At 47.1% G+C, this 135,662-nt stretch overlaps 2 protein-coding genes across 13 annotated transcripts; both read right to left on the bottom strand.

The window, feature by feature from the left end:
• Nucleotides 1-44,675: 44,675 nt before the first annotated feature.
• Nucleotides 44,676-50,964, bottom strand: SMIM12 (small integral membrane protein 12). 7 transcript variants are annotated; one of them, XM_054496880.2, is made up of 3 exons: nucleotides 49,962-50,942; nucleotides 48,335-48,445; nucleotides 44,676-47,121 (listed from the first exon to the last, which is right to left on the bottom strand). In XM_054496880.2, the coding sequence occupies exons 1-3, from the start codon at nucleotides 50,203-50,205 to the stop codon at nucleotides 46,838-46,840; spliced, it is 639 nt and encodes a 212-aa protein (XP_054352855.1). In that variant the 5' UTR covers nucleotides 50,206-50,942; the 3' UTR covers nucleotides 44,676-46,837. The 7 variants fall into 7 exon arrangements, with proteins under 7 accessions (XP_054352855.1, XP_063522228.1, XP_054352872.1 ...); XM_063666158.1 differs by having other exon boundaries at nucleotides 48,335-50,964; XM_054496897.2 differs by lacking the exon at nucleotides 48,335-48,445 and having other exon boundaries at nucleotides 50,829-50,960.
• A 5,639-nt stretch (nucleotides 50,965-56,603) lies between these two features.
• Nucleotides 56,604-121,169, bottom strand: DLGAP3 (DLG associated protein 3). 6 transcript variants are annotated; one of them, XM_054496840.2, is made up of 13 exons: nucleotides 116,466-116,814; nucleotides 116,121-116,229; nucleotides 98,133-98,215; nucleotides 95,054-96,211; nucleotides 90,845-91,050; nucleotides 90,446-90,518; nucleotides 77,161-77,374; nucleotides 76,567-76,880; nucleotides 76,068-76,153; nucleotides 59,713-60,197; nucleotides 58,680-58,771; nucleotides 58,192-58,335; nucleotides 56,604-57,469 (listed from the first exon to the last, which is right to left on the bottom strand). In XM_054496840.2, the coding sequence occupies exons 4-13, from the start codon at nucleotides 96,158-96,160 to the stop codon at nucleotides 57,251-57,253; spliced, it is 2,940 nt and encodes a 979-aa protein (XP_054352815.1). In that variant the 5' UTR covers nucleotides 96,161-96,211; nucleotides 98,133-98,215; nucleotides 116,121-116,229; nucleotides 116,466-116,814; the 3' UTR covers nucleotides 56,604-57,250. The 6 variants fall into 6 exon arrangements, with proteins under 6 accessions (XP_054352815.1, XP_054352846.1, XP_054352824.1 ...); XM_054496871.2 differs by lacking the exons at nucleotides 116,121-116,229; nucleotides 116,466-116,814 and adding an exon at nucleotides 121,041-121,169; XM_054496849.2 differs by lacking the exons at nucleotides 116,121-116,229; nucleotides 116,466-116,814 and adding an exon at nucleotides 120,193-120,393.
• Nucleotides 121,170-135,662: the final 14,493 nt, after the last annotated feature.

The raw sequence follows: 135,662 nt of genomic DNA, 5'->3' as shown, positions 1-135,662 counted from the left end.
AGAAAAAGAAGAATGTCTAATTTACCAGAGGATTCAGAAGAAATGGAGCCTAAAGTGTAAGTGGATATTGGGAGTAATCCAGGAAAACAGAAGATCATATACAAAATCACAAAATAGCTAATGAGAGAACCTAAGAAAACTCACTATACGAAGCAGATAGAGATACTGGGTAAACAGCAATCCTATTACTGGATATATACCCAAAGGAATATACATTGCTCTATTATAAAGATACATGCATGTGTATGTTCATTGTAGCACTATTCTTAATAGCAAAGACATGGAATCAACCTAAACGCCACTCAATGACAGACTGAATAAAGAAAATGTGGTACATATACATCATGGAATACTATGCAGCCATAAAAAGGAATGAGATCATGTCCTTTGCAGGGACATGGATGGAGTTGGAAGCCATTATCTTCAGTAAACTAACACAAAAACAGAAAACCAAACACCACATGTTCTCACTTATAAGTGGGAGGTGAATGATGAGAACACACGGACACCCAAGGAGGGACCGACACACACTGCGGCCTGTGAGGGGTGCTGGAGAGGGAGAGCATCAGGAAGAATAGCCAATGAATGCTGGGCTTAATACCTAGGTGATGGGATGATCTGTGCAGCAAATCACCATGGCACATGTTCACCTACGTAACAAACCACATCCTGCGCATGTGCCACTGAACTTAAAATAAAAGTTGAAGACAAAAAAATAAAGAAATGCTGGGTTAATTTTTACAAGCAACTTCTCAAGTGTAGCACTGAGCTAAAAATAAAGACAACAAAACTAAAGAGGAAATTAAAACTAAAATGAATATGTGGGTACCAATGCTTTTTTGTTGTTGTTGTTGTTGTGTTTGTTTTTGTTTGAGACAGAGTCTCACTCTGTCACCCAGGCTGGTGTGCAGTGGTGCAATCTTGGCTCACTGCAACCTCCACCTCCCAAGTTCAAGTAATTCTCGTGCCTCAGCCTCCCGAGTAGCTAGGATTACAGGTGCACACCACCACACTTGGCTAATTTTTTGTATTTTTAGTAGAGACGGGGTTTCACCATGTTGGCCAGGCTGGTCTCAAATTCCTGGCCTCAAGTGATCTACCCGCCTCAGCCTCCCAGAGTGCTGGGATTACAGGCGTGAACCACCGTGCCTGGCCTACCAATGCTTTTTGTTGTCCTGCTTTTGGTAACAAGAGGTTGGCTTTTAATGATGATGTAGGAATAAGGCACAAGGCTTTGGGCCCACCTGAGGAGGTTAAACTGAGACTCCTGCATAAAGCCAGTACACTATCCATCTCTCTCAGCCCCGGTTCTAGTAGGAGGAAATATGCCTCACCTGAGATTTGGTAACCACTGCTCTACATGATATAGAGTTCAATTTTCTTTTTCTTTTTTCTTTTTTTTTTTTTTTTTGAGACAGAGTCTTGCTCTGTCACCCAGGCTGGAGTGCAATGGCGTGACCTGGGCTCATTGCAACCTCTTCCTCCTGGGTTCAAGCTATTCTCCCGCCTCAGTCTCCTAAATAGCTGGGATTGCAGGCACCCACCATCATGCCCAGCTAATTTTTGTATTTTTGTAGAGACGGGATTTCACTATGTTGTCCAGGCTGGTGTGTTAAACTCCTAACCTCAGGTGATCCACCTGCCTCGGCCTCCCAAAGTGCTGGGATTACAGGTGTGAGCCCCCGCTCCCAGCCTAGGGTTCAATTTTCTACTCCTTGCAATGTCCACATACCTCCAACCTGAGAAATTAACATAATAAAGAGTCCTTGGATAATGTGAACCTTAGGGTACCTGGAAGAGACTGACAGAAAATTATTCTTGAGGGATGTTTCCTCAAGCCAGGTCACATGGAAGTTCCATTTCTAAAAGCCCTACCATATCTGAACACCAATCCAAAATGACAAAATACACCAGAAAATAATGCACCACGAATGGAAGTATGCAAACACAATACACAGAAGAATTTCACTTCCAAACACTTCAAATCATTGAACCATTGGTCAGGATTTTAAATTCATGTAATAAGCCAGGCGCGGTGGCTCACACCTGTAATCCCAGCACTTTGGGAGGCTGAGGTGGTCAGATCACTTAAGGTCAGGAGTTTGAGACCAGCTTCGCCAATATGGTGAAACCCCATCTCTACTAAAAATACAAAAATTAGCCAGGCGTGGTGGTGCACACCTGTAATCCCAGCTACTTGGGAGGCTGAAACACGAGAATTGCTTGAACCTGGGAGGCAGAGTTTGCAGTGAGCCAAGATCGTGCCATTGTACTCCAGCCTGGGTGACAGAGAGAGACTCTGTCTCTAAATAAATAAATAAAAACAAAATTTATGTAATAGTTTGAATTACTGGCTTCAATACTTTATCCTTCCCTGCATCCACACCCTTGCCCAGGCCCCACTGTAGGCAGAGTATACTTTTACGCCTTTCAACTTAGAGCTTAGCTAGGTGCCTTGTTTTGGCAAATGACTTGAGGAGGAAGTGGCCATGGATGATTCCCAGACTCCGCCTTAAGAAGCCTGAATGTTTCTGTTTGTTCTTTTGTGCCTCTGCGATCATCACAAGAAGAACTTCCTCGGGGTGGCTGCTGCCTTTCAGCCAGGGCCCTGAATGAACACTAGAAGCAGAGCTGCCTCAACTGACCACAGATCTACAGTGAAAAGTGGAGCCACATCAGCTGCCCCAGTTTTAGGCAGAGGCCCCCAGCAAAGCCCAGCCTAGTTCCAGCCAGTCAACAGATTCATAAAAATATGTGATTTTTGTTTTAGGCCAGTGAGTTTTTGGGTGATGTGTTATATTATCATGAAAATATCCATGTGATATGAATAAGTATGCCTTATATTATTGAGAAAAAAAAAGGTATCAAAAGTGAGAAAAAAAGGTGTTCTTTTAAGTCCATGAAGAAAGAAATCTAAATCAAACATAGAAATATTTTAGAAGTTATTGAATTTAAAAGCTAGTGGAGAATTCTGCTTCTACTCACAAATGACACTTCTATGCAAACTTTCTTCCAACCATAAACAACTAGAAAACCAGGCAAAATGTAAGAAACAACTCCTTTTGGTCACTGAACAATAGGCAGTGAAGAACTCTGAGAAAAGGGAAATAAAGTGAGCCCTACCATTGCCCCAGTTACTTGTGAAAAGAGTTTCCAGGCTGCAGAGCAGAGAGAGAAACCCAAACACAGATCCACAGGCTTGCTGAATTGAAGAGAAAGAGCTCAGAATTCAGGGAGGCAAAAATGTCTAGATTTTCTGGGGCAGAATACCACAGAAGATGGAGCTGCACAAAGAAAGAGAGTTTCAGAGATCTTCAGAAGGGTACCCTTGAGTGTTTACCTAAGTAACAATCACTGCATGTGTAAGGTGAAACTCCTAAGGCAATAATCAATAGAAAACTATAAGCTGAACAAATCCTGGAGCTCCACAAGGCTAAGAATAGTTCATGTTTGCATCTTCCAGAGTGGAAAAAACAGAATACACAGGGCACTGGATAAAGTCTTGACATTAGCATCACACAGGAGCAGGCTAAATTAGCCCCACACTAAATGATCCTCTTGACTCACTCTAACAAAACTTAAAAGCAAGCCTCAAGAAGATCTAATATCCCAAGTGGCTCAACCGCATGGCAGAGCAATTTCAATATTTTATAAAGGAATACAACAAAACCCAGCATCCAAAAATTACAACTTACAATATCCAACACTCAATAAAAATTACCAGTGCCCTCGCCCTCCCCCTCCCCCTCCCCCTCCCCCTCCCCCTCCCCCTCCCCCTCCCTCTCTTCTTCGGTCTCCTTCTCCTTCTTTTTTTGGTCTCCCTCTGTTGCCGAAGCTGGACTGTACTGCCGTGATCTCAGCTCGCTGCAACCTCCCTGCCTCAGGCTCCTGTGACTCTCCTGCCTCGGCCTGCCGAGTGCCTGGGATTGCAGGCGCGCGCCGCCAGGCCTGATTGGTCTTTGTATTTTTGGTGGAGACGGGGTTTCGCCGTTTTGACCAGGCTGGTCTCCAGCTCCTGGCCTCGAGTGATCTGCCCGCCTCGGCCTCCAGCTCCTGGCCTCGAGTGATCTGCCTGCCTCGGCCTCCCGAGGTGCTGGGATTGCAGACGGAGTCTCGCTCACTCAATGCTCAATGGTGCTCAGGCTGGAGTGCAGTGGCGTGATCTCGGCTCGCTACAGCCTCCACCTCCCAGCCTCCTGCCTTGGCCTCCTAAAGTGCTAAGATTACAGCCTCTGCCCCGCCGCCACCCCGTCTAGGAAGTGAGGAGCGTCTCTGCCTGGCCGCCCATCGTCTGGGATGTGAGGAGCCCCTCTGCCCGGCCACCCCACCTGGGATGTGAGGAGCGCCTCTGCCCCACCGCCACCCCGTCTGGGAGGAAGTGAGGAGCGCCTCTGCCCGGCTGCCCCGTCTGGGAGATGAGGAGCGCCTCTGCCCGGCCGCCCCGTCTGGAAAGTGAGGAGCGCCTCTGCCTGGCCACCCCGTCTGGGAGGTGAGGAGCGCCTCTGCCCGGCCGCCACCCCGTCTGGGAGGAAGTGAGGAGCGCCTCTGCCCGGCTGCCCCGTCTGGGAGATGAGGAGTGCCTCTGCCCGGCCGCCCGGTCTGGAAAGTGAGGAGCGCCTCTGCCTGGCCGCCACCCCGTCTGGGAAGTGAGGTGCGCCTCTGCCCGGCCGCCCCATCTGGGAGGTGAGGAGCGCCTCTGCCCGGCTGCCCCATCTAGGAAGTGAGGAGCGCCTCTGCCCGGCCGCCCCATCTGGGAGGTGAGGAGCGCCTCTGCCCGGCTGCCCCATCTGGGAGGAAATGAGGAACGCCTCTGCCCGGCTGCCCCATCTGGGAAGTGAGGAGTGCCTCTGCCCGGCCGCCACCCCGTATGGGAAGTGAGGAGCGCCTCTGCCTGGCCACCCCGTCTGGGAGGAAGTGAGGAGCGCCTCTGCCCGGCCGCTACCCCGTATGGGAAGTGAGGAGCGCCTCTGCCCGGCCGCTACCCCGTATGGGAAGTGAGGAGCGCCTCTGCCCGGCCGCTACCCCGTATGGGAAGTGAGGAGCGCCTCTGCCTGGCCGCTACCCCGTATGGGAAGTGAGGAGCGCCTCTGCCCGGCCGCCCCGTCTGGGAGGTGAGGAGCGCCTCTGCCTGGCCACCCCGTCTGGGAGGAAGTGAGGAGCGCCTCTGCCTGGCCGCTACCCCGTCTGGGAGGAAGTGAGGAGCGTCTCTGCCCGGCCGCCCCATCTGGGAGGTGAGGAGCGCCTCTGCCCGGCCGCCCTGTCTGGGAGGTGAGGAGCGCCTCTGCCCGGCCGCCCCATCTGGGAGGTGAGGAGCGCCTCTGCCCGGCCGCCCTGTCTGGGAGGTGAGGAGCGCCTCTGCCCGGCCGCCCTGTCTGGGAGGTGTACGCAACAGCTCCGAAGAGACAGCGACCATCGGGAGCGGGCCATGAGGACGATGGCGGTTTTGTTGAAAAGAAGGGGGGGAAGTGTGGGGAAAGGAAGGAGAGATCAGATTGTTGCTGTGTCTGTGTAGAAAGAGGTGGGCATAGGAGACTCCATTTTGTTCTGACTAGGAGAGATTCTTCTGCCTTGGGATGCTGTTGATCTACGGCCTTTCCCCCAGCCCCTGCTCTCTGAAGCATGTGTTGTGTCAACTCAGGGTTAAATGTATTAAGGGCGGTGCAAGATGTGCTTTGTTAAACAGATGCTTGAAGGCAGCATGCTCTTTAAGAGTCATCACCACTCCCTAATCTCAAGTACCCAGGGGCACAAACACTGCAGAAGGCCACAGGGACCTCTGCCTAGGAAAACCAGAGACCTTTGTTCACGTGTTTATCTGCTGACCTTCTCTCCACTATTATCCTATGACCCTGCCACATCCCCCTCTCCAAGAAACACCCAAGAATGATCAATAAATACTTCATTTAAAAAAAAAAAAATTACCAGGCATGCAAAGAAGCAGGAAAAAGTGACCCCAAACCAAGAAACAATTTAATAAATAGAAACAGGCCCCTAAATAACAGAAATGATGGAATTAGCAGAAAATGAATTAAAAGAGTTACTTTATAAATATAAAAATATATTCTCAATGATATAAAGGAAAACATGAATATGCTGAAGAAAAAAAGAAAAATACATTCTAAAGACCAAAATGGGATTTGTAGAGAGAATAAAATGCAGTATCAGAAGAAAAAAGATTTACATCAGAATAGACACTACAGTAAAGATGAAGACATACCAACAGAAACTACTCGAAATGAAGTGCAGAAAGAAAGTCATTCAGGCCGGGCTCGGTGGCTCACGCCTGTAATCCCAGCACTTTGGGAGGCCGAGGCAGGCAGATCACAGGGTCAGGAGATGGAGACCATCCTGGCTAACACAGTGAAACCCCGTCTCTACTAAAAATACAAAAAATTAGCCGGGCGTGGTGGCGGTTGCCTGTAGTCCCTGCTACTCGGGAGGCTGAGGAAGGAGAATGGCGTGAACCCAGGAGGCGGAGCTTGCAGAGAGCCGAGATCGCGCCACTGCACTCCAGCCTGGACAACAGAGCGAGACTCGTCTCAAAAAAAAGAAAAAAGAAAGTCATTCAAAAAGATAGAGCAGAGCATCAGTGACCTATGAGACAGTATCAAGTAGTCTAACGAAGAGAAAATCTGAGAAGTAAAAAGAGAAAAGCAGGACTAGGAAATAGGAACAGCATTTAAAGAAAAAAAATGACAAAAAATTCAAATTTGATGAAAATAATAAACTCACAGAATCTCAACTAAGAAGCTCAATGGAGCCCAGACAAGATAAATATAAAGAAAACCACACCAAGGCACATCATAATCAAAACTTGAAAATCAGAAATCTTAAAAGCATCCAGAGAAAAAAATATTACATACAGAGGAACAAAGATTAGAATGAAAGAAAACTTCTCATCGGAAACTAAGCAAGCCAAAATCAAGTGGAACATTTTTAAAGCTAAAAAGAAAAAGAAAAACAAACAACTATCAGGCTAGAACTCTAAACTCAGGGAAAATATATTCCAAAAATAAAGGTGACTGATATATGCTACAACGTGTATGAAAACATTATGCTAAGTGAAGGAAGCCAGTCACAAAAACAACAGATTGTGTAATTTTATGTATATTCAATGTCCAGAATAGACAAATTCTATAGAGACAGAAAGTAGGTTAGTGATTGCCTAGTGCTGGGAGCTTGGGGGGCAATGGGAAGTGACTGCTAATGGGTACAAGGTTTCTTTCTAGTATAAAAAAAAAGTTTTAAAATTGGTCATGGTGACTGGTTACATGGCTCTGTGAATATACTGCGGACCACTGAATTGCATACTTTAAATTAGTGAATTGTATGTTATGTGAATTATATCTCATCAAAGCTGTTATTTTTTTAAATGACAGCTAAACAAGACATTTTCAAACAAGCAAAAACTAAGGGAATTCATGCCAGCAGATATGTACTACAAGACATGTTAAATGAAGTTCTTCAGAAAGAAGTAAAATGATACAGATGGAAATGTGGATCTACATAAATGAATGAAGCAGAAAATATTGTAAATATGTAGGTAAACATAAAAGACACTTTTTAAAATCTCATTAAAAGATAATTGTGGCTGGGCACTGTGGCTCATGCCTGTAATCCCAGCACTTTGGGAGCACAAGGCAAGAGGATTCCTGAGTTTGAGACTAGCCTTGGCAACACAGGAAGACTCCATCACTTTAAAAAAAAAAAAAAAAAAAAAAAAAAAAAATTAGTCGAGCGTGGTGGCATATACCTGTAGCCCGAGCTACTCAGAAGGCTGAGGCAGTAAGATCGCTCAAGCCTAGGAGTTCGTGGCTGCAGAAAGCCATATACGCACCACTGCACTCCAGTCTGGGTGACAGAGTGAGACCCTGTCTCAAAAATAAAAATAAAAATAAAAAAGACAATTAACTGTTTGAAGCAAAAAATAACATTATATTATGATGTTTATAGCATATGTAGGAATAAAACACGACAGTAATAGCTCATAGGCCAGGAGAAGAAAAAAATAGAAACATACTGTTATGTGGTTCTTGTATGTGAAGCAGTATAATATTGCTTGAAGGGAGAATGTGATAATAAGTTAAAGATTAATCTTGCAAACCCTATGGAAACCTCTATAAAAACATTTTTTAAAAGAGGTATAACTCATAAGGTAATAGTGGAGCTAAAACATAATCATGTAGCTTCCACTTCCATAAAGATGAGCTAGGGAGCTTAGGACCAGAGGAATGACATGAGATGACAAAGTTCACTGGATTTTCTTTTGGCCTCAAAAATCCCAAATTTGGAGGAGGTGAAGAAGCTGGCAACCTTTAAATGCCAACAGGCACAGACCAAAAATAAAGCTCCAACAAAAGCCTACTCTCTTTAGCCAAAGGACAAGAAAACAGCAGGATAGAAAGAAAGAAAACCTTTAGACAATAACACTCTACTCCAGGAAAACACCAAGAAAAAACTGTATAACTCACAATGGTGTATATGTGTACATTTGTACACAATGTTGTACAGTGTAGCCACACTCCCACCTACACGAGCAAAGATTGAGTGAGGAGCCTAGACGTTCCCCTTCATTAGGCTATAACAAGGTGCTCCCAACACCCCTGTCAGTGTGATGCAGAGAAAGCCAAGTAGGGAGCCAGGAAATAAAAGATACACATATTTGAAAGGAAGAAATAAAATGTCCCTATTTGCAGATGGCATAATTGTATATGTAGACAACCATCTGTACTTCTATATAATAGCACTGAACTTAACATTAAAGTTAAAAATACAATACCACTTATAATCACCCAAAAAAATTGAGTTGTAAATCTAACAAAACAAGTGCAGGACTTGTTTCCTTAAAACTACACAATGCTGCCAGTGGCTCACATCTGTAATCCCAGCACTTTGGGAGGCCAATACAGGCAGGTGACCTGAGGTCAGGAGTTCGAGACCAGCCTGGCCAAAATGGCAAAACCCCGTCTCTACTAAAAATACAAAAATTAGCCTGGTGTCGTGGCGCATGCCTGTAATCCCAGCTACTTGGGAAGCTGAGACAGGAGAATCGCTTGAACCCAGGAGGCGGAGGTGGCAGTGAGCCAAGATCATGCCAATGCACTCCAACCTGGGTGACAGAGCGAGACTCCATCTCCAAAAAAAACAGAACAAAATAAATACACAATGCTCATGAAAACAACTTTTAAAAGAGCTAAATAAGTGGAGAGACATGCTATACTCATGGATTGGAAGATTCAACATAGTAAAGATGATAATTTCCCCCAACAGAATTAATGCAATTCCTTTCAAAACCCCAGCAAGTCTTTTTATACATAGAGACAAGTTCGTCCTAAAATTATATGGAAAGGCAAAGGAACTAGAATAGCTAGTAAAAACATTGGAGAAAAAAGAATATAGTGGCAGAAATCAGTCAACCCAATTTCGAGACTTACTACATAGTTACATAATCAGAACCACATGGTACCATGCAGTGACAGACACATCAGTGGAATAGAATAGAGACTTCAGAAATAGACACACATAAATATTCCCAACTGATTTTTGAGAAAAGCAAATTAATGAGGAAAGATAAGTCTTTTCAACAAGCAGTGCTGTAGAAATTGAGCATTCATAGGCAAATAATAATAATAATGCACTTCAACCTAAGTCTCACACCTTATACACAGTGGATCATGGACTTAAATGTAAAATCATAAAATTTTATAAATGAAATCCAGGGCTAGGCAAAAAACGTTCTTAGGCTTCACACTAAAAGCAAAAGGAAAAACTGATGAATCAAACTTCATCAAAATTAAAAAATGTGTGCTTTGTGAAAGACCCTGTTAAAAGGATAAAAAGACAAGCTGAGGAGATAACAAAATATTTGCAAACCATATATCCAACAAAGGACTAGTATCTAGAATATATAAAGAACCCTCAAAACTCAATAGTAGGCCAGGTGCAGTGGCTCATGCCTGTAATCACTGCACTTGGGAGACTGAGGTGGGAGGATCACTTGAGCCCAGGACTTTGAGGCTGCAGTGAGCCATGATCACCCCAATGCACTCCAGCCTAGGCAACACAGTGAGATCCTGTCTTGAAAAAGAAAAAAACTCAATAGTAAAAAAAAATCCAAACAATCCAATTAAAACATGGGCAAAAGATGTGAAGAGACATTTTACTGAAGAAGATATACAGATGGCAAATAAGAACTTGAGAATATACCCAACATTATAAGCCATTAGGAAAATGCAATCTAAAATCAGAATGAGGCCAGGCACGGTGGATCATGCCTGTAATCCCAGCACTTTGGGACGCTGAGGCGGATGGATCACCCGAGGTCAGGAGTTCAAGACCAGCCTGGCCAATATGGTGAAACCCCGTCTCTACTAAAAATACAAAAATAAATTAGCCAGGCATGGTGGCGTGTGCCTATAATCCCAGTTACTCGGGTGGCTGAGGCAAGAGAATCACTTGAACCCAGGAGGCAGAGGTTGCAGTGAGCTGAGACTGTGCCAGTGTCCTCCAGCCTGGGTGACCTAGCAAGACTCCATCTCTAAATAAATAAATAAATAAAATCACAATGAAATCTCACTATACACCTATGAGAGTGGCTAAAATAAAAAATAGTGTCAACACCAAATGCCGGTAATGATGCAGAGAAACTGGATCTCTCACACACTGCTGGTTGGAATATAAAATGGTACAATGTTTCTAGAAAATAGTTTGTCAGTTTCTTTAAAAAGTAAACACACAACTATTACATGACCCAGCAATTACACTCCTGACATTTATCCCAGAGAAATGAAAACTTTTGTTTACCAAAACAACATCTGTAGACAAAAGTTTGTAACAGCTTTACTCATAATAGCCAACAACTGGAAACAACTTTAATGAGGGAATGGTTAAACAAACAATAGTATATCCATACTGTGGAACACTACTCAGTAATAGAAAAGGAACAAACCATTGATACATAAAACAACCTGGATAAATCTCCAAAGAATTACACTGAGTGAAGTAAGCCACTCCCAAAAGATTAAATACTATATAATTTCATTCATATAACATCTTCAAAATAAGAAGATTATAGAAATGGAGAAAAAAGTAGTAGTTTCCAGGGGTTACAGAGAAGGTATAAGTAGAAGGTAGGCAGGTATGGCTATAAAAGGGCAACATGAGGGGTCCTTGTGGTGGTAGAAATACTCTATATCTTGACTATATCAAAGTCAATAACTTCGTTGCAATATTATGCCATAGTTTTGCAAGATGTTACCACTGGGAGAAATTAAGATAAGGATTCATGAAATCTCTCTGTATTATTTCTTACAATTGTATGTGAATCCACAATTATCTCAAAATAAAAGTTTAATTTAAAAATGTAACCATACAAAATAATTAATTCAAAAGAAGGCCAAAAAAAAGGAAAAAATAAAAGACATATAGGACAAAGAAAAAAAAAAACAAGATAATAGATTTAAATCCAGCTATATCAGTGCTTACATTAAATGCAAATGATCTAAGCATTCCAGTTAAAAGAAAGAAATTACAAAATTGGATAGGAAAGCAAGAGCCCACTATATGCTGCCTACAAGACAAAAAAGAATGGAGAAAAATAAACCATGTAAAAAGAATGGAGAAAAATACACCATGCAAATACTAATAGATAACTATATTAGTAGCTATATTAATACCAGACCAGCTAGACTTTAGAACAAGGAATATGACTAGGGATAAGAGGGGCTTCTCATAATATAAAGGGATAAATTCAAGAAGATGTAGCAATCCTAAATCAGTATGCATCTAGTTACAGAGTCTCAAAAATACATGAAGCAAAAACTGATAGAACTGAAAGGAGAAACAGATCTACAATTATAGCTGGAGATTTTAGCCCTCCCTTTTCAGTAATGGATACAACAAGTAGACCAAAAAAAAAAAAAATTAGTGAGGATTTAAAAGCCTCTAAGAATACTATAAAGCAACTCAACCCAATTGACATTTCTACAATTCTCCACTCATTAAGGACAGAGTATACATTTTTTTTATTCAAATGGAACATCACCAAGAGAGACCAAATATTAGACCATAAAACCAATCTCAACAAATTATAAAGATTTGGGTAATGCAAATTATGTTCTTTGACCACAATTAAATTGAATTTAAAACTAAGAAAGGTACCTGGGAAAAACAAAATATTTGGAAAATAACACAGAGAAATAAATCAAGGCTCAAAGAAGTTACAAGAAAAATTAGGAAATATTTTAAACTAAATGAAAATGAAAACACACAAAATTTGTGGAATGCAGCTCAAGCAGTGTTTAGAGGAAAATTTATAGCTTTAAATGCTTATAATAGAAAAGAAGAAAATACCAAAATCAATAATCTAAGTTTCTACTTTTAGAAGCAAGAAAAAAAAAACTGATCCTAAAATAAGAGAAAAAAATAATAAAGATAAGAACAGATGGCTTATGCCAGTAACCCCCACACTTTGGGAGATCAAGGCAATTGGATTGCTTGAGTCCAGGAGTTTGAGACCAGCCTAGGCAACATAGTGAGACTCTGTGTCTATGAAAAATTTAAAAATTAGCCGGGCATGATGGTGTGTGCCTGTAGTCCCAGCTAGTCAAGAGGCTGAGGTAGGAGGATCTCTTGAGTCACGGAGGCCGAGGCTACATTAAGCTGTGATCATACTATCGCACTCCAGCCTGGGTGACAAAGAAAGACCCTGCCTCGAAAAAAAAAAAAAAGAACAGAAGTCCATGAACTATATGAACAATACAGAAAATCAAACCAAGCTGACTTTTTAAAAATAAATATAAAGATAAATAAAGTGGCTAATCCACCAGCCAGATTGATCAAGACAAATAGAAAAAGACACAAATTACCAATATCAAGTATAAAAGAGTACAGATCCTACAGGTATTAAAAGAATAATAAGGATATATCATGAATAACTTCATGCCAACAAATTCAACAATATAGATAAAATGGGCACATTCTTTGAAAATACAAACAATCAAAGCTCGCTCGAGAAGACATAGATAACCTGGACAGTCTTAGATCTATTAAATAAAGTTCATAGTTTAAAACCTTCCCAGAAAGAGAACTCCAGGCCTACATGACATCACTGATAAATGCTATCAAATATGTAAAGAAAAAGCATTAACACTTCTACACAAACTCTTCCAGAAAACAGAAAAAGAGGGAACATATCCCAACTTAATTTGCAAACAAGAATCTGCCTGAGTAAAATAACAGATATTCACAAAAAAAGAAAGAAATTACAGACTGTAGCCAGGCATGGTGGCACATACCTGCAATCCCAGTTACTCAGGAGGCTGCGGCAGAGAACTGCTTAAACCCAGGAGGCAGAGCTTCCAGTGAGCTGAGATCGTGCCACTGCACTCCAGCCTGGTTGACAGAGTGAGACTCCGGCCCCCCAAAAAAAGAAATTACAGACTAATACCCTTTGTGAACACAGACACATAAAATCCTTAATAAAAGTTTGGCGATATATAGAAAAGATAATACATTATGACTAAGTTGGCTGATTCTTGGAATGCAGGATTGGTGTAACATTAGAATATCGGAAACACATGATCTTCTCAAAGGATGCAAGAAAAGCATTTGACAAAATTCAACACTTGGTGATTATAAACTCAGTTTTCTAAGAATAGAACTTCCTCAATCTGATAAAGAGTTACTATAAAAAACCTACAACTAACATCATCCTTAACGGTAAATTAGGCAAGGATGTCTGACCACACAGCTTCTGTTTGTTATTTTACTGTCCAGTGCAATGAGACAAGGAAAAGGTAATAAAGGCATATATCTTGTAAAGGAAAAAGTCAAATTATTTTTATTCTCAGATGACACCATTATTTAGAAAATCCTAAGGAATCTACAAGAAGATACTAGAAATAATATCTGAATTTAGCAGGATCTCAATTTACAAGGCCAATTTACACAAATTAACTATATTTTTATATACCACAAAGGATCATTGGAATTCAAACTTTTAAAAATACTACTTGCAATAGCATTGAAATCATTTTTTTTAAATCTAGGCATCAATTTAACAAAATATACAAGACCTCTACTCGGAAAACTATGACACCTGGTGAAGAAAATTAAAGATCTAAATAAGTAAGATAGATACCATGTTCATGGATAACAAGACTTCATGTTTTTAAGATGCTGGTTCCCCTGAAATTGATTTATAAATTAAATACAACCTCAATGAAAATCTTAGCAGGCTTTTGGATAAAAACTGACCTAGAAAAAGAACAAGATTGGAGCATATACTTTACCTATTTTCAAGATTTACTATAAAACTACTATGATCAAAAGGGTGTGTTATCAACATAAGGATAAACATATAGAGTAATAAAACAGAATAGAATCCAGAAATAGACATACACATATATAGTCAGTTGATTTTTGACAAAGATCCCAAAGTAAATCAGTGAGGTCAGGATTTGTTTTTTTCATTAAATGGTGCTGGAACAATTGGATATGGAGAAAAAAATTAATGTCAGCCTGTACTTCGCACCATACATAAAAATTAACTTAAAATAGATTTAAAAACCTAAACATAAGAGCTAATAATATAAAACTTCCAGAGAAATCCTTGATTTAGGTAAAGATTTGTGACATTGAGTTCTTAACAACACAAAAAGTACAAACCATAAAAGAAAAAAATGATAAATGGAACTCCATAAAAAGTATTAACTAAAAGACATGAAATGATGCTCAACAATACTGGTCGTTAAGGAAATACAAGTTAAAACCACAATAAAATGCCACTACAAAACCCTGTAGACAAGCTAAAAAAACTGATCACACCAATAACACAGGTGAATCTCAAGAGCATGCTAAGTGAAAAAAGCCAAACACAAAAGATACCATACTATATGACTACATTTATATGAAATTCTACAAAAGACAAAACTTTAGTGAGAGAAAGCAGATGAATAGTTACCAGTTTCCTGATCTATAAAGTGGAGGAATCATCTCTGTAAGTACTTACCTTCTTCACAAGGTTGTTGCAAGTATTAAATGAGAATTAAATGAAATAACCTCTATAGAGCACAGTATCATACACATAAGACTTCAATAATTGTTAGCTGTATTTTTAAATGATTATTATTGTGGTAGAGGCTGCTTGGATTCACTCATATCATGTTGCCCTCTTCTTCCTGACAATGCTGCTGGGCCTCATTTCTAGACTCCTTGAATCTAGGAGAACTACACAACTAGTTCTCACCAATAGAATGAGGGTAAAAATGATGTGTGTTACCTCTTGACAAGGTAGTTAAGGCTGTGGTGCCTTCTCCATGCTCTCTGTTTGCTGGAGGATAAAGAGGATGCAATGGAGGACTCAGACCCTAGAAGACAATGGAACCACAGCATGACAGGGGCCTGAGTCCCTGAATGACTGCCTGGAGCAGAGCTGTCCCCATTGCACTGGACTCTGGAATAAGCAAAACCAAACCTTTATCGTGTTAAGCCATAGAGAGCTGGGTTTTTATTTTTGTTATTGTTACAGTATTAGTCTAACTAATCCAGTATACCCATATATATGCATAACCATATACAATACTGCTCTATCCTTATCTTTCCTACTTTGAACACAACTCCTCAAAAGTCCTAGTTCATACTGAGCTCAGCCTCTCACTCTTCAGTTTCCATTCCTGGCCCTATACTTGAACCTACATCTTTACTTCCTGTTACAATCCTGAGTCTACAATCATTGATGAGCCAAATCTCCACCAACAGTCCAGGATGTTAAGTAGCACACCTTTATCGCTAGGGAGGGAGGCACAACCAAATGAACATGGCTTGGTGTTTCAAAGACCTATACTGAAATCTCTGCTCTACAAATTACCAGTCACAGGGCCTTGGCCATGTGATACCATCTCTCTGAGCCTCAGTGTCACTATCTATAAGATGGGGATAATAATGTCTTCTTCACAGAGTTGTTGTGAAGATTAAACTAGGTAATGGATGTGTAAGGACCCAGCATAGCATCTGACACACATGAGTCTCTTGGTAGACCCAGAACTACTTTCCCAATTCCCAAAGAATACTAAAGCTGACCAGGCTCCCAGGGGCCAGCATACCATACAGAGGCCTGTGGATGAGTAAAGGGATGCACCTTCAGCCCCAGTAGAAGTGGCATCTGCTCAGCTCTCTTTCCTGTACCCATGGAAACAAAAGTAAGTACAGACCTCTTACTGGAAATACTGTAACAACCTCCTCTAAATCACACACTGACAATACCACCACCAACAGCAACAGTCTAATGATAGCTAAAATCTATTGGGTTTATTGTGTTGTACACTCCCCATAAGAAAGTTGAGATGCTAGAAGCACATTTAATTTTCACAATAATTCTATAAGGTACATATTCTACAGATGAGGAAAATAGGGCCCAGAGAGGTTATGTAACCTGCTGAAAGTCACACAACCACCAGGTAGCACAGCTAGAAATTAAACGTATTCATATGTTCAATCTTTCATTGATTGGGTCAAGAAATTGTTTCTGCCACATGCACTGTGCCAGGTCATACACAGGGCCTGAAGACACAAAGATGCAGAGACACAAAATCCTCAAGGTGCCCCAGGGGAAACAGACCATGACTCATTAGCGACAGTCCCATGCAGAATGCAGCCTGTGCCATGCCAGTCCCACTCTGGCCCCTTCCCCCAGCTCTGCTGCCTCCTAAAGCTGTGGAACCCCAGCAACAGCCCAGAGACGCTTCCTGAGGCCGCTGTTTTCCTTGGCCCTGAGGTGAGAGACGGTGTGCCCAACAAGGTGGAAAACAAGACAGTGGGTGGGGGAAGGAAGAGGAGAGCAAATCTCCCCACCCCATCAACCTGTCTCTGTCACTGGTGGAAGCAGGGATCAGAGGGGGCTGCCTTTCCACCCACCCACCAGCCCGTCCAAGCCATTGTTCCCTTGTTGTGACAGGGGGTTCAACTGGGGCCCACGGACTGGGGGCTTCCTCCCCAGCTCGCCGTGCTTGGACAGCTGGAGGAAACAGGCGGCTGGCGGGCCAGCTCTCCACTCCAACAACAACAGGCTGCCCGCCCACTGGCGGCCTTGCTGGGGGCCCAGCCTGGAGCCAGAGAGGCCACCCCACTCCACCCCATCACTGGCAAAACATGTTTTCTTGTTTTCCGAAGGGGAGGAGGAGGACTGTACCCATGCTGAGCAAACACAGGCACTGATAAGCATGGACAGGCCTGGCTGCCAGGTGGGGCTACAGAGGCAGGACCAGGACCAGGACCAGGCTGGCCCTGGAGGTCATTCTGACCAGCCTGCCAGGTTCAGAGTCAGGTTGGGGGACAGAAAGCACCTGCCACTCCAGGGATAAAGCACCCAGCCACAAGCCTTTCAGAGAAAGAGAAGAGACTGCCAGGCCACAGATAAAATCACTGACCTCAGAAGCACAGCAGGCTAGCCTTCAAGAGCTGGAATGCTCTATCGGGTGCCTGCTCCTCAGCTAGTCTCTATGCCAGTCCCTTTGACAGTTATTAATATCCTTTTCAGTGCTTGTAGAGACCATGAGAAGTAGGGACTGCTGCCCATGGCCTTCTTCAGATAAGGAAACTGAGGTTTAGAGAGGCTGAGTGACTTGTTCAAAGTCACGCAGCAATTGGTACCCAATTGGGATATTAATTTTTATCTGTCTGACCACAAAGTTCATGTGCTTTTCACCATGCCCTGACCAGTCCCAGAGCCCTTTATATTTGTAGGAGTCTTTAGTTTACAAAGCACTTACCAGGTTACTGTATTAGTTTCCTAGAGAGCTGCTGCGGAAACCATCATCAACCTGCCAGAGCTGTATCTCTTATCAGAAAGCTCACAATAGACCAGTTAGGTTAAAGTCTTGGTTTGGGATCCCCCCTCCTCCATCCAAAGCAGGAGGGAAGGATTTGAGTGCAAGATGGTTTATCTGGGGATTGATCCCAGAAAGCCACTGTAAGAGAAAAGAGATAAGGAAAGGAGGAAGCCAAAACAGGGTGAACAGGGATTGCTGTGGACAACTGGGGCTCAGTCCCACTAGGGACATCTTGGAGACAGCACAGAACAAAATTGTCTCCCAGAGACGCCATCCAAACCATTGTTCCCTTGTTGTGACAGGGGGTTCAACTGTGGCCCATGGACTGGGGGCTTCCTCCCCAGCTTGCCATGCAGGAAGCTGGAATATTTATCCACCACTCCTACACATCATTGGTTGAGAGCTGTCCCCGGCATCTAAACTCTCTAGGCTTCCAGACTGCTCCATGATTGAGCTGAGCATCTCCTGTATCCAGAGAATGTCCTCAGGCAGAGAAATGCAAGTTGACAGCTGTGCAAGGATGGTCAGTACCGAGGGGGTATGGGTAGGACACTGACAGCCCCTGCTACGGTTGGTAAAGCAGGGAGCATCACCCCCATTTTGTAGATGTAACTCTTGCTCCCCCAGGCCGCACCATCTCCATACCCCGTACACACCGAGACTCTGGCCCCATTGGTCCCTCTTTAGCTCTAAGGAAAAGAATGACCTCTCTCCAAGGGTCACAGCCCCTGCAGCCAATCTCACAGCTCTGAACACCACCAAGAGATTACATCTTGCCGTCCTTGCCAATTCTGACCCTGCCCAGAGAAAGTCCATGTCCTCTGACTCCACTTCACCTCTGTCTTCCATTCCTATCCATGACCTTCCCCTTCAAAAGGCTGGGGCAGTATTTATTTTCCCTCTATTTGGGGGAAGGTCTTAATAGTACTGTCCAGGAAGCAAATAATCAACTCTCAAATACCTTTCAATCGTTTCTCTAACTAAGCCCAGGGGCTCTTGTACAAACAAGACCTCTGGTGTCCACCAGCTCAGGGCCAGAGTGCTCCATGTATACCAGAGTGCTAGAATGAGGCCACACCAGGTGTTTCACTGCACAGACAAAGAAAAGCTCTAAAAGCCAAGTGATCTGACCAACGCAACACAGCAAGCTATCCTTCGAGTCCAAGTCTTTGGAAAAAAGGCAGGGTGCGTCCTGCCCCTGGAGGCTTATAACAGATGCTAGAAAGGGGTGCTTTGCTTTTGCTCTACCATCTGCACATGTACAGGGATGTGCCAAAGTCGGGGATGGGAGTGGTCAACCCGAGGTGTGGGCAATAAGGGGGTGCACTGTCTGTGGTAAATTTAAAAAGAACAATAAAGCTGCCTAAAACTCAGCCAGCTTTTTATTTTCACCATGCGCTGGCAATTCTAGAGGATATTAGTGATAAAATACCCCCCAAAGGTGGGCTGCTCCCACCAATCCCCCAGTGCACTGTTGTACTGTGCTCCTCCTCTCCCTTCCATGACCGTGGCAGACATTACCAACAAAGTCTTTCTTTCCCACTGAAGTGGGAGGCTGCCTCAAAATCCATCTTCCATGCATTACTTTAAGCAACTGCATTCTGAGCTGGCATTGGAACTGATCTCTGGCACCTAAGATCCCTGGGACCTAAGGGTCTTCACCGAGGCCCTGTTCCACAGGCTGTTCTCTAACTAGACTCCATCCTGTCAAACTTAACCCAACTCCCCATCCCCACCTCTCTGATTTCACAGTCCTCCCTCATCTTCCCTTACTACCCTCAGCTCTATTTTTGCTCTGTCCTTATCCAACTCCACACCTGCTTCCTGCCCCAGGGCACCTAAGGCCCTGGCCTGAGAATTCAACCCAAAAAGGCTTGGCCTCTGGCCGATCTACCTTTGGGCTGCACTCTCCCGCTGGCCAGACAGCACAGCCCCACAGGGAGCACTGGAAGGTGACTCCTCGCCTGTGTATTCTGCCATCAATGCAACCTTGAACCCACCGGGGAATCCCCTTCAGGGAGACCAGGCCTTCAGTTCTTAAGACTATCTGAAGTTATATTATGGATTTACCTATAGGTTTAGTGTCTGTCTCCCTCCATTGGGAAGTAAATTGCAAAAGGGCAGTAACCTGGTGTGTCTTATTCCCCAGTACCTACAACAGTGCCTGGAACATGGTAGGTACTCGATAGCCCTCGGTTGAATGAGGAAGTAAAAGAGCTTTCAACCCAGATCCACCTGTGGTAGCCCCCACACTCAGGATGGCTCTGCCTCAGGATGTAACCCCTGTTAACAGGCACACCTGCCCTTCACCCCATGTAAAACCTCAAGCCCTTCTGCCGCCCCATCCTCTGCCCATCATCCACTACTGTGCTCTCCTGCCTTCTCCCTGTGCTCTCACCTGTGCTCTGGTTCCCTGCAGTCTGGGTCTCTCCCCAGTACCTGTCAAACCAATCGGCAGCCCCAACAATGGAAAGACAGGATGTGGAAGAGCAGAGTATTTGAGGGCTAGGAAGCTCAGATCAGACAGGCCAAACCAGCCATGTGACTCTGGGCTGATTACTTAACCTTTTTAAGATTCAGTGTATCTTCATCAACAAAATGACAAAAGTAATAATACCCATTTCAAGAGTTCTTAAGGGATTAAAGAGGGAGCTAAAATATACCAGATGTGTAGTGAGCACTCAGTAATGTGTACCTTTAATCATACTAAGTTAAAAGGCTTTTACAACAGTCCAGAGGAAAACTTCCAACCCACTCAGCCTCCCCCAAGGCTTATAGGGATCCCTGAGAAAAATGTGCAAAACTTAGGCTTGCATAGAACGCAGGTTGAAAAACATTGGTCTAACTGCCACCTATTTTGCATTGCATTAATGTCCCTAATTCTTCATCCCTCCCTCTACCCACAGGCTTTGTCCTAACGCTTTGCAGTTTATCTCACTGAAGAGGTAGGGTTTATTTCCTCACCTTTGAATGTGGCCTGGCTTGTGGCCTACTCTGACCAACAAAATGCAGTAGGAGTGACTGGATACCAGTCCTGAGTCTGGGCCCCCAGAGGCCTTGCATATTTGTATCTGCTCTCTTGTGCCTCCACCATAGCCAAGAGAACAAGCCTGGGTGAGCCTGAGAGAGAATGAGAGACATGTGGAGCAGAGCAAAGCCACTCTGGTCATCCCAGCTGAGGCAGTGTAGACCAGCCAACACCAACCAACCCCCAGACATGTGAATGACCCCATCCAAGATCAGCAAAGCTGCCTGGCCTGTGAGCCATAAGCCCTTACTGTTGTATAGCACTGAGGTTTTATGGTTCTTACACAGAAAAAGCTGACTGATACACCATCCAGCCAGGTATTGGACCCCATTGTGATCTAGCCTCTCTACCAACAGCTGACCAGCTTCTGCTCATGCAACCTCCACCAACAGGAATCAGATTACCTTCAGAGGCAGCCTACTCCAAAACTGTCTATATTTTGACCTAAAATCTCTCTATTTGTATTTGAAGTCTTGAAACAAACTTCTAGATCCACACAAAAGAAGCCCAGTCTCTCTCCTAGGCCCATCTGTGTGTTCATTTAGAATCCATGCAGAATGCTACTATAGGTGCCCATTCCTGCCTGTGGGGATGGCCTCTCTGAATCCTCCACTGTCCCTTTATCTCTAGGCCATCGTCTCTGGATTCTAAGTCTAGAGCCAAGATCACATACCCCCACCCAGCAGCCAGAAACAGGGAGGAGGAAACATCTTGCTCCTTGTGACCTCCATAGTGAGAGATGGAGCTCTCTGCTTCCCTCCAGGAATCATATGAGATTCCCTCAAATCAAGGAGGGGGCTTAGGGTGCTGGGCAGGCAAAATTAGGGGACAAGTGTCAACAATGGTCCCTAACCTCAAAGACCTTACATTTTGGAGTAGAGGTGAGGAGGGACCTTAGAGATCATCTATTCGACATTTTCCAAAGTGTTATTGTAACCACACCGGACAATTCCTGTTCAGCATTTTTTTTTTTTTTTTTTGAGACAGAGTTTTGCTCTGTCCCCCAGGCTGGAGTGCAGTGGCATGATCTCGGCTCACTGCAACCTCTGCCTCCTGGGTTCAAGCGATTCTCCTGCCTCAGCCTCCAGAGTAGCTGGGTTTACAGGCGCTCACCACACCTGGCTGATTTTTGTACTTTTAGTAGATACTGTTGGCCAGGCTGGTCTCGAACTCCAGATCTCAAGTGATCTGCCCACCTTAGCCTCCCAAAGTGCTGGGATTACAGGTGTGAGCCACCACACCAGGCCTGGTTCAACTTGCATGTAAGAAAGTTATGAGTTGGTTTTGAGTTTGCCAGGGACCCTCAGGTCACATAACCAGAGCATGCCCAGATGAACCAAGCATGCAACCACAGGGGGATCCTAAGGGCTCAGTCCGAAGAGTGGACACTGAATTCAGAAGCTGATGCTGGCCAGGTGCGATGGCTCACGCCTGTAATCCCAGCACTTTGGGAGGCCAAGGAGGGCAGACCATGAGGTCAGGAGATCGAGACCAGCCTGGCTAACACAGTGAAACCCCATCTCTACTAAAAATACAAAAACTTAGCTGGGTGTGGTGGTGGGCACCTGTAGTCCCAGCTACTTGGGAGGCTGAGGCAGGAGAACGGCGTGAACCCAGGAGGCGGAGGTTGCGGTGAGCTGAGATTGCGCCACTGCACTCCAGCCTGGACGACAGAGCGAGACTCCGTCTCAATAAAAAAGAAGCTGATGCTACATGGCAGGGTCCAGTCAGATCACGCCTGCCGACATCACCTCATTGCAAGATCCAAAGAGATCACACCTCATTATCCTAGGCTTACAAAACCTGACTCAGCCCCAGCTCAGGGAGACCCTGCTTTGGAAACTACCCCTGGCGTTCTCCTTATTTGTTACATGTAATAAAATCCCCTTGCTAACACTTTCTTGGTTGTGGTCACTGGGTTGATACCCACCAAGAGACCGAACCCATCCATGGTGTGATGAACATTATCAGCAGAACACTATGAGGAGTATGAGAAAGGTTCTGTAGTCAAATAAGTTGCTTGAGAAACACTGGTGAGCTTGGGTTTCTTCATTTATGGACATCTCAGAGTCTTTACTATGCCAATGTGCACTGTGAACATCTAGAAGAAATCGCCAGCTTTTCCCTGGTTTATTTGGCCATCCAACTCGATTTTTGTGGAATATTTTGTAGGACTCATGTTCAGCAGATCACACTTAGGCAAACTGATCTAACCTAACCCCCTCATTTTCAGACAGGGAAACTGAGGGACTTTCCTGGCCTCACCAGGTCCCTGGCCTCATGAGAGTCAGCTCAGGACTCAAGGAAGGGACCAGTTCCCAGAAAAAGGAAGCAAAGATGGATGTAGGGACCTGGGCCAAGGAAACTGCTCAGGCAGTTTCCAATTCCTGGTCTGGTGCTGCCTTCCCTGTTCTGTCTGCTGATATGAGCTCACCGCCAGGTGCAGCTGAACAATGCACACTCTCTATGCCTTCAGGTCTCACTTCCACCTTCAGGAAACCCCTTCCGGGAAAGAGGGGGAAACATCACGGGCTGCACCAGGCAACTCAGCCCTGCTCCCCAGCTGCCTCCACAGCCAGAGGGCAGGGGCAGGACACTCCGTAATCAGCAGGTGCCAGGGCCTGGTTGTGAAGCGGGGATGCTGAAGTCCAGGCCTGGATCTGCCACATGGCTGTGTGACCTTGAGAAACAATAGTTAATTCTCTGAGCCTCAGTTTCTTCAGCTAAAAAGAAAACACTGACCAGTTGAGACATTTCAAATGAAAGTATCCAGCAAAGTGTAAAGGATTCTGCAAATGTGAAGAGTTATTGTTACATTGGATATCAGATATGAAACAAACTTTCCTCTTTTTCCTAATGAGAGATCCTGAAAAAAGATTTCTCAGATGGATCACAGTAACCCTGGGGGCTTCCCTAAAAGGAGGTGTCTCCTGTTTGGTTTAGTTTGGCAGGGCCGTGATCTGCCAAGAAACAGAAATAAAACAGCATAACACTGAAATGTTTATTCTAGAAATATTCACCGAGTGCTGCTATTGTGCCAGAACTTTGCTTATAGTCTCACACACACACACACACACACACTACACACACACAATATACACACGCACACACCATATCAGCTTGCACCTTCATCTCCACACCCTTTTTCTGATGGTCCAGGCTGCCTAGAATGTGCTGCCCTCTCTTCACCTGGTGAATTTCTATTCATCCTTCTCAATTCAGCTGAGGCATCACTTCCTCAGGGAAGTCTGCCCAGCCTCTCCTCCCTCCAGGCTAAGTTGGGTGCCTCCTTTGTGCTGCAACCACGTAGACTGCCATCACTGATCCTCCTATCCCAGAGTGACTCTTACCTGTTTGTACACCTGTCCCCTCTAATAGACTGTGAATGACTTGAAGGCGATGACCCTTGAGCCCAGCCTGGCTCATACAGGTTGATTGAATGAATATGTGACCCAGCTTTCAGCTCTCCCTGTTGAGGGAAGCCTCAGATTTTGCCTCCTGCCAATCCTTGAGCCAAGATTCCACATGTCTTCATATGTCCTCCCAAGAAAACCCATATCCCAAAGCACCTGAGCACTGAAGGTTTTGTGAGGAAGTCAGAGGTGATGCACACCCCACAGCAAAGCCCCCCAGTACTCAGCAGACACGTGTATTCCCCGGTTTCCTTCCTATCAGCAGTAGTCCTTGGTAGAAGACAGAATGAGGCCCCCACCCCCAAGATGTCCATGTCTTAAACCCAGAACCTGTGAATATGTTAGGTTACACGGCAAAATGGAATTAAGGCTGCAGATGGAATTAAGGTTGTTAATCAGCTGACATTAAGACAGGGAGTTTATCCTGGATTATCAAGGGAGTCAGTAAAAGTACAAGAGGAGGCCAGGCATGGTGGCTCACGCCTGTAATCCCAGCACTTTGGGAGGCCAAGGTGGGCAGATCGCTTGAACCCAGGAGTTTGAGACCAGCCTGGGCAACATGATGAAACCCCATCTCTATAAAAAATACAAAAATTAGCCAGGCGTGGTGGCACATACCTGTAGTCCGGGCTACTTGGAAGGCTGAGGTGAGAGGATCGCTTGAGCCCAGCAGGTGGAGGTTGCAGTGAGCTGAGATGGCACCACTGCACTCCAGCCTGGGCAGCAGAGTGAGTGTCTCAAGAAAAAAAAAAAGTGCAAGAGGAAGGCAGAAGTGGAGGTCAGAGTAATGGGATGTCACTTGAGCTGGCTTAAAGATGGTGGAAAGGAGCCATGTGCCAAGGAATGTGCGTGGCCTCTAGAAGCTAGAATGGGTAAGAAAACAGTTTCTCCCCTAAAGCCTGAAGAAAGGATGCAGCCTGCTGACACCTGGATTTTAGCTCAGTAAGATCCACTTCAGATTTCTGGCGTCCAGAACTGTCAGATAATAAATTTATGTTGCCTTAGGCCACCACATTTGTGGTAATTTGTTCGGCAACAACAGGAAACTAATACATCCTCCTTTTTGCCTTTGCCCCATACCATGCCCAGACTCTCCTGTCTCAGACAATTCAGTTCCGGCCCAAAACCTGCAGCATATCTCACTCAGTTAAACAAAAGCCCTGCAGTTGCCCAATCTATCCTCTTTTTTTTTTTTTTTTTTTGACACAGAGTCTCACTTTGTTGCCCAGGCTGCAGTGCAGTGGCACAATCATAGCTCACTGCAGCCTCAAACTCCTGGGCTCAAGGGATCCTCCCACCTCAGCCTCTCAAAGTGCTGAGATTATAGACATGTGACACGGCACGTGGCTTACCCTCTTTATTTATTTTATTTATTTATCTTTTCTTTTTTTTGAGATGGAGTATCGCTCTGTCGCCCAGGCTAGAGTGCAGTGGTGCGATCTCGGCTCACTGCAACCTCTGCCTCCCAGGTTCAAGTGACTCCCCGCCTCAGCCTCCCGAGTAGCTGGGATTACAGGCATGTGTCACCATGCTCGGCTAATTTTTGTATTTTTAGTGGAAGGAGGTTTCACCATGTTGGCCAGGCTGGTCTCAAACTCCTGACCTCAAGTGATCCACCCGCCTCGGCCTCCCAAAGTGCTAGGATTAGAGGCGTGAACCACCGCGCCCAGCCTACCCTCTTTAAATAAAGAGTTCAGCAACCATTTGTTGTTACTCAAAGATATATCCCTTGACAAGAGGGCTTACCCCTTAGCAACTAGTCAAAGCATCCTTCCCAAGCAGATAGTGTGCTCCCTGAGGCAAGTACTGGTAAAAGCAATTTTCTCCATCTTATCACTTGTGAAATAAGAACACAACTAATATGTGGGAGTACCTGCAATGGGCCAGGAACTATTCTTAGTGCTTTACATGTATTAACTTGTTTCATCCTCCCAACAACTCAGTGCAGCAGGTACTGGTATCATCCCCACTTTATAGTAGAGGAAACTGAGACACAAGGAGTTCAAACAACTTGCCCAAGGTCACACAGCTGAGATTATAATTCAGGCAGTCTGACTCCAAAGTCTCGGCTTTTAATCATCACAGTATAGTCTTCCAGTATACAAGTAAATGAATAAATGACATAAACATGGATGCAGGTGTGGACGTATACTTATGTGTGCAGATGCTGAGAAACTCATTAAGACAGATCACCTGTGCTTATAATCCCAGCACTCTGGGAGACTAAGGCAGGACTAAGCTCAGGAGTTTTAGACCAGCCTGGGCAACATAGCAAGACCCCATCTCTAAAAAAAATTTTAAAATTAACTGGCCATGGTGGCATATGCCTGTGGTCCCAGCTACTTGGGAAGCTGAGGTGGGAGAATGGCTTGAACCCAGGAGATCAAGAATGCAGTGAGCCATGATCACACCACTGCACTCCAGCACGAACAACAGAGCGAGTACCTGTCTCAAAAAACAACAACAAGAAAAAAAGACAGGGCACCTAGCCTTAAGTTTCTCACAGTCCACCTGGGGAAGCAGGGGCGAACTGCATCTGCAACCACACAGAGCTCGGAGAGTTTTCCTGCGCAGAGCTCTGGAAGCAAAGGGGAAGGGCATCTAAATTGGACTGAGTGAGGGGTCAGAGAAAGCTTTCTGGAAGAGGTGTCACTGAGCTGAGTTTTATAGGGTACACAGGTGATCACTGAGTGAAATGCAGCAAAGGCATTGGGTCAAAAGACCCTGAGGCCTAAAGAAGAAATACAGGGACAGGACAGGGACACGGAGAGACAGAGAAACACTGACTACAAATGGTAGAGGCAGAGAAAAAGCTACAGAGAAAGAGGCAGAAAATAGCTGATTGTGTCGTGACTGGCTGCTCCCGGCCCAACCTCCCTCCAGTCCTGGGACAGAAAATAGCCTGGCTGACCCGTAGTGTGCAAAGCATTTCCTGTGCAGCCCTGGGGACCCCTGAGCTGTACTTTCTCAGGGGTGGGGCTGGCTGGAGTCTGGGTGTGAGGGCAGAGGAGGAGGGGTCAAGCAGTCCCGGGCCTGGATGAATTCTCCAGAATGAGAGTGGCTGAAGATGGGAAGGCACTGGTGTGCGTATGTCAGGGTCCGTGTCTGCATACGGGTGTGCGTGTGCCCTTGTCCATGCCCTTGTGGGCAACTGCACCTCGACTCATCCATGTGGCTAATCCTGGGTTTCCATGTGTCTCTCCACGGGCATTGAAGGCTGGACAGGCACAGCAGGGCACAGTGGCCACCTCCCTATCTTGGGTACTCAGGCAAAGGGCAGCTATGAGCCTTCTTGAGGTTACAAGCCACCTCCTCTGGGAAGCTGCCAGCTTCAGTGTTCCTGGAGCAGCTTCCACTTGACTCCTTATCCTGCCTGGTCCCCAAAGACACCACCTCCATGTATCCCTTTATGGGTCAATGACCCGGTCCCAACTTTTACTGGGGACTGAATGATCCAGAAAGAACTTTCTCTGGGGGCCTTTCCTAGGGAACAGGGGGAGGGGTTGGGGGACAGTTAGGCCTGGCTCCCAGAACCCAGAACATCTCACTGGGGAGGACGCCTCCTTTCAGGAAGCTCTCACACTTCCCAAGTGACTTCTCAATGACTTCAGCCTAGTCCTTTTCCCCTGCCCCCTTGTGGAGTCCCTGTCCCCACCCCCGAGCCTCCACCAAGGTTGCTTTTTTTTTTTTTTTTTTTTTTTGAGACAGAGTCTCCCTCTGTCACCCAGGCTGGAATCCAGTGGTGCAATCTTGGCTCACTGCAACCTCCACCTCCCGGGTTCAAGCATTTCTCCTGCCTGGAGATTATTATTAATTATTATTAGCACCACCATCCCCAACTAATTTTTGTACTTTTAGTAGAAATGGGGTTTCACCCTGTTGGCCAGGCTGATCTTGAACTCCTGACCTCAAGTGATCCACCCACCTCGGCCTCCCAAAGTGCTGGGATTACAGGGCTCACAAAGTGCCGGCCCCCAAGGTTGCTTTTTAGATTAACTATCTTTAAACCAGCTCTCCCCATCCTGTGTTCATGCAGTTTGTTATTTTACCCTCTACTCCTGTTAGATTTTTCTCATTCCAACATACGGAGATGGCTTTGAATCTAGAGCACAGGTCGTTCCTATTCAATGGACCTGCTTTCAGAAGCATCCTAGCAGCAGCTGAGTGACCACCAATGGGGCTGCCGCAGAAGGACTCCTGCCCGGGAGGGAAGCTGGGCTTTCATCTGCAGCAGGGTAGACACACCTGCTGCAGGGGTAGTCCAGGTGAAACACAGGTTTTCGGGATGCCCAAAATGTACATTCTTGGGCTGGGCACGGTGGCTCACGCCTGTAATCCCAGCACTTTGGGAGGCCAAGATGGGTGGATCACTTGAAGTCAGGAGTTCGAGACCGGCCTGGCCAACATGGTGAAACCCCATCTCTTCTAAAAATACAAAAATCAGCCGGGCATGGTGGCAGGCACTGTAATCCAAGCTACTTCGGAGGCTGAGGCAGGAGAATCACTTGAATATGGGAGGTGGAGGTTGCAGTGAGCTGAGATTGCACCACTGCACTATAGGCTGGGCGACAGAGCAAGACTTCATCTCAAAAAAAAAAAAAAAAAAATGTACATTCTCTTGCTCCCCTCCTATGTTGGAGGTCTCCTGCCCACATTTCAGCCAAGATTACCTCTCCATGACCTTTGGTCTCATACCCTGGCCCAACTAACCACCAGTTAGGATCTTTGATTCCACCACATTTGGACCCATGGAGCTCCCCTGAAAAGCCCATAGAAGCTGGATGAATGCCAGCTTCATCGGCCAAGCCATGCCAGGTCTTCCTGGCCTTCAGGCCCTGCTCCCCTGCTCCCCTGGTTTCCCAGCAGCTGCACAAAATAAGGGGTGCTAGCATCCCGGCCTTCCCGATAAGAGAGCAATGAGTTTGTGAACTGAGGAAATGGAACTAACATTTGTTGAGCACATATCCTGTATCTCCCTTAATCCACACAACAATCCTTCTAAAAGGACACTGTAATTCTGGTGAAGAAGGGCTTTCTAGATACGGCAAGTCAGAATTCAGAGTCAGGTATATCTGATATGTGGAAAGGCCAGCATCCGCTCCTCCCAGCATATATTTACAAGGGGAGGGTCTGATATGGAAGGAGTGTGCAGGGGGCAGGCCTCTGGATGAGGCCAGGGCAGGATGACCCTTCCCTGGCCCAGCTCCTAGGACCAGGGCAGAACCTCAGGAAGAGAGAGGGGATCTTCTGGCAGAGGCCGAAGAACTTTCTTTCCTGGGGGATTTTGTGAGAGAAGCCTCACAAGCTGCACTGCTTTGGGGGCCAGTAACAAGGTATAATCTGGATGTGGTGAAAGGAACCTTCTCCCGCCTTCTTCATGGAGCTTCAAATGGCTCCAGTTGAATAAGGACCAGTGGAAATATGGTGCCACCTGGAACCTGGGCTGTCTGCAAGTTTGAGGGGACCAGGACAGCACTGGACACAAATGGACTAAGGACTCCTCCGGGGGCCCTGCAGCCCTTCTGTGGCTTGCAAGCCAGGGCCAGTCATGAACTAGCAGGCTGTGAGCACATGAGAGATAGCCCGGGGTCTCCCTGAGTAGGTAGAAGTCTGGGGTCCTAGAAATGGGGGGGAATATGAGGCAGAAAAAGTGGAACATTAAAGCCAGTGTGATTTGATTTGAATCCACAGATTGATGAGGTCAGGGAAACACATCTCGTGCACTTTTAGAGATGGGATCAGAAAGGCCAAGTCACTTGTGGGGGTGGAGCTCTACGTACTTTCCAATGCACCAGGCTACCTGGGCCACTCTTAACACCCATTTCCAGACCACAATCCTAGGAATCCTCTTAGCCATCCTCACCTCAGTTCCATTTTTAAGGCTAGTGCACTTCTAAGAAATCACCGGCCAGGTGCAGTGGCTCATGCCTGTAATTCCAGCACTTTGGGAGGCCAAGGCGGGTGGATCACGAGGCCAGGAGTTTGAGACCAGCCTGACCAACATGGTGAAACTCCATCTCTACTAAAAATACAAAAATTAGCCCGGCGTGGTAGCACGCACCTGTAATCTCAGCTACTGAGGAGGCTAAGGCAGGAGAATCGCTTGAACCCAGGAGGCAGAGGTTGCAGTGAGCCAAGATCGCACCACTTGCACTCCAGCCTGGGCAACAGAGGGAGATTCCGAAAGAAAGAAAGAAGGAAGGAAGGGAGGGAGGGAGGGAGGAAGAAAGAAAAGAGGAGAGGAGAGAAGATTAGAGAAGAAAAAAGAAGAGAAGAGAAGAGAAAAGAAAAGAAAAGAAAAGAAAAAAGAAAAGAAATCACCAAAGCAGAGAAGGCCGGGACCATCCCTGCAAACCCCTGCTCTGCTCAAGAGGAACTGTCACACCTGTTCCTTCTTGAAACGTCATCTGAGGAACCATGTGCCTTCTCTGGGAACTGTGACCCCATCCACAGGCCATTGCAGAAGCTGCCTCATCTTACCTAACATGTCTTCTTCCCAGACACTACTTAGTAGTCAAGGGACACAGGTATCTGTGTGTCCCTTCTTTAGGATTTTTGGATTTGGAAACCAAATTTGATAGTCAGCCCTGTCCTGTGACTGACAGAACCTGGAACACAGAAGACCTGGGGGCTATCAGTGGCCCTGTTTTCCTCCACATGGAAGAGATAGGTCTGCCATGAGAGGCTGGGGCCACCCCAGAGAAAGATGCGGAGGTGAGGGGCAGGGGGATAGTACTGGGGAATCTCGTGTCTGTCGCCGAAGCTGCCCTGGGAACTAGTAAGGTCTTTTTGTCTGAACAAGTTGGATTTTGGGTCACTTGCCTAAAGCCCTGTCCAGCCCCCACATGCCCTTTCCCATCCTTCCCAAGATAGGAAGGACAAAGGGCAGCAGCGCCAGGGAAAAGAAAAGCCCTGGGGGGCAGGGAGGTAGAGGGAGGCACCTGTTAGACTGTCCCTTGGGTTTCCTCCAACAATGGCATCGGCAGTGACATTGTTTGTTTCTGGGATTGAGATCCCTCCCCGGATACCACCACCCCTTGGCTGGCAGTCGGGTGAGGCGGAGGTAAGAATTGGAGGTGGGGCAGTTGCCAGTGTCTGGAAACCTGGTGCCTGTGGACCACCTTTCTCACACAACTTCACATGGGCAGGGAGGGAAAGAGGAAGAGATCAAATGGGGGACAAGAGAACAGCTTATTCTGTGCTAGAGAGCAAGAGAGTGACCCCAGGCTTGAACGAAAAGGGCTAGGATCACTATTCAGACACCCCAGTGTGGCCTTGCGCGGCCATTTCTCTTTTCTTTGCCTCAAGATCTACAACTATGAAACGAGCAATGGGAGCAGAACATACTCTGGGCTAGAGACCCTGATCCCTCCCAAGTTTGGGGAAAACTTGGCTTCACATGTGATCCCAGATAGGCTCCTAACCTTGGCACCTGCCAAGCTCCTATGAACTCTTAATTGCTGTGACGTCTGGGAACCCACCCATGGTAGGCCAGCCCACAGGGCCTTCCTAGACCTGTCCAACACCCATGGCCTCAGGTTCCAGGCTTGCTGAGCCTCCACTGTTGGTACAGCTGATGGGAAAGGACAGGAAGCTGGGACGTGGGCAGGGAGGGTGAGTTACTCCAAATACAAGATCCAGCCCAACGCTGATATCTTGAGGCCAGTTTGATGTGCAGAGCAGACAGATTTCAGGATTGAGGTTTCAGGAAACAGACGTGTTCAGAGCAGGAGCCCAGTCCAGAGCTTAGGAGTACAGACACCCAGCTCCACTCCTCCAAGGGGAGCAGAGGGGGATGCTGACAAGGCTAGTCAGAGTGTCAGGAAGCAAAGCAGGGCAGACAAACTGTATAAACTGGAAATGTGCAGCTGAGGTTGGATGGCTTTGGTCCGGGGGTGCCCAGGACTCATGCACACCAGGCTGTTGGCAACAAAGCTAATAATTCCAGAGCCCAGCAGCCCACGAAGGCTCAGGGAGCAGCCTGGCTAAGAATGGTAGGATCGGTGCCTGCAGCAGAGGAGGGAGAGACTACGAGCCACATGCCAGAACTACAATCTATGCTTGGGGGATGAGTCTGTCATTGACATCAGGGCAAGGCCATATGATTGTCTATGGTTTCTGTGCCAAGGATGGGAGACAAAGGGAAGAGTCTAGAGTGGCAGGTATTAGGATAAAGAGTCCTAGGGCAGTTGTGGCTTCCCTGGGCCTAAGCCATCACAATTCACACCTGTATAGGGGCCATAGGACACAAGGCAAACTCTGTTAGTCAGTAAGGCCTGGCCATGACCCATCCGTGGAGCACAGGGCCTGCTTGGGCAGCTTTCTCAGTCCAGCCCCAGAGGTTCCTGGCATTTGAGTGTTAGACCAAGTGTGCACTGGATTAACTCCATCAATGGAAGAAGAGAACCAACATCAAGAGTCCAAACCCCATAGACGCTCCAAATAGAGGGATAATATTTCTCTCAGTTCTCAGCCACCCAACTCCTTTTTCCTCATTAATTTATTTCCTTCCACTTATCAGGTTCCATGGTTCTATCACACCCTCTCGCTCAGCACTATCCAATAGGACATTCTGCAATGATAGAAATGTCTGTCCCCACTGTCTAATACAATAGCCACTAGCCACGTGTGGCTAGTGAGGAGCTAATTTTTCATTTTTGTTCATTTTACTTTAAATAGTCACATGTGGCTAATGGCTACCACAATGAACAGAGTCCTGGTTCTCCTATGCTGTAGGGCAGTAGGATCCTCAAGTCCAAACACTTAACTATATCTGTACACCAGCAATGATTAGAAAAGGATCTCTGCTCAGGGTAGGGCTGAGTGACAGAGACAAGAGCGGAAGGGAAAGAAATGGAAGGAAAACATGACTACGTGAGGAGCATGTGCATTACCTTATTTTATCTTCACAGAGACCTGCAAAGTAAATATGATTAAGCTCAGATTATAAGTAAAGAGACAGAGACTCAAAGAAGTCAGATAACTTTCCTTGTCACACCATTAGTTAGGGCCAGAGTCAAGATCTGAATCCAAGTGTCTGCCTCCAAAGTGCATGGTTTTCCACCTATCAGGGAGCTGAGAAAGAGAGTGGCCTCTTCCTGGCACCGGTGGGTCTCAGAGTTGAGCGGGTCAAATTCATGGGCTGCTAGACAGTTCTCTAACTCGTCTCCTCCAGAACAGGTCTGCCCTGTTACAACTGCATTGATGTGAACTTCCAGAAATCAGACACACCCAGATTCACACATAAGGCCAAAGGCACATGGCCAGAAAAAATCATCTGTGACTGTGCCATCCATTAGTGCAGATAATTAATGGTCTATTTGATATTCTTGGCATTAAAAAAAAAAGGCAGAAGTAATGCTTTGTTTGGGCTGATATTAAAATATCTCCTCATACCCCTGCACTCACTAATTCACTTGCTCACTGGCAGACCAGGCAGTAGGGTCAGAAGTGAGCTAGAAGGGAAGGAGATGAGGATGGAGAAGGAACTCATATTTCTTAGACATCTAATAAGTGCCAGGTACCAAGCTAAAGACTTCAACAGATTATTTCAAGCAATGATCATCCCTATGAGTCAGCTCTTACTATCCTCATTTTACAGGAGCAGGACTAAAGCTCAGAGGGGTAGGGTGGTATATGCGCAAAAGTTGCACCATTGATAGCAGTGAGGTATGACTTCGAAATCTAGGTTTGCCTGACTCTAAGCCCATGCTATGTCACCCTGGCCAATGGCAGAGATCTAGAAAGCCCATCACTGCTAATAAAGTGATGGACCTCCTTTCCAGCTCACTCTGGTATCATGCCTAAAGCCAGGCTTCTGTGTAGCCATCTCATCTCCCAGAAGTTCAGGCTCCCATGAGCAGGAGAGCACCCAACCCCCAACCCCATTGTGCAACCAATGACAATGAAAGCCAGGCGTCCCCTTTCTTACCCACCACTTTCCTCCCCACACCATGGGGTGCTGCCAGTTCAGCACAATAGTGTATTCTGTGTCCAAAAGCCTCTGCTGGCAGCCCCTAGTCTTTTGCAGCCCCTCCAGACAATGGCAGAGCCCAAAAGGCCTGATAGCCGGTGACAAACGTATGTGAATGACCAGCTCACAGGAAGTGGCCTTCAATAGTCCGATAGCTTCCTGTATCCTGACATTGTGAAGGCCCACTTCCTGTGCTGTCTCTGAAAATACAGCAAGGCAAAGCTGGGGGCGGGTACAGAGGCAGGGTTTCCCTGTCTACCCCCTAGCCCAGGCTCCCCTATAAAATGCAACCCTGTTTGCCTAAGGATGCCACCAGCCAGTCTCACCTGACTTCTCATTCAAGGGTGAATTCCTGGCTGGTCTCTGACCTGTCCCTTCACCTCTTAACCAAACCCCACCCAAGCCCAGTCAGAACAAAATGACCTATTTTTAAAGGTTTTACAGGCTTCCTCAGTCTCACCCCCGACCCCCCCTTCCAAGTTCCCAGGCCTTCTCCTGCTGGGAAAGGCTTTCTCATGTCTACTCACATACGTTTACTGCATACTAAACCCATTTCCACGTGTCCGCTGGTCACTCTGCCCTGAATGATAACCTTCGATAGGTTTACAAATGCTCATTAAGTCACCCTTCAAGTTTATCTTCCCGGAGCCGATAATCACAATGCCTTCAGCTTCCTCCGTGTTACAAAAAGCAAAGTGAAGCAAGAGAGCTGGGGAAGCAGGGAGGCCTCCTTTATCTCTGGCTCCAGCTGGACTCAGGAAAGGCTCTCCCAGGTTGTGCCTTCCCACAGCACCTTGCCTCCCAGCACAAGCTGCCCCAAAAGATCAAGCACACCTGCCAATTACCAGGAAAGCAGGGGCAAGAGGGAGAACTGATGTCTTCTATGGAATGATGCACTATGCTAAGAGCTTTCCCCTCAAATTACTTGGTGAAGGAGGTAGTAAATCCCTATATTAAAGACTAGGACACAGAGAAGCTAAGTGACTTTGCCCAGGGTCTCACAGCTAGTGAGGGGGGAGCCATGTGACCCACAGCCTAGTAAGAGGAAGCCCATAGTACCCACAGCCTTGCTTGGCACTGGGAAATGGTTTGGATATGGGGGAATGGGGAGATTACCGTTTGCTCCCTCCTCTCACACCTCCTCTCAGGACCCTCATATCTCACACATGGAAAGTCATCTCCCAACTTCCTAGCATGGGAGAAACAGTGCTGGAGAGGAGCAGGTGGCTGCACCCAGTCCTGCCAGCAGCCTGTCTCTGAGCATTGTTCTCCACGGTCAACAATGACGGCACTGAATTAGCCTCAGGCCATTGTGGTTGCTGGGGTAGGAGACATAGTGGGGGTGGGGGATACAGGTCAAGAGGTGACAACCCATTCATTCCCTCCTAGTCATTGGAGATCTGAGAGCTGCAGCCCAGTCAGTCAGGAGCCCTGAGCCCAGTGTGTCCAGGAATCAGGCAAAACAAAGAGGTCTCTGGAGATGAAAGGAAAGAGGAGGGGAGGAAGCCCCCACTGACTTTCCCACCCTCCACCCTCCACTGTCCAAGGGGAAGAAAGGCCAAGGGCACAGTGAAGCTGGGAGGAACAGCCAGCTTCATGGAGGTAGACCAGAGCTCCAAAGCCTGCAGACCTAGGCTTCGCTCCCAGCACAACCACTCGCTCAACATGCGATTCAGTTACTTAGCCCCTGAGTCTCAGTTTCCCCATCTATAAAATGGAGAAAACAACCCCTGCTTTGCAGGGCTCTTGAGAGGATTAAATGAGATATCAGAAGCATCCGGCCCAACACTTAGCCTAAAGGAGCTCAGTGAGCACAGTTTTCCTTCTCTTCTTTTCTGGGATTTGCCTGCCTTGGGTTCCCAAGACTAATGAAGTCCACAGGAAAAGCAGGGTGGCTGCCTTCTAGCCCTTTTCCAAGAAGCCAGGGAACCTCTGCAATCCTAGGACTCTGTGGACCTGGCTGGGCAGAAGGCAGCAGGTGGCTGGACCTAAAGCATCCATCCTTCCTGCCCCTCCAATGCTAGCTTCTGGGCCTGGGGGGACAAGAGGCCGTGAGAGACCCAGAACTACTGACCCCAGAGGGAGATGTAGGATGCTGGGGGAGGGCAGTGCACCATCAGAGGACCCTGAGATGATCTCTAGCCCACCTAATGGGGTTGCGTGAAAGACTGATGGGGAGGAGGGCTCCAGGGCCAGGCAAAGCACTTACTTGTCATCTGTGGCCAATTCTGACTTCCAGAAAGTTTCTGAGCCACTTCCCCACCCGCCCTCAGCTTTTATCAGAAAACACATGCACTCAGAGAGGAAAGCCTTTACTAGAATATCAGCCTAAACCAACTCAGTCAGACAAGTAAATCTCCTGGAAAAAATAATAGAAGTGATGTTTGAACTCTCAGTGCTATTTCTAAACCACTCCCTGCCAGGTGGGGTATGTGGAGAGCTGCAGAGCTCAGCTAAAACAAAGGTGGCGGTGTTACCCCCTTCAAAGTCACTGCTCATGGGGAGAGCCTGGGTCACAGCCTAGAGGCGGAAGGGAGTCGAGGCTCTGATAAGGCAGGGGAAGGACGGGACAGTGCCTGGGGCCTGCTGACTGTTCCTTCACCCCAGAGACCACAGGGATAATCAGCTCACAGAGCCTTCCGGCCTCAGGCGTTTAGTTCTCACTCTAAGGCCTCTTGTGGGAGAGAGGGAGGAGGACCCAGCACCAGCCTCTCCCCAGGGTAGGCTGAGCGCCTCCCCATTAAAGGCTCTGGCTGCCGCCACTCTCCTGTGCAGAGGTTTCCCCAGCGGCAGCAGCCCGCTTCATGCTGCTGCCGTCTGTCTTTCTGTTACTGCTGAAATGTGTTCCCACAAGATTCATATGTTGAAGTCCTAAACTTCGTATTTCTTCATAATATGACTGTATTTGGAGATAGGCTTTTAAAGATAAGATTAAGTTAAAATGTGGCCATTAGGGTGGGCCCTAATCTAACCTGATGGTGTCTTTTTAAGAGGAAATTTGGATACACCAGGAGTGCACAGGCACAGAGAGATACCCATGTAAACAGGCAGCAAAAGGGTGCCCACCTGCAAGCCAGAGAGAGAGGCCTCAGGAAAACCCAATCAAGTTGGCACCTTGATCTTGGACTTCCAGCCTCCAGAACTGTGAGAAAATAAGTCTCTGAGGTTGGTGAGCCACTCTGTGGTGTTTCACTACGGCAGCCCTGACAAACTAAGACACTTCCCCTGTCTGGGGATCATGAGCAAGAGTCTGGGGGACCCCCTCCAACACACTCCCAAGAGCCACAGTAGCCTAGGCAGGGTCCCCTCAGCTCAGTGCCACCCTCAATCAACCCTCAGCTTCTCCAGCCTCCTCCAGAAATCTCTATCTGCCTGAAGGTCAATCAGTGAGCCAACCAAGGCTGTGTGCAGGTTGGAATTGCTACAAGACACCAAGGCAGTCCAGGAAAGGCCTGGGGACTCAGAGCGGGGACAGTGAGACAGGGGCAGAGAAGCCACAAACAGCACAGCCAACAGGCCTCAGGGCTGAGGATCAGGGTACCCTCATGGTTCCCCAGCTGTCAGCCACAGGGCTACTGTAGGCCTCAGTTTCCCCACTACACTCAGGCACCCCCTCTTAGAGCCCAGAGAGAAATCAGGGTCCTAAAGTGTGGCTAAATGCACAGAATGGAAAAAATACTCCTAATCACAATAACCAACTTTTCCTAGTGCTAACTATATGTGAGCCACTGTTTCAGATGCTTTGGTGTGTTTTCCTTGAATCCTCGCAATAACCTTATAAGTCATACATCAGCCCCATTTGACACAGAAGACACTAAGAAGAAGCTTGCCAAAGGACTGCAGCTGTAAGAGGCAGTGCTGGGCTTTGAATGGGAGCAGTCTAGCTCCAGAGCTGAGCTTCTTGAGGAGAGCGGATTGCAGGGTGGGAGGTGGGGTGGGGTGGGGTCTGAGCCCATCAAGGCCCCAGCATGTATCAGTGAGGTGAGAGCCAGCCAAGGACAGGGCTTTAGGGACAATAGCAGCTGAACAATCCACCTTGTCACCAATCAACCAAATTATAAACACACAGGACTCGCATCTGTGGGAAAGACTGTGACCTCCTACCCTCCCGCACGTGGGGAAAACAGCTTGAAGAGGATCAAAGGGGCAGAGGTACCCCAAGAGTTGATCTTTGGTCTGTGTGCTAGGCAAACAAAACTGGGAGGGGGCAGGAAAAGCAGACTGCAACCTTCATCAGAGGTAAGTCACATGAGCCACCAGCCAGAGGGGCTGTGGCTATGCCCTACGTCCCACAGGCACCCAAGAGGGTTTCCCCTCATCGTCAACTCAAGCAAACTGCAGGCCAGAAGCTGACCTTGGTTTGGCATGATGACAAGGTGCAAGCTGGGAAAGGGAGGGGGCATGGGGCGGCCACAGGGCCAGCTCTGCTAAGAATCCCATTATCTTGGGGGAGCCATTTCCCACTCCAGGGGCAGAAGAAGAATCGGTGATTTTCTCTTTTATTTGAACTCCTTGGGAATGACAGACAAGTGGAAAGAGGGTTTCATATAAATACAAGAAGGTTTATAGTCTGCTTCTTGAGGAGGTGGGGAAACCAGAGCCTTCCCCATCTCTATTTTCAATGCTTACAGGCTTCACCTACCAGCCCACCCCACCCTCTCAGGCACGTGGCTAGAGGGAAGGCATGAAGGGGAAAATGGAGATAAAACAGAGACACTCCAGAAGCAGTGGCTCCCACAGGATCTCCAGGAAGCCATTCTCACCCCTTCCCAGGATTCCTCAAACCAAAGGGTTGGTCCAAGGGTCTGCCGAGAGGCTGTTGGAGAGCTCCACCTGGTAAGTGCATTAAGAGGATCCCTGGGCTCAGACCCAGGGCCTTGCTGGATTCCTTGGAGTTTTCCCATCCACCCTGCTGAGCTGCTCCAGAGCTTTGATCACTACTACACGAAGGGTTTCCTGAATGCTTTCCTGAGGACATTGTTCCCCACTATAGAGTCATCAGGGTCAAATTCATCATGGGCTATCCTGATCCAGGTCCTACCCAGGAGGAAAATGCAGCCTTCTGCCCAAGCCCCAGTCCCCTAGAAAATTAAGTCAGTAGTTTCTTTTGGTTCATCCCATTACCAGCCTTGGGGAAGGTAACGCTGTAGCAAAACACAGCTGCCATTAGCTCTAAGCTGCCAGGCACCTCAAAGCACACACCTGGCAGCCCTGCTCCCTATCCTTCTAAGAGACCTGTCCCCACACCCAGCCCCAGTACTTGCTCCATCCCAGAATCACACTCCAGGACCTCTTAATTCATTCAACATTTATTGACAATGATTTGTGAGGCACTCTGCAAGGGGCAGAGGAGTAAGAATTGGTCCCTGCCCTCAAGGAACTCACAGTCTAGGGGGGATACAGACACACACCAATCCCAGTGCCTTGTAACAACATTCTTGCAGTGGAAGAATGAACACAGGGCTAGAGAGGCGGAGCAGGAAAGACAATCTGTGCTTAAGAAAACTGCAGGTGGCCCCGCATGCTAAATCCTATAGTGTAACTAGGAGTTTGCTAGTTACCAGGCAGCCAGTGAGGGAAGTACCAGGGAGGCACGATGTGTAGGGCACATAGAGGTCTCAAAAGTTTAAATGGGCATAACATATTCAAGATGTGGCAAAAACTAGGTTTTATCATGGGGAACAATGAGAGATGAAGCTAAGGAGGTGGGCGGGGGCACGATGGTGAAAGAGCTTGCATGACATGCAAGCGCCTTTCATTTGTTTCCTGTAGGCGAGGAGCCAGGAAGGTCTTTAGAAAGAAAATGCTGGCAGAAATGGGGAGAATTTTCAGGAAGAGACCAAAAGCTTAGGCAAGGAATGAAGAGGACCAAAAGCAGGGGAGTAAGGCGGAAAACAAAGGATGGATTTCAGATGTAGAAGTGGCCACCACGGCTGAGGGATGGAATCCATGGGAGGGAGGAGGAGCAAGATCAAAAACAACCTGAACAACAGGACAGAGGGAAGAGACTCTGCCAGACACTGCACTAGGTGTCTTATAAACGTAAACATTATGTCAATGTCACCACTCTGTGAAGTAGGCAGAATTAGCCCCATTTTACAGATGATCAGAAAATTTAAATAACTTCTCTAGTCACACAGCTAGATTACAGAGTTAGGCTTCAAACCCAGGCCAACATTTCAACCATTATATTATATGGTAAATCTAGACAGAGATGGGTGGTATGCTGTTTTGGATAATGATCTAGAACTTAGGGGGAAATTCAGAACTAGAGATACACATTTGAGAGTCATTGCCACTGGGTGGGTGAAGCCACAGATGAAGCTAAGACTGTCCAGCAAGAAAACAGAGGCAAGAAGGAAGCTGGAAAAACACATTAGAACAGGAGGGAACAGGGGCAGGAGAGCTGGAAAAGGAAACTGAGATGTGGTGATGTCAAGGGAGAATCCCATGAAGAGAATGTTGTGTACTGCAAAAAGCGACAATATGACCAGTATATAAGATTTGCAATTACAAAGACTTTGAACCAAAATGCCCTCACCACTGTATTGGTGGAGGCAGAGAGCAAGCAGTAAAGAGCAACAAAGGGCACAGGGATGGGGTTGGGAGCCTCGAGGAGCTTGGATTAAAAAAAGATTACCTTGGCCGGGCACGGTGGCTCACACCTGTAATCCCAGCACTTTGGGAGGCCGAGGCGGGCAGATCACAAGGTCAGGAGATCGAGACCATCCTGGCTAACACGGTGAAACGCCAACTCTACTAAAAAAATACAAAAAATTAGCCAGGCATGGTGGCGGGCACCTGTAGTCCCAGCTACTCGGGAGGCTGAGGCAGGAGAATGGCATGAACCCGGGAGGCGGAGCTTGCAGTGAGCCGAGATCGTGTCACTGCACTCCAGCCTGGGTGACAAAGCGAGACTCCATCTCAAAAAAAAAAAGATTACCTTGAAGTGTTGCAGACTCTGTTGCGTCCACAACCCATGAAGGAAGAGGGCCGGGCGAGATGGTTATGCAAATTACTCCAGCTGCACTTAGCAGCTTAGGCTCAGAGAAGCAGAAATGGAATTGCAGCGGGAGTCGGAAGTGAAGAAACTAGGCAGTGAGAGAGGGAATAAGGGCCCTAAGGACTTTGGATTCTTCTAGATGGAAAAGCTGCCCCTGCTGGGGCGCTAGTAAAGATTTTTTTAAATCTGAATAATTAGAAGGGCCCATTTGGCATTTTTTAACAAAAAACAAAACCAGGGTTTACTTTTGTATTATGTAAAAAGGATCTGATTAACAGATAATTGATGTTAACAAGTTTAATTCAAAAAGAATAAACTGTTTTTTAAGTACCAGAGGCACTGCTGGAACAGGATGAAAACTGATACGCCAGTTACTAATGACTCTTCACTCTTCAAACTGATTCCCCTAAAGACTTCTACTTAGCAAATACTATAAAATAGGCTGTGTACAGGAAAGAAATAATAGCACATGTATTTGTATTTTATTCAGACTGGCTGCCATCCCAACTAGATAAAGGAGGTTTTACTGGTCTGTAATATCTAGCACTTGCATGTTTTCAGAGCACTCTAAACTGGTTTTCTCACTCTTTTCACACGATCAGCAGGGAACACGTTCCCCATTTCGCAGGGAAACCAAGGCCAGTAGAGGTGAAGCGGCACACCCCAGGTCACCACTCAGATCTCTTGCCTCCAAGTCCAAGGCCCTTTCCTCTCCCAATTCTCCTGATCTGTGACCTCCTGGGCATTCTGGCCAATCTGCTTCCCTCTGACTTTGCAGACTGCACTGATGGAACTACCACTAAGGCAGGTGTGAAGCCTGCAATCTCCTGACCAGCTTGTGCTTCTTGGTTCTTATGCAAGCCAGTTCTTTCTGTGAAATATTTCTAGGCAGCTCTCAACCACCAGGTCTATGAGGGTCCCTGCTGTCCCTCAGCCAAGGCTGCTCTCTCCCCTAGATCCCCACCTCACCAGGGTCACAAGGATACACACAACTATTGCAGGAAACGTAGGTTCTTCCTGCAATACAATTAAAGCTGCTAACATTTACTGAGTACCTACTGGTTGTTGTGAGGATGAGGTAATGTATGTAAAGTTTTAGCATAGTCTGTGACAATGTATGTAAAGTTCTTAGCATAGTCACTATGCTAAGAACCTTACATAATTACCTCATCCTCACAACCCAACAAAAATTCTTACCCCTATTTTACAGGTGAGGATATTGAGGTTCAGAAGGGCTAAGTGACTTGCCCAAGGCCATCCAGTTAATTGTTGAGGCAGTATTCATAACTCAAGTCTGTCGGACTCTAGAATTCACTTTATTTTTCCTCTGCTACACTGCCCTGGCTCCCTACCCTACAAGTACTTAGAGATCTAAAGCAAAATAGAAAAGGAAAAGTGAGGCAAGACGGAGGGGCTTTTACATTTTCACTGCCTGGCTCCCAACCCAGACTTTGGCAAGGCTAATTCCATGATGTTTCATTCAGCGGCAGTCCCACCAGCCTGGAGCCCTGGGGAGCTGACCAGAGTCAAAAGGCTCCCTGGCAGGCTTGTTCTGGCAGCTGCCCAGCCGACTTGTGCTAACACAGCAACAGGCACAGGAAAGGGTCTAGAAAGAGTGGAAAAGCACCAGACACTGAACTGCTGCAGGGAGAGAAGTGATTCCTGCCATGCTCGGACAGGACCCTATACTAAAGCCACCACCATCACCGGGCTGGGAAGAGACGGGGGGAAGGGGGGGAGCAAAAAGCCCCAAGCACGTCCACTCACTCGTGTGTTTCAGTGAACTGTGACCGGAAGGCCAGTCAAAAAGAGGGTCACATGCCTCCAAGGTGAATCCGCAAGCATGGAAGAAAACCGGTCTGCACCTTGGTTCATCCCAGCAACCCTGACCTGTCTATACCCACATCCACATAAACCTTGCTATCTAATGTCACCTGAGCAGAGGCAAGAACACATATACTATCTTACAGCCACCGCAATGGCTGCTTTCAGCCAGCCTGTGGGAAAGAAAGATCTAGCTGAGAATACTAATAGACTTGCTAGAGGAAGAAATTCAGTGACGACGTGCCCTTGGAAAGGAAAGAATTTAAAAGGGGGCACAATCAAAGTGAGACTGGAAGAAGGGAGCCACCTGTATTCCCAAAGATAGGGCTCTCTCGACCAGACACCGAGTGGAGGCCAACGGGCGGTGACAGGGATATTTTAAAAGATCTGAAAATTCAAAAATGTCCATGGGAAATGTGTTTGCTATTATTTCTGTAGGCTTTCCATCCTCACATTTTTCTTAGGTTATTAAGCTGCCTTTGTACAGGATGCCCAAAAGTGTTTTGAGGGAAACCAATTCTGGGATCTAATATTTGTAACAAGTTGTTAGATCACCAAAAAAAAAAAAAAAAAAAACCATATTTCTTAGGTGTCATCAGAAGGAGGGGGCAGTTTGAGAGGTCACAAACTGGCAGCCACTGGGTCAAATTAACCCCACGGGTATGATAGCATGCTTAGAATTTTGTATAATGAATTATCAACATTTAAAAATCAGAAGGTTACACACACCAAAAAAACCCTGAATTTCTAGCGTCTTTTCAATTTTTTTTTTTAACCCCCTCTGGAGCTCTTAGAACATCTTTTAGAAAAATTCAAAAATCTAGTACCACTGGATGAGCAGCAGATTGGAAGGTGAGTGGCCACTGCCCCCTTTCGGCAGGTCTGTACTTTCTGCCAGCGTGGTGGCTCATTTGTCACCTGACCTCTGTCAGCACCAGTGTTTGGTTTAGCCCAGGGAAGTGATTGCAGGCTTGGTAATGCCCAGGACTGCCATAGGGTGGCAGCACTGGTGTGCCGATGAGGCCTGCTCATCAGCCAGAACCTGCAGCCAGAACCAGAAATCTCCTTACTTGGTAGCTGACAGTCTCTCCCCAAGTTCCATCGGATTTGTTCCCTGGGAAGCAACAGCAGCTCATTTCCACATTCCCACTAGGCCTCAGGGACCTAGAAGAAGCCAACGACTCGACCTGCTCCCTCCTCTCAGGTCACCACCAGGTCCTGGAAGGCACCTCCAGCTGGCACCTCTTCACAGCTGGCACCTCTAACTGTTCAGGAACTCCACCCTCACCCACCTGTGAACACCATCAGGCCTCAGGAGAGAGAACCTAAGAAGCAGGGCCAATACCCACTCCCTTTTAGAGGCAGATTAATTCACCAAATGCTCACTGCCCTTTGCTGACTTTAGTTAAACATCAGTCGGCTTCAAGAGGCAACAGCTTCTTATGCTTCTTCCTGCCCTCTGCTTTCACTCCCCTCACAGCCTTACCAGCAACGTCTTAAGTGGTAACATTTAGTAGAAACTCCTAGAGCCCTTTTGGAAAGACATTTGGTGTTATGCATGAGATCCTCAAAACTGCTCATTTATCCCATTTCATCCAAAATGACATTTACTATTTTTACTGTTTATTCCAAAACGCAGGAAAAGCTTCATATAAGATATTCATTGCAGTATCTAAATGAGTGAACAACCAGAAATAATTCAAATGTCCAGCAATATGGAAATTGTCCAGGATAAACTTATGCCATACTCCCACTTGATAGACAATTACGTTGCTATTAAAAACAACTACAGCCAGGCACGGTGGCTCTTGCCTGTAATCCCAGCACTTTAGGAGGCCAAGGAGGGCAGATCACAAGGTCAGAAGTTTGAGACCAGCCTGACCAACATGGTGAAACCCTGTCTCTACTAAAAATACAAAAATTAGCCGGGCGTGGTGGCACGCACCTGTAATCCCAGCTACTCAGGAGGCTGAGGCAGGAGAATCGCTTGAACCCAAGAGGTGGAGGTTGCAGTGAGCCATGATCACGCCACTGCACTCCAGCCTGGGCAATACAGCGAGACTCCATATTTAAAACAACAACAACAAAAAAAACTACAGACCGCCAAGCATGGTGCCTCACACCTGTAATCCCAGCACTTTGGGAGGCCAAGGCAGACGGGATCGCTTGAGGTCAGGAGCTCGAGACCAGCCTGGCCAAGATGGTGAAACCCCTGTCTTTACTAAAAACACAAAAACTAGCCAGGCATGATGGCACACGCCTGTAATCCCAGCTACTTAGGGAGCTGAGGTAGGAGAATCGCTTGAACCCAGGAGGCAGAGGTTGCAGTGAGCCAAGATCACGCCACTGCATTCCAGTCTGGGTGACAGAATGAAATTCCATCTCCAAAAAAAAAAGAAACTACAGGCCAAGGCCGGAGGATCACTTGAGCCCAGGAGTTTGAGACCAGCCTGGGCAACATAGTGAGACCTGGTTTTACAAAAAAATTTTAAAATTAGCTGGGCATAGTGGCATACTCTTGTAGTCCCATCTACTTGAGGAGCTGAAGTGGGAGGATCACTTGAGCCCAGGAGGTCAAGGTTGCACTGAGCCGTGATTGTACTGCACTCCAGCCTGTGTGACAGTGAGACCCTGTCTCCAAAAAACCAATTATGATGACCATATAAAGTGGAAAAATGATAATAGTGAGAAAAGTATATAAAATTAAATGTACAGTAATGATAACTATCTTTAAAACCTATGCAGAGAATTAGTAAAAGACAACAAAATGTTAATGGTTGTTATTAACGAGCTGGGAACATGGGTGACCTTTTTAAAATCCCTACCAAATTTTCTTGAATGTGCGTATATACTTTTATAGGGAAAGGCATCTATGTGTGCGTATGTGAGGTCTACTTCCATTTAGACTTGAAGGTGCTACAGCCAGTTGTAATAATGGTAAAAAGGTTCCTGGGAATCTGCGCCTCCAGGGTTCAGTGGAACCGCACTAGTAAAGCAGTTTCCAGGGCTCTTTGGCACGCTTTAATACCAATGTTATCCTGCTCTAAAATGCCTGTACTTGCCTAACTCCTAAGAAGACCCCCAAATACCATCTGGATGATAAGATTCGATCATTATGGTTCTCAGATACCACTTTAATCAGGTTTTTCACTATACAGTGATGGGGGTAGAAGACGGTGACTGTTTTCAAGCAAATTCACGAGGCACATATTCGTCCCTGCCCCAAAGTGAACAGTCTGGGCTTCCCAGAACAGAAAAATGCTTTCCTTCCCGGGGGAGTCCCATTCCTGAGCTGACAAGACAGATTTCAGTAAGAATGAGCACAAAGGATAGGGCAAAATAGTGAAGGGAGCCAGGTGCATATTTGAATTCTTTCCAGTGCAGACTGGAACTAGACATGCAGGTATCCCTCCTAAAGGCAACGCCCAAATCCCAGCCATTCCCACTAGAGGCCAAACCGCCTGTCCACAGAGATTGACAGCCAATGTTCATCTCTTAACTCTTCTCCCAGCAGTGCACCAGTAAACTCAGATGCCTGAGTGCTTGTGGCCACCACACAACAGATGCGGCCTTCCTCTTCACTGGCCCCCCGGCTGCTGCTGGGTCTGCCTGGCCATCAAGGAGCAGCCAGTATTTGTGTGGCTGTGTGGTGTGGGAGGGGCCAGAATAAGCAACAAAGCCAATCAGATGTGGGTTCTGGGGCTCTGTCAACATGGTAGCAGGACAAGTCACCGCCCACAGTAGGACCATAGGGCCCTGTGTCCTCCATTAATTCTTCTCTGGGCGGTTTCTGTTCAGCACAGCTTTCGGGGCAAATTCTAGCTTGTCCTTAAGGCTCACCACCTGCGTGTGGTCCTTGCCTAGAAGCTCATCCAGCTTGCGATCCTCCCGGCGCTCTGAGATGCTCTTTTCCTCCTCCACGGGCTGGGGGTCCTTTCCCCTGATGAACCATTCCAGGTGGTAGCCCACAGCCCCGACCACGAAGGCAACAGGGAATGTGACATAAGGAGCATAGGTACGAACCACGGTCCAAAACACAGGCCACATGACATCTGCGGAAGAGCATAAGGCAGCATTAGAGAACCCAGCATCATCTCCCACCAAATAAGAGCAACCCACTAGGGCTCTCCACTTACCAGGCAGCATGGCACAATTTTTTTTTTTTTTTTTTTTTTTTGAGACAGAGTCTTGCTCTGTCGCCCAGGCTGGAGTGCAGTGGTGCGATCTCAGCTCACCGCACCCTCCACCTCCCAGGTTCAAGCAATTATCTGCCTCAGCCTCCCAAGTAACTGGGATTACAGCTAATTTTTGTATTTTTTTAGTAGAGACAGGGTTTCACCATGTTGGTCAGGCTGGTCTTGAACTCTTGACCTCGTGATTCACCCACCTTGGCCTCCCAAAGTGCTGGAATTACAGGCGTGAGCCACCACACCTGGCCAGCCTGGCACAATTTACTGAGCACCCACCCCCGTGCAGAGCAATGTGAGAGGTGGATCCCTGATATAATCTAGGAAATTTCAAAAGATTCCATTGTTAGGGAAGAAGGAAGGCTCTCCATTTTATGGACTGTACTCTTTGACAAGTGTGCACCAATATATGACAATGTCCCCCACAAGAGGACCTCTGAGCCTTAACCTAATAGAGCTTCAAGCCTATTGTTGACCCCAGGACCTAGTCTGCCAACATTTCAAGAAGGGAAAAAGATGCCTTTCTCTGCTCTATGAGATTTCTCCATGAGCACAGCCAGCCACCTTTTCCCCATGACGCACAATTCTACGATCAATCTCCTGGCTGCACGATATGAAAAGTCGTTCCTTTTCCTCATGTAAAGCATAACGAGCATATTTAAACAGTCAAATACATAATGCATTACCTAATTATTCTGGATTTTAGGTAAATAGATAATGGTTTTATCTTATTCTGAACCTGGCTTTTCTAACAATGGGACAAACCTATACTTTACAAATCTGCTGACTAAACCACTTTCAAAATATCCTATCTTGGCTAAAGACAGTGGCTCACATCTGTAATCCCAGAACTTTGGGAGGCTTGTAATCCCCATTACTCAGGAGGCTGAGGCAGGAGAATCACTTGAACCTGGGAGGCGGAGGTTGCAGTGAGCTAAGATCAAGCCACTGCACTCCAGCCTGGGCGGCAGAACGAAACTCCATCTCAAGAAAAAAAAAAAATCCTATCTTCCACCAAACCCATACCTTCGTATTTACATAAAAAGCTCCTGAAAATATCACAAATCATTATACATACTCTGGATACCGCAGAACTTGAAGATTTTCTGTGAAAAACCACTGTACAAGCCCGGGGGGCGGGGTGGGGCAGGGTGGGGCGGGTAGCGGAGTGGAATGGCCTCAGGGCCTCCTGAAATGAAGTAGGGCAATACCAAAGTAATGTAAAAACACACAAATTGGATCACTCTAATGGCCAATTCCATCTCAAATGATTATTACCATTATCAATTATCAAAGATCATTCACAGTTATAATAACACAGCTACCATTTATTGAACACTTACATGCCAGGCCTTGGGCTAGGTGCTTCATATACACTCACCGTCTCAATCCTCATGTCCACCATATGAGGTAGATACATAACCCACTATCAGAGGGTTAAGAGACTTGCCCAACAGTATCCACTAAAAGATCTTTCTGTTTATGCCCCCGTAGGTATTTCTCCAACACTACTATCTCTGATCTAAAGTGAACAATCGAAACCTCACCAAGGATAAGATGATTCTCCCCCTCTCTCTTTGGTTCCAATTCTCTTTGAAGGAATCCCAGTGTTCTCTGGACGTAACACTATAAGGCAGCGGTCCCCAATCTATATTTGGCACCAGGGACCAGTTTCATGGAAGACAATTTTTCCACGGATGGGGGTTAGAGAGGGATGGTTTCGGGATGAAACTGTTCCAGCTCAGATCATCAGGCATTAGATTCTCATAAGGAGCACACAACCTAGATCTCTCGCATGCGCAGTTCACAATAGGGTTTGCACTCCTGTGAGAATCTAATGCCGCTGCTGATCTATCAGAAGGTGGAGCTCAGGCGGTAATGCTTGCCAGCTCGCCCACCGCTCACCTCCTGCTGTGCAGCCCAGTTTCTAATGAGCTGAAGACCACCACCGGTCTGTGGCCCAGGGGGTTGAGGACCCCTGCAATAAGGCAGCATCATGAAATTAAAAAAAAAAAAAAAATTGCAGCATCTCCAAGACTCCCACCCCTTATCGTCTTAGCACCAGGCACTATGATGACAATTTACACACTAATCATCATTTGATCTTCATAACACCTCTATGATGTAGGAATTATTAGCCCAGACTCTTGTTAAGGCCACAAAGGCTCACAGACATTATGTTAACTTATCCAAGATCACTAGAAGTGATAGAGCCACTGATTTTGAACCCAGGCCTCTCCAATTTCAAAGCCTACATTCTTTCTAGTGGGAAGAACACACCGCAGAGGTATACGGTTTCTGTCCAAATCCTGGACTTAGGGAGAGCTTCCTACAGTTTTTTCCCATCAGCCTGGCATTTCATTACCTAGAAGAGCTTTCCTTTTCCCAAACTCTGAGACTGTACTCAGGGATTTGTGAAATTCAGAGACACAGTAATAGTTAAAAGAGGCACCTCCGAAGAATCCCAAACCTAATACTTCTCCATTTTACTTCCACCTTTAAAGCAAGTCCTCTGTATAAGTAAATGCTTCCCTAAATATCAACGGTCCGTTCAGATTTCCAAACCTGTCTCAAAACATATCGAGCATGAGTTCACAACTATCTCTCACATGCAGCATAAAGTCTCTCGCTACCGTCCTGCTCACATTCTAATCATTCCCAAATAAGTCAATTCATTCCTTTATTCGACACTTATAACCACTTACTTTGTGTCAGGCACGATGCTGGCTTACCCTGTCTGCGTTTCTCAAGACACTTTAAGCTCCAAAAGGCTAAGAACCATGTCTGTCTGGCCCAATTATGCCCTATCCATCCAGGCACCTCTCCCACCCTGCCTGGCAGAGTGCCCAAAAAAGGTCTGCTGAACGAATGAATGACAGCCCAAACAACTCCCTGGTGTAAAATCACAACATCCTCCACCCACTCTCCCCGAAAAGGTGGCAGGAGCATAACAGATGCCTTTGCTGATTACAAAAACCTAAAGACTCCATCATAGTCGTCCCCAGGCAGGGTATCACAATGAAAGAGGCAAAAGTGTCTGAAAAACACTGTGACGCATATTTCCAGCCCGGCATGGAGGACGTCTGCCAAAAGCATCCGGTAAAGGTCAACTGGGCTGCTGGGAAACCTGCCCCAGTGCGGGGGCCCGGAGGCCCAACGAGGCCAGAAGCCGTAGTCCGAAATTCAAGAACTGCTAACAAGGACACAGGAAGCCTGAGAAGGCGGAAGAATTAACCCTGACAGTCACTCGAGCGCAGTCCAGGAATGGGAGCGCAAGTGAGGTGAGGGTCCATCCAAATGGCTACCCTTCTCCCTTCTGTGAGGCTCCCGGTCCCCTGTCCCTAGCCCACCTCATTCACGGCCTCATCATTGTCCGTCCTCATTGAGGTGCCGAGAAGCCCTGTCTGCGGAGGGCTACCTGGGCTCCCAGACTTGGCACCAGATCACCCGCCAGAGAGTGGGGCTGGCAGATCTGGCCGGGACCGGGGTGGACCCTAGCGATCACTCCTCCCGTAACTCAAAGGTTGCTGGCCTGGGCTGACTCGACCTGCTCGCCGGGACCGCGCGCTCACCTGCGGCCCAGCCCACACTCCCCAGTGCGGCCCCCGCTCTCCGCCCGCTCGCCGGGAGCACGGAAGTCGCCGCTCCCAGCGACCCGCGGGACCTTGCCCTGTGACCCTGCCCACTGGCCGCCGGCTCTCTCGGAGCGCAGGGATTGGCTGAACTTTAGCCAGAAGACGAAAGGAAGCTAGGCGTCCGCAACTGGGCCCCACTGCGCTGAAATGGACGTCGCGCCCTCTGTTGGCCGGGAGGTTTCTCAGTGATGTCGCCACGTGCTTTCTGCGTGGAAAAAGTGAAAGATCATCCAGTCATTGTTTTCAACTGATGTTTATTAGGCGTCTTCTAAGACCTAGGTCTGGGCACGCAAAAACAAAAGACATGATCCCTGACCTCAAGAAGCTCTTCTTAGAAGATTATAATTTAGTGCTTTAAGACCTCTTGGGATCCGGGCTAGCTTTCTAGTGACCTTGGGAACATTATTAACCTGTCTGAGCTTCCCTTCCCCTTCTGTGTAGAGGTAATAACACCCATTTCGCAAGGATGGTGTGAGAGTTGGATGAGATAATATTTTTAAAGTACTGTGGCAGGCACACAGCCAGCAGGGAAATAAATGTGGCTATTGTTAGTGTAAAAATAATTCAAATATAGTAAAACCTAAGTCTTACATGACCTCTTGGGTACAAGTATTCACTTCCTCCTCTGTGTCCCCACTGTACCCTATACAGACATCAATTTCATCATATACAGAAAAGTCCCAAAGCTCAAGCTTGTTAATGCTCCCACAAGGCCCTTCCCACCCTCATCCCACTAATCTCAGCCTGCCTATTTATTTTGCTCGCACATACTAAACCCGGCAGACCACACTGTTTCATACCTCGGTGCCTTATTGATGCTTTTTCATCTACCTTCCCACCTTTTTTTTTTTTTTTTTCAGTTTCACTCTTGTTGCCCGGGCTGGAGTGCAATGGCGTGATCTCGGCTCACCGCAACCTCCACCTCCCAGGTTCAAGCGATTCCCCTGCCTCAGCCTCCCGAGTAGCTGGGATCACAGGCATGTGCCACCACGCCCGGCTAATTTTGTATTTTTAATAGAGAAGGGGTTTCTCCATGTCGGTGAGGCTGGTCTCGAACTCCCGACCTCAGGTGATCCGCCTGCATCGGCCTCCCAAAGTGCTGGGATTACGGGCATGAGCCACTGCGCCTGGCCGCTTTTTTTTTTTTTTTTTTTTTTTTTTTTTTTAAACAATATCTCGCTCTGTCGCCCAGGCTGGAGTGCAGTGGCACAATCATAGCTCACTGCAGCCTCAACCTCCTGGGCTCAAGTGATCCTCCCGCTTCAGCCTTCTGAGTAGCTGGGACCACAGATGCACACCACCAGGCCTGGCTAATTTTTGTACTTTTTGTAGAGACTGGGTTTCACCATGTTGCTCAGGCTGGTCTCGGACTCCTGAGCTCAAGCAATCTGCCCGCCTCAGCCTCCCAAAGTGCTGGGATTACAGGCATGAGCCACCATGCCTGGCCATGTAGTGCCCTTCCCACCTTTCTTTACTATGCCAGATTGTGCTCTGGCACAATTTTCAAGCTTAAGGGTCACCTCCAGAGGAAGCCTCATACATAGACTGCTTATCACATTAGACACCCTTCCTCTATTATCTCAAACAGCTCAAAGCTAAGCACTGGCAGTGAAGATGGAGAAAAGGGAACAGTATTGTAGGGGCCAAGGTTCACTGAAAATCAACTGACAAAAGGCAGATTAATAGGAGAAAAGACATACAAAATTTTATTTTAACGTGCATAGCACGGGGCAGGGGGCAAGGGGGTGGGAAGGGAAGGGTCACAGGAGAACGATTACCCAATAACCCAATGGGGTACAGAAGCGTATACACTCTTTTTCATAGGGGAAGGGGAGAGATGGAGAATATAGACAATTCTTCTGAGGGCAACAGATGATTCTTAGGGCGAAAAAATGGACAGAAATTAACTCGTAAATGATTCTCTTTAGAATTTGAATGAGCCCGAGAAGCAGGCATCATCTTGTGAAAAATCCATCCAGGTGTAGTTGCCTTCCTCAGTCTTCTTTTCTGAGATAGATGAGATTTCGGAGAGGGGAGGAAGGCAATTTTGTTTCTTTTGGAAAGACGTTTTCTTGATCAGATTAGGAAATTCTAGAGAGAGTGCCTCCCTATACTTGGGAGAGAAGGTTAGAGGGACCTTGATTCTGAGGCAGCTTCGAAGGCCTTTCAGCATGTCAAAGTGCCAGTCTTTGGGGTATCGCTTTCTGAGCCCCAACAGTACAAATAAATATTTAGGAGACCATTGTTAGCAGAACCTGTTCACTAACTGAATATGTGGAGAGGAGAAGGGAACAGAACTGCCCAGAGTAGCTGGCATTTGGTCAGCCAATCATGTGCTAGGCATCGGGGATGCAAAAATGACTGGGACCAACCTGCCTCCAGAGTTCTCTGACTAAAGAAACAGATGGGTCTACAAAATGTCAATAGAATGTAAGAAATGTGATGACAGAAGTATACACACGCAGCACAGAGGAGGATCTTCAGCCCAGCCAGGAAGATTCAGGGAAGGCTCCCTAGAGGAACCAGGCCTTGAGCTGAGTCTTGAGTCATGGCTAGCAGTTCCCTCAAGCAGAATTGCTGAGGGGCTCAGGAGCATACACTTAGAAATCAGATAGCCATGGGTTCAAATCCTGACTCTTGTCTGCTTATCTCAGAAAAGCTATTTACACTCTTTGTTTTTAAAAAAAGACAATAATAGTACCCACTCCTAGGGTTGCTGTGAGTATTAAATCACCTAAATGTGTATAAAGTGCTTGGCATAGTAGTTTGCACCTTCTCAGTGCTCAGTAAATGGTTATTGACATGTTAAGTATTTCCCAACTGTATTGCTCCTTCTGTAATGTCCTATGTCCATTCGTGGCATTATTCATTAAGCCAGAAATCTGAGTGACACCTTCAAGGTGTCCCATCTTTGCATTATTCTCCAGATCCAGCTTACGGCACGTATGCCTCCTAAATGTCTCTCAAAGTCAACATCATTATCTCTTACCTGGACCACTTTAGCAGTTCCCTGAATGGTCTCCCTGCTGTCTTGTTGCCCCCTCCAGTCCATTTCCTTTCTTTTGGCCGTAGTTTTATCTTTCAAATAAAATTATGAGGTTTCCATCTTAGCCCCCCACCCCCAACTCTATGGGTCCCTTCTGGCCGTATCTCCTCCACGCCCTCCACAGCCACCATAACCGGTCACCCTCTCCAGCCTATGCTTTCATTCCCAACACACATGTGCTTCCATGGCTTTGCCCAGGTTGGTCCCTTGGCCGGAAATGAATTTCTCCCTTCTCTTCCTTGACTACAAAATGCTAATTCATCCTGCAAGATCCAACTCACAAGGCAGAAGGCTTTCCCAGACTGCCTGTGCTATGGTTGTACCTTCCAAAACTTACACTGAAATTTGTCATTGTAAGTATTAAGAGGTGGGACCTTTAAGAGGTTATTAGGCCATGAGGGCTGCACTCTCATGGGTGGATTGATGCCCTTATAAAAGGGCAAGTTCAACTCCCTCTAGCCCTCTCTTGCCCTCTCACCTGCCATGGGATGACACAGGAAGAAGGCCCTCACAAGTTGCCAGCACCTTGACACTGAATTCCCCAGCACCCAGAACTGTGAGCCAATAAATACCTGTTCATTATAAGTTACCCAGTCTGTGGTATTCTGTTATAGCAGCACAAAATGGACTAAAACACCCCGGTTGCTAGAGGCTCTCTCCTCTCAATCCCTTGGCCCCTCTGGGAGAACAGGTCTCCCTTTGCACCATAACTTTCTGTTTATATGCTGGCCATGGCCAGACTGTAAGCAACTCAAGCAAAAGGACTGGACCTAATCTTTCACTATCTATGGGGCTCAGCATAACTACCTAGGCCACAAGAACCAAAGGAGACTCATCCACACCAGACATAGAAAACTCTATGAATAAAGTCACAGACCCATAAAATGCTGTATAAATGTAAAGGTTAAACTCAGACTCAGCCACTTCCTGGCTTCATGGTTTGAGGTAAGCTGTTTAAACCTCTCCAAGCTCGTTTCCTCATCTGTAAATGGGGGTGAAAACAATATCTGTTTTACAGCATTGCTCTGAGTTCAAACCTCACCCATGCCCCCAATTTTAGAGATGATAAAACAATCTCAGAGAGGTAAACTGACCCATCCCTTCTACTGGAGACCTTTGGACAGTCATCCAATTTAAGTTTTCCCAAAGCTGGCTGCTCAGAATCTTGTGAAGCACTTGTTAAAACCTTATTCGAGGGCAGAGTCTATTCACTAAGTCTTGGACCAGGCCCAGGAGTCTGTATGGGATCACCTCCAAACTGACTGCTTTTGGGAATTCAGATCACATTACAGCCCTCCTCACCTTCCAGGTTCATGTGTGTATGTGGACCATCTCTTGCTTTTCCGAAGTTGTCTACCAATCCAGTCTATAAAACGTTCATGCCACTCCTCTGTTCAAAACCCTTCTATGGCTCCCTACAGCCCACAAGACCCAGGCCAACTGCCTCAGTGAGACCCAAACACTGATATAATCAAGTCTCTGTGCTCCCAATGTCTCTTCCTCTTCCAAGCCTTTGCACAGCTGTTCCCTGATCTTGGAACATTCTTCCCAGCCCTGGCCCTCCTTCAGCAGCTAATCTCTAATCATCTTTCTGGCACTCACTCCTGTATTTTAACTGCTTGCTTATTTGTCTGTTTTTCCCATATGACCATAAGCTCCATTAAGGGTAGAAACTACATCTTGTTCAGGGCTATTCCTGTGGCGCCTGAAAGTGATAAATGTCTGCTGAATAAATGAATGAGAAGAATTAGCTGACCCAGTGTGGCCCAGAAAAGCAGCCAATCCTGAAGGCTTTTCCTCCTGCCTGGAGGTGACACACCAACCCAAAGGACTGCTCAAGGAGTGGCAAGGGGCTTTCTGGATGGAGACTGCCATCAGCCCTCTCTGGTCTAAGAAGCCTGCAAAGCTATAAGCTCATGATTTGGCATTAGACCTGGGTCCACCACATTTAAGTCCTGTGACCTCAGACAGGTCGTGTAACCTGCCCTGAGCTTTGGCTTTCTCTTCTATTGTAAGGACCAGCCACATTCATGTAAAGCACTCACCCCTTGCCTGACCCACACTGACCACTCAATAAAGCCATCGATACTAGGTTCTGGTTGCCATTTAGCTTCCCAGGAGAGCTCTGTTCTTTGTACTTCCTCTTCCCCCACCCCAGCCTCCACCAAGGTGGCCACCCATAGGAGGCATCAGAAAATGCGGCAGGACTGAAGTTTTTCTGCTGCTGATCAGGAATGACTGGAGCAGAAGGAACATTGTGCCCCTAGGGGAAGGGAAACCAATTATTTGTCAATACCTAACAATAACCACACTCCCGGTTTATTGAGCACATGCTGCGTGCCCGGCGAGCTCCGGACTTCCCTCTCTGGGGGAACCCTGCGTACTGGGAGGCAGAACGGGATACAACGAAACAGGAAGAACGGAGAGCTTGACACCCTCCCCCTCTTCACCCCACCTGGGCCCCTCCAGGAGGGTCCAGGCCCTTACTGTGGGCATCAGGGGGCTGAATCTCCTTTCCACCAGCTGGCCCATCCCTGGAAGGAGCTCAGGCAACCCCTGCTGTCTCCAAACCAAGAGAGTGGGCTCCCGGTCCCTTCTCCCTTCACCCCCGTCCTCCCACACACGGGACGGAGGTGGCCTCTTCTGGAGAGAGCAGCTGGCTCGAGTGCAGTTCTGCCGTTTTATTTTTCCTGGGATATTCAAGGGGATGTGGGAACAGCCACAGGTGTGGTGAAGGGAAGCCCCCATCTCCCCTCCCCAGCCGCTGGGAAAGGGGAGAGGCCCAGGCGCCCTGGTCCTGGGTTGGTCCAGCCACTGTGGTCCCTGGGCCCAGTGGGCAGAGGGCTGAGGATGGAGCCCCTCGGAGGGTGGGGCGGGCTCCTAGGCAGGGTTCGGGATTCTTCATAAAAAGCCACGAAGCTTGATCCCCACGAAGCCCAGCCCCGCGGGGTGGGGGGGGGGGGACGCAGAGCCCAGATGAGGGACCCGGCCCGGCCTGGCCCGTGGGGGGAAAGAATGGCAGAGATGGTGCCCATGGGGAGGAGGTGGGGACAAAGCGTCGGACCAGGTGGGCGGGGGATCCAGGTGAGGGGCACAGGGCGGAGAGGCACGGCCCCCTGCCCAGCCCGGGCGCCTTCGCGTGGGATCAGGAAGGTAAAAAACCCACGAGAGTGTGACGGGCCCGGGGGCCGGGGCGTGCGGTGCCGGTGGGGCGGGCGCACGGGGCGGCCCGCGTTCACAGTGACCTCGACGCTGGGTGTACAGTACGGGTGGAGAACCGCGGGCCCGGGCCGGGCTGGGCGGGCCGGACCGGTCACAGCCTGGTCTGGGCCTCGGGGATGTAGATCTCTATGCTGTCGGCGCTCTCGGTGGCCGAGCTGTGGCGGAAGGAAGCGGCGCGCTTGGCCGCCAGGAGCCGCTTGCGCGCTTCCTGCCGCTGCCGGTCCACGGAGTCCAGGGAGCGCTCCTTCACCGGCACGCCCCGGCCCCGCAGGGGCTTCTTTGGTATCGGCGGAGGGACCTTCTTCTCCTCCTGCGGGGCAGAGGGCGGCGCTGAGCTGGGGCGCCGAACCATCCCAACACCCAGGTGTCCGCCCCCGCACCCCCGCTCCCGGAGTGCTGACGACCGCGTGGCTCCGAACGCGATGGCGCTCAGAATCCGCCACGGATCCCCTGACCTGAAGGCCCAGGTGCTCCTGTTCCGACAAGGTCAAATCTCCACATTTTCCACCAAAGCGCGGCGCGTTCGAGCGTCCCCTGGTGGCGCCATTCTCAACAGCTCCGGGTCGCGACCCGGAGGAGGAGATACCGACCCAGGCTCCGCAATGAGGGTGCACATACCAGGCCTCTGGCCCTCATCGCAGACAAGGTCCAGCGACCTGGCGGCTGAGGGGACCCTCAAGGCTCTGCCCTCGATGCCTAGGCCCGAACTGAGGACAGTCTGTCCTTCTGTAAGGTCTACTTTTGCTTTCTCCAGCTGCAGCCGCCACCACCCCCCCAATCCCGCTCCCCCGCGCTGAGGAAGCCTTGGGGTTCTGGCAGCTCAAGCAGTGAACAGCACTGGGGCCAAGCAGACGGCAGTGGCCACAAGCGTGGTCACTCTGGAAGGGGATGGTCACCTATCACCTGTCCAAGGCTGCCCTTGCTGCCCATGGATCCCTTCCCCTGCCCCCTTGTTCGTCCCACCCTCCACCTCTCTGGGGAGGGCAATTTCCCAGAGTCTGGCCTCTTTGCCTGAAGGGACCCCAGCCCCACCTTAGGCTCCAGGAGTTTCCAGCTGTTGGCCTTGAGTTGCTGTAGCTCCAGGAACTTGAGGGTCACATCCTCGATGGAGAGCTGTAGGAGGTCCCAGAAACCCGCCAGGTCCTGGAAGGTGGGCACAGGGAACGCAGTGGGATCCTGCAACAGAGGAAGATGGAGGTAAAGTGATTGGTCAAGGAGGTCTGAGCCCCAGCCAGGATAAGAGAAAGTCCTATCCACCCTTACTGCCAGGAAGCTCAGCCTGAGAGAGTGGGTGGGGGCTGGGAGACAGGGGGACAAGAAAGAGCCCAGGCCTCCCCTTCTTGTGCACAAACAACTGGTCCTACCTCCACGCACAAGACTCACAGCTACCCCAGCAGGCATGCAGGCCTGGTCTCACCTCCGGTACACACTCACTCTGGGTCACCTGCCTGTCTCACGTCCAGCACACACACACGCTGGGTCACACGTATCTGGTAGGATCTACTGCTATGATCACTCACCATGCTTTGCTGACACAGCCGGAAGAACTGCTGAACCTTCTGGGACAGGAGAAGTTGTGTGCTGCCCACAGCACTGCGGATCTTCTCCAGGACTAGAAAGCAGAAGGAAATTCAGGGAGGGAAATGATGCATCTCCTTCCCCAGCCTCCACTAAGTCTGCCCTGAATGACGCTGACCCCTCGGTTGCTTGGCACTGTGTATCCACCAGTCTCCTCCAGCCCCAGCCCCATCCCATCCTCAAGTTCCTAACAAGTTCTCGCTCCACTACACCAAGACTGTATCCTCAGACACTGATGTTCCCTCCTTCATACAGCCTACATTTCTTGAGTGCTCATCCTCCTTTATCCTTTCTCCCTCCCATATCAGAGAACAGACAGAAACCAGCTCCAGCCTAGCCCTATAGCCTTGGCCAGGGCATTAGCTCAATGACCACCCACTGGCTAAGCTTTGTTCATCACTCGCCAAGTAATTTCATGTTCATAACACATCTTCATAGTCACCGTCCCCTCAACTCAGAGATTCTGGGGGTAAGACTGTGTCTCCCAGTGGATCTGACTTACACGAAGGGCCATGCTCTCCCTCGGGCCAGGGCCACATCTCCCTGGCTGAATCTCCCTCTTCTATGCCTCAGACAGGATCTGACATTGTGAACTGCCTCCCTCTCTGTAATCTTGGTCGCACCACCTGGATCCCCACACCAGTCCAGATCTGAACGGAGTTCCCTTAGTCCCCATAAACTTGGTGATTCGGACTAGCAGCCATCCATAGAAGGCCCAGCCCTTTGGCCTGCAGTGTCTGCAGTCCCAGCCCTGGCCTCTAAAGCTGCACCGTGTGCACCCTGCTCCCTTTCAAGAGCTCCCAGCATGTCTTGCTGCCGACGTTGACCCGCCACGCTCCAGTGCAGAAGACCAGTGAGGCACCAACTGAAGGGGACTCCTGTTACACTGCAGCCACAGCCACCCCCATCAGGGTCTCCTGAGCACACACGAGGCCATGGTCCCCAGAGTCCCCTTGTTCCGATGCCGTGACTCACTCTCCTCGGGTAGCTCATAGTCCTCCGCCTCACGCTCCATCTGCTGGCACCAGTGCTCCAGCTTCTCCACCTCTGCCCGCAGCATCTTGATGAACCACTCGCCGTCCCGTGGGCAGGGGGACGCGCGGCCTGAGTCGGGGAGACTACGTGAACCGCGCTCTATCCAGGAGTCACGGCGGCCGGCCCCGGGGCCGGGGGTGGGGGCGGGGGCAGGGCCGGGCGACCCATCGGTGGCCGGCGGCTCGTACGGCAGTGGGTAGCCCTCGCGGTAGGCCCACTGGCCCTGCGTGTGGACCGTGCGGAAGACTGAGTAGGTGGGGGCCCGGGGCCCAGGCTGGGGCTCAGAGGCATGCCTCTGGAAGGAGCGTCCAAACTGCAGGGCCTTGTCTTCTGTGGCCACCGTGGCCAGGCCTGCCAGGCCCTCCAGCTCCAGGTCTGCCTGCACGCCAGCCGTCACACTGTTGGAGCGCTTGAACCTTGCTCGCCTGGGGAGAGGGGTGGCTGTCATCCCCCATTGCCCAGGCTCATGCCAGCTCTCACCCCCACCCCAAGCAAAAAAAAGGAAGGGAATGAGAAAGGGGACCTACAAAGTGATGGACATTAACCTATGCACTTTAAATATATTGGTCCTTGCAACAGCTACGTACATAATATACCTACCTATTGCACTGCCTCTAGATAGGGGTGATATCCAAGCTATTTAGCAATCAGTTCAGTCCATGGACAGAGCAGATGCTGGCATATACCAGGCAGAGCAGGCACAGACCAAAATGCTGCAGCAGTGCCCTGGAGAGGCTAGATTGTGGGGTGGGCTAGAGGGGTCAGGGAGGAGCCAGGGTGGTGGCTCTTTACCAGTGAAGGCAGAAGGTATTTCAATTTTTTTTTTTTTTTTTTTTGGAGATGGAGTTTTGCTCTTGTTGCCCAGGCTAGAGTGCAATGGCACGATCTCGGCTCACCGCAACCTCCGCCTCCCGGGTTCAAGCGATTCTCCTGCTTCAGCCTCCCGAGTAACTGGGATTACAGGCATGCGCCTTTTGTCTCTTTTTGGAAGAGACAGGGTTTCTCCATGTTGGTCAGGCTAGTCTCAAACTCCCGACCTCAGGTTATCTACGCGCCTTGGCCTCCCAAAGTGCTGGGATTACAGGCGTGAGCCACCGCGCCTGGCCGAAGTATTTCAATATTTTAACAAATTCTATGTCTATGCTAGTGTACACCAGCTGCACTAGAGTGTCCTCAGCTCTACCTAGAGATGAGTAAACTAAGTAAACCCAGCTTCAAAGTAGCAGAGCCAGGATTTGGACTCAGCGCTGCTGGGCTCCACAGTCCAAGCACTTCGCACTGCACCAGCTGCTAGAACATCACAGGAAGAAATGCCTTGGAGCAGCTGGAGGTGGACTGGGCCTGCAGCTGGGAGGACTTCTCTAGGGATCCCGATGGCTCAGCCCAGAGCCTGGCCAGACACAGTAAGTCAGTGCCAGTGGAGCTGAATTAAGTTGTTTGCAGGAATGACATAGGGCCTGGAAATTTCTTGTCTTTGAGTTAATAATATGCAAATCTTATGCAAACCAAAAAGTCAACTGGCCTTGTTCATTTTTTTCCCTGAATTCAGAGTTCTTTTCTATAAAGAAGTCAGTGGCCGCTTAAGATGCATGAGGTTGGGACCAGGCAATACTTTAAGAAGTGGGAGTCAGGAGATGTGGGAGGTGGGGGATAAACAGAAGATCAAGGTTTGGAAATTCAAGGACCACAAAAGAAAAGCCTGTGTGTCCTGAGCTACCTCCACCCCTACATGGTCAGAAGGGATTGTGGGGCCAGCTCTAGGGTCCCTCCACCTCCCCAAGAGACTCTCCCAACCCCTGCAACTTCAGCCTTTCTCTTGCTGCCCAGGCCTTCTCTCCCTGCCTGCCTGCCTACTTCTCTCCAGCTGGCAGGCTGCCTGCTGGGAGCCTGTTGCCATAGAAACCAGGCCCAGAAGGATGCTGCAGGACCCAGGAAGGAGAGATGCACTCATGTGCAGTCTCCAACGAGCCCTATGTCCCAACCCCCACCCAGAGAGGGAGAAGGAGAGAGAATATATCCTCATTGCCTCCCACACAGTCTTCCCCTCAGTGTCTGCCCTGTCCTGCCCTGGTCAAGGCTTGCATCACCATCTGCCCTGATGATTAGACTGGCCTCCTTTCAGATACCTCTGCCTCCATCAGTACCCTGCAGAGGAAGAGCACGGGGCCAGGAGTTAGCTCTGAGTTCTAATGCTGGCTTTGTCACTGTGTGCCTTTGTCACTCACCCTCCATCTAGGTCATCCAATGTGTATATGTGTATGTACTTATAATATATGTATTCGATATAAATATACATACATATATACATCTAAAAATACACATATATATACAATTATAGAAATAGATAAGTAATTGCCAAGGTAGTTCCTCTCTCTAAAATTATATTTTGCATATTTTAAGATCTGGGGCCCTCCCCAGTCCACCCAAGACTGGAATAGTCTTCCTAAAGCTGAGCTCTGCCAAGTCATTCCCCTGCTCAAAACCCTTCCACAGCCCCCTACTACCAACAAGACAAAGTTCAGACTTCCTGTATCAGCATCATCTGAAGCCCTGATGTCCTGGACACAGTCCTCCTCTTCAACCTCATCTACCCCACATTCTCCTTGTTCCCCGAATCAACTATAAGCGATCCTGACTCCAAGCCTTTGCACACGCTATTCCTCTGCCTGAAATGGCCTTCCTCCTCCTGGCTCCTTGTCCATTCCCTGCTTAAGTCCTGTTTCACCCTCCACTGCCCACAAGACCACTCCTGAGTACCACACCTCCCTCAGCAGCCCTCCTGGCTTCAGAGGCAGCCCTGCCGTTCAGGCAGATTGTTCTCTTTCTGGTGAGAGTCTTGACTTGCTTTGAATGTTTTTGTGCCTTTGTGCTCTAGTTAGCTTGTGGCTCCTTCAGAGCTACAGCTGTTGCAAACCACAAAGGTAAGGGAGGGAGTTGCTCCAATAAATATGTGCCTGATGATCTGCCACACCTGCGTGCTTTCCTGTCACCCCTGCTAAACACAGCTCTGTCCTTCGGCACTGCCATGTTTGCTGCCTTCTGCCTGTCCTCTGAGATATCTTGAGAGGATCCCATTCCATCGCGACGGAAACAGCCATACTGCCGGGAACAGAAGGACCAAGTGCCCCAGGCTGCATGCTTCTCAAGCCACTGCCTCAGTGAGCTCTCTCATATGTCTGCCTCAAAGGAGACCAAGGAAGTCGAGGAGCTGATGGGATGACCAGAAGCAGTCCTCACCAACGCTCCTGGCCAGCAGCCAGAGATGTGTACAGCACAAGCAGGAGGCGCTTATCCCTGTGCAAGTGGCATTTAAAACCAGCAGTGTGGGACAAGCTCACCCAAGAAAAGAACAACGGATCCAAGATCCAAACCCCGGGGGAACACGGACATTTCAGGGGTGGGTGGAGACGGTGCAGCTCATAGAGGAGTCTAAGCCAAAAAGGAAAGGGGGAGAAAACCACCAGAAAGTGACATAAAAGCAGAGAGGGGACAGAAAGGTCTCACGAAGGAATGGGCAGCTAACATGGAAAATGCAGCCAGTTAAGAATGAAAGGTGCCCACAGATTTTGCAATCTGGAAGCCACGGGTGATCCAAGCAAGAGTGGGTTTGGTGGAATGTGGGGGCAGATGCAGACTGCAGCAGGTTGTCAGGAGGTGGAGAAAACTAGTCAAGGCAACCCTCAAAAAGCCTGGCTGAGAAGGGAGGAAGACAGAAGAGAATGTACTGTTAAAGAGGGATATTTTGTTTTGGGTGCTTCTTGCTTGCTGTATCCCAAGAGGAAAGAACCTGTGGTGTAGGCAGAATAATAGCCACCAAAGGAATCCACATCCTAATCCCCAGAACCCAGGAATATGTTACCTTCCACGGCAAAAAGGAATTTGCAGATGCGATTAAGTTAAGGATACTAAGAAGAGGAAACTCTCCTGGATTATCCTGGTGTAATCACATTTTATAAATGAAAGAGGGAGGAAGAAGAGTCAGAAAAGAAAATGGAATGACAGAATCAAGGTTGGAATAATGCAACCTAGAGACTCAACCCACCACTGCTGGCGCTGAAGACAGAAGCAAGCTGCAAGCAAAGGAATGCAGATAGCCTCTATAAACTGGGAAAAGGTGACAAATGGATTCTTCCCAGAGCCTCCCAGAGCCCAGTTTGAAACCCCATTGAGACTCTGACCCCCAGAGCCTCCCAGAGCCCAGTTTGAAACCCCATTGAGACTCTGACCCCAGATAATAAATATGTATTGTTTTCCATCACTGAATTTGTGATAATTTGTTTCAGCAGGAATACAACATTAACACAACCTGTAAAGAGAAATGAAGAGAGAGAAGAGAGAAGGAACCAGATATAAGGAGAATAAAAAAGAATAACGTCTTCTAAGCACTTAGTATGTGCCAGGAGAAGCCCTTTCCATGAATAAACATGCTCAATCCTCACAAACAGTCCCACTCTATGGGTGTTAGTGTCAGCCCTACTTGTAGATCAGAAAACCGAGGCTTAGAGGGGTTGACTCCTAAGATGAAGGCAGGGCTGGTGGAAGAGGCAAGGGAAGAGATCTAAGTAAGCTGGGGTTTGGCTTGGAAGTGGACAGAAGTCCCACCAGTTGACCCCAATCATCACAATGAAGTGGGTGATGGGGGGTGGTTATCTGCTGGAGATGTCTGGGGAGTAGGGGAAGGAATGAAAATGAGCAGCTTTGGCTGGGGGCAGCAGAACAGAGTGGTTAGGCCCGTGTGCTCTGGAGCCTTGCCCGGGTCCAAAACCCAGCTCGGTGGCTTGTGCCTCATTTCCCCATCTGTAAATGAGAATGATAATAGTAGCAGTTCATAAGAGTGTTGTGAGATAATATCCATAAAGAACTCAGAACAGCACCCTGCCTGCCCATTGTGTTAGCTATTCTAGAGAAGTAGAATGGTTTGCAGCTCTCACTGAAAAGAAAGAGAGCTGGACAAACACAATCATCGGAATGTAGCACTGAGAACCCGGCTAGGGCATTGTAGTTATTAATTATTATGATTGCTGTTGATCATTTCCATCTGTTCTCCCACAGCACTTTGAATAAAACTCTTTTATACTCCATATCACATTGTATCATGGCTGGTTATTTGCATAAGTGTCTCCTCACTAAATAGGGCAGTTCATCACACTGGTTGGTTGGTTGGTTGGTTGGTTGGTTGGTTGGAAGGAAGGATGGTAGAGACCACTAACTGTCTTCCAAGATCCACTCTCCATTTCCCCCTTAGTAACAGAACCCCACCATTTTATGCTGGACGCATGGCTACTTTGAATAAAGATTCTTTCCCAATCTCCCTACCAACTAAATGTAGCCATGTGCCTAAGTTCTAGCCCATGAGATAAAAGTAGAAGTGGCATGTGCAACTTCCAGAAAGTGTCCTTAAAAGGAGGGCGTATGCCCTTCCTTGTCTCTTCCTCCTTCCCGATCACCACAATGCAGACATGATGGCTGGATCTCAAGCAGCCATTTTGGAACATGAGACCAAAGGGAAGTGCTAAGTGGGGTGGGGGATGAGGAATAAGATAGAAGGCTCCAGGTCCTGACACTGTGGGGCACCTACCAGACCTCAACTAACTCTCCCTGGATTTCCTCTAAGTAAGAGAGAAATAAACTTCTATCATATTTAAATCACTGTTGTTTGGGGGTTTTCTATAACTCACAGTCAAACCCACTCCTAACTATAACAGATGAATTTTTAGAATAGTGAAGTTAAGGGCTTATGTCGCTATTTAGTTTTGGATTTGGCAGTGTTTGCTGTGGTCTCCACCAACAGCTGTCAGCACAGGATAAAAACTGGCTTCAGCTGTGAATTGTCATTAATGCGTAACAATGCGTTCACAATGTTTTCTCCCAAGCCTTTAAATGTGGCTGCAGAAGCCTCCTCCCTTTGAGTGCTCCAAGGTGACAATGATTACATTCCTAATGATTCTGCAAGTTGTTATCATGGTTACTTCAGGGAGAGTTTCCACTGCGATTCTACTTCAGGGAGAGTTTCTACTGTGATTCTCTGGGGGATAACATAAAAGCCTCTGGGTAGAAGCTGGATTATCCCAAGAGACACAGTATCCAAGGAAAGCTCTATATCCAGAAGTTGTCAAGAGGTTTTGCCAGGAGTATTTGGCAGCAGGCTGGAAGGGTGGGAGGGGGAGTGGGCAGGGACGGGGAAGGACGGTGTCATTTCAACTAGGCATAGCCTTCAAACTAGCTTCTACAGAAGCTCCTGTGTGAAGGCATCGAAGAGCCTAAACATATAATCAAGCAGGGGTCACTGAACCCACCACTCCAGCCTGGGGGCTGTGACAGGGATGCCAAGGTGGGGCTAGGGTGGGAGATTCAGGAGGAGTCACGAGGGTCAGTCAGGAACCGTCCTAAAGTTGCAGGCTCAGGAATGGAGGTGGCATCTGCGCCCAGGGCTTTGGGCAGTCAGCTTCTTACTGCTTTTGCAGGATTGTTCTTGGAATATAACTTAATGGGTATGGAAGCTTCCTTCCCAGACCTCAAGGGGCCATTCTTTCAGCACATACCATTCCCAAGCTCCCAAAGCTAGAAATGACCATAATGCTAAGGAAAGCGTAGGCAGGTCTTCCTCCACAGAGTCCTCCAGGTGGCCCTTCGTGGGCACAAGCAGGTATGAGTAAGGTTGTCAGACAAAATATAGGACTCCCAGTTGAATTTGAATTTCAGATAAATACAGATTTTTTACTATGAGTATGTCCCAAATATTGCATGTGACATACTAAAATGCATTCATTGTTTATCTGATCATCAAATTTAACTGGGCATCCTGGTGGTTTTTGTTTCTTTATTTTGGTGGGTTTTGCTGTTGATGTTGTTGGTTTTGTTTTTGCTAAATTTACAATTTAAGATAAGGTCTGTCTGGGAGGAATTAGAGGTGGAAGATACAGGCAGATCCCTATGGTTAGAGAGAGTTGGAGACAAAAATCCCATTTTCTATGACTTCAGAGGGCCCCTTGCTAATATTCAGCAAGACATCTGATGCATCCTTTTATCATGGCCCAGAGTGTGCTGGGTCTAGGGAAACAGGTGCCGTAAGGACATGTTGAGACACGGCTGGTAACTGATTAAGTATGTTCTCTCTCACCACAAGGCCTTAGCATATGCTATTCCTTCTGCCTGGAACCTTATCTCCCATTTTCACTCAGTTAATTTTTGTTCATCCTTCAGATCTTCACCCAAACGTCACTTCCCAGGGAAGCCATGCCTGACCCCTCTGGCAGACTCAAAGCCCCATAGTCTACACTGTCATGGCTCACATGCCTCTCCTTTGCGGCACCCGGCACAGCGGCTACATCATTAATGAGATTCTTAGATTAACTTCGTGGTAAGCTTTGCACGGGCAGGAGCTGTCTCTGGTTCTGCTCACCTTTGCATCCTCAGTGCCCAGCACAGTGTTTGGCAAACAATACAGATCCAATAAATATCTGTGGACAGATGAATCTTGGGGGGGGGGGGTGTGGGGTGTGCAGTGGAGATAGAACTGAAGGGGTGCCAGCCTCCTCCCCTTATATTCTAAGCCAAGTCATCACTGACGCTGGGCAACTGGAAGGACTCACAGACAATTCCCAGACAGAAGGGACAATAAGTCCAAAATCCTCACCCAAGAGGTGAGCAGGGAACACCCTGAAAGGCAGAAGAGAAGAGACCTTTCCTGCCCAACAATTTTTAAAACCAAAGTACAGAGAGAGAAACAGATACTGGGATGAGCGAGACAGCAGTAAGGACAAGAGAGTCAAAGAAAATGGGGCTGGGCTGTGTGTGGCGGGCCAGGCCTGAATGCTGGCCAGGTGAGCTGCTGGAATTCATGGCTCACTTTTATGCACCAGTTGGGGCATGGTGTGTGAGGAGTCAGACTTAAAGTGCCAGGGACATAAGGGACAGAAAGGACTGTGCAGGTGTATGACTAAGGACGCCTGCAGCAGACAGGCCAGGGAGCCCGGCCAAAGGGATGGGCCAGATTTCCCCTCTCCCCACCTGTCACTCCCTCTGAATTCCCAGTGTGATCACCTGTCCCAGGCAATTTGGTTCTTTAGATGCTAATCCAACACCATGTCCTCTCCTCAGCCCGCCACATCAAGACCTCACCAAGCACTTACACAAGAGCAAGGAAGGCCACATTCTCCGCCTGTCCCTGCCCTTCCCTGACTTTCACTCCAAAATGCTGCTCAAATTGGCCCACTTCTGTCTGTATCCACTGCTATCAGCCTTACCCAGACCACTGATCAATACAGTAGACTGAATTAACTTAGGAAGCTCCCACTCACATCCTAAACGCATAGAAATGCTGGGTTTTTAAAAATCAAAAAGGTGTTTTTGCTACAATGCTGGGTTTGAAAATAGGAACAAGAAATTTCCAGGTATCAGAAACAGGAAGGAAATTCAAAGCTCATATAGTGAGAGGGGGTCTAAGCCAAGTGAACCACAGGGAGATCAGACCAGACATATGCTAGAGGCTGGATGAAAACGCTGAGGGAGGATGAGAGGAGAGACCCCAAACCTGTGCAGCAAGGGGAGCTGGAAAGAGACCCTGTGCGCAAAGTTGGCAGCCAAGAAGGTCTGTTTCATTTGCAAACTTGGACTCGAAATGCTCATGCCAGGGATGCAGGAATGTGGCCTGGAAGGAGGATGCTGGGAAATCGGAACATGAAGGCTTCCTTGTGTGGAGGTGTGGGGTTCAAATGAGTATTACCTGTGAAACACAAGAAACCTCAAGCCTCAAGGGGAGATATTAACTTTAAAACTTCAAGCAGTGCTTCAGCATGAAGGAAACTGAACCAGGAGGAAGAAGAGGGCAGTAACAAACAATAGTGAACACACAAATTACGGAAACACGTTTGTAAATCTAAACTGTTAAAGCATAAAAGATACAACAGCAGCTGATTTCACAGAGACTTTTAAAGAGGTATAATCAAACTACTGGATAAACATAACATGGAAGATGGGAGGAGAAAATTAAGAAGGAAATTAAAGTGTTCCAAGATTCTTGTTTTGTGCCTAAGAGGGACAGAAGTACGGACTAATGTTAGACGTTATTAGGAAAATATGAAATTAAGTGTATCTGTCAAATTTTTAAGGGAAATCACTACTAAAATGTAAACTTCCAAACCAGTGGAGAGAAGAAGAGAAATAAAGTAAACTCTATTTACTGTTGATCAGTTCAACATAAGATAAAAAGAGACGGAGAAAGCAAAGAAAAAGCATGTCAACTAGAAAATTTTTAAAGAGATGATAGAAATAAACTCAAATCAGTAATGAAAAAGATATACATGGATTAAATATGTCTAAACTCTAGCTATAAATCGCTTATAAGCAACACATATAGGCCAGGCATGGTGGCTCACTCCTGTAATCCCAACACTTTGGGAGGCTGAGCCGGGCGGATCACGTAAGGTCAGGAGTTCGCGACCAGCCTGGCCAACATGGCGAAACCCCGTCTCTCCTAAAAATACAAAAAAATTAGCCAGGTGTGGTGGCACATGCCTGTAAACCCAGCTACCCAGGTGGCTGAGGCAGAAGAATTGCTAGAACCCAGGAAGCAAGGTTGCAGTGAGCTGAGATCATGCCAATGCACTCCAGCCTGGGTGACAGAGCAAGACTCATCTCAAAAAAATAAAAATAAAAATAAAAAAATAAGCAACACATCTAAAACATAAGGATATAGGAAGGTTGAAAATAAAAGGATGGAAAAAGATGTATTGGAAAATTAACCAAAAGCAAGCAGCCATGGCAATAAAAATCAGGTAAAAAAGACTTCAAGGCAAAAGCCATTAGTAAGGATGAAAAGCAGCCTATTTAATGATAAAAGAGCCAAGCCACCAAGAAGATACAACAATCATAAGCTTGAATGCTTATAAACAGCACACTCTCAAACTGAAGTAAAAATCAACAAAGTTACCAGGGAAAATGACATATCCACAATCATGGTGAGACATTTTTAACACACCTCTCAGAACTGGTAGATCAAATGTACAAAAAAAAAGATAAACATTTGAAAAATATAATTCATAAATTTGGCCATATATGACAGTGGTCCCCAACCTTTTTGGCACCAGGGACTAGTTTTGTGGAAGATAATTTTTCCAGAAGCTGGCTGGGCGCGGTGGCTCACGCCTGTAATCCCAGCACTTTGGGAGGCCGAGGCGGGCGGATCACGAGGTCAGGAGATGGAGACCATCCTGGCTAACATGGTGAAACCCCGTCTCTACTAAAAATACAAAAAAATTAGCCGGGCATGGTAGCGGGCGCCTGTAGTTCCAGCTACTTGGGAGGCTGAGGCAGGAGAATGGCGTGAACCTGGGAGGCGGAGCTTGCAGTGAGCCGAGATCGCGTCACTGCACTCCACCCTGGGCGAGAGCGAGACTCCGCCTCAAAAAAAAAAAAAAAAAAAATTTCCAGAAGCTGCGCGGGGGCGTAGTAGGGGATAGTTTTGGGATGATTCAAGCACATTACATTTATTGGGCATTTTATTTCTACTATTATTATTACATTGTAATATATAATAAAATAATTATTCAACTCATCATAACGTAGAATCAGTAGGAGCCCTGAGCTTGTTTTCCTGCAACTAGACGGTCCCATCTGAGGGTAACGGGAGACAGATTATCAAACATTAGATTCTCATAAGGAGCACACAACCTAGATCCCTCACATATGCACGCAGTTCACAATAGGGTTCAGGCTCCAATGAGAATCGCATGCTACCGCAGATCTGACAGCAGGCGGAGCTCAGGCAGTAATGCTCACTCACCTGCTGCGCACCTCCTGCTGTGCCGCCTGGTTCCCAACAGGCCATGGACAAGTACTGGTCCCCGGCCTGGGGTTTGGGGACCCTGATACATGATACATATACATATAATGAAGGAGGTCTCAACAAATTCTAAGCAATAAATATAATAGATACATAATATGACCACAATGTAGCAAATTTAGAAATCAATAATGAAAAGGCAGTCCCCTGTCAAAAAAATTCATTTGAAAACTAAAAAAAAAAATTATTCTAAAAATTCATAAGTTAAAAAGGAAATTATGATAAAAGTGATGAAAGATGAAAGTTACATATTCAATATGTACAATAAAAATAAAAGAATATAGTTATAAGGGAAATTATAGCCCTAACAGCACATGTTAAAAAATAAAAAATATTGAAAGTTAGGGATGAATTCAAGAGGCATAAAGAAAGACAAACACAGCAGACAAAAGAAAATAACCAAAAGTAGAAGGAAGGAAATATTAAAGATTGCTCACCAAAACAAAAAACTAGTTTTTTTCAAAGATGAATAAAATGTAAGTTTCAACGTATGTATTTTTTTCTTTCCCCCCCTTTCTTTCTTTGACACAAGGTCTCAGAGTCTCATAGACAGGCTGAAGTACAGTGGTGTGATCAGAGATCACGGCACTCTCAAACCCATGGGTTCAAGTTATCCACCTGCCTCAGCCTCCCCAGGAGCTGGAACTACAGATGCATGCCACCATGCCCAGCTAATTTTTGCATTTTTTGTAGAGATCAGGTCTCACTATGTTGCCCAGGCTCATCTTGAACTCCTGATCTCAAGCAATCCTCCCACCTCAGCCTCCTAAAGTACTGGGATTATAGGTATGAGTTACTAGGTCTAGCCTAAAAATATGTTTAATTATAAAATATACAAACCTCAGGCAAGGCTGACTCAAGAAAGAGAGGTAAGACATAAATACATGGTATTAGAAATAAAAAGGGAGCTAAGCACAGTGGCTCACGCCTGTAATCCCAGGACTTTGGGAGGCTGAGGCGGGCGGATCACCTGAGGTCAGAAGTTCGAGACCAGCCTAGTCAACATGGTGAAAAGCCGTCTCTACTAAAAATACAAAAATTAGCCGGGCATGGTGGCAGATGCCTGTAATCCCAGCTACTCGGGAGGTGGAGGTTGCAGTGAGCCAAGATCACACCACTGCACTCCAGAGTGAGACTCTGTCTCAAAAAAAAAAAAAAAAAAAAAGAAGAAGAAGAAATGCAAAGGAAGATATCAATATAGAGATGCAATAAATATTGATAACATTTTAATACTGTGAGAAAGAATATTTGTGCCAAAAACTTTGAAAACTGTCAATTCTTATAAAATGTTTCTTTTTTTAATAAAGTATAAATCACCAAAATGATTCAAGAAAAAAAATAAAACCAGAATAGGTCAATAATCACTAAAGAAACTGAAGCTGTAGTTTTAAAAGTCTCTCCTATCCCCAAAAGGCAACAGGCATAGATAATTTTATAGGCAACCTTTACCAAACCTAAAGAATAGATAATTCTTGTCTTACACAAATTGTTTCAAAGAACAAAAACACAGAGAAACCTACCAAATTCATTTTAGGAGCCTATCTTAGCTCTAATACCTGAATTGAAAAGCAGTAAAAAATTATAGGCTTACAATTATTATGATATATCACTTATGATATATTCATAAATCTAAATGACTTAAAATTTTAAAGTAGCAACTGTTCAAAAATCTAATAATGTATATAAAAATAATATAGCAAAACTGTAACAAAAACCCCTAGAGCTCCACATAGCTATTCTTTGTCTTTAGGCATGAGAACCCTGATTCTTAGCTATGTAGTTTACACCCTCCACATTGCTTCCCAGCTAAAAGACTATACCCCACAGCCTCCCTTGCAGCTAGGTCCCACCATGTGATGAGATTTTAGCCAATGTGATGAAAGTGGTTGTGTGTAACTTTCAGGAAGTCTTTTTAAAAAGGAAGGACTGCATCCCTCTTCCTCTTTCCTCCTTCTCACTGCTCAGAATGCAGACACGACTGGGGGAGCTTGAACTTAAGGTCCCTAGACATGAAGTGATGTATAAAATAGAAGGAGCCTGGAGTTCTGACACTGCACTCCCTACATCTAAGCTGGCTTTTTTTTTTTAAGTGAGAGAAAAATACACTTGTTTAAGACACTACTGAGGCCCTGTGACTCGCAGCCAAATTTAATCCAAACTGACAAAGGGATCAAGCAGGGTTTATCCCAGGAATGAAAGAATGGAAAATCCATTCATTCATATAATTCGCCATGTTACACATGGAAGGAGAAAAATCTATGATCATCTAAATAGATTCTGAGAAAGCATTCAATAAAATTTCACTCATATTTTCTATTTTAAAAAATAAAAATAAGATGCTTATCCAACTAGGAGTAGAAAGGAATTTCCTTAACCTGACAAATGGTATCCATCAAAATTTGTAGCAAACATCATCTTGAAAAACATAGCCACTAAAGTCAATACTACTGAACAGTGAACAGAAGTCCTATTCAATGCAATATTACAAGAAAAATAAATGAAAATACAGATTTAAAAGAAATATCTTCATTCACAGAAAAATAACTGACTATATAGGAAGCCCATCATGATTTTCAGATAACCTATGAGACTAATAAGACAGACCTAATTCAGCAGCAACGTTACTGAATACAAAATCAACATACAAAACATACAAAACCTAACAGTAGAGGCCGGTGCGGTAGCTCACGCCTGTAATCCCAGCACTTTGGGAGGCCAAGGCAGGCTGATCACCTGACGTCAGGAGCTTGAGACCAGCCTGGCTAACATGGCAACACCCCATCTCTACTAAAAACACAAAAAATTAGCCGGGCGTGGTGGCAGGTGCCTGTAATCCCAGGTACTTGAGAGGCTGAAGCAGGAGAATGGCGTGAACCCGGGAGGCAGAGGTTGCAGTGAGCCGAGATCATGCCACTGCACTCCAGCCTGGACAACAAGAGCGAAATGCCATCTCAAAAAAATAAAAATAAAAATAAAAATAAATAAACCTAACAGTGCTACCACACACTAGCAGTGCCTAGTTGTAAAATGCAATAGAAGAAAAACATCCCAATCACAATAGCCACCACACTGCAAAACACAATCACCTTTCTTCTGGGTCATGAAAAATTCTCCTAACTAGCCTTCTCGTTTCCACTATTGCTTTCTTCGAATTCATTCTCCACTCAGCAGCTTGTGATCTTTCTTGAACATAAGTTAGATCATGTTGCACTCCTTCTTTAACCTTTACATAGCTACTCATTACTCATAATTAGATTCCAATTCCTTATCATGTCCATGCTCTGCATAACCTGCCCCTGCCTGTTCTCCAATTAACTCCCTTCCCACTTCTCTGCCCCACTCCACACCAGACACACGGACCTTCTTTCAGTTCCCGATGCATGTCAAACTCTTTCCTGCCCCAACACCTCCACATATGCTATTCCCTCTCCCCTGAATGCTTTTCCTCCAATCATCACCTGAGAGTTCTTAGTCAATCCTCAAGTCTCAGCTTAAATGTCACCTGCTTAATCTAAATAAGGTCCCTTCTCTCTTATCTCCTCCTTTTTTCTTTCATATTCCCATGTAATATGCAATAAAATCCCACTACCTATTATATCATAATGTGTTGTCATATTTTTATTCAAGGATTATTTATTCATTGCCTTGATTTCCCTCTAGACCATAGCTCCTGTGAGAGCAGGAGTCATGTCTTTGATGTCTCCTGAAGCATTTAACACAGTGCATAGGAGCTATCATACAACACATGCTTAGTAAGTATCTGATGAATGAATGAATCAATCAATGAACGACAAGAGTTTGCTGATTTAGCAAGAGTCTCAGCTAGAAGGCCTGCAGCACTCTTCCCAGGATTCAAGGGTTATTAGGAGGAATGTGGGGAACCCCCACCCCCCGGACCTATCTAGACAAGGAACCAAAAAGCCTCTAAAGGGAGTGAGTGGGCTTGGTGGTCCATGGGATAGCACTAGAATTGGGGGTGGGTAGGATTCAGAACATAGAGTTGCATCCATCCATGACTCCTACCCCATCTCTCAATAATTCAAGTCACAGATTTGCAAATTGGGTTTGCCATAAAATGCTATTTTTCTGAAATCTTTGTGGCACAGTAAAAGTTTGGTGGACAGCAGGTTTAGAAGTCATGCAGGCAACCAAGGCAGCATTATGCCACCCTCGATGAAGGCATTTACAGCCCCAGGAGTATACAGAACTTCAGGGAGCCAAATCAGAAGTTGAGAAAAATGGTGAATCTCATAGGAACACCAAAAAAACTTCATCAGGCACAAACGCAAGACATCCCAAGGACATCCCAGAAATAGCTGGGGAAATCTGGGCGAAGGACGGCAACTGGGAACAGAGCTGCGAGGAACCACTGCTAGTGGGACACTAGTTTTTTGTGTTTTGGGTTTTTTTTTTGAGAGAGTCTCGCTCAGTCACCCAGGCTGGAGTGCAGTGGTGCAATCTCAGCTCGCTGCAACCTCAGGCTCCTGGGTTCAACCAATTCTCATGCCTCAGCCTCTCGAGCAGCTGAGACTACAGGAGTGTGCCACCATGCTCAGCTAATTTTTGTATTTTTAGTAGAGATGGGGTTTTGCCATGTTGGCCAGGCTGGTCTCAAGCTCCTGGCCTCAAGTGATCTGCCCACCCTGGCCTCCCAAAGTGCTGGGATTTCAGGCGTGAGCCACCGCACCTGGCCTGGGACACTAGTTTTATTCCTCCAGTCATATGGCCTGGGAAGCTCAGATTACCATGAAACCATTATGGCCAGCCCCTGGCAAGTTCCCAGACACCCTTTCTCCCCATAGGCACCCAACAACAGAGAGGCCTCTTTCTGGTATCCCCTCCAGAGCTGGCAATGCTAATTCTTCAGTGAAAATTAAGGAGTCAATGTTTCTGAGGCCACCTAATGCCAGAATAGTGGCTGCTGGTAATTGTACTATCTCAGGTACACCACAGACTCAGACGTGTAATAGGTACCCCCAACTGGTTAAATGCTTGTGGGAGCCAAGGGAGGAGGAGTGTTATATCTGCCAGGGGCCCCTGAGAGGCAATCTTCCTGTTTGTTTCTTTCTGAGCTCACATACTTGTACACCACAGGATGTAATGAGGGATTGGCAGATCCTATCATCCCCTGGAAAGGACAATTGCTGGAGCCCTGCTCGGCACCTACATGTAACCTTTCCCAACCTCTCCTTCCCTGCAACTGCTGTGTATCTCCCGTCTGCCTCTGAGTACCTGGGGTGGGCACGGGCACAAGAACTCTAGGTTTGATGACTCCTCTGCTGACGTCTCTATGGAACAGCCCCTGTGGCTGCTCTAACCACCGTCTATAAAAAGGTTTGATCTCACCTCCAGGAAAAGATGATGTGCAGGGAGACTGGGCTAGTAGGGACACTATGCAGCCCTCTCTCCTCCTGTCTCCCAACGAAGCCTGGGCACTCCCACCGTGACCTACCTCTTGTCCTCTTCCACCTGCACGCCGATGGAGTGGAACTCCCTCCGGCTCCTGTTCTCGGTGTCCGAATCTGAGATCGTCTCCACCTGGTGGCAGGGTGGAGGAGTCAGTGGCTGTGGCGAGCCAAGGTGAAAGCCCTTCCCGGGGAGAACGGCTAGCAATGGCTGCGCCCCAAGCCAGCTGGCAGGTCCTGCAAAGACCATCTGCCTGAACAAGATGAGAGACCCAGGCGGTCGGTCACAGGCCTCAAAGTGGCAACCACTGGGCACGGCCCTCCAGCCCTCCATTAGCCAGGAGGGGCGATAGTGCCAGGACGAGGGACGAGGGAGTCGCGGGGGCTGGCTGGAGCAGCCCCGTCGATGTCCAGGCACGGGGTTCACTTGCAGCTCAGGGCAAGCCAGAAAGAATGTCGAGGTATCCAGAAGGCCGCTTCCAGCCCCTCACCCCAGCCCCGACCGACCAGGGTCAGAGCCCTCGTGGGCGCCTCCCCGTTCCATACCTGCACCCCAATGGACGGCCGCCACTTCCGCTGCCGCGCCAGGCTCCGCAGCTCCTCCCTGCCAGGGATGGTCTTGATGATGAGTGTGGGGGGCTTGGGGCTGGCCCGGGGAGGCACCGGCGCCAACTCCAGTGTGCGCGCACCCATGGCGGGGCCGTCCAGCCCGTCGGCGGAGCTGCAGCGCCGGGCGGGGCCCTCGGCCGCCGTGAAGCTCTCGTGCGCGGAGTCGGTGCTGCTCTGGGCGGTGATGGAGATGCGGGGCGGGGCCTGGCTTCCCGGCGGGATGGGGGGCGGGGCCTTTCTGAAGTTGAAGGCTGTGGCGGGCGAGCGCAGAGACGCAGTGCGTGAGGCTCGCGGCCCTGCCTGGGTCCTGGGCCCGCGCCCGACTCCCACCGTCAAGAGGCCCTACGGGACACTGCAGCGGCGCGCACTCCACGTGCTGCTGCACACACGCCAACGGACGTTCTCCCCGTCATCCGACCCCGGGAGCGAGCGATCTGCGCGGGTCACAGCACAGTCGAGGGGGAGGCCAGAACCCGGACCCAGGGCGCTCTCCTGCCTAGGGCCGGGCCAGGGGCAGGAAGGGGTACTCACAGGAGCCGGGCCTCCCTGAGACAGCGGCAGGGGTAGCGAGGAGGGGCAGGCAGTCGTCGTCTTGAGAGCAGCCGGCCTGGATGGCCCGGAGGTAGCTGTGGCTCCGCATGCGGAAACAGCCGGGCAGGTCCAGGGCGTCCACGGCCTGGGACTCCAGCTCCCCAAACACCGACCCGCACACGGCCTCCAGCTGCTGGTTCAACTCATCGCTGAGCTGGGGGGCAGGGGGTCGGAAGGACAGTTATAAGGTGCCGGGAGGGGGTGGAAGTCCCTGGGGTGCTCTGCCTTAGGGGAAGACCTCTCTATATCTGCAGAGGCTGTGGGCGACTCTTCCGCATTTGAACTAAAAGAAACCCTAACTCTTTGCAAAGAAAGATGGGGGCATCTCTGCCCCATTCTGCTCCCCAGGCTTGTCTTGGGGCCCAGTCTTTCCTCTAAATATCCCACCCCCACCCCCACCCCACCTATGCCTCTTCCAGGTGTCTGGCTGGCTGCACTCCAGGCTGAAGACCACCATGTTTTCCTCTCCACCTAGTCCCATCCCCTGATGTTTCTCTCACCTGACCCCAACAGAGAGGACCAGGGACCTGGCATGCACCCTCCTGCCCAGTATGGGGGTGGGGACTTCATGGAGGACACCTTTTATTTTATTATTTATAATGCATTACATTACAAAATTGATTGAAAGCTATATATATACACACACACATATATATACACTATATATATACACTACATATATGTACTATATATATACTACATATATATACTATATATATACACTATATGTATATATGCTATATATATATATATAAAATACCAAGTGGCAGGATGGAAACTAATGCCTAAGTGATGGAGCAAAGTTATTAACCTACCAGTGTCCCAAGACTTCCCCCACCTTCTTTTTTTTTTTTTTTTTTTTTTGAGACAGAGTCTCACTCAGTTGCCCAGGCTGGAGTGCAGTGGCGCGATCTCGGCTCACTGCAAGCTCTGCCTCCCGGATTCACCCCATTCTCCTGCCTCAGCCTCCCAAGTAGCTGGGACTACAGGCGCCTGCCACCACGCCCGGCTAATTTTTTTGTATTTCTAGTAGAGACAGGGTTTCACCGTGTTAGCCAGGATGGTCTCGATCTCCCGACCTCCTAATCCGCCCGTCTCGGCCTCCCAAAGTGCTGGGATTATAGGCGTGAGCCACCGCACCCGGCCCTTGCCTTCCCCAACCTTCTATCCACTCACTCGGATTCTGGCTTAACCTGTGGGTTCCTTCTCTACCCTCCCCCACTGAGGAAAGCTTAGCCATTGTTGGATGAGGTTCTTGGTTTTGTTTTTGGTATTTTGGTGGTGCAGAATCCATGGTGTTAAAAAAAAAAAAAAAAGTTAAAGTATGAAAAAAAGCAAAACAAAAATTTTGTTCATGGAACTGTGCCACACACCACCACACGAAGACTAAATATACCACAGAGGTTGCAGCTTCGTTCACATTACAAGAGAAAACTGGTGCAAAGAAAAAGTAAAGTCAGGAAAAGGTGCTACCAGAGGTAAGTGCTACACCCAGAATGCAGGTGACAAAGTCCTGAACGTTGCTCAAGATGGGCGCATATTTAACCCGGAGCTTCCAAGCAGGCAAAGCATCAGGGAGTATAGCCTCAGAGCTGCCTGCATGGGCTATGCGTGAGACTTCTCCTAGATTCAAGTGCTGGCTCTACCACTTCCTAGCAGAATGGCCTGGGAAAGTTAAAGTTTGGGGGCCTCAGTTTGCTCACCTGTCAAATGGGAGTGATAATGGTACCATCTTCATAGGGCTATTGAGGGGACTCAAAAACATGTGAGGCTTTTGGTACAGGTACTGGCACACAGTAAGCCCTCGGCTAGCAGCATGCGAAGGTCTCAGGGCCTCCCTGGTAAACACAGGCCAGATGCCCATGAGAACCACAACAATTCCTGTCCCTGAGACTAAGAGACAATCATCCCCTGTGGATGATTATGTAGAGTCCATTGGATGAAGTCATGGACAAGGTCCTCGACAGCATCCCATGGCAAACGTAACAGCAAGTATCACATGGCTGCATCTTGTGACATCTCCTAGGAAAGATTCACGGCATTATATTTATGTGCAGTCAACAGAGGCTCAAAAGAGTGGCCTGATCCATGTGTAAACTGCAGCTCAATGTTTCCATAATTCAGCCTCCAAAGCATAACATGATTTCACTGCATTCTACTTCAAATAGAGCCATTGCTATTCCAATCTATTAATGGGCAAACAAGACCCAGAGAGGGCGGGTGAATTGTCTAAGGATGCCCAGCTGGTAGGTGATAAAACTGAAATTAAATGTCATGCTTCTTGGCTCCCACGTAAGGCTGATTGAGAAACAGATTCTCTTGGGGAGCTTGTTAAACCTACATTAACTCAGGCCCCACCCCAAGGATCTGAACCCAGGGTTAACAAAACACCTCTCTTGCTTTGGCTGCTTAGAAGCTCAGAGCCAAATTTGCTGGAGATTTAGATTCATTGGTTCCAATGTGGGCCTACTAATTAAAAAGAAGGATTGTCTGAACTTTTTGAAGCTTTTTCTAAAGGAGCTTCGTTACAAGTGTATGGAAATCCCAGGCCATGGAAAATCAATCTGAGACCCCGTAGAAGTTAAGTTCTCTCATATTTGACTGACACAAGCCACACTTGTGTGACAGTTGTGGCTTTCACCATGATGCTCTGTCATCTACCTCCAGTCTTTCTGTCTCTGTATTTCTGGGGCACCAAAGACAACAGTTGCCAGTGTATTTCCTAAAACACAGGAACTGAACTAACTCCTGCTATTTCTGGGCTAGGCTCAAGACACTCCCCAATTAGAACAAATGCAGCCCAGAGTGTCCCTCTTGGAGCACAGGGGAGCTAATCTAACCCTAGCAGAAAGCACACTGGTTTCGAGTCCAGACACCAGGGATGAAAGGAATCTCACTCTGTAGTATATTTCTGTATCTCTAGCCCTCTTCTTTGTATAAAGCACTAGGCATAATATCTGGCACACAGTAGATGCTCAATAAACTTTAGCTACTATTATTAGCAACAAGAGGCTCTTAAATCGCAGTGACAATACCACTCAGAATGAGAAGTGCCTCTTTCCCTGGGGTTCTGCAGCTCTTGAAATCCCACCCACAGGCAATACTCACAACCAATTCTATCCAAGGCAGACAAAAGAGGGTGAACAACTCCCTGGGGTCATACACCTGCCAGCTCAGCTGGCCAAGAAGAGCTTCTGGGGTTCCAACAGGAGACCAGGACACAAGGGAAACACGGACTCAGAGACTCTCAGAGAAATATTACACCCAAGTTGATCTTTACTATCTTACAATTATAAAACTGTAACATTGTACTGTGAATGCTCCTATTATCCCTGCACTGACTTCCACCCTGCTTCCCCCAACACCCACTTACAGGAGAGTCAAAGTCAAAGAATCCTCTTGGGATGAGACCCTTAGCCTTTCTCCAAACCAGACTGGAATCAGTAGCCATTTCCAAGCTCATGGAATATTTAAAGTAAAAATGCTTTGTGTCTAATTGGAAATTGTCCAGACTAGAGTTGGTGGGTCCAACAGGGGGCCAGGCAACATCCTGTATACTTTACTTGTGTTATTTAGTTTAGATAACCTTTAGAAAACTCTCCCATTTCAAAACATTGGATAAAATATAACAAATGTTGCTTTATATGCATAGCTGAGCTCACAAGAAAGCGAGATAAGTCCCCAGGGGACAAAAGCAAAGAGGAGACTGGAAAATCAGAATATTAACTGTGTGAGCCAATGCTGCAAACAGCCCAGTGGAGGCGGGAGGTGGGAGCAGGGGCTGTTGGTCTCAGCGTTTTGGTAAAGGCTTAGGTTTTAACACCCACTTGGGCATAGGAGGAAGGCTTTGGGCCCACATGAAGCATGGAATTGGAAAGGAGAACATGCATAAAGTTAGGAAAAGCGAAACCTTTGATGAAAATGTAGACTAGAATAAAAAAATTAGTCATCACCACAGGCTGATGACAAGGAAGCTGGTCTGAAGTATGGGGATGGCGGGAAGGGAAAAGAGGCAAATCCCCTAAGAATCTGTACCTACAAGCTGGTCCTCACACAGCCACAGTACTGTGTATCTGCATGAACCTTCATGGGCCACACCCCTAAAATTAAAAATTAGCATAAAATAGTTCCAAACCAGGGATATTGCAAAATATTTCCTGGGGAACTCACTCCTAACCCAAGCTGCTCACGCTTCTCACAGATAAATTTCCATTGAAGGTGAGTGTACTATGTGGGAGACAGCCTCTGAAATAGGTCCTAATGAGCTCCATCTCCTGGAACTCACACCCTTGTGTAATCCCTTTCTCATGAGTGTGGACCAGACTTATTGGCCCACTTCTAATGAATAGAATATGGCAGATACAATGGGATATCAATTCTGAGATTAGGTTACAAACAGACCATGGCTTCCATCTTAGACACCTTTTCTTATTCTCTTTCTCTCAGAGCCTTTGCTCTGGGGGAGGCAAGCTGCTATGCTGTGAATAGCCCTGTAGTGGGTCTCACATAGAAGAAATTGATGTCCCTGGTTAGTAGCCAGCAAGGATCTGTAGCCTGCCAACAGCCATGTGAGTGAGCATGGAAGCAGATCTTCACCCAGTCAAGCCTTGAGATGCTGCAGCCTTGGCCAACACCTTGATTGCAACTTTGTGAGACACTTGACCCAGTCGCACCCAGCCAGGCTGCACTCAGATTCCTGACCCACAGAAACTGTGAGATAATAAATATTTGTTGTTTAAAGACACTACATTTGGGGATAACTTACATAGCAATAGAAAATACAAATTGTGACATAAACAAAAACTAACTTTTATTGAGTTAAGCCATTGAGAATTCAAGATTTCTCTGTTATAGCAGCTAGTGCTACCTTAGCTAAAACAAAATAACTTTTAAACGATGTTTAAAAGTTCTAAGCTTAAAAGACAAAACTGAGAACAGAAGAAAATACGACTCTAAAGCAGGACAAAACTGTCAAAAACCACCATTTTGTCACTCTGCAAATCAATCAAAGACATACAACAAAGAAACATGTATTCATAAAAATTACTGAACTTTGGGTAAGAATAGCACGACGCTATAGTATTCTTGCCTGAGGCTGCTCTCGTTCACCAGGCCCCCAAAGCTATCAGTTGCAATACTTCAACAAACGTGGTGCCGCCTGTGAAAAATCAGCTGCTTCACTGCCTCTGCCAGAGGGCTTCACTTAATTTGGGGCATTGTCAGTTATAATATCAAGAACAGGAAAGGCCAGAAGCACTGTTAGGCTGGGTTTCAGCAATGTTTGGGCCAAACAATGGACTGGCAAACTAACCAGGAATTTATCAGAAAATTCCAGGGAGTGAGACAGACCAAGGGAGTTTGATAAGCTCTCCACATATCTTGGGTTAACTCGAAGCTGGGTGAATGCACAGCAGAGACCAGAGATGCCTGAGCCACCCACACATCCCTAGCCAATGGAGCTTATATACGTGTGCAGGGGAAATAAAAGAGTCTGGTGAAGAGTAAAAGCCAGGGTAGGTTTGAAAACAACCTGAACTTTGCCCTCCCCAGCTCACACATAGAACTATAGGCAGAGAGAAAGTCTAACTAGCTTGAGGTTCTTGAGCACAACCTCTGAAAAATCTCTGGCTGAACACTAAGCTATGCAGATATGGGGGAAACCCCTAAGAAACAAGGCTTAAAAATAAAAATAAGAAGGAAATAAAACTGGAAACATTAGAGGCCACATGTTGTAGGGAAGACAGATTTCACAGATTTCATTCAGGGATTAACAAAGCAATAACAATCTTCAAGAGGAAAACATAATCCAGAATTACTACAATATATTACCTAAAATGTTCAGTATTTAACAAAAAATTATGAAACATGCAAATAAGAAGGTATGCATATCCCCAAATGTTGCTTTTATCAGACAAAGACTGCAAGGTAGCTATTATAAATATATCAAAGAATTAAAGGAAACCATGCTTAAAGATTTAAAGGAGAGCATGACAACAATGACTTCATGAATACAAATCACAACAAAGAGAGAGAGATTAAAAAAAGGAACAAATGGAAATTCTGGAGCTGAAGAGTATGGTAACTGAAATTAAAAATTCAGTAGATGGGCTCAACATAATAAATGATCAGTAAACATGAAGATGGATCTGTATAAATTATCCAATATGAATAATGGAGAGAAAAAATATTAAACAGAAATGAACACAGCCTCAAAGGCCTATGGGACAACATCAAGCATATCACCATACACGTGATGGGAGTTCCAGAAGGAGGAGGAGAAAAAAGAGGAAAAGGAAGAGATAGGGCAGAAAAAAATATTTGGAGAAACAATAGCCAAAAACTTTCCTTTTGTTTTTGTTCTTGTTTTTTGTTTTTTGTTTTTTGTTTTTGTTTTATTTAGAGATGAGGTCTCACTATGTTGCCCAGGCTTCAGTGCAGTGACTATTCACAGGCAAAATCATAACATAGTGCACTACAGGTCAATCTCTTGGGCTAAAGCAATCCTCCTGCCTCCACTTCCCAAGTGGCTAGGGCTACAGGTGCCCACTACTGTGCCTAGCTACCAAATTTAATTAAAAAACAAAAAACATTAGAGATCAAAGAAGCTCAATGAACCTAACGTAGGTTAAACACTAAGAGATCTATATTCACACAAATTACAGTCAAAATGTTGAAAGCTGAAAACAGAGAAAATCTTAATAGCAGCACAAGAAAAACAATTCATCACATAGAGGGAAACAACTCGCTTTTCATCAAAAACAATGAACACCAGAAGGCAGTGGAATGGTATATTCTAAGTGCTGAAAGAAAAATAACTGTCAGCCAGGAATTCTATATCCAGCAAAACTATTCTTCCAAGATGAAGTAAAAATAAAAACATTTCCAGATAAATGTAGTCTGAATAATTTATTGCCAGGAGACTTATATTATGAGAAGCACTAATGGAAGTCCTTCAGGCTAAAGGGAAAATAAAGTAACACCCAATGGTAACTCAAATACAGAAGAAGAAATAAAGAGCACCAGAAATGGTAAATATGTGAGTAAATACAAGAGCCTCTATAAATATATTTTCCTCGCTTCCTCTCTTAACTTCTTTAAAAGATGTAAGATTACACAAAGCACTTATTATAATACCAATGTTGGTTTATAACAAGTGTTAGGTTTAAAACATATATAGGTAATATATGACAGTAATAGCACAAAGGGGGAAAATGAGTTATATTAGAGCAATGCTTCTATATTTTACCATAATTATATTTTGATAAGCTAAGATATACATTGTAATTCCTAGTGCAATCACTAAGAAAGTAACTCAAATTGTATAGTAAAAAATTAACAAATAAATGTAAATGGTACGCTAAAATATTTATTGATTTAATACAAAAGAAGACAGTAAAGAAGGAACAGAGGATCAAAAAATAATATAAGACAGTCCAACCACATCAATAACCACATTAAGATGTGAAGGTCTGGCATGGTGGCTCATGCCTGTAATTCCAGAACTTTGGGAGGCCAAGGTGGGTGGATCACTTGAGCTCAGAAGTTTTGAGACCAGCCTGGGCAACATGGTGAAGCCCCATCTCTACAAGAAATACAAAAATTAGCCAGGCATGGTGGTATGTGTCTCTAGTTCCAGCTACTTGGGGAACTGAGGTGGGAGGATTGATTGAGCCTGGGAGGTCAAGGCTGCAGTGAGCCATGTTCACACCACTACATTGTAGCTTAATGACAGAGCAAGACCCTGCCTCAAAAACAAATTAAATAAATAAAATAAAACATGAATGGACAAAACACTCATTCAAAAGGCACAGTGATAAGATAAAGCAAAAAAAAAAAAAAAAACCATTAGATGCTGTCTACAAGAGACATACCTTAAATCTGAAACACAAACAGTTGAAAGTAAAAGAATGGGGAAAAGATACACTATGCAAACTATACCATGAGAGAATTTTCCAGAATTGATGAAAAACATGAATCCATAGATCTATGGAGCACACACATGAACATATCATAGCAAAACTGCAGAACAATAAAATCAAAGCAAGATCTCAACAGCAACCTGAGAGAAATTAAAACTACCTACAAAGACAATCAGGATGATAGCAGACTCCTTAACGGCAACAACAGACAGATGACAAAAGAATATCTTCAAAACACTGAGAGAAAATAAATGTTAAGCTAGAATTCCCACAATAAGCTAAACTGTATCAAACAGTATGGGTAAAATATATTTTTTGTTAAAGTCCAAGTTTGCTACTAACAGATATTCACTGAAAAAATTACCAAAGAATATACTTTAGGAGGAAACAATGAGATGTCAGGAGGTAAAGTGAGGAGTAAAAAAGGTAGAGATGTGAGTACATACAATCAAGAGCTAATAATATAAAAAGTAACAACAATAATACAGACTAATTTGACGGGTAAAAAGGTAGAACTAAAATACTGGGCAATAAGTCCACATAAGAAGGGAAGAAGTCAAGAAAATTAAAGTGTCCCAAGATCACTTAAGTATTTGAGGTGACGGGTATGTCAATTCACTTGATTTCATTATTCCATATTGTATTCATAAATCATAACATTACTTTGTACCCCATAAATACATACACCCACAATTTGTCAATTTATAATAAAAATTAAAAGTAAAATAGGCCGGGAGCATTGGCTCATGCCTGTAATCCCAGAACTTTGGGAGGCCAAGGCAGGCAGATGACGAGGTCAGGAGATCGAGACCATCCTGGCTAACACGGTGAAACCCCGTCTGTACTAAAAATACAAAAAAATTAGCCAGGCGTGGTGGCGGGCACCTGTAGTCCCAGCTACTCGGGAGACTGACACAGAAGAATGGTGTGAACCCAGGAGGCGGAGCTTGCAGTGAGCTGAGATCATGCCACTGCACTCCAACCTGGGCGACAGAGCGAGACTGTCTAAAAAAAAAAAAGAAATTAAAATAATAATAATAATAATAAGTAAAATAAATGCTGAAAGAAATCAGAGAAAAACTGAATAAATGGAAATACATCCAATATTCAAGAATAATAATACTTAATATTGTTAAGAATACAATACTCCATAAATTAATCTACACATTCAGGGCAATCCCTTCAAATTCCCAACTATATTTTTTAGAGAAATCAACAAGCCTACCCAAAATTCATGTGTATATGCAAAGGAAACACAAAACACAAAGCAGTCTTTAAAAGGAGTAACAAAATTGTATAATTTCAGCTTACCAAAATCAATCCTTACTACACAGTTACAGCAATCAAAGCATGTGGTAATAGCATAAAGATAGGTTCAAGCAGACCAATGGAATAAATTTTAAGGTTCATTAATAAACACATGCATTTATGGTAAATTGGTTTTGAAAAAGGGGCCAAGAAATTTCAATGAGGACAGAAAAGCCTTTTCAACAAATGATGCTGGGAAAATTGGACATCCGCATTCAGTAACATAAAGCTGGACCCCTAACTTGAATCACACACACACACACACACACACACACAAATACACACTACTCAAAGTGGGTCATACATCTAAATATAAATGTTAAACTACAAAATTCTTAGGAGAAATATTAGAGTAAATTTTTGTGATCTTGCATTAGACAAAGATTTCTTAAATATTACACCAAACACAATCAAGAAGAGAAAAATTGATGAATTATGCATCATCAAGTTTAAAATGTTTTGTTCTCCAAACAACAACATAAAAAATATAAAAATACAAATTACTGAATAGTAGAAACCACTCCAGCTGACACCTTGGTCAGATTTCTAGCCTCCAGAATTGTGAGAAAATAAATTTTTGTTGCCAAAAAAAGAAGAACAAGAAGGGAAGAGGTCATCAAAATCAGAATGTCGGCCAGGTGTGGTGGCTCATGTCTGTAATCCCAGCACTTTGGGAGGCCGAGGTGAGTGGATCACCTGAGATCAGGAGTTTGGAACCAGCCTGGCCAACATAGTGAAACCCCGTCGCTACTACAAATACAAAACAGTTAGCCAGGCATGGTGGCGCACACCTGTAATCCCAGTTATTCGGGAGGCTGAGGCAGGAGAATCACTTGAACCCGGGAGGCGGAGGTTGCAGTGAGCAGAGATCTAGCCACTGCACTCTGGCCTGGGCAACAGAGCCAGACTCCATCACAAAAAAAAAAAAAAATCAAACTGTCCTATGGTCTCTGTATTGTTCAGGAGGAGCACAGAAAAAACTGTCAGCTTCAGACGTTAAGTCAAATATGCATATGAAAATTATAAGGGTAACCACAAAGAATAAAATAGAATATATAACTACTAAACCAGTGTGGGATTTGGTGGGGAGAAGAATAAAGAACTCAAACCAAAAGGAGGCAGCAAAGGAGCAGGAAAGCATCAGTCCAAAGGCAAGATAAATAGAAGGCACAAAATAAGATGACAGAAATAAACCCAAGGGTTAGGGCTAGGGTCATCACACTACCCTAGGTTTAGGCCAAGGGGTAATCACAGATAATCCGTAATCACAATAAATATAAATGTACTAAACTCTCAAGCAATTATCAGAATGGATATAGGTAAAATGTAGCTATAACTATTTTCAAAAAATATACCTGAGACGTAGACAAAAAGCTTTAAAGTAAAAGATGGAAAAAGGTGTTTTAGGCAAATACTAAACAAAAACAAAATAGACTTAAGAGGAAAAAAGTATTATGAGACATAATAGGGTGACATCTCTAGTGCTTTAAATTTATTTCATCTTCTATAAAGCAAGAATAAGAAGCCATACCTCCAGGCTAAATATGTCAAGTATATGTGATGTTAGATAATGCAAAGTGCTAAGAAGAAGGAGAAAGAGCAGGAGGAAGAAGACGGAGAAGACCTCAACAATGACAGTACAGGGAAGGGGAATAGGAAATGTTGGAAGAGGAGCGTTAAATTAAAATTTTAGGGCATTTGGGAAAAGACCCGAAGTTAGGAAGTGATCCATGGGAGTGGCTGGGAAGGTGACATCCAGGCCAAGGTAGTGGCAAATGCAAGGGCCCTAGGGAGTCTAGTGTGGCTGGAGTGGGAGGGAGGGGAACAGCGTTAGGAGAGGAACTCAGAGGCAGCTCCACTCCAGTGAGGTCACCAGGTCATGCAGGCCTTGAAAGCCATGGTTAGGTTCTTGATGTTTACTCTGAGCAATGTGAGGGTTTTGAACAGAAGAGCGAGTGTGATTATAATTTTTAAAGATCATGTGGGCTGTAATGAGAGAGGATGAAGTGGAGCAAGAGCAAATACAGGAGACCAACTAGAAGGCAGTGCCATCGTCCAGACAAAAGGACATGGTGCCTGGAAGAACCGGTGGCAGTGGAGATGGTGAGGAGTGGTTGGATCCTGGATATATTTTAAAGGTGAGACCAACAGGATCAGCTGAAGGATTGGAGGTGAGTTGTGAGAGAGAGAAAGTGGTCAAGACTGACTTCAGGCTTTTAAACCAGAGCTTCTAGAAGGATAAAGTTGCCATTATCTGAAACGGAGAATTCAGAGGATAGAGCAGCAACTGCGGCAGCGAGGGGCAGGAGGGGATTGTGGAGGGTGTGTGTATCAGCAGTTTAGTTTTGGACATCTTAAGTTTGAGATGTCTACTAAACATCCAAATGAGATTTCAACACACAGTTAGACATATACGCCTGGCATTTACAGGAGAGTTTGGGCTGGAGATACACATTTGGTAGTCATCAGGCTCTCAGCCATGAGCCCGGACAAGATCACCTAAGGAGTAGGTATAGAGAGAAGTCCATGGACTGAGCCCTAGAAAACTCCAGTGTTTAGATCCTGGGGAGTTATAGAGGCACCCAAGACACAGACTGAGGATAAGCAGCCAGGGAGGGAATCTAGGAGAATGTAGAAGGTGTGGTGTCCTCCAAGCCAACCAAGTAAAGTCTTTCAGGAAGGAGGGAGTCTTCATGTTACATGTGGCTGATGGGTGTTACATGTGGCTGATGGGTGAGGTAAAATGAGGGCTAAACATTAACTCATGGGTTTAACAACATAGGCTGGTCTGATGTAAAAAGAGAGCTGTGCCAATCAGATTCCCTGGTTCAGGCAATGGAACAAAGGAATACTGAGAGACTGCAGCAGTGAACAATGAGAGCCAATGTGGACAGTCTTTTGCATTGCATTTTTTCCCCAGCATACAGTAAAAATAGCTAACCTTTATTGAGTGCTGGCTATGTGCCAAGAACACTATTATGATGCCTATTTTTAAAAAGGGAAAGTGGGGCTCAAAAAAAGTCAAGTAACTTGCCCCAGGTCACTCAGCTGGTAAGTAGCCAAGCTGGAATTCAACCCCATCTCATGTGTTTAATCACTAAACACTGCTGCTTCCATCTAATTAAGGGGAAAGTCTACGCTTAGATATGGAACTCACATTTATAAAATGCCATTTTCAGGCCAAGTACCTTGTGTTTGCATACATTTTCTCACTGAACTCTCACAAAACCCCTGAAAAATAACTGTCCCTACTATTGCCATTTTAAAGATGAGAAACAGAGGTGTTGAAAAGTAAGGTCTCTTGCTGGTGGTTCCTCAGGACAGAGGGGTAAGGTGGCAGAATTCAGGCCCAGATCATGTCTGAGACTGCAGCTTGGCCTGCGCCCTCTCTGTACAAATCAATCCTTTTTTTTTTTTTTAAGATAGAGTCTCGCTGTGTCGCCCAGGCTGGAATGCAGTGGCACCATCTCGGCTTACTGCAAGCTCTGCCTCCTGGGTTCACGCCATTCTCCTGCCTCAGCCTCCCGAGTAGCTGGGACTACAGGCACCCGCCACCACACCAGGCTAATTTTTTGTATTTTTAACATGGGGGTTCACCGTGTTAGCCAGGCTGGTCTCGATCTCCTGACCTTGTGATCCACCCACCTCGGCCTCCGGAAGTTGCTGGGATTACAGGCAAGAGCCACCACGCCCGGCCAATCCTACCTTTTACATAGGGGCAAGGAGGGAGCAATCGGGCCTGTGAAGAGACCCAGGGCACTGGCGTTGCCCTTACAAGCTCATCACTTTGAGGACACTTGGTGGGTTTCAAGGCTGTGATTCTCTGAGACTCCCAGCCTGAGTCAGCTCCAGGAGTCCTAAGGCAGGTTTCCCAGTTTCCCCAGAGCCAGGCCTGAGCTCTCTCCACAGGCCGACCCTCTGATTTTAAGTCCTAAGCTGAGCATGGGACTGAATCCCTTTTTCACTCTTTCCTCCAGGCATACTGGGCCTCTCCCTACCTGTCCAGTGGTGAGGGAACGGCTGTAGCCAGGGATGGAGCTCCGGGGGTGGATCCGGGGTGGGACACAGCAGCTGGAAAAGGGCAAAATTCCGGAGTCAGAACAGTGGACTGCTAGGAGGTGGGGGAGGGGAGATAATAGCACTGGGGCCCCTGAGCAAGTCCTATTCCTCAGAACCCCCAAAGAGAGATCCCTTAGGAAATCCCGGGTAAAGAGACTCCCAAAGAGGCACCAGAGAAGGACTCCCACGAAGATCCTCCCTTTACATGGAGTGGAGTGAGACACCCCAGTTGAAACCTAAGCAGGACTACCTGACTGGCACCCACTCTACACACATCTCCCGCAGGAGTCCAGCATCAGCCTCCCCACCCCGCACCCCCCGACCCTCCCTGTCCTTACTTGATCCTGGCCTGGTCCACACTGGAGGAGCGACGGGTGGTGAAGCGTCGGGCGACTGCTTTGGGTGATGTCTTGGGGCTGCCGTCTGAGTCTCCGCTCTCCTCATCCCCCATGGCTTTGATGTAGCTGCCGCTCCGCATCCTACGGCAGGGGATCTCCCCATCCTTTCCACCAGTGGGGTAACCCCCCCAGTCATCTTGCGGCACCTGCAAGAACAGGGGTCTCTGTCTCTCAGACATGACCCTAGTAAATCTAGAGGCCAGGACTCTCCCCACTGCCAGCGGGAGATGCCCTGCCCTGGCTTGAACAGGCACACTCAGGTACATGCAGAGGCAGAAGGGGAGGTAGGGTCTCAGGCTGTCCGCCTCCCTTACAAGAGACACCTCGTCATCCTCCACAGACCTTCTGCACTTAATTAAGGGCCACCTAGAGAGTCTGAGGGAGTGACATGGCAGGCGTCAAGCGGTTGATGATCAGAGGCCAAAGTGACCTGTGTCAATCCCATGCCCGGCAGTCAGGCATCACCTGACCTCAGTCAACCTTCTACCCCTCCTTCTCCTTCATCCTTTCAACCTGCTTACATTCCAAATCCTCTCTCCTTCCCCGCTGTGGGGAGCCACAGAGGGCTCCATGCAGGGGAGTGACATCAGATTTGTGTTGCAGAAAGAGCTCTCCCACAGTCCAAACAGAGGCTGGATTGTGGAGGGCCAGAAGCAGGGCAGAGGCTCAAGTGGCGAGAGGACGACCAATTAGGAGGCTGATGCTGTTATCCAGGCAAGAGATGATGAGGCCTAAATTAAGACAATGACAATGAGGGGGAAGAGGAGGAGATGGAAATGAGAGGTGTTAAGGAGCATCAGTGAGCCTGATTAGACGTGGGGGATGAGGGGGCGGGAGGAGTCGAGGATGACTGCCAGGCTGCTGGCTGAGGACCTGGGGGAGGGTGCTGCTGCTCACTGAGCCATAGAACCCCAGAGAAACAAGTTCGGGGAAAGGTGGTAGGGTCGGGGTTGAGCACCTTGAGCTTGGCATAGAACTGTTGAGCAGGTGGTTGGATGTTTGGTTCTGGGATTCAGTGGGAAGATCGGGGCTGGAGGCGGACATGTGGGAGTCATGGGCGGCAGCTGAATCCATAGCAGTGAATGAGACAGCCCAGGGGAGAGAAGAGAGATGAGCAGAGATCCACTGACATTTAAAAAGGGACTGTGAAGAAAGGAAGAGGAGCCTGTGAAGTCACCTGAGAAGGAGTGGGCCGAGGGGTAGGAGGGAAGTCAGGAAAATGCCATGTCATAGAAACAGGAGACATTTCGAGAATAAAAGGAGTCGATTATGTCAAATGCCACAGTGCGTTCAGAGGTTAGTAACTCAGGTTCGGGAGTTAGAAGATCCATGTGCAATTCTGGCCCCATCACTTGCTGGATAGGTGAACTTAAGCAAAACGGATTAACCTCTAAGTGTCAGTTTCCTTGTCTGCGAGTTGGTCATGATACTTATGCCTACATCAGAGGGTTGGTGGCAAAGATAAATGAGCCAACAGAGAGTTTCCAGGACATAGAAAGTGCTCAATAAATGGTAACAATTATTATAGGCACCGAAAAGTAGCTTTTGAAGATAGCTCTCAAGAGATCATCTGTGGCCACTGCCAGGGCATGTCAATGACAGGGAGTGTGGAAATCAGACCACAGTGAGGGGAGAACTGAAGGGAAGTGAAGAGTAGGTGTCTATGCTCTAAGAACTCAATTATGGAGGACATGGAAGGTGGGATGGGGCTGCGGAAATATTTTTTAGGATGCAAGCGGCTTTGGACATGTTTTCAGAATGATGGAAAGAGCCAGTAAAAATAGTCTTTAACCTCAGAAGGGAGAACAGTTCGGGGATGGAGGGGGTCATGATGAGATGGGCTCAAGCCCTGGAGGAAGGATCAGCCTGGGATGGGTGGTCCCAGCTTTTCCTATGAGCCAAGGAAGGGGACGAGGGTGGCTGGGAATCTGGATGCGTCTAGAGAGATGCTGTCAGGAAGCTGAGGGAGTCCGTGATGTCAGCCTACACTTCGGAAAATGAGGTGTAAGTGAAGACGTGGGGGAGAGGACTGGGGGAGGTAGGGAGGATTTAAAACACTTGTTGTAAAGAACAGGTTAAATGGGGTAGGGATGGGAGCTCCAAAAGGGGTAACGCCTCAGGGAGAGCATAGGATTCAGGGGAAAGGTGGAGACTCTGGGGATGAGATGGGGTCCCTTGAAGGAACCCACAGGGAGGAGCAGGGCTCTTCAAGGGGCTGGGGCTCAGTTGGATGATGGGAAACAAAGAGATGAGGCTCCATAAAGAAACAGGGGCTCAGAGTGGACAGAGGGATTCTGGAAAAGGCTTAAGAGAAAGCTGGTATCCAGTGGGAGAAACAGGGCTTCAACAATCAGATCGGGAGTCCAACAAAGACACGTGGCCGCATGGGGCCAGCCTCCCCTGCTTTTGTACCAGGGGAGTGTGAGGCTGTCTGGAGGGTCCCTATAGCCCTTTGGTTCTTCCCCACATGGGCTCAGACTTCCCAGTCCTCAGATGCCCTGGAACTCCAGACCGGAGGGATCATTCCCCTTCCCCATTCTCTACAGACAGCAGCAGGCAGGTGGAGAGAGACAGGCCAGCAGATGGGAAGGCCACATTGCAAGGTTCCCACTCTAGCCACTGCAGAGCTCCTCGCTCCTCTGCAGGACACTGTGAGGTGCATGTTAAAAAGGAAGCCCCCAGGGAGGTCAGGGCAGCCCTGGAGAAGCAGCAGGGAGCAGCGAAATGGCAACAAGTCTTCAGGGATGGCAAGGAATCGGCTATGGGGGAGAAAGGATGGGTGCTGCCTCCCTGGAACCTTCAGTTCCCAGCTTAGAGCACCTCCCTACCCAGGGAGGGGGCAAACCAGGCCAATCCAGAAGTCCCTTCTTGCTTGCACTGTGGCCCTATGTGCTCCCTTGGGCCTTCATGAGTTCTCCAGGAGAGCCCTAACTTGTGCGCAACTTTATCCAGCAAGGCCAATGTCCCACAAAGACACATGCAGCCTCTATTCTCCACACCTTTGAACATGCTGTATAGTCTCTTCCCAATACACCTTTAGCCGGCACTCAACAACTGCAACTCCTCCACTGAGATTCAGCTCAGGGGACATTCCTCACCCAGGTCAGTGAGGTGTCTCCTCTGTGTTCCCAAGATGCCCAGGGCTCTCTCCTATTACAGCCTCATCACACTATATTCTATCTGCTTCCTTGTCTATTCCCGCTCTACACTGTGAGCTCCTCACAAGCAGCATCTGTATCTTCATCTTTGTATCCACGGCACCCAGGAAACGCTCATTGAATAAATAGATCTGTATCAGCTATGTGGAATGCGGAAATACACTGGACCTCCAGAACTTGTATTGACTTTTTCTCCTAAAATTATGGCAGGACTTAAGAAAACCATGTGGGCTGGATGAGGCTGGGGTGAAGGCTCCATAAAAAGTAGGAATCAGAGCTCCTGGCCTCACCTGCAGAGACCATAGAGGTGGTAAGACAAGATGAGAACAGCATGCCAGCTATCACCTGCACCATCCACTCCCAGGAGGCCCTGCCTGAATTGTATCAGGGCTGAAACCCAGTTTGTCCCCCAGCCTAGGAAAACACGAGACACATGAAACTCCCAGGACCCCTCCACAACTTCGGCTGTCCCACCACAGGTACCCCGGAATGACAAACCTCAGCAGAGGCACATTCTAGAAATAACTGATCTTCATATTCAAACATGTGGGCCGCCCAGATTATAGCAGAAAAGAGGGCTGGAGAAGGCTTTGGGGCAGGAGAACTGCTTTCCAACTGCCGACCTTCAATCTTGAGAGCGGCTACAGCTAAGGTGCACCTCTCTATCCTGTCCACTGCCTGCCCTTAACTTCATTATGCCTCCAACCTCCTAAGACAGAGATCAGCACAGCCTGTCCAAAACAGTAGGTCAAGGGGAAGTCTCTAGGGACAGACACAGCATTAGAACAGAAGGGCCCCTTCATTGCACAAATGGGGAAGTGATGCCCCAAAGGAGCTCAGAGTGACCCAATGGGGCAGGGCAGAGAATCCCTGCACCCAGGCCCTCCATCACAGGGACAGCTGGCTCCCACCCAACCCTTTCCACTGCTCCCTAGTTGACAAGACTGGTGAAGGCTGAGGACCCTGTTCCCCAACCCCAAAAAAGCCTCACCTGCAGATAGTGATAAGTCCTGGCTTTGGCCTTGGTCTCGGGACCCAGGAGCCCCTTGCCTGGCCCGGCCCCCGGGTATCCATCCCGGCCCTGGCTGACCATCATGGTATGCCAGGCACTTCGCTTGACCGACTGTCCATCCAGCGACATGGACATGCCAGTGCAGGCAAGGCAGCGGCCTTCCGACCCGCCCGAGCGCCCCTTGAAGCTCAAGTCCCGGTAGGACCCATCTGGACCCTCCAGGCAGAAGGGACCACCAGGCTCCCCAGGGGGCCTCCCACCCGCCAGGAAGCCGCTATCACTGTCCAAGTTGTCATCGGAGCTCCACCAGCCTGTGGACTTGGCCTGGTGCCGCCCATCCCCCTTGCGGTCCTTGCTCTTGCTCCTCTTGCCGTGCCGGGACTGGTGGTGGTGGTGATGGTGGTGGTGATGGTGGTGATGGGAGGTGTGGGGGCCCCCGGAGCCCGGGCCAGGGTAGCTGTCTCCTCCAGAGCCACCTCTTCCCTCAGCCTTGGGCCCATTATAGTCCCGCTTCCCCGGCGCCTCCAGAGAGTGGGACTTGGCAAAGAGCTTCTGCACAGAATGAACCAGGTGCCGGATGCGGCTAGGGCTCTCGCTGCGGGGCTCTGGGGCAGTGCCAGTCCCTGGCGCTGGCCCGGGCCCTGCCCCTGCTGGCCCTCGCTGGTACGGTAGTGTGTGGAAGCCATCTTGTTGAACTGGCAACTGCTTTTCAAACTGATCCAGGAGTGTAGGAGGCAGGCGGGGGGCACCCTTGCCCTGTGGGTGGCCCACACAGTCTTCACAGGTGTCGAAGGGGCCCTGGCCAGGGTACATCCTGGGGAAGGTGCTGCTACCCCCCCCAACCCCGGCCCCCGCTGGCCCTCCCTCAGGGCCTACCGACGGCCCCTCACTCAGGCTCAGGGGCCCTTCAGGAGAAATGTGTCCCAGGCCAGCTCTCGGGGCACAGAAGCGGGGCTCGGTGGAGAAGGCCTCCCTGGAGCCCAGCAGGTATGGGGCCCTGGCAGCAGGGCCCACGTCCATATGCTGTTGGTCAGCAAAGCGGGCTGGGCGGGGATGGCTGCCTCGGTCGCCATGGTAACCCCTCATGGCCTCAGCAAAGGCTCTTCATAGTCTTGGGGGCCAGGCCCCAGGAACCTCCTGGAAAAATAGAGAGAAAAGGTATTTGAATTGAACAGCCCTCTTCACCTAAAACCATCTTTTATTAGGCATCCTTGTCTCCCTTTAGGTAATACATATCAATTTATTATGATTAATCATACTATCCTCCCACAAATGGACTAAATATCCTTTAAATGGTCATAATAGATGTAGACACTCAAGGGCACAAAATAATCCCATCATTCAATGAATGCTGCAAATCTGATAAATGCTTATTCACAAGAGGATATTCCCTCAGTCAAATGGGTTTTTAAATGTCCTTAGAGACTGGACACAGTGGTTCACACCTGTACTTCTAGCACGTTGGGAGGCCAAGACAGGAGGATTGCTTGAGCCCAGGAGTTCGAGATCAACCTGGGCAACCAAGCAAGACCCTGTCTCTACAAAACAATTTTTTATATTAGCCGGGTGTGGTGGCACATGCCTGTAGTCCCAGCTACTTGGGAAGCTGAGAAGGGAGGATCACTTGAGCACAAGAGCTCAAAGCTGCAGTGAACTATGATTGTATTATACCACTGCACTCCAGCCCAGGCAACAGAGCAAGACCTGGCCTCTAAATTTATATATATATATGTATTTGTTTTTATATTTGTAAATGTCTATTAATAAATATTTATAAATGCATATATATTTTTATATATACATAGAAATATTGTTTTATATACATATATACACATTTATGTGTAAATATATAGATATACTTTGCGATGTGTGTGTGTGTGTGTGTGTGTGTGAATATATCCTTAGATTACCAAAAACAAAAGCATACCCAGGGAGACATAAAATATTCAAAGAAACCAGTCTTTAGGTGAACTAGCTTTTAACAAGCTGGCATTAGGCAAATAGATCCACAGCCACATCTCTATCCCAACCCTGCCCTACACCACACTGTTGCAAGAGCCAGGCCTCAGGGTCACAGCTCCCAGCTGCTGTGAACAAAGAGAACACTGGACCCAAATCTACATATCCAGCACCATCCCACAGAAAAATTCCTCCCCTTCCTTCCACACCCTGTGCATTCCATCTGGCTGCAGACTCATTCTCCCTCCCCTGTGGACTGAAATAAGGAGAATCTGAGATGACTCTTCCTCCTTCCTCTTCTGGGTTCCAAATATGTCCCCTATGAAATTACCCCTTTTGCCTTTTACCCCCACCCTCCACTCCCATTCCACTGGAGGGGAATCATGAAGGAGGAAAATCCATAAAGAAGAAGAACAGCGGCTCCACACAGTAGCATCTGAATCCTAAACTAGGATTGGAACCCAGGAGTTCCTCCTCCCAGGAACAGAGGGAAGGCAAGGCAGGAAAGCGATGGAGAAAAAACTCTGGAACCAGTGCTCCTGGCCCCCATCCCAGGCTTGCCAAGGCTACAGGACAGAGAGGTCAGCTCTCAGCAAGAGCTGCCTCCAATCAGGACTCCGGGAGCTGCCAGGATAGGAGCTACGGCAGGAGGGAGTGACAGCAGGAGGGACAGGGACAGAGGAGCTGGCAGACGGTGCCCTCCCTCATCCTCGACCAGGCTCCTGGGCCATCTGCTGACTAGGAGGGATGACAGCCTCAAAGGCTCCAGACAGCAGCACCTCCGAGACTCATTCTCTTTCTCCCTACCACCACCTCCCCACACCCACCTTTCTTCTAGATCCTGCTCACCCTTCATCTCCTACTATTTCCCAAGTACTCGCTATATACAAGGTATTGTGCATACCTGATATTCTCTGATCTTACTGAAATCTTGTAATGCAGATATTATCCACACTTACCCATGAGAAAATTGAGCTCAAAACGGTGAGGTCACAAAGCCAGTAAGTGGATGAGTCACTTTGAATCAAGATTCAAACCCATTATTCTGGTATGAGAACCTGAGTCTAATCCCCGTCTCCCAGACTCTTCTATCACTCACCATCCAAGGTGTCCCATCCTTGATGTCAGGATCCCCACCACCAGGCAGAATCCTAACTTCAGAAGGCTCAGGACCACTGAATCCTGATGGAAAAGAAAAGGATGGTAAGCAAAAGGGGAGAGACGTTTTCCCACAGTCCTCGGAGGACCGGTCTCTGGCCCTGACAGCTTCCCTTCCCAACTCCCCCAAACCAGGACTGACTGGATCCCCCATGATGCAGAGCCTTTGAACCCCCAGGGAAATGAGGTTGGCTTCATTATGCAAATGCATTCAAATGAGCTTACAGGTTGGATTACCTCCAACTGCAGGTGTCTGTGGGATCTGTCCATGGTGCTGAGACACTGCATTTTTTTTTTTTTTCATTGCCCTCAAATATGATTCCATTCCACAAACATTTATTGAACAGTTACCATAAGCAAGAGAGTGAGAAGTGTATAGAGGTGATTCAAGAGTGGTCCCTGTCCTCGAGGGGTTTATAGTCTAACAGGGGAACAACTTCTCACGTGACAGAGTTATTTCAGGCCACTTTATTTTTGCACTAACTGTTCCCTCCTCCTAGAATTTCCTTTCATCCACCTCAAAGCCCTCCCCCTGGCTAACACTTACTCATATTAAGCCCCACCTTCCCTTAAAGACTTTCTGTGCTCTTATTCTAGGTTATGCTCTTTATCGGGCTTTTATAACACCCTGGGTGTCCCCATGAAAGCAGCTATCACACTGCATTGAAAATATCTGTTTCGGTTTCTATCTCCTCACCTAGAATGTGGTCTTCTTCAGGATAGGAACCAAGTCCTATTCATCTCTGGATCTCCAGCACCTAACTCAGGGCTTTGCCCAGAGCCAGTCCTTAATAAACATTCACTAAGTAGATGAATAAATGACTATGCTGGAAAGAGGTACCAAAATGTTAGGCTACTTCAGATGAGGATGGGACAAGATTCAATAGAGGGCAATCAAGGAAGACTTCTCAGAGAAGAGGATGTTTGTGATGGAGTACAAGATGTCTGTGTGTCCCATACACATAGGTGATGGGGAAGAGAACCTACCCAGTGGAGGAAACAACAAGCACAGAGGGAAGAGGTGTGCAAATAGGGAATTCTAAGGGGTAGGCTCGGAGAGTTCTGGCAGGCAGGAAATGGCAAATAGTGGGAATAGGAGAGAGAAAATCAGAAAGGAAGACAACTCTGAAGTTTGCAGCAGCCGTGACTGGAAGACTAATGATGCCATTATTAGACACAGGGACGTCAGGAAGAAGAGCTAGCTTTGCAAGCGTGATTAATAGTAGTGGAAGAGGCACAGTCAGACATCAGGAAGAACTTCCTGACCCTGAACGATGTGAGACAATAAAGAAGATTGTGGTTTCCTAGGAATCTTCCATAGAGGACAAGGTGAGACATACCCAGCCCCTGGCCCACCCTAGAGCCTGGACTGTAGAAGCTGTTGGTTACCCTGCCCAAAGAGAGACTAGGGTGACCTCACGGATACCAACTGCCTGGCTCTAGATGACAATTATCTTCCATTGCCCTTCTTTGGGGAAACAGAGGGAATATCAGATCAAGATGGCCTCTCAAATAGTTGTTGAAAAAGCAGCTGGAAGCATCTCTCTGCCTTGGAAAGAAGACAGAAAGACAGCCTGGTCCTTCATCCATGTCATTCTCTTCCCTCTTCCTGCCCCAGGCAGGACTCATATCTGAGACTCACAGCACAAAAGGCCACTTTGGCAGAAGCCCAGACTGTCCCATTTGCTCTGTGCGTGGTGACATCAAGCTAGAGCCTCACAGAACTTCCCAGGAGTGGACATTCCCAGGTGCCCCTCTGTCTCCTGCTTCACACAGGTGCTGCTGGCAAGCTGCTCAGCTTTCATCAAGATCCTATGAAACTTCAGCCCCTCTGGCATCAATCCATGTTCTCCTTGCTCTTGTCTTGGAGAAGATGGGCCCTATAATTGCTGCTCTCCAGACAGATCACCCCTCAACTCCTTTACCCAGATCCTACAGGGCAGCCCTGTATAGTGGAAAAGCACAGGTCCTGAGACCAGAACGTATGTGACACCTGACGTAGCAGAGGCGGCCTACCCTCTCTAAGCCTCAGGATACCTGCTCACCTATCTCCCAGGATTTCAATGAGTATCAAATAATAAAATCACTCTTACAAACTCTAAAACATTAATACGTGTAATCCCTCATGAGAAGCCTTTTTTTGGATTTACAAAATCCCCAGAGTCCGAATAGTAAACAATATAATCAAATCCAAATTACTGGGAGCAGGAGATACCCAATTTATGGATTTTCTAAAGAAAATATTTAATTAACAACTGGCTTCCTCCTATATATTATGCTTTATGATCACATTCCTCCCCCCACATCATCCGCCTTCACTCCATTACTAAATAAAATCAATGGGAGGGAAAAACAAGTGAGGAAGGGACTAATAATTCAATCCACCACCATGCCCTATGGCTTTTGCTTCCTAAAAAAAAAAAAACAGATGTGCCATTTATTCCATATCCACCCAATCACTGTTGGCTGACTCGTTAAAACTCATTCCCAGCCTCGTTGTCCTTATCTCGGCCTCCTTTGTAACTAGAGGCCACATGATTCCATTTTGGCTAATGATATATACATGGAAGCATGATGACGGTTTCTGGGAAAGATTTTGCCTTTGTGACCAAAGGGGTAGGATTGCTAGTGCCATCTTTCCTCCCCTTATTTTTGGCTTGACTACAACCAGAGCTAGGGCCGCTATCTTGCCACCACAAAAGGCCTAGAGAACTGCAGAGATGTCAGTTCCGGCATCATCGGGCCATGGAACCAACATGAACAGTTGCTTTACTCCAGGTCTACATGTGATAAGGAATGCGCTCTTTATTTAAACCACTGTTGGCCAGATTTCCTGTAGTATTTGCAGCAGAAAGCACTGCTAATGAATCCAACTGTTCCTGAGAACACCATCTCCTGCCTGCATGTCTGCACATCTTCTCCTAACTGGTCTCCCTGCTTCCGTTCTTACCCTGCTCCAATCCAAATGGTCATCTGAAAATGCAAATCTCATCATGTCACTTCTCTGCTTAAAACTCTTCATTGGTTTATTGATGTTCTTAGGATAAAACGCCTTCACTTGTCCAACAAGGCCTGCAGGGTCTGGCCCTTCCTACTTTTCCAACATCCTCTCACAACATGCTCCCCTTGCTTTCTCTGCAGCAGCCAGGACAGTCTTTTGTCAGTCCCATGATCCCTCGCATCACGGGGCCTATTCTCCCTGTTGGGAAAGCTTTTCCTACCCACCTCTGCCTTGCTAACTCCTACACACCCTTCAGATCTCAGCCCAGTTGTTGCTTCCTCAGGGAAGCTTTCTCTGGCCTCCCTGACTAGGTCAGATCCCCCTGCTGTTTGCTCTCAAGGCACCATGTACCTGTCTCTTATATTGTTACCATTTTAAATTTGTGTGACTCCTAGATTGTCCGTCTCTCCCACTAGAATGTAAGCTCCACATAAGTGCAGGAATTTTATCCATCTTATCCACTGAATTCTCCCCAGTCCCTAGAACAATGCTTAGCATATGGCAGGCATTTGTTGAGTGAATGTGAGTCTACAAAGAACAAGATCCTTTCATTTATGATATTTTATGTGATTCCCACAACTATTCCAAAGGATAGATATTATCCGCCCCCCACCACCTTCCAGTGTACAGAAGAAGAAACTGAGGTTTGGAGAAGCTAACTGAGCTCCCCAAGGTCACACTGAGAGCTGTTGTCAAAGCCAGAAGTCAAATCCAGTATTGGCCGATTCCAAAGCCTTAGCTTTTCCCCTGTCTGTGTTGCCAGCCCAGAGAAGTCAAACTTATTCAATGCCATTCTGAAGTGGGCACAGTAATGGAAGTGAATATGTTTTTTTAAAGCAAACAAACAAATAAAAAGACCTCATCCATACATATCTCCCAGAGCTAACCAGAGTGTGATTTAGCCTTTTCCCATGTGTGGTGAGCACTGAGTTTATATCAAGCCCAAGGTCAGATTAGTATAGAATAAAGGACGCTCCCTGAAGTCCTATGACAATTCTGGGTGCTGGTGTTATTTTCCCATTTTTATTGCACCAAGTCATCCATCCACTATCCCAGGACACAGACAGCTGCCCAAATGGTGAACCTGGGGGCCGAGGGAAGTAGCCACTTTTGCAGTAACCTATGGCTGGCTGGAAAATGGTGAGTGAAGGAGTCTGAGAGGGTGCCGTGTGTGACAAATTCTTCTCTGATGCAGCTCGAATCTATCTGGGAATGGAAGAAGTGGCACAGATGCCGTCACCAAGAAATTACCCAATTTAGCACCAACTACACAATCCAGCAATTAGTTTCTTAAACCGGAACTTGCTGGGGGCTGCCAGGCTGGCGGGGTTGTTGTTACAAATCTCACTGGGAAACCAGCTGTGTAATTCGCCAGGAGGTTGTCACTGCCCCAAGCAATTACCTTCCAGAAAAAGAAGGAAAATGGGAGAAGGAGTCAGAGTGTTTTCTCTCCCTCTCCACCAGGGCCCTGCCCAGCCAAATCAGTTGGTTTTCCTTTCTTGAGACCTAGGCAACTCACAAACTCCCTTGATTAAAGCAGTTGTTGGTGCGGACTCTGTCATCAGACTCTGTGGGCTCAAATCCCTTTCCACTCACTTACTGGCTGCGTGTACTTGGGTAGGTGATTCACCTCTCTTAACCTGTCTCCTCATCTGTAAAATGGGGATAATATTAGAGCCATAATAAAGGTATGAATGATGTAAGGTTTAACAAGGTAAAGCATATAAATCCCTTAGAACTGTCCCTGGCACATGATAAAGACTCACTAATGGTAGCTATCTTTATCATTGTTTCCTCCATTGGTTTACAGTGTGACATTGGGTAGGTCACTTAATTTCTCTGGATGACCATCTAAGACCAAAGATACTCACCGGGGGAAAAGATAAGGTGTTCTTACTCTAGATTGTCCACATCTGGGTACCCAGAGATCCAGGTGTGTTTGACAAAGGCCAGTATCTCAGCGTTTGGCACAAAGTGATGCCTTGGGCCAAGATGAAGACTTCAAAAGTCAAATTTTAGCCAATGCACTCCTTCCCCAGGAAGCTGTCTGGGAGAGCTACAAGCTGGACATGATGATCCAAACAACAGCAAAATGTTAGAGTTGTTCCCTTGTGAAGGTCAGCCCTATCCAATCCCCTCACCTGGAGCCTATGAGGTCATCCCCACACCAGTTCCAACACAGCAGAACTTCCAGCAAGTGACGCCTAGAATTCATTTTGCTGCTGTTGGCCTGGCTCCTCCATGCCTGTGATAAGCCATGTGTGTCCCTGGGATCCCAAAGTTTTAGGCTTTGTCTACCCACTCCCTCTCCCTGTGTTAACCAACCAGTATAGACAGGATTGTGCCTCGGTTTCTCTGTCCAGCCCTTCACACTGGGAGCCCTAACACAGAGCCTCTGACCTGCAGCTCATACCCCTGATTATTCAACCGTGCCCATGGATAAGCATCCCTCTGCCCCTCCGGCCCAGCCTCTTGTCTCTTCCTGCATCCATTTCTGCCTGAGCCCCCCTGACTGATTTGACACTGGCTTTGCCCAGATGCCTGTGGCAGGATCTCTGTAGTTGGGCTAGTGTCCTAGTCCCTGGCCTCCCTCAACCCCACTAGCCAGCCCTGTTGCTGAAGACTCGGCATGCCTTGTATCCAACCCCACTCCTTAGGACCCCAAGGGAAATCACCTCCTTTTCCCCTCACTGCCCCAGAAAATGGAGAAGGAAGAAGGGGGAACAGAAAGGAAGGAGGAAGGCCTGCCGTTTTATTCATTCATCTTTCTTACTTTATTTAATCAACTCTTCCTAGAGGCTTAGGGCAGAAATTTTACAGAAAATGGGTTTACGGCTCCAAAACACTCGAGCCATTTAGGCAGATACAAGTCTAAATCCATCTCCTGACCCATTGGACAGTGCTCGGCCTGTGAATAACCCACACTACCTATAATCTCTTTGAAAATCCCACCTCAGGGGGCTTTGCACTTGATGTTCTCTCTGCTGGAACACTCTGCCCCAGATATTCCCATGGCTTCCTCTGTCTCAGAAGAGACAGAGAGGCCTACCTGATCACTCACTCCAACTAAAGTTGAGCTGCAACCCTGGGTATGCTCTATATCACCTGCTTCATTGCCCTCAGAGCACTGATTGCCCTTTGAAATTATTTTATTTGTCTATTGCGTGTTTATAGTTTGTCTCCCCATAGTAGAATATAAGCTCCAGAAGGGCAGGGACTGTGTCTGTTTGTTTGCTGCAGCATTTTGATTGTCTAGAACAATGCCTGCCACTAAACTGTGTTCAAAAAATACCTATTCTGTGAATGAATGTTTTCCCTTGCTGCCCTCACCCAGTCTGCTCCTATGTACAACGGCCCACAGAAAGGACCTCCACTCCTTTCTCTTCAAAGGCTTTGGAGAGTCCTGGAGAATCTAGTATTAGAAATCCAGCCTCTACACCCAGCCTTGTTCATGATGTTTGTCTAGCCACTATGCTTAGCAGGTAAAGATGGTTCTTTTCCAGTTGCATCTAGGTCTCCCCCAGATATGTCCCTCTGCATAGCTCAGGGAAGGTAGTGGAGGGAGAAGAGAGAATAAGAAGGAAAAAGGTGGCCCTCCCCATGCTGCAGAGAGAAAGAATGAGGCACAACTTTCAGGGATGGGCTGCAGGAGCAGGGTTCGGGGTCTACCACCCAGCCCCACATAGGTCTCTTCACTCAGACTTGCTGGGCCCCAGCTCCCTTCCCAGCTAGGGTCATGTACCCAACAGGCATCGGAGGAGGTTCCTCCTCCTTCTCCAGGGCTGCCATAGGCCCTTTGAGACACTCCTTCATGCCCCCTAATTGCAGGCATGGCCAACTGCTTCCAGCCTTTACTCAGCTATCTCTTCCTTTTCTGTCAACTGAACCAATTCTTAGGCTGTGCTGCCTTATCATTTCCACTTTTCCCCTCTCCTGAAAGTCTCCAGGGGCCTTCTTTGGGGAAGACTGCACACTGCTGAGAGAGAGGACTTCTAGGACCAGAACTCCTCTAGGACCCTCATTAGGGGCAGCTGGTGAGCAACTGTGGCTTCTGCGTCTTAAGCTAAACTGTTTTGAGTTCATATCCCAGGTCCACCACTTACTAGACGTGTGGCCTCAAGGAAGCCTGTTTGCCTCTCTCAAGTTCAGTTTCCCCATTTTCAAATGGGAGCAAGAGTAGTCCCTTTCTCACTGTGATGTCACAAGGACTAAGATAATGCGGGTAAAGTATCTAGCACGGTGCTAAGGGTTAGCTATTGCTAACTAGGGAGAAACTACTTAAATGCATGAGACTTGGAGACAGGGAGAGATCTCTAGACAGCTTTGGGCAAAGGCTGTAACTATCCATACATGACTTGGTCTGGATCAGAAATGGGTAGCCTGAAAACTCATCTGTTTCACGCATGCAGGAATTTCTGTTTGCCTGGGCTCCTTTTGAAGACCTCCCACACCCTAAGCGTACCAAAGACAGCAGAGCAAAGACCTGGTAGCCAAAGACGGTGGCACCTGAGAGGACTAGAGGACCTTGATTTGCAGACTCCCACAAACCCCTGTAGCCAGGGGTTAGTGGTCTCTCTTGCAACTCCAGGGATCTGGAAGGGAAAGCCCAGCAACCTCATGGCTGGGTATTGGAAAGCCAATCATCCACCTCCATCCATTATGTCACAACCTACCTTTATGCCCATGAGCAATTTGTGTTATCTGCCTGAGCCTGTTTTCTCATCTGTAAAATGGGATCACAATACCTACCTCCTTAGCTTGTGGCAATGAGTAACTAAGCTGACCTATCCAAAGAAACTGCACATATGTCTCCATATGTTGGCTTCTTTTGACTTTAGCACCAAAGCACCTTCTTTCATTTGTATGTGATTTGGACTGGTGCTGCCCTAGCTTCCAGGATGTTCTACACCTGAGCCTGCCAGGGCCATCAAAGAATAGCAGGTAGGAGCCCAAGCCCATGGCAGGGGTCCACTAGGCAGGAGTTACTCAGCCTGGCCATACCAATGACCTTTCTTACTCTCTGGCCCAGGCATCTGGTCCCCTCTTGGTGTCCAGAGCTTGGGACTGCCTCCTGGATTAGCACACTGTCCTGTAAGCTCTCTGTGTGAGCTGGGACAGGGGCTTCTAGCAACGAGGCCTGAGCCCTCCTTCTGGGCCTTTCCCACAGGAGAGTCCAGCACAGGAAGCCAACCACGAAGGCTGGCTGGTTGGCTGACTGCCAGGTTCACGTCGCGGCACCTCCCACCCCTCAGCTCTGCCTGAAACCCTGCCTGACCTTCAAGGATGTCTATACCTCTGCTCTCTCTGGGTTTCAGAGAAGACAGCCAGGAGCTGAGGGACATAGCATGAGAGCACATAGAGAGAAAAGGCAGCACAGACTGCAAAACCCCTGTCCTCCCAAACTTAAACCCTCTGCTGCTGCACAGGTGTACTCTCTTCCAAGAGGCCTCCCCTAAAAGTGCCCTCCCATCAATCCCAGGACACCACAATTGCCAGCTCCTCTTGGGTCTCATACCTCTATTCCCCACAGTAGGGTAAAGAGTTGTTTGTAAGCTGTGAGCTCCTTGAAGGCCAGGATTCAGGGGATCTGTCTCTGTATGGACAGACATGGCATACAGTAGGTGCTCAGTGAGTTCAGGGTCAGCAACTGAGCCATTAAGGAGTGCCCCACAGCTGAGGCATAGCGAAACGGGGAGAAACAGGGGGGAAAAGGAAGGCAATGACTCCCTGCAGCTGGACCAGAACTCCCCAGCAGATAGAACTGCTCCAGCGTGATGTGGCTTTCCTAAAGAGGTGGGAGTGTCCCGTCCGGGGAGGCATGCAAGCAGAGGTTGAGGACTGCTTTGCAGGATGGTACAGAGTGCATTCAAGCACTGAATACATTGAATACATTTCAGACCAGACAACCTCTGGTGCCTTTCAACTCTGAAGTCTAAGGTTAGGATCCTGAATACCTACAACTGTCCAGGCCCAGTGTTAAGTGCTTTAGATGTTTTTCTTCATATAATCCTCACAACTATCCTTTGCAGTAGGCACTATTATTACTCCCATTTTACAGGTGAGGAAACTGAAGCTTAGAAATGTAAAGAAAATTTCCCAAGGTCACACAGATGGTGGAAGAAGGATTTGAATCTGAGTCTGGGTCCAGGCCTGACCAAGGCCCAGGCTGAACAGAACACTTTTATCTTTTTTTTAAATTTTATTTATTTATTTAGAGACAGAGTCTCGCTCTGTCACCAGGCTGGAGTGCAGTGGCCTGATCTCAGCTCACTGCAAACTCTGCCTCCCAGGTTCAAGCGATTCCCCTGCCTCAGCTTCCCGAGTAGCTGGGACTACAGGCGCCCGCCACCACATCTGGCTAATTCTTTTTTGCATGTTAGTAGAGACAGGGTTTCATCATGTTGGCCTGGATGGTCTCAGTCTCCCTGACCTCGTGATCTGCCTGCCTCAGCTTCCCAAAGTGTTGGGATTACAGGCGTGAGCCACCGCGCCCGGCCTCAGAGCACCTTTAAAGTAGCATGTCTCCCTGACCAAACTGGTCTGAGGAGGCCAATAGGTGGATCCCAGTGTGCCCTTTCTCATCACTCAGCCTCAGGAAACCTTCCATCTCTGTCATCTCTTCCTCATACACAGCTATACACTGCCCCAAGACTGCTCATTCACAAATTAACAGGTGTTCAGCCAGAGGCAAATTACACAGCCACGCGGTCATCCACACACAACTTACGCAGCACCTGACCTCATCTATATAGTCACTGTCACGCTCTATACACAGACCCACACAAACTTGTTCCTATGAGGGTTCATACACCTCATGTGCATTTCCATCCGATAGATCCTTTTTCCTTTTATTTATTTATTTTTTTTTTGAGATAAGGTTTTGCTCTGTCACTCAGGCCGGAGTGTAGTGGCACTGTCATGGCTCACTGCAGCCTTGACCTCCCAAGCTCAAGCAATCCTCCTGCCTCAGCCTCCCAACTAGCTGGGACTACAGGGATGTACCACCATGCCTGGCTAATTTTTTATTTTTTTGTAGAGACAGTGTCACTATGTTGCCCTAGCTGGTCTTGAACTCCTGGGCTCAAGTGATCCTCCCGCCTCGGCCTCCCAAGTGCTGGGATTATAGGCTTGAGCCACCACGCCTATCCATCCAATAGACTTTGATGCTTGTGTGCATAGAAGCTGCACAGATACAAAACCTTAAATACATGTCCACATGTTTATCCCCATATGACAGAAATACATGTTCATTTCACAACATTTAGGCACCCACATTTGCTCAAGGTCATTCATTAAATCCTCCCCAAACAAGAACTTTATCTATTGTTACCAGATCCAGTACTAGGCCCAGGTGAGCCATGATGCTCCTTCTCTCTGGGGTTGGCCAGGCAGTCCAGAGAGGGGAAGAAGGCTCAGCCTGCCTGTGATGGATGGAATTAATCTACTGAGCTGGAGAAACTAAATAATTAAATCCCTAATCACCCCCCAAGCCAGCCCAGGCCAATACAGCTGAGGGAGGGAGGGGGCTCGGAGGCCCAGACCAATATCCTAGAGAAAAGGAGGGGCTTGGGAAATGAGGCATAGGCAGAACCCTCTGGGCGGGGGGGGTCTCTCAGAGGAACTCTGCCAGCCAAGCATACAGACAGACAGACGGACAGGCATGGTTCTCCAGTGCCACAGGCTCTCTTTCCATGTGGAAATGAAGCAGCTTGGGAAGATGGCCTGCCACCATCCACTGACACAGGGAGACAGGAGGGGCAGAATCCTCCTTCCACCCTTCCAAAGCCCTTCCTGCCCCACCTTGAGGTGTGCCCTGGGGGTCTATGGGGATGGCAAGCAGGACCCTCAGAGTGCCCAGGGTGGAGGCAGACAAGGGGTCTGCTCAATGCGGAGCTGATGTGGTCTCAGCCAGGCCTTGGCCCACCCCTGCCCCACTGAGAACAGACTCAGCCTGGTGCAGATGGCAGGGGAGGACCCCTCCACACAGGTTCACCTGCTATCCTTAGGAAGTGGGTCCAGCACGTGGCTAATAGGCTGAGGATGGGGCAGAGGCCCGGGCAGGGGGGCTCAGGAAATCAGCCGGGGAACAGGCCCCAGTCCGATTGGCTGAAAAGTGGGTCATTTTCCTTTTGAAAAATAGTGAGAAAATGCAGAAGTAGGTCGGGCTCTTATCCCCTCAGCCCCAGGCACCATCCCCGACTTGCGGGGTAAGGAGAGAGGGAGACGCCTGAACATGCCAAAGCCCCATATACCCTAGGACCCTGGCCAGGGCCCCACAGTGCAGGAAGTCAAGGTCATCATTACTCAGGACATCCAAGGACATGCACACTCCGAGGCCAGAGCTGGAACACCAGCTCCACCCTGCCCCAGGGGATCTGGGGTGAAAGTAGCTAGGGCCGGGGCCAAGCTAGAGGGGTGGGGGCTCCCGCACGCAGGACCCTGAAGAGCCCCTCCCGTCCTCGTGTCTGCTGTGATGCCTCCTCTCCTCTCTTCTCCTCCCTTTCCTCATCGTCCACGTGGGCAGAGTCGTTGCCATGACACCGCGGGCAGGTGGGCGGCTCTGGCGGCTGTTTCGGCCCAACCCCCATGCTCACAGCCCAGGTGGGAGGGGAGCGGCTGCAGCACCCTGGCCCCTAGCCCAGATGAGAGAGGAGAGAGGCAAGAGGCCCCCCTTCACTCCTAGAGCCTGGAAGGGGCTCTATCACTGGCCTCTCAGTCATGAAGCAACCCAGCCCCATGCTTGCAGGTCCGGGGGAGGAAGTGTCAAAGAGGATCTTAGGCCTTGACCACTCCCCTCCACCAGAGGTCCCTCGAGTGGCATGGGGTGGGGCAGACCCCCAACTCCCACTTCCTCCTTTTCTTAGCAGCTGTCCTCCCAGCTTTTCCCACATACTATGCCTTAGTCTCTTCATGCTAGCAGCTGATTGGTCCTGCCTGAGGTTTAACCTCAGTTGCTCATTTTGCAACACAAGCTCAATTCTCCATGCTCTCTTGGGAGAAAGGAAAACAACCAGGCCGGGTGCAGTGACTCATACCTGTAATCCCAGCACTTTGGGAGGCCGAGGTGGGTGGATCACTTGAGGTCAGGAGTTCGAGACCAGCCTGGCCAACATGGTGAAATCCCCATCTCTACTAAAAATACAAAAATTAGCCGGGCGTGGTGGCACGCGCCTGTAATCCCAGCTACTCAGGAGGCTGAGACAGGGGAATCGCTTGAACCCAGGAGGCAGAGGTTGCAGTGAGCTGAGATCATGCCACTGCACTACAGCCTGGGTGACAGAGTGTGACTCCATCTCAAAAGAAAAGAAAAGAAAAGAACAAAAGTTGAGACACTCAGAGAAATTACTCCCCTACTGCCAGACCACAAAATGTGTTATAGAAATGGGGACCCCTTCCTCTAGGTCTCCCCATATACCTGAATTCACATCACAACCCTGGGGACAAATCATTCCTAAGTCCATACTTGGCTAAGGCATCCACACCACCAGGGTAGAGGACCAGGAGTGGAGCAGGAGAAGAAGGGAAGAGATTGGGGCCAGGCATTAGAAGCTGCCTAAGGATGCTGTCCCACCCCCACCACATCTGGTTTCAGGAAGTCTGGGCCATGCCTGAGCTCTCCATCTCTGAGCTCTCTGCAGCCATTCCCCTTCTCTCTACTCCTCTCACAGTCCACGTGCCTCTCTCCAAGTGTCTCTAAGTCTCTGTCTGTGGCTCTGACCTCCTAAGACCATTCCCTTTGTTCAAGACCTGGCTCCCAACTCCTGTTCCCTACGGCAGGAGCCCTGCATCACTGACAGGGTGGAACCACAGAGACCCCGCATGGCAGCCCCCTGCAGCCTGGCTGGCAGGAATGAACATACATGGGATATTGGTGACAAGAATATTCCTTCCAAAAGGAAGGGAGAACTGCAGTTGGCATTAGCTGGAGGGTGTCCAGCCTGTCATGAGGTGTTCATGACATACATACCACACATACACATAAAGACACTTTTACTTTCCTCCTTAGCCTTCCCCTACTAAAACAGCAGATGTGATTAAAGTACAAGCACATGCATGTATACTTGTGCATGCATGTGTTTGTACATTGTGTCTCTTTTTCTCCCCCCACTGCTGGTGTTCTACATCAGGCCACTCTTATCCTAATTGCTCACCAAAGCTTTGACAACAGGTTCCTAACTGGTCTCCCTGCCTTGCATCTTGTTCCACCTTGATCCTTCCTCCTCACTGGCTGCCAGCTATCTAAAATTTCTTTATTCAACAAATATGTATCGAGTACCTACTCCAAGCTGAATACTCTTCTGGACACTGTAGATACAGCAATGAACAAAACAGATGAAGCTCCCATGCTCATGAAGTTTATATTCTAGTGGAAAAAGAGGGATGATAACCAAATATATAAAATAATGGTGGTGGCAAGTACTGAGATAAATAATAATAGTAATAATAATGGAGCGAGGAGATAGAATGACAATGGGCTATTTAAGATAGACTATTGGGGAGGTCTTTCCAAAAACGTGACTTTTGAGCAAAGACTCGGATACAGTGAGGAAGTGAGTTGCCTAGAGAGCATTTCAGGCTGAGGGGAAAAGCAAGTGCAATTGCCTTCACATGGAACTGTGCTTTTTATGAAACAGAAAAGAAACCCACGTAAGAGTGGCCCCTGAGATCCAGGAGGTAATAGGGGCTTTGCACACATAGCACTCACGTTGCTCAGGACGCACTACACTTTGGATTTCACTCTGAGTGAGATGGAAAGCCACTGGAAAGGCAAGACCTCATTTTCCTCTGGCTGCTTTTTGGGGAAGAGTCTACGGAGGTGGGGCTGGCAAGGGTGGAAGTGGGAAGACCATCTGGAACATTTCCTGTCACTGAAATACCTATTCCCACAGTTGCTCACCTGGTAAGCACTTGTTCAACTTTTAAGCCTCAACTCAAAAGCCTCCCCTTCTATGGATCCTTTACCAAACATTTCCCTTCCCCACTCCAGAGCCAACCTATCTCTCTTTAGGTCCCCACTTCCTCCAATGAACACTTACGTGTGTCTACCCTCCTTAACACTCTCCTTATTTGGTTCCAGGTCCTTTGCTTTCCCAAGATTGCAAGTTATCTGAGGTCAAGGACCATCCCCAGTGCCCAACACAGGATGTGGCAGATTAGAGGCATAAAATACACGCTGGTTGAATGAATGGATGCATTGGGTGAGGCACATGCGATGGGGAAGGGTATGTTTGCAGGCCATTGTTAACCCAGATGAGTGAGATGTACATATATATGGCCATGGGTTGTAATCAGACAAGTGTTAGCATATGCCCACATATTTCTGTAAATTCTGCTCACAAGTATACATGTTAGCATGTATGTGCATGCTGACAAATCCCCATGTTGGTATAGACACGCCTGTAGATTTGTTAATGGATGTACGTTAGAAAGTGCACCTATGTTGATATATGCCTATTATCGCACAGACAAGTAATATACACATGTACCTGTACACGTATATTGTCACATCTTGTATGTATGAGGCTTATGCATGCACTTGGGCCCCCCTCTTACTCACCACCCCTTTCATCCACTAGGACCAATTTGTTGAATTTTGAAACTTCTGTAGCAATGTCAATGTTTAAGCCCTGATCCTCTTTCCCCACATACAGCCCTGAGCACCATAGCATCTGAACAGCCTGGAGCCTGGATTTCTTACTCGGCTATCCCCAAGGCCTTACAGGTTTTCCCTCTGCAAACTCCTTTCATATGATGGAGAACAGTTGGCTCCCAAGGACATGAGAATTTGAGAGACCTCAGGGAGCCTACTTTCTGGAGAAGAGCTACAAGTAGCAGGGTGATCAAGCTCAAGCTGATGGGAAGACACTTTTGGGTAGCCCAATGTTCAGTCAGAATCTGTCTCTCTCTCTCTCTTACATTTATTCACAGGTTTGCCTCAACTTGTGTACATATATTCATATGTGGTTGATACGGTACGTATATGCATGGTTGATATGGTACGTATATGCATGCCCCACATACATGCTCACATGCATGCTTACACTCACACAAAGGCATTACTGGATAAGCACACCACACACACACACACAGACACACACACATTGGTTTAATTCAGTAATTTCCTTCACATTCACATATATACATGAATGCATACATAGAGTCATATATATATACACACATCCACACTTATACAAATAGATGTGCTTATACACATATACACAGCATACTCACATATACTTATGTACATATACACAGTCGTATACTCACTCACAGGCAGAAATACACATGCATGTGTACTGGAGTCCCAGATCTTGCAGAGATATCCAGCCCCTCCCCTGGCTTCTATCCTTCATATTCTCTCCAAGTACATCACAAGTTTGCATTTGCTCTCTCCTCTTGCTAGTCTCCCACTTCTCTATTTGGAAAGTTGTTCCTGTTATCAATGAGATATACCCACTCCTGGACACATCCCATTCCCACCCACTCTCAGCGGGAAAAAATCGTCATTTTTTTTTTTAAAGGGCCCTGTCATGCCCTCAACCCATGCCTAGAGAAACAAGTATTTCCTCAGACAACCTGGGTAGGAGTTACAATAAAGTAGGTGTACCTCTTCAAACCCAGGAGATAATCCCCCCATATATGCAACCCCTTAACTCTAAAAAAGAAAGAACGAAAGAAAAGAAAGAGAAAATATCAAGACCAAAATCCTTCCTCCCAGCACCTCTGGGTAAAGGTCTAACACTCTCAAACTCCAAAACAGTTATTGGGGCAGAGGAAGAAATGTAAGGAAATTAACTGTGGGTGATAAAACCTCCCAGAAAACACCCTTTTTCTTCCCTAGAGGGCAGCTTCATGATCAGTGAACCCCTCCCTTCCCAGCCTGTGGGCCCTGCCAGGGAGAGGGTAGACCAGGAGGCTTAAAAATGTAAAGGGGGTGACATGGGCTCAAATAACAAAAGAAGCAAGTATTTTAAAAGCAGAAGCTGGGAAGGGAGCAGGGAGGCAAGCTGCAGACACCTCCTGGCAGGGAAGCAGCTGCCGGAACAGTGGATCAGGAAGAGCAGGACTCTCCAAGGGGCCAGGGAAAAGGGGGTGGACATCTAGCATTTCATGTGGGGGTGGAGGGGTGACTGCTTCAGGCAGTAGCAGCAGCTCCAAAGTAAAGTCTTATCAAAGCTGTTATGTAACCAAGGGAGCTGAGTGGAGCACAAACACCTCCCCTCCCCAAACAGGCACCCACACCCACACCCACCACCTCCCAGCACCCACAGCAGAGGAAAACTCAGCTCCTCCCAAGCAGCTAGAGAAGGCAGGAATCATCTTGATGAGTTACATCAAAAACATGATGGGTGAGGGGCTCCTTATGAACCACAAGTCACATGTGGGAAGGGATCAACTGGTTCAGTTTGAGGTCCCTAGATACCTCTCCCTTTTCTTGAACTCCCTGCCACACCCAATTTTTGCCCAGTATTATCTGGAAACTGTCTCCTTCCTCCCCTCACAGGGAGGATCCCATTTGAATATTTGATTGTGCTCTTGGGGATGGGAAGTAAAGTCACCAACAACCCTTCCTGCCTGTTGTTCCCCTGCAGACTCATCTGCATGTCCTGACATTTGGCTCTCATCCCCCTGGGATGACAAGGGAAGGGACCTTGAGAAATAACTCCTTGCTCTATTCCCTTCACGGTTACAAAGACAGTGCATAAGAATACAGATACTTGAAATGACCCTGACTCTAAGCCATAAGGAGAAAGATATCCAAGAGAACTAAAGACTGAAACCCAGACCTCATCCCTCCATTTGAATATTTTTTACTCCCCCAGATCTTCCTCTTTTCCCACTGCCCTGTCTCCAGTAGCCTCCTCCTTCTCTTCTCCATGGCACTGAACAACCCCACCCACTCCTTGAATCCTTTGCTTAAAAATCTTCCTCCTCAACAAAAGTCTCTCCCAAATGCTGCTCTGAGCTAGGTTTGGAAGTGGGCAGAACACAGGACAGGCTTGCAGAATATTTCAGTGTCCCTGTCCCAAATCCCAAAGTATGATGGGCAAGGGAATATCAAGTGGTCAATCAAGTTATCCTGAACTCCTGAGCTGTAACCACCCCACACCTAACCAGAAAGACCCACGTTCTCTTAATCCAGAACCACCTTGAGCCTGAAATTCTGGGACCCTGTAGGTGAAAGGCTGGTATCAATATCTCTGAGCTTGTTGCGCTAAAAAACGTTCCCAGGAGATGAGATCTCACAGGCACAATATCATTCTCCAACTCTACCCCGATAATAACAGTACAATGGTTTTGGAAGGGAGAGAGGGAACTGAAACAGCAAAAGGGGAGAGGGGCCCCTTGGGGGAAGGGTTCCTAAATATCACTAACAACTGTGAGACCTAAACCATAGGGAGAACTCCAAATCCACATTTCCATCCAGGGACTCTGCCCTTGGAAAGTGGGTCATCTGGGAGAATTTTTCTAGTGAGCCCTCCCCACTGCCCACCGCCTTTCCACCATCAGGACCGAACGAAGCCTCATTCAGCACTCGGGACAGCTCCGAAGGAGCAAATCCCCGCCGAGTCCCACTCAGCACCCGGGACAGTTCCCAGCGACATTGCCGGCCCCGGTAGCCAGAAACCCAGGATGCCAGGAAGGAACAGGTTTACCCCACCACACACCCCCTTTAGAACAGAAGGCCCTCTCCCCTGCCCCTCCCACTGTCGCTCCCATCCACCGGAGGCACCTGACAACCCCCCCACCTTCCCTCCATGTCCCAAGAGAGAAAAGAAACCCAGACATGCGGCTTCCCTGAGGGAACCTTGAGAGAGGACCCCACCCACCTTCCTTCAGCCCAGAGCCTCTCAATGCCACTCACAGCTGGTTCTAAAAACCACTTTCGTTCTTCACCACCACCCCAAAAATAAAAGAAATACTCACGTGGGGGCTCCCAGCCCTGCAGACAGATGTGGTGGGGGGAGGCAGAGAGAGGTAGCTCCCCACACCCTGTTCTGAGCCCCCTTTCTGAAGGAGCCAGCTCCCATCTGGACTGGGGGGAGGAGAGACATGTGGAAGCACAGAGTGAGGGGAGGGGAGAGGGGAGAGGGGAAGAAGCAGGAGCGAGGGACTGCGGGGCGGGGGTGTCGAGATGGGGGCGAGGGAATCCTTTTTAATTTCATTCTCTCCCCATGTCTACATCAGCCCTGCAGGCTCAGCTCTTTAATATTTACACACAGGAAGAGGAGAGGATGAGAAAGAACAGAGAGTAAGGGGGGCAGGGGCTACCTGAGCTCAAAGGGCATAGAAGCAGGGGCCTTTGGGAGCTGGGAGCTTGGGCCCCCGACACCATTCCCAGCCCACTTCCACTCTGAGCTCTTAACTGGAAGGAAGTAGAAGGAACCCTGGGACCATTCTGTCCCTTTGTTAACAAGACACTTTGAAGCTGCATCAGAAAAAGATCAGATCCCCACCCACATACCTGGACACCCCCACAAACCCAGATTTCTTGGGTGCCTTATGTGCAGATGGTAGAGACAGTATTCAGGCACAAGCATGTTCTGATGCTTGGAAGCATGTTTGCCTGTGGGCTGCTGTGTAAAAACACATGAACATGTCAGCTAGCTTGTATAAGTTTATACAAGCATGTTCTGAGTGTTTTCACATGTTAACAGCCCACGCAATCATATGCAAGCCTATGTAACCATATGTGTAAACCAGCTTCCAAGCAGCCTCCCCGCAGCTCTCCAGCTACAGTCCCAGGGACAAGGCCACCCACTTCCCCAGACTCCCTTATTCCCAGACCCCTCCCTCAAAGCCTCACTTTTTCTGTCTGTGACATGGGAAGAAGGGCTGGTAGGAAGAGATGCTGCATGGAACCCAGGGGCCTGACAAGTTATTAGCAATGATGAGCTGGCAGCTCGTTACCATAATGATGGTGCCACCGCCTCACCCCAGCTCCAACCCAGACTCCCCAGACGGCAGGAGGCCCGCTGAGCCAGCAGCCTTCAGACTGGGGAGGGGCAGGGTGGATAAAGAGGAAATCAAGACATAATGCTTGCATAGTGGAGGGTACGCAGCTGTTCTTCCAACCCCCACTGAGTGACAAAGCTTTGACTCTACCAAGTGGGAATGAAATCAGAATCTGGGAAGGTTTCCTGACCGTGGGGATGGTAAGACCAGAAGGGGTCTTTGGAAGCTTCTCTAGGCAAAAGTTTTTATCATCATTTGCTCCCTTCATCACCTCACCCCCAAAAAACTAAAAAACAACCAAATACAGGGCCCCTTGCTGAATTTCAGTCTCCCCACCTGTAAAATGGGGGTAATCCCTTTATCATTTGTCCTAGACTCCTGGAAGATTTCATTAGAAAGGGTTTGGGGGTAACTACAGACCCTTCCTAAATCAGACAAGCCCCAGAAGTTTCTCTATTCATTAGGAACCCAATAAGGTAAGGAATGGTCCATCCAGCTAGAGGCAAAATGCATTGGAAACTGGGGAGGATGAAGGAAAACGAGCTTAGCCAGCTCAAGCCCCAACATCAGCTGGAAGAGATGATGTTAGGTGTCAGGCAGCCGCTGAAAGCAGGTACTAACATGAGAAAGTCTGAGAGTCTGGCCTGTAGCAGCTCCAGCCCCTCACCAGCAGGAATCAAGATAAGACAAGCCCATGGCCTACCTCGGTGGTGGGTGTGGCTAGGAATCCCCATCCCCAGCGACATCTGTAGCGCCCTCTCTTTGGCAAGGAGTCCCAAGTTGAAAGATGTACAGCCTTAGGCTTTTTGAGTCTTCATTTCTTTTCCAAAAATCCCCTGTACTCAGCTCTGATGGGGGTGGGGAGAGTTCAGGAACAGAAGGCAACATGGAGGATTGCAAAGTTCCTTGTCTAAGATTAGCCTAGGAACTCACAAATTTGTTGTGTGACCTTGGGCAAGTCCCCTCCCTTCTTGGGGCTTCAGAGTCCCCAGTTTGTAATGAAGAGGTTGGACCAAGTCAATTCTAAGGTTCCTCTCCCGGCCATCATTCTACAGCTACATACAAGCTCACTCGTTGGATGTGAGCCCCCTGGCACAAAATTCAGTGGGCCCTGCCTGCTAGATCAGTGGGGCAGTGACGGGTGGGAGATGCGGGGGCTGTGTGTGAGGCCGTTTATCCTATGTTCATGTTCCTTTTAGAAACACCTGCCACCCTAGCCCTCCCAGCTCCCTTTTTAGACCCTGATTCACTGCCAACTCACGAAGCCTCTCCCTCCCCTCCCTCCTCTCTTCTCCCCCCCTCTCTCTTTTAGGCATTGGCAGCTGGGTGCAGAAGTAGCCCCAGCATTCAGGGAATGCTGCGCAGAGGTAGAGGGCAGTGCCCCCAGGGTCAGAGAGAGCACACCAGGAAGTACCACTCTCTAACCTTGGCCCAGCCCAGTTCTTTGGGTCACTGAAAGACCTGGGCTGAAGTCTTTCTGTACCACTAACTATCAGTGTGTGGTTGTGGGAAATGCAATTCATTTCTCAAGCCTCAACATCCTCATCTGTAAATCGGCATTATATTTGGTTGAACCATATGAAATTGCTGTTTTTGTAGGTTAAATAAAAACAGTTGAATATTGCAGTTTCATATGGCTTAACGTGATACCTGTCCTGCCTGCTTCCCAAGGCTGTTGGGGAAATAAGAAGAGTTCAGAGGGCAGCATTTTCAAAAGCCCTGAACTAATATTAGGGCATTATTTTATTATTATTACTTCAAAGAGCTTAGTACAAACCCACCCGGAGCCAGTGGACTGAACCAATGACCCAGAACTTGAAGGTTTGGGACTTGGAAGTCTGGGAGAGCACCACCTGCTCTGATGACTAACAGGGCAAACGCTTCCACCTGGCCTCCTCATCTCATAGCTCTAAAAGGCCCTTGGCGAAGCATTATTGAGATGACACAAGTTCCCAGGCCCCCAAAAGGAGAAGCAGCACACGCAGGCATACTCCAGCTCGCCCCAGATCCCCCCTCCCACCCACCAGGGGCCTCAGCGTGCAGGAAGGACACGACCAGCAACATCCCAGAGGGCACCCCCTGAGGTAGGTGAAGGTAGAGACCAAGCTGGGGAGTGCCACAAAGCTCTTGCCTGAATCAAGGGTCAGGGGTCCCCAGAGAAGGGGGGAATGATCTGACCTCGGAAAAGTCTCATCTCCCTGTCCCATATCCCACCAGGAATGGGGGGATGGTGGCGGGGGACAAAGCACAGGTGTGGGTGATTCAGAGTGAACCGCGCTCAAATACACTCTCTCTCACGCAGCCAACGCACGCGCGCGCACACGCACACACACACACACACACAGTCACACAGGGCAGATACCGGGACCCACTGACAGAGACAGTCACACCGGCACACACATCCATTCACACACTCACAGACACACACGGGCACACATGGGGACAACACACACTCATTCACTCACATATCCACAGATGCATACACAGTACCGCCCTCCACACTCACGCTGCATACACCCACTAACATGCACACACACTCTCGCCCACAGTGACACACGCACTCACGGCATACACTCACCGGCACACACAATCGCCCACAGACCCACACGGTGACACACTCGGCACAGACACACAGCGACACGCACTCACATTCACACACCTGCAGAGGAAACTTCTCTCCGGATCTCCCCAACACCACGACTTCCCCCCACAACCAGCTGGCTACTCCCTCCCAGACCCGAGCCTCCAGCCGGGCGAGGGGTTGGGCCGGGGCTGGCCTGCCCCCGCGGCCCTGACCGGGAGAGTGGGTCCGCGGTCCGCGTGGTCCCCTGCCCGCCCCTCGGGTCGGGCCCGCGGGCAGCCAGGCCGGGGCAGGGGCGGGGGCAGCTGAGGAGGCCCAGCCCCTCCCCCCTCCCGGGGCCGGGAGCCGAGCGCCGGAGCCCGGGGCGTGGGCGGCGCCGGGGCCGCAGCCGGGCCGAGCCTGGGGGGCGCTACAGAGGGCGCCGCGAGCGCGGCCCCGTCCCCACTCCTCCCTGCAGCTTACCTGGCCCGGCTCGGGCTCCGGCCGGGTTACATGGTGCCGGCGGCCCGGGCCGGGGGCGCTGCGGCGTTGGGCAGGCGGGCAGGGACTGGGGCCCGGCACTGCGGAGCCCCCAGCTGAGGGGCCGCGCCGGCTGCGGAGCCCCGAGCGAGCGCCGAGCGGCAGCGGGCGCGGGAGCGGGAGGCGGCCAAGCCACGGAGGCTGGATTTCCCGGGGACCGGGAAGGGGAGGCGGGGGGATCCCGCCCGCGCGCTCCGCCCCCGCCCCCGCCCCCGCGCAGGGCGGCAGAGCAGGGAGAGGGAGAGGAAGAGGGAGGGGGACCGAGCTCCCCGCCCCCGCGCGGACCCAGGAGGGCCGAGGTCGCCGCCCGCGGGCGGCCGCCGGGGTCCCCGAGGAGCGCCGACCTCGCTGAGCGACGGTGCTGGGGGCGCCCAGCATAGGGGCAGGAATGAGATCCCCCTCCCCGGGGACCCAGGAACAGGCACCCGAAGTGTCACGACCACGCACAGCCGACCTGGGCACAGGGACCCAACCAAGCCCGGCGGCGGGCGGGCGGTCGGGGACCAGCTCAGCCTCACGGACCGGGTCTCGCCCCCCGCCGAGACGCAGTCACGCCCTGAATGTCACACACAGCCCCCAGGCCCGTCCGCTTAGGAGACTCTCCTTCGGGCTTTCCCGGTCGGCCGCCTGACCTCAGCTCCTGGCCTGGAGTCAGGGAGCCCCCCTCTTCGGCCCCAGCCCCTGCCAGGATGGGGCGCTGTGCCCGGCCTCGGAGCCGCTGGCAGGCGTCCACCACCCCACAGTCCGCACAGCCGAGGCATCCCCAGTGTGGAGGGAGAGCCCCGCTGTACCTGCAGCCTGTGCTGGGCCCCCGCCCGTGCCCACTGTGCCCGCCCGCCTCTGGGCCCTGAGCCTGGGATTGTGCCATGGCGGGGTCGGGGTCGGGGGAAAGGGACTGTCCGAAGCACAGCTGGAGGCTGCGGAGCCCGGACACAGGCTGCGAGAGCCGAGAGGCGGAGAGCTGACTGCAGCAGTCCCCTGGCTTGAATCCGTCTTGGCGCCCAGAGCGATGCTGTAATGGGGGGGAGGGGGCCGCGGTGGGGAAGCCGCAGGGGGAGGGGCTGAAGACGTGGGGGAAGGGGTGGCTCCGGATTCCGGCTTTCCAGGGTGGGTGTGAGGGAACACTGCCTCAGGCGCTGAAAGTTGGGGGTGGAGGTTCAGTGGGCATCCTTAAAGCCCTCTTCCCTCCTCTACCTTTTCCGGTCTTGAAAGCTTGGGGTGGTGAGGTGTGGGCTTGGGGGGCTTGAGAGACTGTCCACCTCTCTAGGAACATACCTTGGAGTTGTTCTGATTCAACGGCCCCCACCCCGCACCCCAACAACTCCCTGCTCTCTGTTTCCTTGTGGGGCCACCGGCTCTTCTCCCTGTATAAAGGGGGAAAGTGAGGCACGGAAAGGAGAAGCCAAAGGCCCAGGAGAGCTAGAACTGGGAGCCAAGACCTCTTTTCCCCAGGGAGATGATGTTTTAAGATGCCACATTACATTAAATAACATAAGGGGCTTGGAGAGCCCTCCTCCCGAGGGATACCTAGAAGTCTGGTAAGAGACTAGTAGATTGGTCACCTACCCTGCTGCTCACAAGAACAGTTCATTGTCTCTTCAATCATGAACTGAGGTTGCAGACCATTTCCAGCCCAGGGTTCAGTCAAGAGCAGATATCATGAAAATAAGAAAGTTGTTCCCAGGAACCCACTTTAGAACTGAAGGAAACATCTCACTTTCCGTGGAGCATAAGAACAGCCATCCGGCCGAGCGCGGTGGCTCATGCTTATAATCCTAGCACTTTGGGAGGCCAAGGCGGGCAGATTACCTGAGGTCAGGAGTTCAAGACCAGCCTGGCCAACATGGTAAACTCCCATCTCTACTAAAAATACAAAAAATTAGCCGAGTGCAGTGGCACGTGCCTGTAATCCCAGCTACTCAGGAGGCTGAGGCAGGAGAATTGCTTGAACCCGGGAGGCGCAAGTTGCAGTGAGCTGAGATTGTGCCACACTGCAGCCTGGGCAACAGAGCCAGATTCAGTCTTAAAGAAAAAAAAAAAAAGGAAGAGCTGACGGCCGGGCACAGTGGCTCACGCCTGTAATCCCAGCACTTTGGGAGGCTGAGGCAGGCGGATCACCTGAGGTCAGGAGTTTGAGATCAGCCTGGCCAACATGGTGAAACCCTGTCTCTACCCAAAATACAAAAATTAGCCCGGTGTGGTGGTGGGTGCCTGTAATCCCAGCTACTCAGAGGCTGAGGCAGGCGAATCGCTTGAATCCGGGAGGCAGAGGTTGCAGTGAGCCGAGATTGCACCATTGCACTCCAGCCTGGAACTCCGTCTCAAAAAAAAAAAGAACAGCCGTGATAGAGGATGCTAAAAAAGCACCACGGTGTTTTCACAGTTCTAAGACCTGTATTTTGTAAACTATTCTGAAACTGGAATGCATCTTACAATAAACAGGGACATTTAATATGGCTCTTCTACCTTTCTGTTAAAGCTGTTAGAGTTGGTGCATTTTAGAATTGAGAACATAATGTTATTTTCATTTGTTCATTCAACAACCCTTTACTGATTATATCTGGAACCTTGCTAGCCTCTTGGGAGCATACAGATTAATCAGACAGGCTTACCTTAGACAGTGTTCTCCCATAGCCATCCAGTGATTAATAAGTGATTAATAAGGGAGATGGAGATGTAAACCAATAATTACTATCAGGGCCAGCTTCATGGGAGTGTGACCTGTGCAGTCATACAGAGCCCCACATGTAGAAGGGCATCACTCTTGGTAGAATATTCTGCTGTCACTGTCTTAAAATTGTTAATAATTTTTGAACAAGGGGTTCACCCTGGGCCTAGCTCTGCCTAGGTGAAGAGGACAGTCAAAGAAGCACAAAAAGCTGGGCCCAGTGGCTCATGCCTGTAATCCCAGCACTTTGGGAGGCCAAGGCAGGCAGATCACGAGGTCAGGAAATCGAGACCATCCTGGCTAACACGGTGAAACCTCGTCTCTACTAAAAATACAAAAACAAAATTAGTTGGGCATGGTGGCGGGCATCTGTAGTCCCAGCTACTCGGGAGGCTGAGGCGGGAGAATGGCGTGAACCCAGGAGGTGGAGCTTGCAGTGAGCAGAGATCACGCCACTGCACTCCAGCCTGGATGACAGAGTGAGACTCCATCTCAAAAAAAAAAAAAGAAGCACAAAAGAAGCATTTGAATGGAGTCTCAAAGATTGGGAGACAGACTTTCAAGCAGAGAGTCACATGTGCCAAGACAGAGACTCACTCAGTGTCAATCAGTATGACAGGTGCCTTAGTTGATCTTCCCACTGAAAGCATGATAAATAGCAAAAAAAAAAAAAAGATAAAATATTTTTATTAAAACACAATAAAGAAGAGAATATATATGTGTAACTACGTATATTTTTAATATTCTTAAATGTATCAATGCGTTGGCAAGAAAATAAGAATCTCTCCAGCCAAAATCTAGGTAAAGGCAGAACCAGAGAAGTAAGCAGAGCACTGAAGCCAACTTTAGCCTTGGGGGCTGTGAAAGATGTGTTGCTAAAGGGCACCAATATTCTACCTCCACCTGAATCCATCTCCTTTGCCCTGTAACTTTGCAACTCCCTGCATCAAGAGTTGGACTCTTTGGAACAAGGATCTCTGAGGAGAGAAAAAAAAAAAAAAGAGGCAGACCCTACTCTCCCACCCCTTAAATCTGAGTGGACTTGTAACTTGCTTTCGCCAATGGAATCTGGAAGAAGTCATGGTGTGCCAGTTCCAAGCTTAGGCCATCAGAGACATGAATACTTCTACTCTTTCTCTTGGTCTCCTGCCTTCACTATAAGAAAAAGCCTCAAGCCTGAGACAGCTGGAGGATGAGTGACAAGGTGGAAGAGAGCTATACCATCCCAACCATCCCAGCCAAGATCATCATGGACCAGCCTATAGCCAGCAGATCTCCAAACATGTGAGAGAGCCCAGGCAAGAGCAGCAGAGATATCTACCTGTCCACAGCTGACTGCAGACACATTAGTGAGACCAGCTGAATGAGAAGAACTGTCGAGCCAATTTGAAGACTCTTGAGCAATAATGAATGCTTATTAATTTAAGCTACTGAGCTTTGGTATGGTACGGTATTATGCTGCAATATTATGGCATTTAATAACTAATACAGGGTCATTTGCTGACAGATGAAATTTAACTTCAGTTTTCATGTTCTCTCAGGGCACCAGAGATAAAAGATAAAACCCGAGTCTGCCCAAGATGGTCACATACTCCCCTGCATAAGCTTAGAACCCCAAAAAGCTGTATCTCAATGTACAGGAGAGCTAGAAAAAAACCTCATCCCCAAACCTAGGAAATTGTAAGAAAATTGCAAGCTTTAAACCTTGGCAGTAGTAATGAGTGTAGGAAGGAAGAATCACCTCCTGACTATCCATTACTACAAGTTAAATTTCACATCACATGCAGTCAGATCCACTCTACCTAGAGGATCTGGAAAAACTCAAGCCAAGAATTTGGTATAAAATGTACCAGATTGGTAGTGCCTCAGGTGCCTGGCAGAAGCAAATGTAAATCTTTGTCTCAGGCCTCAAATAATTTCCACAGATAAAATTCCAAAGAAAATGAATAACTCACAGTTCAATGTCTATCACTGAACACACAAGGAAACATGGCACTGTAAATAAGAAACAATGTGATTGTTCATTTTTATGTATCAACTTGACTGGGTTAAGGGATACTCAGGTAGCTGGTAAAACATTAGTTCTCGGTATGTCTGTGAGGGTGTTACCAGAAGATATCAGCATTTGAATCAGTAAACTGAGTACAGATCCGACCTCATCAGTGTAAGCAGGCATCATCCAATCCATTGAGGTCCCAAATAGAGCAAAAAAGGCAGAGCAAGGCAAAGTTGCTTTCTTCTTGAGCTGGGACGTCCATCTTCTCCAGCCCTTGGACGTTAGAGCTCCTGGTTCTCAAGCCTTCAGCCTCAAACTGAGTTATATCATTGTCTGCCTCAATTCTCAGGCCTTTGGTCTCAGGCTGAATTACACCACTGGCTTTCTTGGTTTTCCAGCTTTCAGACAGTACATCGTGGGACTTCTTGGCCTTCATAATTGTGTGAGCCAATTCCCCTGATAAATCCCCTTCCATATGTCTACATATAGACCACTGGCTCTGTTTCCCTGGAGAACCCTAACTGATACAACCAGCAAAAACAACACATAGTAGAAAAATACCTGCAAATAACAACTAATAGTATTATGAGACACAGAATGTAAAATAACTATGTTGAGTATATTTAGAGAAATAAAATAATCTTGCTCCTTTGGCTTATTTTTCTTGTCTTATTGTGCTGGCTGGGTCCTAGAGTACAATGTTGGATAGAAGTGGTGATGGTGGGCATATTTGTCATGTTCATAACTTTAATGTTTCTGACAGTTCTCCTTTAGGATGACATTTATTACAGGGTTTTTGGGGACCCCTCTTGATCAGGTGAATGAAGTTCCACTTTATTTCTAATTTACTGAGAGTTTTTATCAAATGTATGTTGAAATTAATCAAAGGCTGGATCTTTTCACTTGATCATATAATGTGTTCAATTATATTTAGAGATTTTCCTAATATTAAATTTTACTTTCCTGGGATAAACCCAACTCACTCATAGAGAGTTATGATTTATTTTACATAGACAATATCATCAGATTCAATCAGCAAATATTTTGTTTTGGATTTTTGCATCTATATTAATAAACAAAAATAAACCTGAATTTTCCTGTCTTTGTTTTCTATGATTTGGCATCTCGGTTAGTCTAGCCTTGTAGAATGAGTTGGGGGAGTATTACCTCTTTTCTTTTCTTTTCCTTTTTATTTATTTTTTGAGACAGAGTTTCAAAGTTGCTCAGGCTGGAGGGAAATGGTGCGATCTCGGCTGACCGCAACCTCCGCCTCCAGGGTTCAAGCAATTCTCCTGCCTCAGCCTCCCAAGTAGCTGAGATTACAGGCACACCACCACGCCCAGCTAATCTGTAGCCACGCCCAACCACCTCTTTTCTTTTTCTCTGAAAATGTTTGTATAAGACTGGAATTATCTGATATTTGTAAGTTTTTGTGAGATTTGTGTAAGACATGTGTTTCATCTGTAGAACTGGTGTTTATAATTTTTTTTCCTATTGCTTCTATTTCCTTAACAGGATGTATTAGTCCATTCTCACACTGCTATAAATTACCCAGTTCTCACCCGAGACTGGGTAATTTATGAAGAAAAAAGGCTTAATTGACTCACAGTTCTGCAGGCTGTACAGAAAGCATGACTGGAAGCCCGCAGCAAACTTACAATCACGGTAGAAGGCAAAGGGGACTTGAGCACGTCTTCACATGTAGGAGCAGGAGACAGAGAGCACAGGGGGAAGTGCTATACACTTTTAAACAACCAGATCTTGTGAGAACTCACTGTCATGGGAATGGCAAGGGGGAAATCCACTCCCATCATCCAATCACCTCCCACCAGGCCCCTCCCGCAACACTTCGGATTATAATTCAACATGAGATTCGGGTGGGGACAAAGAGTCAAACCATATCACAGGACTATCTAAAGTACTAGTTCAGGCTTTCTATTTTTTAACCTCTTCTAATAGGTTATATTTTTAAAGGATATGTCTATTTTGTCTAAGTTTTCAAATGTATTGCCATAAAGTTATTTTAAAATTATTTTATCATTTAAATCTCTGCTTTACCTATAATTATGTCCTCCTTTATAATATGTATTTATACCTGCTTTCTTTTTCTTGATTCACGTTGCCAGAGATCCATATTTTAATCATTTTAAAGAATTAGGCCAGGTGTGGTAGCTCATGCGTGTAATCTTAGCACTTTGGGAGGCCAAAGTGGGTGGATCATGTGAGGTCAGGAGTTCGAGTCCAGCCTGGCCAACATGGTGAAACCCCCACCTCTACTAAAAACACAAAAATTAGCAGGGTGTGGTGACGGGCGCCTGTAGTCCCAGCTACTTGGGAGGCTGAGGCAGAAGAATCGCTTGAACCCAGGGGACAGAGGTTGCAGTGAGCTGAGGTCACACCACCGCACTCCAGCCTGGGCGACAGAGCGAGACTCCTTCTCAAGAAAAAAAGAAAAAAAGAATTAGGCCAAGTGTGATGGCTCACGCCTGTAATCCTAGCACTTTGGGAGGCTAAGGTGTGAGGACTGATCGAGCTCAGGAGTTCAAGACCAGCATGGGCAACATAGTGAGACCCTGTCTCTATTCAAAAAGAAAAAGAAAAAGAATCAAATGCTTAGCTTCTTACCTTTGTTGATCTTCTGTGTTGTATCTTTTCTAATTTGTTGATTCTGCTCTCATTTTTATTATCTACTTCCTTCTACGTTCTTTGGGTTTACTCATTCTTTAAGTAACTGCTTAAGTTGAAAATATAATTCCTTAATTTTCAGCTTTTCTTCTTTTTTAATATCAATATGTAAGGCTATAAACTATCTTTAAAGAACTGTTTTAATTCCTTAAGTTTCAGCTTTTCTTCTTTTTTGGTATAAACATGTAAGACTATAAACTATCTTTAAAGAACTGTTTTAATTCCTTAATTTTCAGCTTTTCTTCTTTTTTGGTATAAACATGTAAGACTATAAACTATCTTTAAAGAACTGTTTTAATTCCTTAATTTTCAGCTTTTCTTCTTTTTTAATATAAATATGTAAGGCTATAAACTATCTTTAAAGAACTGTTTTCACTGCATCTCATATGTTTTCATTATCATTTAGTTCTAATTATTTTTAAATTCATATTATGATTTTTTTGACCTATGAGTTATTTGGAAGTGTATTTTTCATTTCTATATAGTAATATTTAGTTTATATTTTTGTTATTAACTTCTAACTTAATTGAAGTGTGATCAAAGAATCTTGCCTGTATGGTACTTATTCTTTGAAGTTTGTTGAAACTTGCTCTGTGACTAGTATATGATCAAAGTTTGTAAATGTTCTGTGTGTGTGCGCAGCTGTCAGTCTCCAAGGTGGCTTCATTTACTCTCATCTCATTGTATGTCTGACCTTGGGTAGCCTCCTCCCACATTGGATAATAGGGATAATATGTACAAGCAATAGAATTTGCAGAAATGACAGTGTATGACTCCTTAGGCTAGATCATAAAATACATTGCAGCTTTCACCTTGCTGTCTGAGGTAGCTCAATAGCTAACTCTGGGAAGCCAGCTGCCATGTCATGAAGACATTCAAGCAGACCTACATGGGGAGGAACTGAGCCCTCCTGAGGTAGGAGGTGGGACTCAACTCCAGAGGTGGGGACACGGGACCAAATAGACAACCAGCTAAAACAGGGCTGCGGCAGAAGCAGCTTTCTATAAGACATGCCCCCCGCAGTGTGCCATGTCAGTTTACCATTGCCATGGCAATATCCAGATGTTACTGCCCCTTTCCATGGGAATGACCTGACCTGGCAATGAATCCAGAAGTTAACACCCTTTTCCTAAAAATTTCTGCATAAACTGCCCCCTAATTTGCATATAATTAAAAGTAGGTATAAATATGAGTGCAGAACTGCCTCTGAGCTGCTACTCTGGGCACACTGCCTATAGGGTAGCCCTGCTCTGCAAGGAGCAGCAGCTCTGCTGCTACTGTGCACGGCCACTTCAATAGAAGTTACAAGTTGCTGTCTAACACCACCGCTAGCCCTTGAATTCCTTCCTGGGTGAAGCCAAGGACCCTCCTGGGCTAAGCCCCAATTTGGGGGCTCATTGGTCCTGCATCACTTCCAGCCATTAGCACCAACCTGGTGATTATGTGAGTGAGTCAGTTTGACAGCAGATCCTTCAGCTCCAGTCAAGCCATCAGATGACTGCAGCTCCTGAGAACATCTCTCCGAATTTCATGAGAAATCTTAAGCCAAAATCACCCAACTAAACCACTCCTAAATTCCGACCCACAGAATCTGAGAAATGATAAATACTTGTAGTTGTTTTACACTACCAAGTTTCTGCAGCAATTGGACAACCAAGACAATTCTGAAGAAGATTTTGTAGTCTCCAACCGTAAGAAGCAGAATTATGTATATGTTAAATCTCTGTTTTTCAATTTCATTGTTCATATCTTTAACATATTTACTAAATTTCTATCTGTTTGACCTATCAACAACTTTTAAAATGTGTTGAAATCTCCCACCATGGTAGAGGATTGTCTACCTCTTGTCTATTGTAGCCCTATCAAATTTTCTTTATATATTTTAATTCTACTTTATTAGGTACATGCATATTGGGATTAAAAAGGCAAAAATAAAACGATCATTATTTTCAGATGACATAATAATTAACTAGAAAATAAAAAAGAATCTAAACAAATTGTTAGAGTACTTGTATTTAGCAAGCAGTCTGGATAAAATATCAATATACAAAAGTCATTTGCATGTTTATATTTGTACAATAATAAAACATAATTTTTAAAAGTATACCATTTACAATCATTACAAAAAGTTATATAATTAATAATAAATATAATAAAAGATTAATAAAATTATGAATATTTACTGATAGTCATTTTAAAAGACTTAATAAATGGAGAAATATTTCACATTCATGGATTAAAAAATTATAATTTGCAATGATGTCAGTTCTTCCAATATTAATCCCTAGATTCAATGCAATTTCAATCAAAATACATGCAATTTGATAACCTGATTCTGAAATTAGTATGAAAAAGTTAAGAATCAAGAACTGTTACAATTTTTTAACTTTTTATCATGACAAGTTTCAAACATATTTTTTAAATAAAATAGAAAAATATCTCCCCATGTATTTGTTACCCAGATTCAATTATTATAAACTCTTAGCCAATTTTGTCTAATCTATCTATCTATATATATATATATATATAGTTTTTGAGATGGAGTCTTGCTCTGTTGCCCAAACTGGAGTGCAGTGGTGCTATCTCGGCTCACTGCAACCTCTGCCTCCCAGGTTCAAGCGATTCGCCTGCCTCAGCCTCCTGAGTAGCTAGGACCACATGTGGGCACCACCATGCCCAGCTAATTTTTGTATTTTTAGTAGAGACAGGGTTTCACCATGTTGGCCAGCCTGGTCTCAAACTCCTGACCTCAGGTGATCCACCTGCCTTGGCCTCCTAAATTGCTGGGATTACAGACGTGAGCCACCATGCCCAGCCGTAATCTATACTTTCTACTCTTCCTCTCTTTGTACTATTTTGAAGCAATTGCTAAACATTGTACTTTATCAATAAATATTTTAGTAGCTATCTCTATAATAAAAAAATTTTTTGTTAAACATAATCACAATACCATTACATCTAAAAATTTTAATAATTTCTTAATATCATAATAATCATTAAATATCTAGTTAAATATCCAATCAAATTTCTCTGATTCTTCTTATACATTATAATCAACTGATGTCATCTAAGTCTTTTTTTCTGAGACGGAGTCTCACTCTGTTGCCCAGGCTGAAGTGAAGTGGTATGATCTTGGCTCACTGAAACCTCTGCCTCCTGGGTTCAAGCAATTCTCCCACCTCAGCCTCCCGTGTAACTGGGATTATGGGCACACATCACCACACCCTGCTAATTTTTGTCTTTTTAATAAAGATGGAGTTCACCATGTTGGCCAGGCTGGTCTTGAACTCCTGACCTCCAATGATCCACCCACCTCAGCCTCCCAAAGTGTTGGGATTACAGGCGTGAGCCATGGCTCCCGGCCCACTTAAGTCTTTTTTAATCTGTAGATTCCCTCCTTCTTTTTTATTCCAGCAATTGTATTTGTTGAAGAAACCAAATTGTTTATCCTGAGAACTTCCCAGTTTGGATTTTGCCTCCGAAGTTTTATCATATTTCTCTATCCCTTATATTTCCTGTAAATTTGTAATTAGTTTAGTGGTTTGATCAGATACAGGTTCAATTTTTGGGCAAGATTTCATTAGCAGTGTTGTATATTTCCATTAGTAGATATATATATCTTTTGAGTAATGGTTACATAGATATACATACATGTAAATTTTCATAAATTAATACATTTAAGATTGTACATTAGGTTGTGTATATTAAGATCTATACTTTTAAGATGCACTTTAGTATGTGCCTTTTTAACTCAATAAAAATGAAATAAAAGTAATAATTTGGTTTCCCTGCATATTACAAAGGTGACTAATAAGGATTTTGTGGGGTTTTCTTTGGTAAAATTATAACTTTTTTTTTTTTTGAAACAGGGTCTTACTCTGTCACCCAGGCTGGAGTACAGTGGCACAATTGTGACTCACTGAGGTCTCAACCTCCCAGGCTCAGATGCTCCTCCTGCCTGAGTCTCCAGAATAGCTAGGACCATAGGCACATGCCAACACCTCCAGCTAATTTTTGTATTTAGAGACAGGGTTTTGCCATGTAGCCCAGGCTGGTCTTGAACTCCTGGTCCCAAGTAATCCACCCACCTCAGCCTCCCAAAGTGCTGAGATGACAGGCATGAGCCACTGTGCCCAGCCTTTGGTAAGATAATGAACTCATGCATTTAAACATGTTTGATACATTTTAATCCATTGAAGGTATTCTTCTATTATGCTCTATTTTTCCCAAATTTGACCAAAGGTAGCTTCTTTAAGTTGGCTGCTGGGTCCTTCATAATCCCATATTTGGTAGTTTCCTTGCTTTTTAATACAAGAAAGCATTTCAATTAATTTTGTGCATTTTCTGTACAAAATAGCCATTCTTTCCAAGGATTCAGAATGCTTTTAATTCAAAATGGTATTAAAAGCTCCAAACTGGGTACTAGGAGATCTCATTAATTAACCTAAACACTTCTGAAGAAGAAGAATAAAGAGGTGTTATTTGCCTTATCAGGATCAGGACTTATTAAAAAGATATAGCATCAAGACCATGTGGTGCTGGCTCAGAGAGACAACATGATCAGTACAATAGACTAGAGAGCTCAAAAACATATTTATATGTGGAACTTAGATACGTAACAGAGGCAGCATGGCAGATAAGTGGAAAAAGGAGGGAAAAGGATTACCCATTTGGAAAAGTAATTAATTGAATTCCTACTTCACACAATACACAATTCATCTCCAGTTGGATTGGGTTAATGATTTAAATGTCAAACACAAAACTCTTAACAGAAGTTGCGGGCAGGCACAGTGGCTCACGCCTGTAATCTCACCCCTTTGGGAGACCGAGGTGGGTGGATTACTTGAGGCCAGGAGTTTGAGACCAGCCTGGCCAACGTGGCGAAACCCCGTCTCTACTAAAAATACAAAAATTACGTGGGTGTGATGGCGCGCACCTATAGTCCCAGCTACTCGGCAAGCTGAGGCATGAGAATCACTTGAAGCCAGGAGGTGGATGTTGCAGTGAGCCAAGATTGTGCCACTGCACTCTAGCCTTGGTGACAGAGGGAGACTCTGTCTCAAAAATAAATAAATAAATAAAAAGAAGTTGCATTTGTCTGGGTTCTTTTGACAAACAGAACCAACAAAGGTGTGTGTGCACGCGCGCGCACGTGTGTGTGTGTGTATGGATGGATGGATAGATAGATAGATAGATAGATAGATAGATAGATAGATAGATAGATGGATGCATAGATGCATAGATAGACAGACAGGTAGATAGATAAGTATAATGAATTGGCTCACACAATTACGGAAGCTGAGAAGTCTCAAGATCTGCAGTAAGGCAAGCTGGAGACCCAGGAAAGCTAAAAGCAGAGTTCCAGTTCAAGTCCAAAGATGGAAGAAGAACTGATGTCCCAGCTTGAAGACAGTCAAGCAGAGAAAAAGAATTCTTTCTTACTCAGCTTTTTTATTCTACTCAGGGCTTCAATGAACTGGATGAGGCCCATCCACATTGGGGAGGGTGATCTGCTTTCTCAGTCTGCAATTTAAATGTTAATCTCATTCAGAAACTCTCTCACAAACACACACAGAAATAATGTTTAACCAAGTATCTGGGCACTCCATGACCCACTCAAGTTAACACATAAAATTAACCATCACAGAAGTATAGGTAAATGTCTTTCTGACCTTGAATTAAGAAGATTTTCTTAAACAAGTTGAAAAAAAAAAAAAGCACTATCTAGGAATGAAAAGCTGGATACCTTTGACTATATTAAAGTTGAGAACTTCTATTCTATGCAGCCATAAAAAATGATGAGTTCATGTCCTTTGTAGGGACATGGATGAAATTGGAAATCATCATTCTCAGTAAACTATTGCAAGAACGAAAAACCAAACACCGCATATTCTCACTCTCACTCATAGGTGGGAATTGAACAATGAGAACACATGGACACAGGAAGGGGAACATCACACTCTGGGGACTGTTGTGGGGTGGGGGAAGCGGGGAGGGATAGCTTTAGGAGATATACCTAATGCTAAATGACAAGTTAATGGGTGCAGCACACCAGCATGGCACATGTATACATATGTAACTAAACTGCACATTGTGCACATGTACCCTAAAATTTAAAGTATAATAATAATAAAATAAAAAAAGAACTTCTATTCATAAATCATCTTAAAGAAAGTGAAAAGACAAACTATAAATGGGGAGGAGATATTTGTAACATACATAACTGACCAAGAATCAGGATCTAGGATTTTTTTTTTAATATGAGCTCCTTCAAATCAATAAGAAAAGGGCAATCAAATAGAAAAATGCATGATACATAAGATACATGAGCAAGATACATAAGCAGGCACTTCTCAGAGAAAACACATATAGCAGATAAATGCTTGAGGACATGCTCAAATTTATTAGTAACAAGGGAAATGCAAATGAAGACCAGAATGAGAAACCAATGTGCTCTCATCAGATTGGCAAAAATTAAGAAATCTGACAATCTCAACTGTTGGACAGAATGTGAATCAACAGGATTTCTTACACATTTTTTGGTGGTGTATAGATTAGAATAAGCATTTTAAAATAATTTGGCTTGCAAAGTTTGCCATTCATAGTCCCTGAAGGATAACACACAAAGTTTTAACAACCAGTACCATACAGGACTGACTGAGCAGAACAGATCCAGCCAAACCAGATGCTAGCCAACAGTTCTGCTGATGTGTACTGGCTGACTACTAATCTTTCATACACTTAAAACTTAGCATTTCACCCCTAGTTATTAATATGTACCCAATGGAACTTCTGCTCATATTTAATCAAGAGACAGATACAAGAATATTCATAGCAAGATGGTTCGTGGTAGGGGAAAGAAAACTAGAAACAACCAAATGCCCACTAACAAAAGAATGGATAAAATAATCACAGAATAGTCACACAATGAAATATTACATACAGCATGCAAAAATATGAATAAATCTAAGTGAATATAACATTGAGGTTTTTTTTGAAAGGTCCCAGAAGATCATATACACCATAAAGTGACTAAAACTGAATAATATTTAGGCCACATATACATTTGATAAAACTATAAAAACAAAGGGAATGTAAATCACAAATTTGGTAAAAGGCAAAAGATTTATACAATTTGAAGAGAAACCAGAGTATAAATCACAAATTTGGAAAGGAGGAGGCAGAGTTGTAGGATAGGGGAGAGTCAGGGAGAGTACTCTTGTAGCTCTTGGGTTGGGTGGTGGGATTCTAGGCATTTATTACATTCTTTTACAAATATCTGCAGATACATACTCATACACAAATAAGAGGTCCATGTGCACTGATGACAGCGAACCATAAACCAAGAATTATTATTTATCCAATTCTATGAATCTTAAGTCCATTAAAAAATAAAAGACAAAATATGAGCAGAAAACAGAAAATTTTAAAGAATGACCAAGCAAATAAGGAAAGGACCTAAATGGAACATCTAGAAGTGAAAAATATAACTGAATCATAAAACTCAATAAATTGGTTTTACAGCCAACTGGAAGCAGGTGCTAATAGAATCAATGAACAAGAACAAGAACAAGAACAAGAGAGCTGAAAAATACACAGAAAAAGCATCCTAGAGAGAGACTGTGAAAGACAAGTTAAGAAGGGAACATGAAACAGCCCAAGGTATATCTAATCGGAAGCCCAAAAAAGAGGGAGAGAATGGGGTAGGAGAAATATGTGGAGAGACAAGGGCTGATGATCTTCCAGAACTGATGAAGATATCAAGGTATGGACGCCCAACAAATTTCGAGTAGAATAATTAAAAGGAAATCCAGACCAGGCACAGTGGCTCACGCCTGTCATCCCAGCAATCTGGGAGGCCAGGGTGGGCAGATCACTTGAGCCTAGGAGTTTGAGACCAGCCCAGGCAAGAAAGCAAGACTTCATCTTCACATAAATACAAAAAAAAAAATTAGCCGGGAGTGGTGGCATGCACCTGTAGTCCCAGCTACATGGAGGCTGAAGTGGGAGGATTGGTTGAGCCTGGGAGGTTAAGGTCGAGGCTGCAATGAGGCATGATTGCAC

The sequence above is a fragment of the Pongo pygmaeus genome, chromosome 1, assembly GCF_028885625.2.
Source record: "Pongo pygmaeus isolate AG05252 chromosome 1, NHGRI_mPonPyg2-v2.0_pri, whole genome shotgun sequence".
Classification (NCBI taxonomy): Eukaryota; Metazoa; Chordata; class Mammalia; order Primates; family Hominidae; genus Pongo; species Pongo pygmaeus.
This window is presented reverse-complemented; position numbering and strand designations above follow the sequence as displayed.

Excerpts from the sequence above, each read along its gene's own strand:
- SMIM12 (XM_054496880.2), bottom strand. The coding sequence starts at position 50,205 with ATGCTCCTGCCACCTTTTCGGGGAGAGTGGGTGGAGGATGTTGTGATT. Across the intron at positions 48,446-49,961 it reads AGCATCGTGCCTGACACAAA|GAGGCCCTGAGGCCATTCCA; the intron begins GTAAGTGGTTAT and ends ACTTCATTTCAG. Across the intron at positions 47,122-48,334 it reads CAAGTTCTGCGGTATCCAGA|ATGTCATGTGGCCTGTGTTT; the intron begins GTATGTATAATG and ends GCTCTTCCGCAG.
- DLGAP3 (XM_054496871.2), bottom strand. The coding sequence starts at position 96,160 with ATGAGGGGTTACCATGGCGACCGAGGCAGCCATCCCCGCCCAGCCCGC. Across the intron at positions 60,198-76,067 it reads CAGGTGGAAGAGGACAAGAG|GCGAGCAAGGTTCAAGCGCT; the intron begins GTAGGTCACGGT and ends CCCTCTCCCCAG. Across the intron at positions 57,470-58,191 it reads GGAAACTCCTGGAGCCTAAG|GAGGAGAAGAAGGTCCCTCC; the intron begins GTGGGGCTGGGG and ends TCTGCCCCGCAG.